Raw genomic sequence first — 144,179 nt, forward strand, 5'->3', positions numbered from 1 at the left:
ATGTGATTTTTTTTTACCAAAAAAATGTGTGATTTTTTAGTTTTTCATATTGGGATATTTGCTATTGATATATATATTTACTACATGTATTTGAAAATAAATTATAGATTTATATATATTTATTCAGTCAATAGGTACAATCACTGATTTATTGATTCAAACTAACTCGATAATCGGATCGGATTTAATAATATTGATGAAAATCATAACCTTTATTAGTTGATTAGGTCAACCACAAAATAACAATAATAATAATCGTGATGGAGTTTCAATAATCTCAAAGGAAATGACATAAAATAAAGCTAACTCAAATAAATAAATATATCATTTTTAATAAATGGTTAAATTAATTAAGTATAATTAATAAATTTACAATTAGTTATGGATTCATTTTTTTTAAAATTACTTTAGAAAAATTTATCTAATATTCAACGAAATGACATCATTTTGGGACGGAAATCATAGTGTATTTATAATTTTAATTCATTTTAGAATTATAATAGTCTTTATCATTCTAATTTTTTAATATTACATCATTTTATTGAATTTTTATACAAATTTTTCTAAAATAATTTTAGAAACTTTATCCCCATTAATTATATAAATAAGTGAGAATTTTAATTTCACAAGTGATTAATAATACGCGTGCCAACCCCCTAGGGCCTTGGATACGGCAGGGCTGCTCGTATTTGATTTATCATCAGCACCTTCAACTTTTTTTAATGGTTAGCCTAATATTAGGCTGTTCTGTTGGGACCATGTAGATGCCTACGCGAAGGATGGTATGCATTTTCTTCAAATATTTTATTTGAATAAAATTAGAAAATAAAAAAAATAAAGAAATAAAAGATGCAATTATTGAAGAAGACGACCTATAAGCGTTTGCCTTTATTTTTTTGGGTAGATGACCTATAAGTGTTTGCTAATGGAATGTAGGTACGACAAAAATTTCTGAATTTGTAGAGAGATATGAGGGGAGGATAGGTACTTATTTTATAAATGGAAGCAAACAAATAAAATATTTTTTTAATATAGGCATATCATAAAAAAATTTCATTTATTATGAGATGAGATAAAAATTTAAGTTTTTATTTTTTACAATGAGTTTTTCAATAAATGAACTCACAATGATAAAAAAAATATATTAAGAAAATATGTGCTATTCATATAATAATTATTTATGAAAATTTATGTTATATGGGACATTTTTTAATTTTATAAAAATTTTAAAATTATTAAATAAAGCTATAGTACATGATGTCAAAGATTAAAATTATATTATTTATATTTTATGTTTCAAATCCTATTTTAAAATTTTTATATACCCACAAATATTCATGGATAAAATTATATACCTGTCAGGCTGTCACTGTTCCAGCCCCAGCCAACCAAACTACCAAAGTGTGAATGTATGAGCACTCTTAAAAGGCTTAGTACCAACCCTTCAGAGATATATCAGAATTTTTAGGTCCAAGATGACTCTCAGTTGATGCAAAGCATTGGTTCGACTTCGACGTTGCAAGTACTCATAGATATTAACCCTTTAACTTCTTCTTTTTTATGATATAAAAAAAATTTACCATGAAAAAAATTCAATGTTAATTACAAATATGGTAAAATATAAGAGCAAAACCTTCTTTTTTTTTAGTCATTGAAGATATATCACTAATTTATTGATTTGATTTCTCATAAATAAATTCTTAATTTTGTTCTTTAAATTGGTAATTATTAATTTTTATCTTTTCATTGATTTAAGTTTAACATTATTAACTTTAAAATATTTTTAATAATGTCAGAACATTATGTGTCATATTTTTTTTTTGTAAGTATGTGTCATATATATTTTTTTTTTTTTTGTAAATAGTATGTGTCATATTTAATTCGATAAATGTTCACCAAAACAATTTCAATAAATTAAATAAAGCGATTTTATTTTGTCAACTTTACATATCACTTAGAGTTCGTATGCATATAATATTTTATTTTCAAATATTCATATATCTCTTTGAGATATATTTTGATAGAATAATAATATTTTTACACGATTATTTGAATAATATAATCAAACTCAAATAAACGAAGAAATGAATTTTTTTAAAGAATTTTAAGTTTTAAAAACTAAATTAATAAAATTCTCTTTAAAAAACTCAATTGATAAAAATTTATAACTTCATATATCTTCTTCTATTTCGTAAAAATTACTTTAGATATTATTATTGCCAGGAAAAATAACTTTGTATATAAAAGAAGAACATATACCAAGTTATATACATTTATATATACAGATAAATTTTAAAACAATATTTCCTTTTAAAAAAATAATTAAAACGAAAAGAAGCCCATTCACTCCATTGAATTAAAAACTTTCTCCAATCTGTATCAAACAGAATCTTTTATACCTACGGATTTTTTTGGCAACCTTTTATAACCTCTAAATTGCACGTGGAAATTAATTACGTGGAGTTCACTTTAATATCCTAATAAGCAGAATTATTTGTCGTAAAAACCAAGAAAAAAATTACTGTGTATTTGAATTAATTTATTTAATCTAGTTATTTCAAAATCAATTTTTTTTTTTTTTACCAAATATACTCTTGCCTTTGTAGTGCAGAAGTCCGAAAGAGACCCATTATAAAAATTGATCGGACCTTGCCGGTTCTATCGGTTGATCCCTAAATTGAACTCTTACTTTGTTCGATTTAGGTATTGAAGTAATTATGGATTTGACCCGGTATGAAATGGATGAATTAATCCTGAACTGGGTTCAATTAGTATTAAACTATTTTTGATTTTTTTTTTTTTTTAAATTGGGTTTGTGAAATTTTTGATAAAATGCTTGAAAAATACTACTACAGATATTCAAAGGTAAACTGTATAAATTATAACTTATAGCACTTATTACTAATCTAACTCTAATTATTAGCTAAAAGGCTTCTAATTTTATATTTATTGGATTTTATTATATATATTTAATTCATACGGTTGAACCAATGACTCACTGAATTGTAAAAAATCAATTCAACCCAAAAATTTAAACTCTTAGATAAGGCTATATTAATAGTTTTATATGTCTCTAACATGCCCTTTCACACTAGAGCTCGTACACGACCCACTTACCTATGTTAAGAAACTTCATAATACCTAATTATTTATTAACTAATTTGGGGCGGTGAAGATCGAACTTGTGATCACTTAGTCACGGAGGCTCTGATATCATGTAAAGAATCAATTTAACTCAAAAGCTTAAGCTGTTGAGTGAGACTACATTAATAATTTTATATTTCTCTAACATGAACTGGTGACCTATTGACGCAATACCTTGATCGAGTTGATTACGAGTTCGAGTTTGATAACACTCCCTCTTATGAAAAGTTAGGCTCATTCTTCCTTTTTTATATTTTTTAATAAATCGCATGTATATTTCATGAAGGTAATTTTGTTTCAGTCACATCTAGTCACGGAAGGACTAGCTCTTTTAAAGAAATTTTTTTACATTCACAACGACTTCCCAAATTAAAAACTAAATCTCAAAAATCTATTTATATTAAAATAATTTTTTTCTATTTTAGTTCCTCAATTTCCACATTTAATATAATCCAAGATTCATTACATGAAATCTAAGATTTTTTTTTTATCTTGCAACTTCAATATTCACGTTTCTTTCATGACAATTATGTTGCATTATTCCTTCAGAACCCATCACAAATTAAATTCTGCAATAAATTTTCAAAAACTAAACAACATGTTAGATAAATTGGCTTTACTTATTTGTTATCGTTAAAACTACCCAACAAATTCCCCATTTAATTTTGTTTAAATGAAATGAAGCATATACAATTGGAACAAATTTATTTGATAAGGTAGCCTCGTTCTCTAGAGAAGCAGCAATTGAGAAAAAAATATCTTTTTTAATTTGTATTAAAAAAATATCTTTTTTAATTTTTCTATTAAAGCAAAAATTGTTTTTAAATGAGAGAGAGAGAGAGAGAGAGAGGAGAGAAAATCTTCAAATTTCCAGTGTTGGTTGAAGTAAACACAAAGTAAACAGACTAAAACAAAACAATAAAAACTCGTAAACAAAAAACCCTTGTACGTTAGCAGTGATTAGTTTGCGATTTTGCATCGATTGGAATTGGGAATTTCAAAGCGCGAAATCGTGTGTGTGAGTGTTGGAGATGGAGACATTGCCAACGACGTCGACGATGAAGCGAGGAGGGAGATCGAAGGGCGTTCAGACCTCGAAGCCTTCCCTCATCATGGCCTTCTTCTCTTGCGTTGCTTGGCTTTACGTCGCTGGCAGGTTTCTCTCTCTCCTCATTTTTCATTTCCATTTTCACTTTTTAAATTGTTTCTGCAAATTGCATTTGGATCCAATTCTTCTTTATTTCTGCTATTCGTTTTGAACTGCTGATCGGAAACATTAACGGATTTGGTCCTTTGTTTTGTTTGGTTTTGTTTTGGGAGTGGTTAGGTTATGGCAAGATGCAGAGAACCGAAATTTACTTGCTAGTCTTCTGAAGAAGAATTCAGCTCAGGTTTTTTTTTTTTAATTCGAGATCCTTTCTGATTTGTTGCTACACGGTAGAATATTTATGATTTATGATTTATGATTTATGATTTATGAATGAAAGTAGTACATGCCGATTTTATCTGTTTGCTACTTCTGAAATTCAGCTATAGTATATGAACTTATACTATTGCCTTTTTTTTTTTTTTGTTCCTAGAGGCCCAAGGTTCTTACGGTGGAAGATAAGCTAATGGTTCTAGGGTGCAGGTAAGTTCTTCCCATTTTTGTTCTTTTATATTGTTTTTGTGTGTATATATATATTGGGTTGATTTGTGTTGTTCTATTTGTTTGTTTGTGAGATATTGTTTTGTATCGAATTCATGAATATTTTGTTATTTTAGGGATCTGGAGAGGAGGATTGTGGAAGCTGAGATGGAATTGACATTAGCCAAGAGCCAAGGGTACCTCAAAGGCCAGTTGCAGCAAAGTGGCTCTTCTTCTGACCGTAGGCTTCTTGCTGTTATTGGAGTACATACTGGATTTGGAAGCCGATTGAAAAGAAATGTTTTTAGAGGGTCTTGGATGCCCAGAGGTCTGTTTGGATTTTGGTTATAATTCACTAGTTCCTATTTCTTTATGCTGGCGTCAACTTTTTATTTATTTATTTATTTTTGGTATAAATGAAGAGGTCTAAGACTTGGTCTGGTGAGATGGAGGGTAAGCTAAAGTTGAGGCAAAGTGGCCTCGGTGGGAATTGATTCTGGCCATGGGTCTTGGTGCCAATTGAGCTAAGGCCCAAGGCTTTTTGGTCTTGTCTTTATTGAGATCAAATTCATTAGATGATACGCGGACTTTGAATGTTTTCTTGGTTTGTTTTTATAGAAGATAGTGATCTTAATAACTAGTTTATAAAGCACGATTTTTTTTTTTCAATTTGAATTTGGGAGTGATTTTATGCCTTTCAGTTTGATTTTTGGATTGATTTGGGCATTGCTTGCTTTTTCGTTTTTAATTTACTTGTTCTTTAAAGTTTTTTTGAAGATTGGTTTTTGATCTATACTTTGAATATCAAGTGGATGGTTATCTTTTTGGTTCAGTTCTATATCACTGATATTTTCTCTTCTCTTTTTTTGGCAGGTGATGCCTTGAAAAAACTTGAAGAAAGAGGAGTGGTCATACGTTTTGTAATTGGTCGGAGGTTTCTCCACACACTTATCCTTTCTCGCTATTAAATTATTCTCAAATGATTTCATAACCATTAATGATTATTTATCTGCTTTAATTCCCTTGGCAATACTCCTGTAGTCAATGTCATCACTTTTAGTGGTTCAAACTTATTTTATGACCTAATAATTTTTAATTGGCAGTGCTAATCGAGGTGATAGCTTAGATCGCAATATTGATGAGGAAAACCGCTCAACAAAGGATTTCCTGATTCTTGTAAGCAAAATAGTTGCAGTTTTGCTGTAATTTAAATTAGTTCAATCTTTTACCATGGATGATGTGAGTGGACAGGAAGCACTGAATTATATTTTGAATTTGGCTTTATTATAGATGCCTAATGGGTAGGTCATTGAGGGATATTTAATTACATGTATTTGCAAGCTGATAATGTTTGCTCACATTTAAAGTTCAGGTGTTTTCTTGAATATTTTGAATCTTGGTGTGACTCAAAGTATTGATGTGCAGAGTAAAAATTGTATTTTTGGGGCAAAAACTTTTTTTTTTTGGGGGGGTGGGGGGGGATTGGGGGTAGCACAATAATTAACCATTGTGTTTATTGATGCTTTTCTATATGAAATATATTGGAGCTTATTTGAGCATGTTTCCTTGTCATGGAAACTTGTTAAACAAGCTAAATATAGAGCTTGGCTTTTGTTTTTATTATATTAGGAAGGTCATGAGGAAGCTCAAGAAGAGTTGCCTAAAAAAGCAAAAATCTTCTTTAGTACTGCAGTTCAGAACTGGGATGCTGACTTTTACGTGAAAGTTGATGACAATATTGACATTGATCTGGGTAAAGATTGTTTATATATTTAATGCCCTCATTTAGGAGATTTTGTTGAAATAGCTATATATTTTCCCTTGTAAAATTATTGAGACATTCTTTATTCTGTTTACTGACCTAACAGAGGGTTTAATTGACCTTCTTGACCGTCGCCGTGGTCAGGACGGGGCATATGTTGGATGCATGAAGTCAGGACAAGTGATAACAGAAGAGTAATTTCTTTTATCTGAGTTAATTGTGAATCTATATCTATGTTAGTAGATCTGTGGATATATTGGCTGCTTTGTGTGGTGTAGATGGTTCTGGTTATGCTTCAAGCTGTCTGAAATTGTTCATTTTTCTGAATGGAACTTGTGTTATTATCCATTTCATGTTCTGGATCATTGTAGTTTTTTTATCTGAAGCTACCCCACCCCTGAATGTTGTAGATTTTCTGAATTTTCATCGCTTCTTAGTCTTTAGACTTGTCCTATTTTTGCTAAGCAAATTTGCATTCCCTTTCAGTTAGAGCTTTTTAAATTGTTATCTTCCTAATCTGTTCTGCTTGCCTACATTATATTTCTTTGTTGCTTGTTATTTTCTCCTTTATCAAAGTTACAATATTATATTTTTTGTTATAAAATTTTTACTAGTTGAATCTTGCAATTGCGGTTTTGGATTCAACTTATAAGCATCTTATTTTGGTATTTTTCAGGGGAAAGCCGTGGTATGAACCTGAATGGTGGAAATTTGGGGATGAAAAAACGTAAGTAATATATATACACCTTTTGGAGGAGAAGATCTGGTGATATATTTATTTTTATTAATGCAGGAAAGATCTTCATTGTGAATATGCCTTAATATATTGTGTTAAACTGAAACCAGTTCATTATTTTTCTAACTGTATCATTGAATGGGTAAATTAGTGATCTTCACAACATATTGTATTAGTGCTAACAACCATGAAACATTAGAGGGAACGATTAATTTTGGACTTACGCATATTCAATACGTTTCAATATGCTTTTTTATCTTTATCAAATGTTGGAATGTTTAAACTGATGACTTGTAAGTTGTAATGACTACATAAAATGTTTCAATCTTCTTTTGATAAATAATGAAAATTATAATCTGATAAGCATTTGATGATTGAAAATAAATATAACTTTCTTGCCTATGTCTATAAGCATCCATTAGTGGAATCATATGGCCATTCATTTAGTTGTTTCTTTCAATGTCATTAGTTAGTAGTGATATGAAAAACTGGATGTAATGCCAAAAAACATGTGGAGTGTATATATTTAATCGTTTATTGTGAGTTTAGTTGCTTAAACATGGGAGAGAAGGAAGGGAAAACAAGTTTTGTTCTCAGAAATATTGTCAGATTTATGCAGTCAATTCCAACAAGATATCAATAAGTTGTGCTTAAAAATGAATAGAGGGACTATACAGACTTTTCCTATTTGTAACATCTACTGTTTGTGGTTTATAGTTTCTTTTTATTTTCTGGTAACTTGTTCAAATACACTATAAAAGATGTGATTAGCATGTGGCTATAATACTATCACCAAGAACCTCTAGTAGTAGTAGCAACCATCAGTATCTTACCACAACCACCATTTGCTAACTTTGAGGGCAACAACATACGACGTCTGACTTTGGCATCAGCACATGCTATAACTATCACCACCGGTGCCTTTCACTGGTCTTTACCACCATAATCATCATCACTGTTGCTACTGCTACTAGCCTGTAGTCATCCTTACCTCTAGACTGGTACTATCATGCCCTCTTGCCATTAGGACCATCCTTTCATCTGGTACCATCACCATTGCCTTTGTGGCCAGTTTGGCACCGTCATTAATGTTATCACTATCACTACCTGATTTAAATTGCTTCTTACCAAACTCCCACCTAGTTATAATTTTTATTAATCTTTTTGACATTTACTGCAATTCATATGAATATGACGTGAAACAGTTCAACTTTTCCCCCCTAAATATCCCTTCTACGTTAGTTTTTTTTCAACATTGTATCCAACACAACAGTAAAAGTAGTCATTATTCAAAACAATGATAAATAATATGTTCTTTGTACTTTAGTTGATCTGTAGATGACATGTTACTCTGCTAATGTTTATATTTGATATCATAGGTGTGCTATAGAGGTTTTAGAAGGTAGAAGTCTTTGATTTGGCTAAATGTCTCTTAACTTATATCTGAATATTTACCATTATGATAATTTGGTGTTACTGTTCTTTTATTTTATAGATTGGTGGAATGGTGTTATAACTCGCAAATGGAAAATAAATGTGCATCTTTTTGACAGATGTTTCTTTTTGTCTAAATACTGCGTCTGGCAACTTTTTAGTATTTTGGATCTCCATATTAAATTGTTTATTTTTGGTAATGCGGATCTCTATTGAATCATTTTGTCTTTAGGTATTTCCGACATGCAGCTGGTTCACTTGTTATACTTTCAAAGAATTTGGCACAGTACATTAACATAAACAGGTTAGTGCTCAATGTCTTATCTGCTCAAGGAGGATCTGGTTTGGAGGAATCTTTGAAACTGAGATAGGCAGCTTTAGTTCTGTGGCATGGCTGCCTTAATTCAGCATTTTGGCTGACAAGGCATGGCATCTAGATGCCCTTATGTTTGAGGAACTTGAAAAAGAGGAGTGTTTGTATATTAATTGATTACTGTACTGAGTCATGTTCATGGCTGGCATTTGAATTAAAGCTACTTGATTATCTTCTTTTATTTGTGCGTTCCTAGAATACTACACAACACCATAAAAGATGCTATTAGCAAAGATTAATTAAGTACTTAATTTTATTTTCAAACTTTCTGCAGGACCCCAAATCCTCAATTTAGTTTATCATTTTTCATCTTTGTTATGTTTTGGATTTTGTATTTTCAAAACTCTAATAAGCATTCTCTTGTTAAAGCAATGGAAAGTTTATCTAGATAATACCAGTCCCATATCTTTCCATATCTCACCACTCTGCTTGACGACCTGGCTCGCTTAAGAGTTAAGACTACTTGTATGAGTAGGTGGAAAATTTGAAATGAAGTTACTTCAACACTTAGGATGAGAGCGTTGAAACTTGAAAGTGGAGTGCAAGTCCTTTACACTTCACAAATTTTAGCATAAAAGTGGGTTCAAAGTGATTTTTATCCTTTACCAAACAACATAGAGTAAACATTATAAGTTTTCTATTCCATTCCTTTGTCCACTCCTTTTCCTATTTTTTCCGTTCCTGATTTTCAATCCTCAAACAAGCACATACTTTAGGTTGAGTGCAGTTCAGTAGTTGGGTGGGGAGGCCTCCAGGTTGATGGGGCTGGCGAGAGGATGAGGTTGATAAAATACTGCTCTGACAGATAGGCATTCTGCCTTGTTCCCTGCAGGGAAAAAATGTATGTCCTTTTTACTGAGTACAAATTGGTCCACTTTTAGAAGATGGATATGAGGGATTCAAACACATTGATGCTGTTAGGCTTGGTGATATTAAATGTGTTAAAGAGTATTAAGAAAGAAGTATTTTAATCTTATTTTGTCATTAACCTCTTCAAATTGCTGTTTGATTAGCTTATTTCAAGTGTAGTTCTTTGCTGTCTCGCCTCCCTCCCTTTGTGTTATTTTGTGGTTTCCTATGTGGGGTTTTTCTTTTTTTGTTTAACTTGAGCTTTATGGATTCTTTTGGAAGATACCTTGTACTCTTGTATTTTTCATACCATGTAATATTATTTCTTGTTTTATTCAAAAAAATAAAATGTAGTGTATCTTTGAAGACCTATGCCTATGACGATACATCATTGGGCTCATGGATGATGGGCATCCAAGCAACTTATATAGATGACAGTCGCCTTTGCTGCAGTAGCATCAGACAAGGTGAAATCCCTGTTCTCATTTTCTACAGTGGTTATTTTCTGGTATTGAACTGGGGAAAAAGGGGTGGAGATGGAGAAGGGGTGTGTTTCTTTCCAGCTTTTTTAGCTATGTTTTGTTGAACTTGAATTGGTGGAATATGAAAATGTACTTGTACAAAATGAAGTCTAGAGAAAAGAATTAAAGTACCTTTCATCAAACTTCATTTTATTCAAATACATTTTTTGGTTTTTCACCTACTCAAGTTCTCAATAGAACTTGTCTTACTACTGGTGCTCATTTTCAGACAAGGTATGCTCCTTGGCTTGATTGGATCATCGCAATCACATCCTTCATTACTTTTATCCGGGGACTTGTACAATATGTCTGACGACTACTGTCAGTTGAAGATTATATATACTCACTCTTTTCGATTGCATACACCCTTGAGAGCTTTGCAGACACTAGCAATATAATTCCTTTCTACATCAAGCGATATGTTCATTCTTTTAGACGTCGGCAGCAAAATTGAAAAGTTAAGTACAGATTAACGGACTTCAGCCATTGGAGCTTGCAAGATATTTTCGGAAGTGCTATGATCATAGTTCTCTGTTATTTCTATACAAAACTTTTGTTGATGATCAAACATTTAAAGAAAAGAAAAATTAAAGAAAGCAGCTGCTTTTAATATATGATACATGTATCTATTAATCGATTGAAGGGAGCGAACCGGAGTAGTGGTAAAATTGTTCTTTCATGATTGAAAGGTCATGGATTCGAATCCAGTAAACAGCTTCCTTGCAATTATGCAAGGGTAAGATTATGCATAAGGATTTTTTTTTTCATCCCACATTCGCTAGTCGGATTGAACGGGGAATGATTTTTTTGTATGTATTAATTCATTGACGAGCTAGTTGTTGACTCATTGGAATTTTGCATTTACTCAATATTTTTATGCTGCTTTTGCTTTCCGTAGCATTTGTTATGCTTTTAGACCAATAAAAAATCTTACAGGCAACATTCTGCTCTGCAGCAAGTAAAACAATAAAGTAAAAGAGGCACTTTTTAACTCGTATGTGTGAAATATTCCATTACTTCTGTAATACCGAGAAAGGAGTACCTATCAGTGGCCAAGAAAAATAAAAGTGCCTTTACAAATGTTGAACCGTGTGGATATTGTTAATTTGTCATCCATTTTTAACACTGGAAATACTAGAAATCTTTAATGGGTTTAAAGCTAATAATATGAGAGTTTGACAAGCCAATGGTTTTTTTGGGGTTATGCATTTAGTTACAAATATGCCCATGCAAAATGGTCTTATCCTGATTTTGTTTAGGAGGGACCTCACCACCGAGCGGGTTCTGGGGGATGCAGGGCTTCAAGATGAAACTGAAAAAGGAAGACAAGGGGGTTACGAGATTCGAACTCCTAAGCTTTTTTTATATGTTTCATAAAACGCAGTAAAGTAAGGGCTTTTTTTTCTCGTTTTACATGAGAAAATAATTTTTTTTACACACACATGTTTAAGGTAGATCCTACCATTAAAAAATAATAAAAAACAAAAAAAATAAAGCACACATATCATTATATGAGTGACATGAGAAATATTTTTTCCAACAATATGAGAAAGTAATTTTCCCATAGAGTAAAGGGGTTGCGAGATTCAAACTTCTAAGCTTTCTTTACATGTTTCACAAAACGCAATAAAGTAAAAAGGATAGATTATTCTATCTATCTATTTTTTTACTTATATTTACTTATCACTCTCCAACATTATTATATCAGAATTTCAATTAGTTTTATCATTTTTTTTTTCTATTGAGATTTTGATCTAATGATATTAAAAAATAATAGACAAAGATAAGCAAAAAAAAAATAAAATAAAAATAGATAGAATAACCTATCAAAAATAAAATATCTTACTGTTAAAAGACAAAAGAGAGATACAAGAAATTGTAAATGGTTTTTTTTTTTTTTTTTTTAAATTTTGACTGAAGGGAACTAGGTAACTGGGCCTTTTGAATCTTTGATCAATGAACAGAGAAGAAAATTATTGAAACATAATGGGATGGGAAGTTATGACAGAAGTTGGGAGTTGCTAGGGGCAGCGGGATCAGAGTGTCATCTGTTTAGAATTTTGGTTATCGTCACAAATTTCATTGTTCTCTTACTTCAGTTAAATATTAATTATCATCCTAAATAATAATTAAAAAGCATAAATAATGTAATTATTATTTTGCAAATTAATAATAAACTTATGAGTTTTATTAATCTTATGTTAAAGAAGATAAGTTATCTCATGTCATAGAAATAAATTTGTGAGCTCCACCACTTGAAAAAAAAAAAAAAAAGATGGCACAATTATCGAAAGGTGTGTAGGAGAAAAAGTTATCACATGTAGCATAAGAGTAGTTTTTCCCTAAACTTATTATATCAAATAATAATTAACAAGGTAAATGATTTTCATTTATCTTGCATCATCTTTTGAAATCCTTGCAAATTTAAAAATATTAATTTTTTTTATCAATAATGATAATTTAATAATTAATTCCTTAATTTTGTTTTTTTTTTTTTTTTTTTTTTTTTTGGAGTTATCCAACCCTAATTAACTCTTTGAGACGAGTTAGCTCCCTCCGGTATCCCCACGAGCTTCGACTCTTTGAGCCGGCTATGGGACTAATCCGGAGTGCGGGAAAACAGTGATGGCTAAAGGTTCAGCCCCCTCCCCAAGAATATATTTTTAAGAGTATCATTTAATTAATCTCATAAAAGTATATATTTTCTTACTTAAAGTTAAACTTGGTACTCATATTTTACATTCAAACTATCTTTCCTTATATATAGATGTAGGTATAATTATAGATATAGACATTATTCTTACTTTTACTCTAATAAAGGTCTTGCAAATGGACTTTTTCACCAAAATGATTGGAGGCTGGCTAGGCGCAGGTAAAATTATTTGCAAAGGCATTACAACGTTCAAATTATAATAATATAGCGTTAAATGTTTTTTTGTGCCAGAGACCAAGACGTTTGCTTGGCTGATTGAATATTTTTTTTTTTAAATATTAATATGCCTCACTTCTGAATTTAATTTTGTTTGACCAAAGTTAATCAAATGGCCTCCATATTAAAGTCACACTTTACATGTGTCGTTACTTTATTCGTAATATTTAGTCAAGTAACTGCCCTATTTACTCAAGTAAATATCATAAAAAAGAGCATTATCTTAACCAAATTAACTAAATAAGGAAAAAAAATCAATCATAGCATTGATAATAAGTAAAAAAAGAAAAATTATTAAGCAATTTCGGAAAATAAAAAATTTCAATACAATTGATTTTTTTTAAATAAGGAAAAAATCAATAATCATATTATTATTAATAATAATAATAAATTTGACATGGTTGAATTTATAGGGATTTTGAAAATTATTATTATTAATTATATTTTTTTATTGATTATTAAATTGTTTTCCTTATTTACCAAAAAAAAAATCAAAAATCAAATTTTTTGGACGAAAAGGAAAAAAATATCAATAGTTAAATTGTCATTTTAATAATAGATTTGATATTTTTCATTTCTAGGAATTTCAAAAGATTACCATAGCAAATTCAATAATAATAATATAATTATTGATTTTCCTTTTTCTTTCCTTATTTCCAAAAACAAAAATCCAATGAACCGATTTTTTTGGAAAAAAAGAGAAAAAAAAGGGAAATATTGCTTTCATGTAGTAAAAGTTTGGCTATTTGACCATTTTGCCCCTCATTAATTAATTAATAACCATTTTGCCCCTGATTCGAAACTATCTATCAATCTGCCCATCTTTAATCGACTACTTTGAATGTTTAATCGACTAAATGGTTGTTGAGAGATTTAATCGACTAAATCTCCCTACTTAATCGACTAAAATCATACTGACTTATTTTTTTTTTGTCAAATATGGAGATTTAGTCGACTAAATAGGGAGATTTAGTCGACTAAATCTCCCAACATCCATTTTTTGTCTGTTTTGGCCATTTAGTCGATTAAAAATGCAAGGTAGTCGATTAAAGAGGGGCAGATTGATAAATAGTTTCGAATCAGGGGCAAAATGGTTATTAATTAATTAATAAGGAGCAAAAGGGTGAAAAAGCCGTAGAAGTTTTCTTCTCCTGCGACGAATTAATATTATATATTACGAATAATATATATTTATAAATTTAAAAATTATTTTTTTCTCTCTCAATGGTTGTTGGCTGACGTGGTAGAGAGAGAAAAATCAATTTTTTTTTGTAAATAAAAAAATTAACTTTAATATTATAACTATGTACTACTCATAATATATAGTGTTAATTCGTTCCATGAAAAATTTCTTCTCTATATACTGTGTGAATTCGTTGCAGAAAAAGTTTTTTCTCCCAAAAAACAATAGTCAACTTAACCCTATTAGTAATAAATTTAACATTTTTAAATTTGGAAGGATTCAACAGATTGTGTGAAACAATTGAGATTTGTTTATGATTTTATTATTTAACTTAATAAAATTTGATAACAATTTTCAATTTAATGTTCAGTTAATATCAATTTGGTTAATTTATCTAATTTAATGTTCTTGTCTAACATTCAGTTAATAATTTTTTTTAAAAAAAATGGCAATTTGGTCAAACAGCTAATTTGGCCCCCAAGTCCTTTATTAACTTCCAATGGAATTACCAAAATAAAAATTCCAATGGTGGAACTAACCCGGTTTGAAAGGGATTTGTACTTGTCACAAGTCCTGGAATCGTCCAAATGAAGATATAGATATCTAACATGACTTTTTTTAGACAAACAATAAACTATTTTTTTTAGTAAAAAAATTTAAAAGGTGAATAAATTATTTCACAAGGCACCCCATAAACTATTTTTTTTTATTGATAAATACTTGCAGCTATGTTACCAAAAAAAAAAAAAACTTGTCAATAAAGAATAACAAACAAAATTCGAACCCAGAACTTTTTTCCCGTATCGACGCGTCACTCCATAGCTAACCTTTTGCTAATAATTGTTAGTATAAATATAGTAAAAGACGCTAGTGGCTCCACTTTACTGCAATAGTAATTATGTTTGCACGTGTTACTGTACACAGGAATTTCACATACATTTGATTGACACCCTTTATTATGAACATTAAGAATTGGTGTTTTTTTTTATTGCAATACATAGATGGTGGATGCTAGATTTATGAAATTTCTTTGTCAAGGTTCTGTTCAAATAACACAGCTCCTAGAATTGTTACTCCTATTTTCATTCGAATACAAAGCTAGATAAACTAGGGCGAGTTTCATGTAGCTTCCGTGGGAGGTTCACACCATCTAATATAGAGCAAAATTAAAAAAATGTTTAAGTTTGTTGGTTTGAGTTTAAAAAATTACAAAAAATGGTCTACAAAAAATAGTTTAAAGATTCAAAATGTTTAAGAAATATTTATGTTAGTTTTAAGAAAATAATTGTACCAGGGAGGATTTTTTTACTCCAGTATGATATTAATAAATCTTATTCTTTATTTCAGCCATTAATTTTGATCCATTTGACGGTTATAGATTATTTAAAAATAATAATTAATTAATTATAGATATAATAAAATATACTATAACCATTGGATTAACCACGGAGATAGGAAGTAAAATTTATTAATCTTACACAAAGATCCTCTCTCTAATTGTAGTATTTTTTATAATTCAAGATTTTACCTTATTCTAAGAATGTATTAATTTTAGGAAACTATAAAGTTATCGATTTTGAAAAATTTATTCAGATTTGACTAGATTCTTTTAATTTTTTGATTCGATTTTGTTTTCAAGTGATTGTGATTAATTATAAATACCTTAACAAACCTTATGTTCTAAAGACTTTCGAAATAAACAGACTCTGCTCAAAAGGTATTGGAAGAAGAACGTAACTGTTATCAGCAAATCAGTATGTCTAACGTTACCAAAGAGCTTGTCTTCTTAGCCTTACAGTATTTTGATGAGAAGGGTCTCAGTGAAACCGCTCACACGTATGTCTAACTCAAGGCTTCTTAATTACGTGGTTTTTAACGTTATGAGTTAGTGTTGTTTTGTCTTTTGTATTTTGTTTTCTATAATCTTTTGTTCTCAGGCTTCAGCGTGAAAGTGGGTTATACTTTGACATGAAGCATTTTGAGGACTTGGTGCTTGAGGGTAAGTGGGATGATGCTGAGAGCTATCTTTCTGCGTTCACAAGGATTAAGGACAATAATCACTCAATCAAAATATACTTTGAAATGAGGAAACAGAAATTCCTTGAGGCTTTGGACAGGTAAATCATAAATATATATGCCTTCACTTAACAATAACTTTTTTGAAAAAATTGGTTCATTACATAAGGATAGGATATATTATGCATGTCTATATTTTTTTATGCCTAATCTTCAATACCGTTAGATCATAAATTTCAATTGACTTTACTATTTCTCTCTCCTCTTGAGATTGTGATGTAACAATATTGGAAAAGAATAGGTAGAAAAGACATGGAAAATAAATAATTAGAGATGCGGTATTTATGTATATTAGAATGGTCTAGATAATTAGTGCATGGAGGAAGCTTTATACATTGTTCGTTCATAGTGTATTAATTCTTATGTTAAACTTCTTGTCAAATTAATTTCATCAGTAACGATCGTTACAAGGCTTTAGATATCCTCTTGAAGGATCTGCAAGTATTTGCCCCAATGGATGAAGGGCTGTTCAAAAATATGACTCAACTTTTGACAATAAAAAACATAAGGTATGATTCAATTATATGCTAGTGGGTTCTGAATTACATCCTTGATAACATGCATGCTTTATCTCTCTTTTGTCTTTCCCTTTTTTCTGGACCTAAACAGGGAACGTAAATCACTTTCAACATATCAAGATGCAAATTCTGCGAGGAAAAAAATGATGGATGAAATTAAGGAAGTTATAAAGAAACATCCTCTGTTAGATGGAAAGTTAAAATTGCCTGCTATTAAAAGTCACAGGCTAAGTCATCTTCTAAATGAAAGGTTTCCACTCTATTTTTTTCAGTTTAAGTATTGATATGCTAGGCATTGATGTTTGTCTCCACATTTTTTTAGGCTACTTGCCCTATATTGCATTGTCTACAGTTTTTACTACTATGCTTCATATCAAGCCATACATTTCAGTAACTTATAGAAAACTTATTTTTTGTCCAATTTGTTAGCTTAAATTGGCAGCATCAGAACCCTACTTCAGAACCTGATCTCTTTGGGGACCATGTCCGTTATTCCAATCCTTTTAATATTACTGCTCCTACAAATTCAGGTATAGGCTTTGATTTTTTTGCTAGGTCATCAATTTAATGCTTGCTTATCTAAGAGGTTTTAGTCCTCAATTTTTGAAATTTTTTTTTTTAAATTTTCGATGTATTTTTTAATTATTTATTATTATTTTAATTTTTTTCCCCTACTATAGGAATTTTCTCTTTTGCTAACTAACTATTTCAGCCTAGCTTTGCCTTGTTGCTTATGATATAATTCTTCATGGCCTTTATGCAGAAACAAATTTGGAGTTCTCTATGGATTCTGATGAGGTCAGTTGGATGAAACCTTTTTGTTCAACCTTTAATGGTTAGTTATTTTAGAATCTATTTTCATAATCGAAAGCCTAAACTTCCTTCATCAATGATTCAAAATAATTACTATTTATTTATTTATATTTTAATATACTTGTATTTTAAAATTTCAGGATTTGACCAGGATTTTTTTTTTGTATATTATTTGACTAGGATTTTGATTGCGATTAGTTATAAATACGCACCTTATGCTGTAATGTGATGAAAGAGTTTGTCTTCTTAGTGCCCATTTAAATGGACCTTTATTTCTAAAAGAGTTGCTTTTTTTTAAAATAAAAGTGCTTTTGAGAATTTTTAGATGTTAAGATAACAACTTTTTAAAAAAGCAAAATTTAAAATAAAAGTTAAAATGCTATTTTTTTTATAGCCAGTAGTTGGTAGCTTTTAAAAAAAGCAGAAATTAAAAGATAATATAAAAAAAAAAATTAGAAAAAAATAATATAAATTTTTAAAATACAATTTTAACCTTATCTTATCATACATATTTTATCTCTCATTAATCATTATCTCACGATCATGTTATTTTATCTCTCCTTTATTGTAATTTTATATATAAAAGTGCTTTTTTTATTTTAACATCCAAACAACTTTTTTATGTAAAAGTGATTTTCAGATCATACTTCTAAACGTAAAATAACTTTATCTATTAAAAAAAGTTATTTAAAAAAAAACAATGTATAAAAAGCTCATGCAAATTAGTCTTACAGTTTTTTGATGAGGAGTATTTGAAGGAAACCGCAAATATTTGTTACTTTTCATTATTTGGAGTTGACTTTGCTTTCTTGACATTTTCATGCATCTTAGAATTTTTTAATTTTTTTTATCAACATAATTTATTTATTTTTACAGAGTGGCTGCAAAAAAGTTTTGGAGGATCAACCTAATTCAATTGTAGAATCCCATAACAAAATGAAGAATCTATTTGAAATTTGTAGACCATCTCAGTGCCGGGTCTTGCGGCTCCCTATGCATTCCGAAATAAACAACAAGGTATATCATTTATATGGCTTACTGAGATTATTTGTTTTCTGACAATATTTCAACACCAAACATGTCAATGTCATGATTCCTTAATCCCTTAATGTGTGGCTATCATTTGATTTCTTTATATTTAGTAATATGTTGATATTAAATATGCTATCATATTGCAACTACAATTTGAGTTCCGTTTAAATAAAAATAAGGCTTAATTAGAAGCAAATAAACTATATCAATCTCAAAGTTTTAATCCACATGAGATATGTTTTGCACAAACAACTATAAGATGGGATATGCAAGATAACAAATAAATGGACAACTAGGTTCCATAGAACTAAAAATAATCATTAACTTTCTATGAAGCAGATTGTTAGACTAACTTACACTCACGCGGGAAATGCCATTTTGGCTTTGACATCGAATGGTATTCATCCAGTTTGGGCATGGCGACTTAGTAGCTTCAACTTGGATGCCAAGGTAAGTGGAAATGTCATATTCACTTTCTTTTGATATTATTTTTTCCCCCCTCTTTTGTTACCCTCTCTTCGGTTTGTTCTTATTTACCATGAAGTTCAAGTTTGGAGATTGATTTTATCATAAAAGATTAATCATATAATTATATTTTGCTTGTAGGCAACAACACAAGTTTGCCCTGAATTATGGCAACCATGTAATGGCTTGAAATTTATGAGCAATAACGTTATAAGTGGCAACAACCATGGAGACTTAGTTTCGTCTTTTGCTTTAACAAAGACGGATTCATATCTCATGTCAACATCGGGGGGGATGATCTCCTTGTTCAATATAAATACATTTAAGGTATAACCTTAAAGATAGAATCTCGCATTGCTAAACAAGTTGGAATATCGACCAAAGTGTCATTTTTTTGGCAAAAAAAATTCTCAAATACCACGTGAACAGTACTTTTTACTAGACTGTCATGTGTCGAAGTTCGCTACCCCTGATAGCGAATTTCGTCGCTAATAATTTCGTGACACATGGCCATATTGCGTACCAAATTCGCTACCACTGGTAGCGAACTTAGTCTGGTCAACTTTTTCCTGCGGAGGTGGGTCACGTGTCACAAAATTATTGGCGAACGGAGTTTGATACCAGTTATAGCGAATTACGTCGCGTGGCAGTTTAGTAAAAAGTACTGTTCGCGTGGCATTTGGCTAAAAAATTTGCCAAAAAATGACATTTTGGTCGATGTTCCAAACAAGTCGCATTCATTGCTATGAAATTGTTTAATGCTGATATTTTCATTATTTTATATGACATCTACAAAAGTTAATAAAAACCTTACATGCTATTAGTTATTATTTTGCTACTCATAATGATGTTATTGTTATGATTTAACTAATCATATGTTACACATTTCCTGATAAATACAGACTATTGAAACTATCATGCCTCCACCACCTATGGTAACATGTCTTGCTCTCTACCCTCAAGATAATAATGTTCTTGCAGTTGGCATGGATAACTCCAGCATACTTATATACCATGTCGTAAACCATGAGGTATATTTCTTTCTTTTTTTCTTTTTTTTTTGTCATTTGAGAAAGACATGCATCATTACATGTTTAAAAATTATTAAAACTAGCTTTCTGGGTCACTCATCTTTGTCAGGTTCAAATCAAGCTTGAGGGCCACTCTAAAAGAGTTACTGCTCTTGCCTTCTCAAATACTTTGAATGTTCTTGTTTCTGGTGATGTAAATTCTCAGGTTAGTATGTAATATACATTACATGCATCATGGCTACCACAACTACCATTTTACAATTATCTCCCCTGCTTTCTTGGCCAGCATGAGCTTCTTTCAATTTGATAGTTGGAACCATTTTTATAATTACACTGGAATACTTTTAAATACGCACAAAGAGGAGCAAGGTTCTTTAATTGAAATCCAGCTTATGGTTAAAACATATTTATCAGTTATTATTTTTTTTTGGTATGTAAATTTCTTTGTCACTAATCTGATTTCTCTGTGACAGATTGTTGTATGGAATACCAATGGGTGGGAAAAACTGAAAGAGAGGTACTTGCAAATACATGAACAGAAGGTGCCAGAAGTACTATCTGAAACTCAAATTCAGTTTCATCCAGATCAGATAAAATTCCTAGCTGTACATAATAGTCATCTTGCAATTTATGAAGCAACAGAACTAACATGTGTCAACCAGGTTTCTCTTTGCTCCCCCCTCACATATCATGCAGTTTTTTTCTTCTTCTTTTTCTCTGATTTTTTTTTTTTTTTTTTTTTTTTTTCTGCATACCAGTGGATTCCAGAAGTTTCAGTGGCAATCTCCCAGGCAACTTTTTCATCTGACGGTCAGATTGTGTATGCCACTTTTGTTGATGGGACTTTGGCAATATTTGATGCTTTAAAATTCCAAATGCATTGTAGGGTCCATCCATATACTTTCCTTTCTCCATATTCAAGGTATGTCTTCATTTTTTTAATCTCTCTAGAGTTGCAATTTGAAGGTTAATTTGCCATAGCTTTATATCATAATCCTAAGCTTGTTAAGATAAATGATATCATATTTCCTACTCAAGTAGTGCACCTTAGTGTAGACTTATTGTTAATTTATACATATTAGCTATAGCCTTGAATTCTTGTTCATTACAAATGTGACATTGCCACTCAATGTAATTTACATATGATTTGTTGTTTGCAGCTTGAGCGTCTACCCAATTTCTATAGCTGCACATCCACAGAAACCAAGCCAGTTTGCTGTGGGGCTCACAGATGGAAGTGTTTATGTTCTTGAGCCTCGGGAGCCAGATGGTAATTGTATCAGCTTTTCCAATGATAAGCAGCCAGAAAAACCCTCGGTTAAGAGAATCAAGTTGAGATGCATTGAGGTGAAAAAAGACATATGAATGGTTGACCCAAAGGAACTAGAACTTGTATGGGAATGAGAGGATTACAACCATGCAACTTAATAATGATGAGAGAATGCATTAAGATTCTTTTACATAAATTCATGTCACAGAAGAATATCATTCCCATAATTTATGCTAAGGTCACAAAGAATGATTACTTGTACTATTATCACATATGAAGTGTAATAGTACATAAAATATTTCTAGGTGCTTTCCTATTAGTTTAGACATATCACTGTGTTAATCAATTTGATATCTAGCCCTTCTAGCCTTGATTGAAGTTTTGTCTTGTTTTGACAGTTGGTTCTTTCTCACTATGCTTAAATTAGTTTAGGCTTTTTTTTTTTTTTTTTTTGTAGTAATTAGTTTAGGCTTTGTTTATAAATAGGTTGGTTTTATTCGGCAAAAGTCTGAATTTAAATTGGCTTAATGTTTATCAAATTTTATTATTATTGTTATTATTATTATTATTAATCTGACCTAATTGTTTGTGACAATGTAAAAGTCTAGCTTATAAGGTAAACGTCTATTAAAGATTTATATTACATAAAAGTCCTTGAAACAACCTATAGACTCAGGCTTTCTAGATTTCAAATAGATTTGAAAAAAAAATTATTCAATTGTATATAAAATAAAATAAAAAATAAATAAGTGGGTTAAAACTTTTTTAAGACATAATTCTAACGTTCTTAATTAAATGAAAACTTAAAAGTGAATAAGGTATCCCTTGTATCCTCACGCCTGTTCTAATTTTGACAGGACTTAAAAGATTATTCACAAGATACGCTAAAAATCATAACATTATTTTTAGTAATATATGAATTTGATTTTCATCTATTGGTTATCAAATGATTTATATGTGGTCACCTGTTTAAAAAAGGGGAGAGGTTATAGTTACTACCTTTTTTTCTTACTACCTGTTACTACTAAATCGTAACCGTTGATTTCCGTCAATCTAACGGTTATAATTTATTGGGTCATTCTTATTAATTAATTATTAATTTTCATTAAATTATAACCGTTAGATTGACGAAAATCAACAGTTACGATTTAGTAGTAACAAGTAGTAAAAAAGAGAGGTAGTAATTATAACCTTCCCCTTAAAAAAGTAGTGAAAGACTTTATTGTAAGTGAAAAGAATTAATTATTAAAACGATTATTATTAGATATAGTTGTGTAAAAAATTATACTAATTATTTATCAAATTTAAAAGCCGTGTATAATTTTTCTATCATTTTAAAAATACAAATATTTAAGTTGGTATAAAAATTTTATTTTAATAAATTGTCAGTATAATTTTTTTTATTAAATTATTACTTAATCTTGTATATTGCCAAATAATTAAGAAAGTTTGATTGTGACAATCATTACTTAAAAATTAAATCTTTTAACAATGTGTCAATACATTATTAAAAAAATTAAATGAAATAGTATGTCGAATTTAAAGTCTATAAAAATGTGGATACCAAAAATAAAGTCTATAAAAATGCTACAAAACACTAATTCAAATTATGATATAAAAATCAATATGACTTTTTGTTAACAATACTTGAATTGAAAATTTGGCATATCCCCCGAACTTCATTTGCCTTAATGCTTATCATAAATATTGAATTGTATATAAAATAATTAAATTATAATGATATATAATTATAAGAATAAACAATATATAAAAAGATTAAAACAAATAAGAATTTTTTAAGGGTTTATTTTTTCTGCAGTGAATAAAAAAAATTTATCTGCATTGAGCCCAAAATAACGTTGTTTTGAGACGAAAATTAAGGTGTTTTTATAATTGTAATTTATTGTAAGGTTATAAATTTATAATAGTCTTTATCATTATAATTTTTTAATCTTTCAACCCAAAATGACGTCATTTTAAAAGTGAATATAGATAATTTATCCGCGTAAAAACATTAAAGTCATATTTTAAAATCATAATTTTGGCCTACCTGACATTTTTAAAAGCTTGTGACGAACTTCCTTGATAAATAGTTAAGCAAAATTATGTCAAGCAATAGGTCCTAGTAAAATTATCCTGTTTACAAAAAAAAAAAAAAAAAAAAAAAAACTCTTATCTTCTACCCTATTTTCACTTCAAATTTTGACAGGACTTAGAAGGATTATTCATAACTTAGATTAAAAATCCAACAATATAAGATGGTTATTTATTTTTTATAATATGTGAATTTGATTTTCATGTATTGACTATCAAATAAAAGTAGTAAAAAGTGAAAAGAAATAATTACTAAAATGACGTGATAACACATTTATTAAATAATAATGTAAAAATTATATTAGTAATTTAACAAAATTAAAACTCGTGTATAATATATTATCATTATAAAAACGGAAAAGGTTATATTTACAAATTTTTTGTTTATAAACTACACTAAGTATGATAGGTCATACTTCAGTCAAGAGTGTATGACCGGTCGTGTAATTTGTAAAAAAGTTTGTAAACGATTTTTTTTCCTAGAAGAATACAGAAAAGTAAATTGGTATACTTCAAAACTTTTGATGGAACATCAGTATAAAATTTCTTTACATCATTATTTAGTCGAACACATAACTCCAACAGAAGAAAATATTTTTTTTAGTCTAAATATTATTTTCTTTTTTTTCTTTTTTTTTTTGGTTACAACTAAATATCATTTTCTGAATTGCGATGCACATACAACTGATTAATAGAAAATGATCTCGTGCTTTAGGAGGGGGGGATTTTTTAATTTTCTTTTGTGAGAGGGGGAATTGTTTTTCTGGTATGTAATGTAACTATGAATTGAATATTTCTCTTTTTGAAAGACTTAAATGCTAAAATTAAATTTAAACCAAATAAATATAAAACAATTAACCAAATAATAACTCACAATAACTATTTTTTTATACTGACCTTAATTATTTTTTGAGGCAAGTTGGTCTCTCATATTTTACAAGTTTCAATTCTTTAAGCTATATCCTGAGTTGGGGTTTAATTATAGTTGAATCGTCGCTGCTCCTAAAAATGTATTTGGTGGGAATTCAATCTAACTATTAAAAAATCTCCTACATTTAATTTTCTAAACTATTATCTTACACCCATGAGCATGTAGATGCAGATTGCCTTTGCAGATTTTAATGATGTGTATTTATGTTGCATCGACACCAACATCGAACACCACACTCCGATACGTTAATTCTAAAACATATTAAATTTCAACATGTTAGGACACGTTTTGATATTAAATAATATTTTTAATTTACGTAGTATATATTATATTTAATATTCAATAATTTAAAAAAAAAATGAAGCTAAACTTATATAATACCCAATAATTTTGCAAAGAAACATAAGATATCACAAATATTTATATTAAACTCAATCAAATGGAAATTATAATCCAACAAATCTAACAGTTGGAACTAAAAGCGCAACACAACACAACCTTTGAACCTTTTTTTGAGTCTCTACAACTTGTTGGAATGTCGGGGAGTATCGGAGTATCAAGGAGTGTCGAACACGACACATTAGGTTTTTTTGAAGTGTCGATGCACCGTAGATACAGTTGCGGATCCAGGAAATTAATGAAGGGTGGGCACTCAATAAGTTCAAGTACATATATTTTAATAACAAAAATATATTACAATAAAAATTAACGAACGGGAGAACAACTTCGCTGGTCATCGGTCACGGAATCACAGTGCCATCAACTGGGTCTGGTCTGGAACGCGACTTGTGAGAGTTGCCGGCTGGCTAGGTCTGGTCTAGGGCTAGATCTGGATGGATTGTGACTCAACTAGACCTACGATGGAGGAAGAAGCAAATATTTCAACTTCCAATAACAGAGATTGAGGTTTGAGAGGAGATGAATCAATATGCAAATGCAAACAATGGGTCTGGAATAGAGCTCTCTGCTGTTAGGTTTGGATAACAGAGGTGGAAGAGAAAAAAAGCGCACGAAAAAATAAAATAGAAGGAGAAAAATTAAATTGGGGAAACTTGAATTTCAAGATAAGTGCATTTTCGTATTATCGCATCAGATTTCAAGGGTGGACCGTTGCCCCCCTTCTCATACATGTGTGTCCACCTCTGTGTAGATATGGATGGCTGATCCTAACTATTTTGGGATAAATATGATGTTGATGTTGAAACCTATATTTTTACTTCTTTATTAGTTCAGATATTAGTTATACACTTATACCATTACTTCAAATTCTTATCTTCACTTCTGCATTCTTTCATCCTTGCCTTTCTATCTTCAGATTATAGAATTTTGGTACATACAACTAAAATATTGACTGACGATATGCCACTTCAACCCATTCACAATCCGCTAGTTGAACTATTAGCAATTGAAAACGGAAAAGACAATAAAAAAATTCTCTGAGCATGATGAAATCACGTTGACAACGTTAAAGTTATCACCAGATATAAAGGAACGATTCCAAGTTAGTTTAGACAGTTGCAGTGTTAGTTAAATTGGTTAGGATTAGCTGGAGGATCAGTTATTCATATACATGTCTATAAAAGGGCTCAAGCCTTATGTAATTATTCAGATTACACATTCTATTCTGGTTCCAAATTCTCTTTCTTTCTTTTGTACTAAAAGTATAACAGTAACAGAACTCAAGTAGTTTTATTTGAAACAAACACCATGAGTAACTTAATCCTTTGGAGCCTTTATACAGCACTGGCCTTGCACTCATGACACATGTTATCATTCACCTACACATTCCATCACCAAACTTGCTTATACCTAATGCATCATGAGCTACAAGTTCCTTTTCTATGCTGTCAAACCAAGCTCCCTTCATATAACCAAGGAACTGACACAGACCCCAACATCAAGAACCCACTTCTAGCTTCCTTAAACACAGCAAAAGCCAAATGATTCGTTGGAGCCACTATTGTTATAGAGGAAGTTAAATGCAATGAATGGCATAAGAAGCTATTGTTCAAAGAGAAGTGGGGGGTAAATGGTGAAAATGTCAAGTGCTCTAAATGTGGTACCTTTCATTTGTTTCAACACAAAATATCGTTTTCACCGACAACCATAACTAAGGAGTTCAATAACAATAACTCAAAATTGCAGATTGAGCAAAGAAAATACTATAAGGGAATAATCTGTATTTTCCTTTCTTTCTTTTTTTAAATTTGGTAGCATCTGTATTTTCTCCAAATAAGTACATTATCCACACTCAACAACCTATTCATGCAATAATTTAATATTAACAAAAAAAAAGGTCACGGGTCATTGCATGAATATTAACAAAGAGAAAAGGTCACTGGAATCCTATGACCCCATATTTTGTTACTGTCAGTAACGTCTCCAACAAAGGGTCTTATATTCTCGAAACATAGTGCATCTTCTACACTAGTCAACACATTCTGAACTATCTATCCATAATATAACTATTTTGCACGCACAATCCGGCATGAACTTATAACATGATGCAAACTTTTTAACTTCTCTATCATAAATATCTCTAAATTAAGATGCAAAAGATGCTTGTTACCAGAGTTATTTTTCAATCAATATGTAAAAATCCTTTATTTGACAAAACAAATTCGACAGCATCAGCATCAGAATTGCAGCTGGGTTGCTCCATCGCTGACGTTAAGACATTATCAACAAATGCCACAAGAAGCTAACACCTTCATTAGTATTACCACAGCTAACGCAACACTAAAAACAAAGCTGATATGACACAGTGCAAATTAAGAATTTGATGGTTGCAACCATAACATGATCAAATCACATGTTCATAGTCGCAACTTTCCAAGCATGTTGGCTTGGGACGGCAACTGGAAGTCTAAAGGAATATAATTATTTGACAACTTCCCTACATGTTATTGACAATGATCTATAAAAAAAGGAACATAATATCCAATTGTTTCGAAGCTTAAATATAAATAGTCAGTCAATTTAAAGGAAATGAAATTGCTGAATGCCCCATCAAAGAAGGTAGATCTTCAACTAGAGCTTGAATCATCAATCTTTGCTGCTGCAGATGCATAACTAACACTACTATCCTCCGTACTTTTGCACTGAGTGGACTGCTCGTAACGAAGAAATTTGATTTTTATCTTTGTTGAGCTGTTCCTCAGCATCTGATAAATCGCAAGATGTTGAAAGTAAATGTAAGATCAGCACCCAATAGAATAACTCATTAAATGTGGTAAGTTGCAAAATATATGAATCAAAGATACCACATGCAGATAGACTTTCTTCAATATTATATTACCAATATTAAAGAATTCCAAGTGAAGTCCTCATCAAAATAGTTCAAGTCTCAGATTATGGTACGACACCAAGGGAAGGGTAACTCAACAACATAGGGGAATATTCCAGATAACAACACACGTACCTAAAGGGCACAATTCTGTTGGAAGGGAGAAAATAATCATTGCTGAGGTGGCAAGGTGGTTAGGAGAGTTTGTTAAATAGAGCCAGAGGCATGTGGAGAGGGAGGGACTTGGGACAGACGGGGGCTGGGAAACCAGAATTGGGAGAGACCTTTGGAGTCCCTCAAAACCTATCTGTTCTTTCTTGCATTTTTACTTTTTTGGTATTTTTCTCAGTTTTACAACATAACTTGTACTGCTGCTGAATTGCCAGCATTAATCAATATACACACTTCAGTTTTTCTTCCATTTCTTATTTCTACATTCTGGTTCCTATCAGATAATAAACATTTTTAGCTCTAAGCATCACATGATGAGATAAATTTTGAACAATTACCTAACATCTTAGATCAATGAAATTATTTCAGGAAGATCGTTTTTATCAAAGCATCAAGATACACAGTTAAGGAAAACTACTACAAGTACAAGGTATCAAACAGCATTCAAAATGAAAACCAACAAAGTACTGTGATCTTCCTGAATCTTTATAACCTTTTCTTTTCTCTTATTTTCTTTCTTTCTTTTTTTATTTTTGTTTTATATATATATTTTTTTTTGGAAAGGTAAAAGAGTGGTCAAGAAGTTCTCAAATTGATTAATCAATTTCATTCTTAGTAAGGTGTGAAAAGAAAACATGATTCATAATAATACTGATGTTGATAAAATAATAATATTGTTCACAAGAGCTACTTCCATTAGGATATTGTGGCAATTTATAAGGAACTTACATGGAGAAAAACACTAATTGGATGCCGTCCACAGATTGTATTGTCATACTCCAATAGATATTTTTTGAATGAATCTGGATCTCCTGTTTCTATGATATCCATGCCCATCTTGTCTAAGGCCTCAATAGATTTGTAGATAGGCCCATGTTTCTTGTCATAGTGCATATAATTGAATCTGACATAAAACACCAGTCAGAAGACAAGAGGTTATAGGAAGAAATGTGTAACCTAAAATATATAATGATCAACACCTTTCTGGAACAAATGAGAAACATGATATATCCATCACAATACATAACTAGATAATGCAATATATAGATATTGGTAACAAACAGCCAAACCACTGAAGCACATCTTAACAAAAACTTACATAATTACCAATGAAGTATACTATCTAAACAACATCAATCTTACCAGTAATGTGGAATAAATAAACCAAAGGAAAACAACCAGACTTTGAATGTTTGCTTTGTGTGTGCAAGTGGGTGAGTGTTAGTTTACACAACTCAGACAATCTCAACAGTATACTTTCATAAGATCTTAGGAGAAAATAAATAAATAAGGTAGTTGAACAGGTAAAAACAGCACTTACCGAGATCCCCAGTGACAAAAATCTGATGAAATGGAAAAAAAATTATTGGGATCATCCACATATTTGGCAAGAATCTGCCCATACATAGCTTCATTCTCAGCACTAATAGCACCAACTAAAATGGGTACAATTTTCACCTGGTACCTGCATCAATATTCAAATTCAGCCTCTGTTGAAAGGTTTCAGAACAGGAACCTCTATATAACAAAATTTACCCTTCAAATACTTTAGCAAGATATGGCAAATGCATTTCCATGCTATGTTCAGCCTCATCAGTGCGAATATCCATTAGTTCAAAATTTCCCGTAGCTTTAAGCTCCTCGTTGACTGGTAAAATTACAGAGAATTGAATTTGGGCAATGAGGAAAGAAAGAAGTCAATATCAAAGTCAGACAAAATGAATCAGTTCTTCGCAAAACAATTCAAACAAGCCATGCGTCTTCACAACTCAGATAGATAGAAAACCAATATCACAAAAATAAAAATTTGATTTTACATACGCATATCATTATTTTATTTCTATTTCACAATTCATAGATTACCCTTGTTCATCAATGTTCTGCAAAGAAAAGTCTGCATTCATAATTAAATCGCACAATCTCATCATTGCAAAGAAAACAGGCAAGAATTACCAACGAACTGTACTGATAAGATTTTAGAAACTCAATTGATACCTTCCAAATCAATAGGCAGGTCCCCTATAGGTGTCTTGTAGACTGTTGTAGTTGAAAGAGCACATTTTGGAGTGTAATAGTGGTGAGAAGGACCAAGAAGGAACACACGTGTACTGAAACCGTAAAATAGAAAGAAAATAACAATCATCCACAAGTTCACAGGAAACAGCACAGCACCCTGAAGCTAATCCAGTTTCTATAAACACATCAACTGACAATTTCCAAAATAGGAATGAAGGGGGAAGATGGTATAGAAGCATGGGATAAACTTGTCTATAAATTGGGCAAGTGAGGGTGCATTTATCCTTCTTATTTAATTTCTTAAATTTTAAGGATTGATACTCCCTTACTTGCTCACTTTGGAAAAAAAATTCATGAATGTGGAACATTAAGAGAAGCAAACAAGACATGAACGCACATGTTAGATGGATCTATGTTTCCAAAGGCATAGGCAGCAGCTCGTCCTGAATAGGAATAACCTGCATGTCTAACATAACAACATTCCAATGCAACACAAGCACATTAGAATTGTTAACCTCAAAAATCAAATCACAAAATAACAAGTACTTTTAAAACTTACGGTGCTATTACTCCTCGTACATCAGGAGACTTGGTCAGACCACAAGATTTTAGCCATCCTTCAAGTTCTTCTGAAAGTTGCTTAGCTGAAAATATAAAAAAATAAAAAGAAAAAGATATTAAAGAGAGATTTTGCTCTCTGACAAATAAACTGACATGTAGAAGAGTAATGAGCGAATAAAAAAACTAAAAAAAGTTGAGAACTTTGAAACTTGTCTCAAAGAATCAATCGCTCATTATAAGACTCAAATTTTGACTGTGTAACATTCACCCAAATGGCATGAATAAAAATGAACACTAATTGAAAGGTAAAAACCCCATCTTTTATGTATCAAAAAAAAAAAAAAAAAAAAACGATCTTTTGAACTTGATCAGCAAAATTCAACTCAAGTTTTAAGGGTTTTTTAGTGGTTGGATTTAGATGCTTACGATTGTCTGTGTACCAAGAACCAGCATGAGATGGTCTCCTGATTTTGCTGCCCATGATTGAGGATTTGAGTGTGTGATAAAACCCTATGAAGAAGGTGTGCAAAGCGAGTGCAGGCTATATAAATATGGTTTATGGTTTGTTCATGTTGCAGGAAAGTGGGCCTCATAAAAATCATTTTCATATAAATATTATAAGTCGGTGGTATGATACTATCGTTATCTTGTAACATTATTCTTATAAATCCTTATAAATATAAGTTGTTTGATATTTATTTTTAATACAAACTAAATCGAAAATAAATCAATTGAAATAGATTACCAAAAAATAAATTATTAAAAAAAAATATCCTAACAAGATTCAAATCCTATTAAAAGAAAAGATAAAGTTAAGGATATTTATCTCCTATAAATAAGGAAAGTTGCTAAACATAAAAAATAAGAATTGCTTATTACAGATTATTCAGCATTTAAATTACTAAAAAAATGAAAACAATTATAATTAAATAAGGGAATAACATCTATTCTTTTAAAGGATATAAACCTATATTCTTTTAGATCTTAACTGTTGATTTTCGTCCATCAACGGTGATAATTTATTGGATTAAAATTATTAATTAATTAATAATAAATTTGGCTTATTAAGTTTGACCCAATAGATTATAACCGTTGATGGACAGAAATCAACGATTAGGATCTAAAAGAATATAAACTTATAAATATTTTTCCCATTAAATAAAGGTAATAATTATAGAAAGATTTTCAAATACGTCCCAAATTTTATCTTCCTAGATATGCCATATTTTGAAACCAAATCTGTTAAAAACATGGATCAAGCTAAACGTGAAATATATATGATTTAAACCAACCAACTCATCGAGTGCTTCTTTGAATTCTTTTTTTTTTCATATCCCAGTTCCTCTAACAATAGCTCTCCCTAAAAAATTTAATGATTTATTATTTTTAAATTTTTTAGTAATATCAAGTGTAAAACCCTTAAAAAATAATAATAATATAAACCAATAATAAATTATTATAAATAACATTCCAAAATATATAATTCAATCACAAAATTATTAAAAAAATATTTCAAAAATATATAAATCAATGATAAATTATTATAAAATGTACTTCAAAAATATATAAATCAATCATAAATTATCACAAACAAAATTTCAAGACATTCACATGGGAATGTTTTATTTAATAATTATTAGGTAAATAATATTTTATTATTACCATATTACTTTTACCATTGGTATGATAATATTTTTCTTATAAATAGAGACTTGATGAACTATTAGTCATTACTTGAAAATTTAAAGAAATCAAGGAGTGAAGGGTCTTGAAAAAATTTAGAGAAAACATCATTAAGAAAGAGGGAGAGAAAAAGAAAGAAATTTTAGTGTGAGAAAACTTGATAATAAGAAAAGTAAAAGTAAATACTAAGGGTGGGGATTGTTGGACAAGTGGCTACAATACTCAAGAGGGGGGTGAATTGTGTAAGAATCTGCACCGTTAATTAAAGAAGTTAATTAATTAATTATGTGAAATTAGAAAATGATTCCATAATTGACCCTAATAGATATCATGAGGCTTTAATAATTATAATTAGTGAGTAATAATGCTGAAAGTCGTTTTTCGGAAGAAAAGTGCAGATACCAGTTCTGCTAGTCGGTATAAATGTGTACCTAAAAAGTATCTCGGAAAATTATGAAAAGTGATTATATATTATGAGAATAATATATAGGACTTGTAAAACGAATTTCAAGTTAAAATAATGAGAATTGGTGTCTGAACTGATACCGACTATGGAAAATCGCATACCAGAAAGGTGCTCCGAAAATTATAAGAAAAATATGATAATTCTTGTAAAATTGAGTAGTTTCAGATTCCAAAGTTTGGGATTAAAATGATAAGCGTAGCTATTAACGTTAATACTGCGCGATTAACTTAAACGCACCTATAAATACAAGGGGCACACACTTCTAGGTTAGAATTTGAAGCCTTCCTACGTGAGTTTCTGATTTCCCTTGGCTGCCACCTTCTTCTCCATTGCAAAGTTGGAGCTTTTCTTCATTTTTAAGCCAAAGACTCCACATTTTCTTCTTGAAAAGCCTTTCTCCATCATTGGGTGAGCTTTTGACAAGCTTTGGGAAAGTGGGGAGAGTGTTCTTGTGAGCTCAAGGTGCTGTTTTTCTGAGTGTTGGGGGCTACCTCCTTGGTTGTGGGAGTGTGAGTGCATTTCACCTCCATTGGAGCTTAAAGAACCAAGCTTTGGAGGGAAAGAACTTACCTTTGTGTGGTGATTTTCGTGCACCACTAAGGCAAAGGCTTGGGGCACTTCATTGAGCATTAAAGACTCTTCTTTTTTCTGAGTTCAAGGACCCCATAGGTATACCTTGAACATTCCCTTTGAAATTTCTTGAAAATAGCTTGTTTATGCCATGAAAAAAGGTAACTTTGATTAATCATGTTAAATGTTGTTAATCTAAGGCTAATAAGTGTAAATGAATATCTGTTTTGACGAAAAATCGGACTTGGGAACCTTGGGAGGCCATTGGAGCTCGGATTATGCAGAAAAATCTGCATTTTCGCGTTTCTGCACAGGTGATAATCGATTACCCCCTGTATGGTAATCGATTACCTAGTGCAAATGTGACAGCAACGACCTAGTTTAGTAAAATTGCGATATCTCAAGCTACAGAGCTCCAAATTGAGTGAGGTTTGGACCTATGTAAATCTAACACATAGGTCTACAACTCTGTAAAATTTAGTAGCCATTGAATAAGTGGTTTGATCACAGTGTCATTTTGAAGTCGCGTTTTGGTTACTGGAAATTCCGGTTACAACAGTCACTTTGCGTAAAACATAACCGGAGTTATACAACTCCGATTGAGGCGTATAATATGTTGTTGTAAAGCTGGAGATGTCTAGTTTAACATATTAAAATATTAGAATATTTCATAAAGAGATGAAAATGCAGTATTGAAAATGATTAAGCAATCAAGTATGGTTATTGATGATATTCTGTTATAAACAGACTGTGATTGTGCTGTTTGGTGACCTTGGGCCAGTGTGGACTCTTGGTTTGGACGGATAGCTTGAGAGGTAAGCTTTCGTGTCCTCGGTTTAGCCATGTTATGGTTCCACCATGTCCCACGGGAGTATGGTTATATGCATGTTGTGTTTCATGCTTTTATATATATGAATTGTTGTTGAGCTTTATGTGTAATGGCTTTTAATATGTATGTGTTGTTCCATCTTGACGGGAAGTCTGAGTATGTGACGCCATACAATACGGTGGTCCGGGGTGGATGCAAGTAGCACTTGCACATGGCAGGATTTAGACGTACATAAATCCTGCATATCTCTGGCCAGTAGAATAGTATTTGACACACATGACATGATTATCTGCTGCATTGCACTGATTTAGAACGGATGATGATAAACTGCTTTTGAACTTATATTGCACATGTAAGTGAGCTTGGGGTGGAAGATCCTTGAGGACTCACTGTCTTACTGAGATTTCTAGTTTAGAGATCTTACCCCACGTTTGGGAAATGCTTATTTCAGGACCAGGTAGTATGGGGGTCGATGCCTCAGGCGGCAGGAGGCCGGAGCTTAGCTGATTATGTTATTACTGCTTTATGCTAGCATGACTGGATTAGATGTTGTTTATGTTTATGCTCTTTATGTTTTGTTTTGAGTTGAGACTGATGTTGGACTTTGTTGCCTTATTCGGGTGAGCATGGGATGTTGTCCATGTCACTATGTTGTTAGTACTTTATTTGGAGTTGTATAAAATGTTAGATGGTCCGGTCTACCTTGTTGTAGTTCCGTGACTAGAGATCCATCTTATGTTATTTATTTAATGAGGTATTTCAGATAGCTGTTTTATTGCAATTACATACAGGCGATGTTTTATTAATTGAATAATAAGCAAGTTGGTAATGATAATGACATCATAATTGAGAAGAAAAAGATATTCCACATTTTTAATTAAACGCAACTTAATACGATAGTGTGCTAACATTACCGGATATATATGGGGTGTTACAAATTGAGTTTTACAAAATCTTTTCGCAAAGTGCCTCCTTTGATATTTTAAAGATTATTTCTTCAATAAAGTAATTTAATAAGAAAAAATCTAAGTGTGAGAGCAAGTGTAGTGATCAATAAAGTAAGCAAGCGAATAGATAAAGACAATCTAAAAATGCAATTTCAATAATTAAGTAAAGAGGTTAAGGTTAGAGAAATTGCAAACTAGATGTATCATGGTTCGGTCACTACCACCGTGACCTACGTCCAGACTGAAGTCGCTCGATCAGTTCTTTTCACTAACTATCAAGCTTGAGGGTGCTTGACAAATCACTACAACCTTTCAAGACTTCGGGCTCTTGATGCCTTACAATTTTTCACTCCAAATTTTCATAGAAATTTGGTGACCTCTCTAGTGTATAGGGGTCACTCCCCTAACTATTCAAGAAATCAAATGGAGGTGTTTAACAATGGCTAAGTACTCTCAAAGTACAAATAATACAAGTTGAAGAACAATGGTTGTTGACACTCTCACAAGAATGAAGCTCAAAGAGAATTTATGATTAAGAAGACAAGAATAATGCAAGTAGTATGATAATAAATGAGTAATAATGATCAAGAAGTGTGTCACATCAAGGGGAACATTAATCTCTATTTATAGAGGGTCCCCGTGGGTGTTTTTCCACTCATTTTCATAAACTAACTGTTTTATAGCCGTTATTTTGTCTTCTACACAGTAGGTAATCGATTACCACTGTGTGAGTAATCAATTACCATGAAAGGTAATCGATTACCAACCTGTTGAAAGGTTGGATTTCACTTCAAAAAGGTTTTCTCTTGATCTAAGTCAGTTTCAAATATTTTTTAAACATTTGATAAACATTGAGAAATATATTTTCATGCTAGGAATGTATTTGAATGTCAAACGGTGATTTAATGCATGTATTTAAAAATATTTTGAGCTTCATTCACGTAAGGAATCGATTATCCTTTCAAATAATCCAAAGTCCTATGATATGTTACTTTGAGATTGCTTGGACTTAGAGACTTCTCTTGAAGCTTAAGTCTTGATCTTGTTTAGACTTTTTTTTTATGGTTTCACTTTGAAGCTTTCTTTCCATGCTTATTTGTTATCATCAAAATCGTTTAACCTTTATATTCTTTACGTAGAGTGCGTTGGTTCCACAGGGATAACTCTTTTTTCTAAAATATAAACTTCATGAAAGTGTTATTTATTATTTATTTTTATTTTTTCTCCTTTCCTTAATCGGTCCCGACGTTTAAATTTATTTTATGGTTATTTATTTTAACAATTTACATTTCTATAAATAAAGTTAAAAGTCTTTGATGATTATATAAAGTTGTTCCGATGGTTTTGAATGAAAGAAGATGAAATAATTTGTTATTATGTCTATAAATTTGGGATAGAGAATAAAATTAATAAATATAAATTTAAATAATGATAAAATTAAAAAATAAATGTGAAAACTCTAAAAAAACTAGTGTATATCTCAAAAAAAAAATTCTCTCGAGAGCTTTACCTTTTACTTTTTGTACTCATTATAATAAAAAAATATAACAAAAACTTTTATAAAATTATATTTAACTAAATTTCTTCTTATATGAAAAAAATAAGTTAAAAATAAAACTTGACAAACAGAAACTCACATTGATAAACTGATAAATTGAAGGAAAAAAAACTAATTAAAAACTAATAAAATTAAATATTTATTCGTAACATTGGGCTTTTTGACCCTTTTATCCCTTATTAAATAAAAAATAACCATTTTGTCCCTGTTCCAAAACTATACCTCATTTTACCCATCTTTAATCGATTACATAAAAAATTTAATCGACTAAGTGTAAATAAAATATATTAATCGATTAAAAACCTTTTTTAATCGATTAAATATCGATTTCTTCAAGAAAATTGCAGAGGAAGAACCCACCACCGACAACTTCATAAAGACAACAACAACACACAAGAAAAGAAAATGGAAACCATTACAAAATACTTGTTGCTCTTGGCTATCTGCCTCATTTTAGTGCATCACCAAAGTGTTGCACATGAAAACAGAGGAAAAGACCTAATTAACGAGGTATGTCAACAAACATCAACGGGGGTGTCCTTTCTTCGGACCCAATCATTAGTCCAAGAGTGAATCTACAAGACCTAGCAATGATATCACTGAGGGAGGTAGCAGCAAATGCCTCAAGCATACTAACTGATGCGAAGAGCATGATTGATAACCCTGATTTGGACCCTGCAATTCAACAGGGTCTGGCTGATTGCAAGGAGACATTATTGGACGCTACAGATCAGCTTGAGGATACTATTGCTTCCATATTGGCTAATTCCAAATATGATGCTCATTTATGGCTTCAGGCAGCATTAGCAGCAATTGATTCATTAGCTATGGAAAATTTTGTTAAAATTTTTGAGGATACTATTGCTTCCATATTGGCTAATTCTTTAAACGCTGAATGTATTACTATAAGAATACACAATTTTCCATCTAAAGATTAACACGAGCATGAGCTACGGTCATCATAGACAGGAATAGTTAGCTCGTGAGTTGCAAGCGTTCTTCCTCTGCAATTTTCTTGAAGAAATCGATATTTAATCGATTAAAAAAGGTTTTTAATCGATTAATATATTTTTTTTTACACTTAGTCGAATAAATGTTTTATGTAATCGATTAAAGAGGGGCAAAATGAAGTATAGTTTTGGAACAGGGATAAAATGATTATTTTTTATTTAATAAGGGATAAAAGGATCAAAAAGCCCGTAACATTGTCCTAACATTTTTTTATAAAAAGTTTTTTTTATTCGAACACGTAACTCAAAAAATATTAAAATTTAAAGTGATTAGGAAACTGACTTAAATAAAAGATAATATGTTGAATTAAAATTAAAATTTAATAAAAAGATAGCATATGGATAAATTTAAAATATTACAATGAGTTGTCAGTAAGGGCCTATTTGGTGTGACGTATAAGGCATGGTAGTATAAGTTTATACTATACGTTATGACATTTTCAGTTGTTTGGTGTGACCATCGTATAGTATAAGCTTATACATCAGAATTTCCTTATACATTAAAATGATGGATAAGCTTATCAGGTCTAAGGAGGTGGGATAAGCCTTGATAAGGAATTGATGTATTAGTTAATACATTCTCATCTTTCTCTTCCCGATTTTAACCCAAGTAACCATTTTCTTCTTCTTCCTCATTTCTTCTTCCCTCGTAGTCCTACTTCCACCTTCACCTTTCCTCATATCTTTATCTTTATATGAATATTGATTACGCCGTCGCATGTAGGTTCAATTTTCGGTTTATATACAGAAGAACATGGCTCTCTATCAGTTCCGTAATGGGATCCCTTTGACTGCTGCCACTGCTGCTAATTTTTCTTCTAACGAGCTCCGACTACTCTCCGCAAGGTATCCATTTCCCCTTTTTTTCATTTTAGAGTTGTGATTCAATGCTTTAAATTTTTGGAAACCCTAACTGGCATTTTGGGTATATTCAAATATTTCCTTCTTAATTGTCTCAATATATATGCCACTGCTATGAGCTATAAGATTCTGTAATTCATTTTAATTTATAAAAATTCTCATGATAGGAGTTCCTGTTCTTTCTTTTATTTCATTTGCTGTCAGTGTTGGAATCTTTGTTATCTGCAAAAGAAAATTTCTCCACCACAGATGACTTAACACCCCTACCTATCCTGATACTGAACCATAGAGGTTGCGGAAAAAAATCAAAAGATTTGATAGATCAAGCTATTAACATGCTCATATATATATATATATATATATATATATATATATATATATATATATATATATATATATATGTGTATTTGACTATTTGTAATTCATTAGCCATTTTGCTTCATGATTTTGGATAATGAGTTTATTTATATGTGAATTTGGTTTTCTTTAGAACCCATACTCTGTGAACATCCTTCTTGCTGGTTATGACAGAGAGACAAGCCCTTCACTATACTATATTGACTACATTGCAACACTTTGCAAGCTTGAAAAGGGAGCTTTTGATTATGGCTCCTATTTTTTACTGTCAATGATGGACAGACACTGCCATAGTGGAATATCAATGGAAGAAGCAATTGATCTCATTGATAAAAGCATTATGGAAATAAGATTGAGGTTGGTTGTGGCACCACCAAAATTTGTTATCAAGATAGTTGACAAGGATGGTGCAAGAGAGTATGCATAGCGAGAATCAGTCAAGGATACTCCTACTCCTCCAGCTTGAGTTAACTCTGTTTCTTATTTTGGTTGGACTTCATGCCATTTGCCTATGCTTTTCTCTTTCTACATTTTTATTTTCACTTCCTCTTGCTACTATTGTCTATTGTGTTGAATTAATATGTATGATTAGTTTTATTATAAAATGAATTTGTGGCAATGTATGAGGTAGGCTTGATTTTAATATACCTCAAGGTGGGGATTTTGGAAATTTGTGAATAACATTTGAGGAAAGAGGGAGGAGTGCTGTTTAGGAGTGTGTCTTCACTATTTCATATCTCATCATTGTTGTGTAAGCCAACATGGCAATATGGTTATTCTTGTGATGGCCATGTGAAAAAGAAGCTACCTTATTTTAGCTTAATTAATGGTAGACAATGACAAAGAAAATAGAATGAAGATTTCAGATGAAAACCATGATATTTGGGTCTCAAATGTTTATAAAATGTTTGAGATATTTTGAATCATACCTGAGATATTTGGGTCTCAAATTTTTGCTAAACCCTAAAATCTATGAGCTCACCATATGAGGCCGAGTATATTTCCTCGTTTAAAGTATTATCACTACTCTCTATTCGCTCAGCACAAACTCGTGGAGAATCTGCTCTAACATCAATTTTGCTAACAGCTTGATCTACTTGTTTTTCATCTTCTGACCGAAAACTCAACTTTGATTATACAAGTATCATTCACGATAAACCCACGGCTGGAATCCCAAAGTTCAACTAAAGGTATGAAATGTTTATAAAATAGAATCAACTTTTTTTAAAATATGGAAAAAATTTATTTCTATAAAAATTATTTTATTTTTTGGACATAATGATCAATAGATTTTTATATAAATTAATATCATATGACATGTTTGAAAGAATTATATAATTTTTTTTTAAAGGGTATTTTTGTCAAAAATATTTATTTTTATCCTATCTGGTACTATACATTGCATTACCAAACACTGGATAGTATTATTTTATACAATACATTATCTTATACAATGTCATGCCAAACATTGTATAGTATTAAAATTTAATCAGGTCTTATACAATCAGGTCTTATACTATCAAGCCTTATACTATCAGGTCTTATACTATACTATGCACCAAACATGCCCTAAAAAAATGAATAGACACTAAAAAATGCCAATAACTTCACCTTTTAAAATAAGCCTTATTAACTCTAAGGATAGCTTAGTTAACGGGAAAAAAATTTATTTATTGTAATTTAATTAAATAATTACTTAAATATGACATGGGAAATATTTATGCATCTATTGCACACTGTGAAACCCCACTGAGCGTCTCTTATGAAGGGGAAGACGGTCAAATGGGGCGTCTCTCACGAGGTGGTGACACGTGTCACTTGTTTTACAAAAAAAAAAATTAATTTAATCATAAAACTTCTAAAAGCCATAACTTTTGACTCGAGTATCCAAATCAGGTAATTTTTTTTATTCCACATAACTTTTCGAGATCTACGCAATGATATGTCATTTGATATATTTTATTTCTCACCAACATAATTTAAATTTAAATCAGGTAATTTTTTCTTCCTTAGATATTTAGAATATTTATTTAATTATTTCCTTTATTAATACAGATTTTTCAAATTGATTTTTGAATTTAAATCACAAATCAAATCTTTATTTTATTTTCCTTATTAATAATAATTGTTACTTTTAGTTTAAATCACAAACCAAATTTTTTTATAATAAAAATAAAAAAAAAAAATTTTTAATATAAATCACACATCAAATCTTGATTTATTTTTTGTATTAAATCACAAACGCAGAACTCAGAGGCTTCTGAGTTTAAAAATGTGACACGTGTCAAACACTTGTCAAAACCTAACACATCACCAATCACGTCTAAATTGGGTTTCAATCAAGAGGAAATCACGCCTAATTTAGGTAATTTTATTTTTGAAAAACATTCATAAGCCATCATTAATCTCAGACCACGAATAATAACCCAGAAGTAGGGGTGTTCGCGGTCTAGATTGGATCGGTTTTGGAAGCAAAAATCATCTGATCCAATCCCTTCGGTTTGATCATATAATCATCCATTCGGTTTTTATTTTTTTTCAAATCCGATCCGATCCAATCCAATTTTTTTCGGTTTGGATTGGATCGATTTTCGGTTTTTTGAAAATCCTAAAATTTGCAAAGAACATCTTTTGTATATATTGGCTTTGTAATTTTTTTTTTTTGAAATACAAAAACATTAGTAAACTATAATATAATTTTTTTAATTTTAGCAATGAGATATGAAGCTCAACAAAGATAAAATTTTGTTGATGAGATATGACTAGATTTTTTCTTGGGTTTAGTTGATGGGTTAATGAGTCTTGGGTTTAGAAATTTTTAGGCTATGATTAGGGAAATACCCAAGTAGGTAGAGGGAAATTAATACATTGGATTGGTTTGGATTGGATCGATTTTCATCAACCCATCCAAAAATCGATCCAATCCAATTAAAATTTGCGGTTTTTAATCGGTTTTTGGTTTTTCGATTTTCGGTTTATTCGGTTATCGATTTTTCGGTTCGGTCACCGCGGTTTGAATCGGTTTGGATCGGTTGATGAACACCCCTACCCAGAAGCTTATAGCATTAATGATTAATTTTAAAAATAATATCCTTCTTCCTTAGAAATTTAGAATATTTATTTAATTATTTTCTTTATTTCTACAGATTTTTCAAATTGATTTTTTAGTTTAAATCACAAATCAAATCTTTATTTTGTTTTCCTTATAAATAATAATTTTTTTTTATTTTGAATTTAAATCACAAACCAAAATTTTGTTATAATAAAGAAAATTATTATAAAAAAAATTTAAATCACAAATCAAAATTTTTATTTATTTTTTTATATTAAATCACAAATCCAGAACTCAGAGGCTTCTGGGTTTAACCGCTCTTATAATACCATTCTTGCAAATTAAAATTGTATTTGTGAGAAATAAAATATGTCAAATGAGATGTCATTGCGTAGATCTCGAAAAGTTATGTGAAATCAAAAAAAGAATTACATGATTTGGATACTCGAGTCAAAAGTTATGGCCTTTAGAAGTTTTATGATTAAATTAATTTTTTTTTTTTGAAAAAACAAGTGACACGTGTCGCCACCTCATGAGAGACACCCCATTTGGGCGTCTTCCCCTTCATGAGAGACATCCCAATGGGACGTCATAGTGTGCAATAGATGCGTAAATATTCCCCAAACTGTCATATTTACGTAATTATTTAATTAAATTACAATAAATAAATTTTTATGCCCTTAGTTAACAATTGAAAGTTGAATGATTTATTTTGATCAAAAGTTCAAATCTTGACTAAAGCAAATATTTGCTCCCCGGGAATGAAAGCCCTCCAATGTACCTTCTATTTCAAAGAGATTAATTTAATCTTTAAGTTGATGCTTATTTTATAGGGAAAAAAGTTTCTGATGTTACTTTAGATAACTTTATCTAATGTTCATCGAAACGACGTCGTTTTGAGGTTGAAAAATTAAAAAATTAGAGTGATAAAGACTATTATAACCTTGAAATAAATTAAAATTACAAAAATACCATGATTTCCGTCCCAAAACAACGTCGTTTTGATAAACATTAGATAAAGTTATCTAAAGTAACATCAGAAAAAACAAACCCTATTTTATATTATAAAACACCAAATTGATATTCAAAATATTTGATAGAACGAGTTAATATCTTGTACGATTAATTCAAGTAATACTTTATAAATTATAGAAAATTACCAAGCAGTAAAAAATTTATTTTATTTTTTAAATAAATTCACAGGTACAAGTCCAGCTAACCAAAAAAAATTATTAGCATGATTTATATTACATAAATTTCCAACTTCTTTTTGAATTTTTTTAATAAAATATTCATTCTGCAAAACTAATTTTGATTTACACTAATATCAACAAATCTTAATCAATAAATGCAAAACTAATTTTGATTAACACTGATATCTACAAATCTGAAGAACTATACCAGCTTAAATAACCAAGGAAACGAGAGAAATATGAGCAATTCAAGAAGAGAACGAAGATGAGCCACACCAAATTGTTATTCAAACATGAAGCGGGTGAAATATATATGACATTTACGAGAGAATATATGATGAAAATGTATAATGTGCTGCATAACACCCATACAATGTTACAAATGACAAATTTGACAAAATAAATATCATCAAACCCCAGCTAACGGGCAGAATTATTTTTTTATTGTTTTTGCAAACTAAACAAATCAACCCAAACAATCACGACCTCAAACCAACAAATGGAATCATATACTGATATTACAACTGTAAAGAATGACACCCTCAAAGCATATATCCCCTCTAACATAAAACAAATAATATAACCAGGCTTTCTTGCCTAATATCCCAACCTAATACAAAACTGACATCGAAAAAGTAATCCAATCGTCGCATCCATCAATGAGTAACAGTATGGAGAAAAAATTCCTGCAACCAAAAGGCAAATAAATTCATTCAGGCCAACCACATAGATGTCATCATTGATAAAATTTTACAATTTAATTAAAAGATAAAACAAATTTGATCTATATAAAATAGAACAGCCAAAAGTTTAAGATAGAGAAATATTGAATATACTGAAAGGAAGATAAAGTATAAAGTTGTTCTCTAAAGTTACTAGTTAGTCAATCCATTAATCTTATGTAAACCAACAATGAACACAGCAAATTATCATATGATTTATGCCATTTTAAGCCAACAGGTTTCAATCCCAGCCTAATGCAAAAAACCAACAGTTTCTTACGGGAAGGGAAGCTGAGAAGAGGGTTAAATCTTGTCTTGGAAACTATCTGTAGGAGCCAGACATTCAGGAAAGCCAGTAACCATCATCATCATAAATCATGATATCAACAACAGTAATTCAAACCATCATACTTCATCAATCCCATTAAAAATGCAAAAAGTATGAAAGGGCATCCCGAAGATCTACTGTAAGTTGAAGTACACATGACACCCCTTGAATAAATTAGCTGAATTGACTGTTAAGTTGGATTCTAAATTATTAAACAAGTTTATAATAACTTACTGAATTGCCATACACTTAAGTAGTATAATATCTCCTAGAACTATATTTACTGAAATAAGAGGGTTGATTAAAAAGCGATCTCCAATAAATCACCGGGTTTGGCAGCACTGCTTCAGCACATTAAATCTACTAGTTTTTGCCTTCTTTTCCTTATTGGTCTCTGCTTTGTGATTGATATTCTCTGTTTCTTTCTTTTATATGGACATCATACCAAAGGCCATTGACAATGTCATTCAATCCCCAAAATGTTTTTGATAGGAAGGATTAATACCTTTCCACAAAGGCCAGAAGCCTTTCATTTTAATACTTTCCCTAAATCTTTACATTAGACCTATTTCTCACATAATCTCCCCAGAAAATGAAAAAATCAATACAAATTTGAACGGGGGAATCCTTTTCCCATAAATATAACTGAGAATGCCTTACAAACCTGACTAGTCTAAAGCCTAATCAGTTGTCAATAACTTGTTGCTTCTACCAAACCACAGAAAACACCTTGGACGGTACTAAAGACAAGCATCAACTTGTGATTCCACGAAACATGCTTATCAATTAATTATAATTATTCAGCCAATCATAGTTATTATAGGACATAGATCAAGCATATACACCTATAATTGTGGAAGTAAAAGATTCCAAAAATTTTACTATCTTTTCTACCATGAGTAAAAATATTCTGAAATAATCTCTCTATTAGTATTCCAAATACAGAAATTAGGATTTCAGTCTCAACTTTGAGAACCTAACAACAGAAAAGATAATTCCTGTCATAAACCCGAAAGATACACTTAATTTTCTTAGCAACAGAAAAACACTTGGTATAGCATTCCATTGTTCATGAAAACACAATTTCAGTGAAAGGTATAAGCTTTTAAAACTTTCAGATGCTACGATATCTCCCTAAATTTTCAAGAACAATTTGAAAGATATTCTGCTATAGGAACATGCAAACAAAAACTGTAGTAGAAGCATAGTCTTACTTACCTGTCTTGGGATGAAATGAAGAAGCCTTCAAAAATATTAACAAAGAAAATAGAAGCATTAATTTTGCCTCTATAAAGAATAACAAACTGAAGAAGAAAACTTAAAATTGCTCCAAGATGTAATGGAGTTTTGGAATACGCCGACGAAACAATGGTTCAAGTCGAAATGATGGAACATCAAACTGCCACCCATCATACATCTCATTCCACGCTTGCACTATCTCATCAATTTTGAACCCTGTGATTATGAAAATTGGTCTGTTAGTTCCCTGAAATATTTGAAACTCAAAAAGGAATCTGAGAAACACACACGATGGATCATATTTTCCCATCCTTTACCTTCCATTGCTGTCTCATTAGAACAATGGTTCTTTATCATGACACCAATGTCAGTTGAAGAAGCTCCAGCTAGTTCAAACTTTTCAACTGCAACCTCCAAACATTCCTCCCATGTTGGTAGGCCTAGCTTATATTCCACAACAGAACGCTCATACAATAAGGTGCCCCATAAAAGATATATTTGTAACCTCATCTTTGCAGCCTGCTCTTCAGCTTCATCAGAAGAAACATCCCTGAAAAGACCATGCAAACCCATTTTCTCTAACTGAGCTTTATATTTATCTAATTTGGATAATCCATTCAAACGTTGCTCCTCGATTTCCTCCCACATCAACATGCCTTTCTCCATGCTGTCCTCTGCCTTGTTATAGAGCTGTAGAACCTCATCTGAATGGCCAATTTCTAAATCCTTCTTGTTTGCAGTTAAATAACACCAGCAGAGCTTTGCTTGTTCAAACTGCTGATAACCAAGAGCCAGAAGTCCTTCATAAAAGTCGGGTTTGATCCTCACAGATTCTTCATATCTCATTTCTGCATTCATGTACTCCTTTTGAGCCCACTCATATGCAGCCTTAACATGCTCAAAAGAAGATTCTCTCGACCCATCCTCTGGAAAGGACACCCGCTTCCTAGCCCTGGACATGTGAACACTTCCCCAATTAAACAATGCCAAAGCTGCCATCTCTTGAAACTTATCGGCAGCAATTTCAAACAGTTCTTGTGCAGCATCACCTGTCACTGCATCCTCCATTGCTGCCGAATACAGCTTCATTCCAACCTCATGAATATCTAGATATGAATCCGAATCAAACCCAACATGGTTCTTAAACAGCCTCGCAAACTGGACAAGCCAGTCCTCCACAGTAGTCATCCTGTTAGCCGCACCTCTGCCTCCTTCCGCAGCAGCCCCATTCTCGACATCATCACCACCACCAGCAGCCGGTTTTCTGCCATCTCTTCGTGCCTCGCCATCACCGGTTGTCGTTGTCTCATCATAATCCGGCTCCTGATCCGGATTAACTTGTGTAACATAGAGCCGAATTGAGCCAAGCACGTGACAAGTTTCAGCCAACCTCAGTTCAGCAGTAGTAGTTATAGTAACCAAATCACCTTCTCGATCCCTATACTTAACAAGAACACCCTTTAACCCCGGAAACCGATCCCTTATCACATCCCTCACCAACCTCATACTACAATTCAAAGGCAACTGCGCCCACCTTATATCCTCTCCATATATCAACTTCACCGTCCTGGTCAAAGCCTTCTCTTTTTCTTGCTTAACAGGTTTCACTACCAATTTCTCTTCTTTCTTCACCAATCCCTTATCCTTAACATCACCATTATTCACCTTCTTCTCCTCAACAACCACCTTGCCCTTATCTTCAGCCCCACCATTACTATTAACTTTCTTCTTCTTCCTCATCTTCTCCCTCACCACTTTTCGCAACCGCGCACCGGGAGGCTCCTGCTGCTGCTGCTGCTGCTGCTGAACTATAGTAGCCAAAGCAATCTCAGTTTCATCCACAACGATCCCTTTCTCATCCATGGTCCTTCTCAAACTATCGAGAATCTCCAAAGCGGTGAGATTGTTGGGTTCAGAGTTAAGAACAACACGAACGTCCCTCATAGCTAAATCCAAACGATTCAAGGATTCGTAGCACTTGGCTCTCTTCAAGAGAGCCTTGCTATAACGAGGGGAAACTTGCAAAGCCAAGTTGCACTCGTTGATGGCTCGAGGGTACTCGCCGAGCCCTAATTGCATGTAACAAACGGCCATGTTGGTGTGAAGGTGTGCAACGTCGATGTGGTTCTTGGGAAGGAGCTTGAGGGCTTTTTCGTACTTTAACATAGCACCTTCGTGGTCCTTCTTCTGAAAAAGCCTGTTACCTTCCTCTTTCAGCTCGTGTGACATGTTGATGAACATCGCTGTGTCTTCGTCGAAAGCTTTCGACGACGAACCACGCTCGAATGCCTTGTTGTTGTTGTTGTTGTTGTTGTTGTTACCGTTCGCCCGTGGAGTTTCGGGATCCTTCTTTTTTCCCGTGGGCTTCCCCATCGTTCACTGAATCGATCGAAAAAGGAAAAAAAAAATCAAAACAGAGATTTGAAGGAAAATTCAATCTTGCGACCAAAAATGAATTGGAGAAATGAGAAGAAATATAGAATTTGTAATGATACAGTTATATTGCTAGGGTTTCTTTTGCCTCAAGTCAACGTCGAAAGGAGGAGGAGGATGGAAAGGGTTGTGGTGTGAAATAACGGAGTGGCCTAAAATTAAAGGGTCGGTGCTTTTTTTGAGGGGAAAAACCGAAAAACACAACCTAAAAGCCTGTGGAATGTGGAGGTTTGGCCCCACTTTTGAATGTTTATTTGTATACTTGATTTTAACACGTGGACTTTTGTTCTTTGTCTTTTTTCCTCGTATCTTTTTACCTTTTGATTCCTCCTTAATGAGACCAACACATGACTATAGAGATATTCCGTCCGTTTTTTTGTTGTTGCCCTTTTGATGGCAGTAATACAAGTAATGGCACCATACGGATTGACCAAGTATATTTTCTAAATATGCATGCAACAACCTATAAGATCATCAATTTTGAAGTTTTAGAAAGGCTTACTAATTTGCTAAAAAAATATTGAGGAGGGATATTCTCACTACCAAAAATTTTCACTACCAACTTACTACATATCTAATCACCCATTAGATTAACATTTTCTCTATCTTCAAAAACTTTTTAAAATTCTCTCTCTTTGATCCAATGGTGATGTGATAGATAGTAAATTAGTAGTAAGAATTTTTGATAGTTAGAATATCCTTACTCAAAAATATTATACCAATGAGATTATAAGCCACGGTGAAGAAAGGGGCTCTGTTCTCCACTGTACTCTGTTGAGATGGACTTAGATTTTATAAATTAGATCATACCTTACATATTAAAAATCACGAATTAAAGATTTTGTAACATACAAGCTATTGCATCACAGATCATGTATATATTATAATCCACTGCTTTAATTTTTCTCATTACGGGTTATATTCAGAGCACATTTCCACCTTTGGAGTACTATAAAAGAGGCCATACCCATAGGTACCACGTAAACATATAATGCCAATACAAACGATTGAAGAGAATGAATAAATTAATTAATAAATAAATAGCATGAATCTGCTACCATTGAAACCCTTCAAAAACAAATTTCATTAAAGAGAATGAGTGCAGAGTACTGGTTTACAAAGCTGCTGTACGGTCACTATTTACATGGCAAAATAGTAGCTGGTATCAGAAGTCAAAGCCCAAAACCAGAACACCACCTCAGTGAACATATTGTTTGATATTTCTAAGCTATCAAAAAATGGATTACATCCGTGCCCATCTTTTTTAAGCTACCGCAAACTAAAGTGATATCAGGAAGAGCTGTGTTTTGATACAAAGAAATAATATTTACAAAAACCTCCACGACCAACAATCACCACCCTTCCTTTTTCTTTTCCTTTACCTCTCTTTCATTTTCCCCTTCCCATCAACGGCTCCTGTTCACCGTCTCATTTCTGTTTTTAAAATGGTTGAGAAGGTAACTTTTCCGAATCAGGAAAACATCAGTTCCAGCAGCAAGACAAGAAACCCATGATTCCAGTCTCTACAGGTTGTACAATGTCCCTTTCTCGCTTGTGTAGCACTCTGACAAACTCATCTGAACTTAGGTTTCCATCCCGATTTGTGTCAAACAAATGGAAAACAATCTCAACCACATTGTCCGAGAGAGATATGCCACACACCTGAAATTGAAACAATCAAACATTAAGAATTTGCTGTCCTGGGCATATAATGTAAATCAAAAAATTCGCCAAGGAAAGAGAATTAGAAAAACACTGACTTGGTTTAATCTAAAGTCTACACACCAGAGCACATAATCTAAAAAGTTGATAGCAAAGAAATGTTTATAACATCGAGGAGATGATATAAAATCCTTGTCCTCCAAAAGAAAATGCCTATTCCTGATGAATGAACTCATGACGCATGAATAGATTAACCATTTTGTTCAAAAAAAGGACCGATGGGTATGGTAAGAAAGAACATAAACGCCAGAAGAAAAACTTATGTTAACTTTACAGTGAGAAAATAGTATAGAATATTGTGTGGAGATGGAAAATTGTGTTTCTTTCAATCTCCCAATGAAGCAAACCATATCAAATGTGCGCGAAACTCAGTTTTTTAGATACTAGTCCCACTACTATAACCAGAAAGCATAGATTACAGAATGCTCAATAGAGGCAGCCATTCCACTCCCCATTTCACATACTCTGCCCTTGTATTGATGCAAATCCCCCCACCATCATAAAATTGATGGAATAAGGTACCAAACATTCAGGGTTTTCTTTATCATTACTGAGAATTCATTAGAATGAAAGACAAAATAATTACCCCTTACCATCACTATTAAGTTAATCAAGAAACCAAAGATAAATGCCGTACATGTGACGCTGCTCGCTGAAAATCATCTCTCGTTAACAGGCCATTTACTTTTCCATAACCGATAAGGGCCAATGAAAACGGTAATAACTTTTTCCGTAGCTCTGCCAAGTTTTTGAAGTCCTCAAATGTGATGCGAACATCCTTAAAGCGTGGATCATCGTTCAATTCATCAACCCGATCAAGCAACCTGCCTAGATCACTCATGTTGGCAGAAGCAACAATGGAGAGTGCGAAGTCCTTGGCTGGTATGGTTTTTTGAGACTTATAGTCATAATGAGCAAACTCCAGTCTCACAATCTACACAAAATATTGCGATTAATTGTCATGCATAATCACTTTGAAGGTCATTGCAGAAAATGAACCTTTTCCAGCAAATGGAAAACAATAATCTTATGTTTATAAAATTTATGTTAGGAATTCAAATCCAAACAATAGCTTATGTACAGGCATAAGTTTAAAGTTATCCTGTTAAATCACAACCCCATATGCTAGGTATCCAGCAGCCCTCTAATCATTTTCACTATCCTTGTCCTTGCTTTTCCCTTTCGCAGATCAAAAAAGATCTAAAAATTAGCATGCCAAACCCACAAGTGCAACTACCATAGTTGACAAACACAGTTCCACAGAACAAACCTGTAAGTTTTCTTTTGAACTTTATAGGAATATGCGACTTAAATTTGCACACACAAATGTTCTTAGAACTATCTCAGATTACATATAAAAGCAAATATGGTTTTCTCAGTTCTAATGCTACTATCGCAACTACCACCACATTACTGATATTTCAACCATAAAAGTAAAAGAATAAAGGTATTTTTCTATAAGCATAATTATTATGCAAATATATCGTAAATACTCAGACAATTTTAACCTTGGGTTGTCAAATTGTTACTGTTGCTGCAGCGTATGCAGCCCCACTCACCATTTTGAATCTTTTTTATCTTATGGTGCTAACCCCTTGTGCAGATAAACATTAAAAGCCTAAGACTTCATTACTTGACTAAAGTTTAGCATAAAAATATGCTGGCCAGAAGAGATAGGCACTACTGTTTAAAGAGGGAATTCAAACCACCAGAAACCAAAAATCAAACTTATGATTTTATCATTCCCTGCATCATTTTTTTAGGATAAAGAGGGAATTCATCAAGACAAAGAGAAGAGCTTACAGTGCATTTGGAGGATAAGGAGTCCTCCCTAACATAAAAGAAAAACGCAAAAAAACTTCCAAAGAGAGAGAGAGTGAGAGTAAAACTTCAATGGAGCAAAGCTGCCTAATCCCTCAATATATAATTCCTACAAAATAAAATCAATCAAACCCCATAATGAATGGTGAAAATGAAGCAACTAGAAACTTACTTCATCATGCAATTCTCTCAAAAAATTTACAAATTTATCATGCTGGAGGCATCCCTTTCCATCTTTACCAAAAAAGTATTCCACCAGCCCTCCATTTTCCACAGAATCATTCACCTTTAGGCCAATTCGCAGTCCATCCCTATGGTGAACACCTTGTCGATGATGAGATCGCATCAATGCCATCACTTTCTTGAATTCTTCTTTACTTATCTCTCTGTAAATGGGGAAAACTAATGTCATCTGGAGAGAGGGAAAATAAGGTAAGAGCAAGCACCCACAGCACTTCAAATCCAATTCATAATATAGCTAGAATTACAATCCAACATTTTGTTTAGCCTTGAAACTGATGCCAGCGACAACAAACTAATAGCAACAACATCGTGCTCAAAAAATGACTAAATAATATAATAGTTAAAATAAGTAAAAAGCAGAATATACCATACAAGAAAGAAAGAATCACAATTTACAACACACCAACTCAGGCCATGAATACATTGGGCCTACTCAGTGATACTAAACTTTCAAAGAAGTAGCATGATAACTCACCCATTATTGTCCACATCAAACATTTTAAATGCCACAGAAAACCCTGACTCTGGGATGCTGAGTAGTGTTACGAAAAAGATATACCTGCTCCAAAGAAAAATAAGGGCATTGTGGACACACAGAAAAACATAGGTCATAAAGAGATAAAGATTAAAGAGAAGGTGGAAAGGAGAAGAAAATTAGCCCAAAGCCTTAGTTAAAGTGGAAGCAAGCCCCTTTGAGGACTTTTTTACACTAGAATCAATTCCTACTTAGGCATCTTTGCCTCCACATTACCCTATCTCCCTTCCCAGACCAGGTCTTAGACATCCTTTGTAACAAAAAAATGAAAATAGAAGAATTATAAACTGCACACAATTAAATAGTTAACACACCCTACTCCCAATCAACAAAATTCTTCACAAAGAAAGCAGACGGCTCACTCTTTAAATGATATAAGCCCGTCACTGTTTATGTCAAAAAGCATAAAAAATTCTGAAGGAGCACAGAGTAAATGGCCAGGACTTCTTTCTCCTCTCAAGCATCCATCTCTAACAAGGTGGGATTCTGATGGAGGGAAAACAGGAACCACAGCCCGCATTAGGTCTGCTGGTTTCATGAGTAGCTCTCCTTCCGGTGAAATGTAAGATGCAAAGTATTCAAAAACCTTAATGAAAAGAGAAGAGATTGTCAATGTAGATACCACTCTTCAGTAAAAGGACTTAGGCCCCTAATCAACCCAATGTAACCCATATTTTATTTTTTGATTTTTTTTAAAGATTGCTTAGGTATAGAAAATGTAGGAAGAATTGCGTAGTCTCTCTCAACTTTCCCCTTCAGCTAAAAACATGGATAAAAGGAAGTCCAAGCCTACGAAGCACCAACACTTCAAAAACACTGACATGTCGTGTCCCAACACTTCTCAACACTCTCCGACAATCCAACACGTGTTATAGAAATTCAAAAGAAGATTCATAGGTTGCGTTGCGTTGAGTTTTTAGTTTCAACTATTAGATTCGTTGGAGTACGATTATCATTTTATTGAGTTTAATATAAATATTTGGGATATCTTATGTTTCTTTGCAAAATTGATGAATATTATAAGTTTATTTTCATTTTTTTATTAAATATAATATACACAACATAAGTTAAAAATATTATTTAATATCAAAACATGGCCTAACGTGTCGAAATCTAACATTTTTTAGAATTAACGTGTGGGAGTGTCATGTCGTATCGTGTCACGTGTCGGTATCGGTGCTACGTAGGTCCAAGCTATATGGAAAATTAGCTACATTTTTATGTTTCTGTCAACTATGTTAATAACTAGTTATCATTTACAATTTGCAATGTTTCAACCTATATTTCAGTAGATTAAAATAAAATGCGCGACAAATAGCAGTTCCATTCAATTGTATTAGTGTTCAGCGTGCCTATTGTGAAATCACAAGGGAAGATGAAAATAGAAACTCACATTGCGGATTAATTAAAGGATTAACAACAACATTTATTGAACATGAGTCAAGATAGTTTAAAGGATGATTAATTACACGAATTGAACACAGTGCATACAGAGAGCGATTATTATGTTACAAAATTAATAACTAAACATGAACAACAAGGAAAACACCTTTTCCGGAGAACTTCGCAACCGTATGCGCTTCTCATAGTTGAAGAAAACCTTTCTCCTGTACGCATCTGCAGCAACCCCACAAAATAAATAAATAATTAACGTTTAACATTTCCATGAATCGAAATCAGAGAATGGCGTTTTGTCCTTAAAATGAGAAGAACTTGCCTCCAAAAAGCAAGGTACCAGTACTTTCGGGAAGGGATAACTTTTCAAAGAAGGAGGGAGAAAAACGACGTCGGATTTCGTCCGAGGACCAGTCAATGAGAGAAGATAGTGAGGTTTTCAAAAGAGCTGAGTCAAACTTGGAATTGGGTGTAGCGAAGGTGTACAGAAGAAACCCTAGACTCGTGCCAGCCACAATGGCCGAAAACCACTTCCAACTGAACCTGGAAACCGGGTTCGTTGTGTTCAGAAACGACGCCGCAGAAGAAGAAGAAGAAGAAGAAGTTGAAGAGTAGCGGATACGGAGCTGTTGGATTGAAAACTGTTGGGTGAAAGGTGAGGGTCTCCTCATAGAGGAAAAGGAAGACATGATGGCGTGTTTGTTTGCTTTAGAGACTCGAGAGAAATGATACAGAAAAAACCAGCTTTGAAGTCTCAGTGAAGGGGTATTTTGGTAATTTTTTTTTGGAAATATTTCGATTCATTCATTGTTTTACAGCTAATCCGATTAGGGGCGGGTACAAGATTAATGCCTTAAATTCCTTTCATCCCAAAACTGATACTGGGAGAATTTAAACACATGCTTTTATCCCCACCTGAATATCATGTGTTGTCAACTGAGCTATTACATTTGGTTATTTTGATAATTTTGTAGTCAATTTCCAAAAAAAATAATTTTGTAGTCAATGTAATTGCGCCTTCCTAGCCCATTGCGCCACAAAAGTCAAAAGGGTTCGCCTAAACTACTTAGGTTGGTTAAGTGTTTGTTTGATTGTGTTTTTTTTATTATTATTATTTTTAAAATTATTTTATAAAATAGATATTTTTGAGATAGGATATTATGATACACAAATAATGTTACGCACAATATTACGACCACATCTTAACCGTTGATTTCCGTCAATCAACGGTTATCATTTTTCAAATCAAACTCATTAATTAATTATTAATTCGCAATAAATGATAACCGTTGATTGGCGGAAATCAACGGTTAAGATGTGATCGTAACATTGTGCGTAACATTATTTGTATGTCACAATATTCTATCTCTTCTTTATTTTAAAAGTTAAAAATAAAAACAAGTCAGATATATTCTCTAAATTTGATTCTAAAAATTAAAAATAGGTTATAATTAATTTTACAAAATAGGTTATATCAAACAGGTTTTTTTTAAAAGGTAAAGTGATTTTATGTTATGGCTGTTAAATTCTCTTAGCCATTCGTATTGGATTGCGTAGTATTTATATGCTCGTCTAAGTTTACTTTGAAAATTTGTCAATTTTTTCACTATTGTGAATCTGCTGCAATCTTCTTTTTAAAATGTCTTTCTCTTCTTCTTTTTTTCTTTTTTTGAATGAAATATCTCTCTTTACTTATGTATGTCTCTTATTCTCAAACTGAAAACTCATTTTTAAATTAGTAGACTAATCCATCAAATATAAATTTATCGGCTAATTAATATTTAAATTATTAGTATAATATAAGCCAATAAAGAGTATAAATTGGAGGGGGGGCTTTTTTTCATTTACATAAAAATGGTAATAGGTCTAGTAAAAAAATAAAAGTATCTTTACCAATAAATAAATAAATAAAAGTATAGATTCGAGTTTAGAGGCTCGTGTTTTATTTCCTCTTGAACTCTTTACTGCAAAAAAAAGTAAAATAAAGAATAATAAATATTATCGTGTGAATTATTTTCACCTTGTGTACTCAAAGTGGTACATAGATGTCTCTCGTGAGGGTGAAGTATGTTGATATAGGGGTGTCTATAGTAACCATAGTAGAGACCAAGGCACTAGTAGAGCTTTCCATGTATGTGCTCAAGGGGGGAGTTTGTGTATGGCTAGGGTTGTTCTCCTGGTGATAGCGCATGAAGCTGAATGGAGAATAAGAGGATCCCTTCCTCAATGTGAGAGGGGGGTATTTAGAGCAAGAGCTCTAGTCAACCTAGCCAGTCTAGCCTTTTCAGGTTAGGCATGCTGAACCCCTGCCTTTGTGCAGGGGCAGCTGGTGTGCATGGGGAAGAGGGGGCATCCTATGATGCCTTCTAGAAGAGGGCTCCTTAGGCTGGGCCTAACGATTGGGCCTATGTGAGTGGGCTATCCAGAACAGAAGCCCCCCAGCTTGGTAGTTTTGCGAAGCAAGGGTGCCAATATGTATGGCAGCTTAAGCCGGTTGCTCGTAGTGTGCAGTGTTCCAAGTAGGATATAATGTAACCGATCGATAATACGTCAGCCTTCGTGAGTTGTTTATTTGTTGTCGTCGAGTATGAATTGTCTGACTGGCGATGCTTAAGTGCTTCAAGAGAGTCTTCTATTTGTGGCTTGCAATTGTGTTGAACTTTGTTGTCTTCAAAGATGCGCCTTGTTATCGATGAAGGTCTTCAAATGTTGTTGAAGTAGTAATAATTTAATTGTAAGAATAAGCTGGCGAGCTCATATTGATTCAAATAGCCTGAAGATGTTGACAACTGGAATAAGAATGTCTTGATGATCTGATAAAATAAAGTCGACAAGATTGCAGATTCGAACTTCGTGAGATAAATAAAGTAGTAGATGAGATCTTCTGGAGAGGATGATGTGTTCCAAAATAGAGAGTGATGATTCTCATGATAAATAAATATACTCCCTTCTTTAGAAATTAAACTTGCTGGTGACAAATAATGTCGTAGATAAAAGCTTCTGGAGAGAATAATGTGTTCCAAGAGAGAAAGAGGTTGGTAGTCTTCATAAATGATAAATGTGTGTATTCCAATGTACTCAAAGTGGTACATGGATGTCTCCCGTGAGGGTGAAGTATGTTGATATAGGGGTGTCCATAGTAACCATGGTAGAGACCAAGGCACCAGAGGAGCTTTCCATGTATGTGCTCAAGGGGGAGTGTGTGTATGGCTAGGGTTGTTCTCCTGGTGGCAGCGCATGAAGCTGAGTGGAGAAGAAGAGGATCCCCTCCTCAATGTTAGAGGGGGTTATTTAGAGCAAGAGCTCTAGTCAACCTAGCCAGTCTAGCCTTTTCAGGCTAGGCATGCTGAACCCCTGCCTTTGTGCAGGGGCAGCTGGTGTGCATGGGGAAGAGGGGGCATCCTATGATGCCTTCTAAAAGAGGGCTCCTTAGGCTGGGCCTAACGGTTGGGCCCACGTGAGTGGGCTATCCAGAACACCTTGCTTATTAAAAAAGGCTTTTATGATTTTTTTTCAGATTTTTCTTTTAGAATTATTTTTAGTATTGAGATAACTGAAGAACTTATCAGATATATTGAGATAACCGAAAAACTTATTAAATCATTTGCTATAGGGAGCCATATATGGATGAAATATATTAGGATATTGTGCACCTAGTGAATAGTTTTGTATCTGACTTAGTGAAGGGATGCAACATTTAGTGGGTGGTTAATAGTAGTGGAGGGAGTTGAGAGAGAGTAGTGGAGAGAAATATTTAGTGCATGTCATACAATAAGGATAATAATTGGGGATCATTTCACTAATCCATAACAATAACATATAGTAAAGAAATTGATGGAATAGATATAGTGAAGTTTTAACTATAAATGTTGAGTATTAATTTTTTTTTTTTTTTTGCCTAAAATGACAGCCTAATTGTGTAGCCTAGTTTTTTTTTTTTTTAAATAAAGAAAAATAAACAACAGTTAGCTACTAACCAGACAAGTCTGGGTGTAGAAACACCCATCAAATATTGTTGCACAAGGGAAGGGGTAGGGGTTTTAAAACAGGTTATGACATGCGGATTGACCCGTGACATGACACGAAAATTCATATTCAGGTTGACCTGCAAATAAATTCGTGTCGTAAAAAATGACCTGCAAAAAAATCGTGTCGTGTCATGTTGCGTGTCAAATATATGTAGACCCGTATTTTTTAATTTTTTAATTTTTATTTTTATTTTTAAATTTCAACCCATTTTTTTAAATTTTTTTTGTCAATTACCATTTTAACCCCTATATTACGTGTTATTTGTGTCGTGTCGTGTTCATGTTGATGTATTTATGTCATATCAAATTTGTGTCATGTCGAATTCATATTGTGTCAACCCGTTTTGACGTCCTCTACCTCGGGGGCTATCAAAAGTGATTGTATTCCAATCCTGAGAGAATGACAGATTGGCAAGCCAGTTCGCAACTCTGTTGGCCTCCCTATGGATGTGGGAAATTTTAAGGGATGTTTAATGATCAGTTGGATCTTATGTACCAAGGAATAACAAGGCTTGTGAGACTCACACCCTTTAGTCAAGAGCTTTACGTAGAGTCTCTTTCAAGCCAAATGATTTTGTAACCAGATCTTCAGGGATTGTCAAGCCCAATAAAGACACCCCGCCATTCAGCCACCAGAGAATTACTCCTACCTAGATTCTTGAAAAAATCCGCTAGACATCTGTCATTACTATCTCGCAGCACACCTCCACATCCCATTTTCCATCTACTACCAGCTTCAACCAAAGGTCCTTAGTCCATCCACAATCAATGACGGAGCCACGTTGGGACACGGGGGAGCCTTAGCCCAGGTTAAATTTGGAAAATTAACCACGATTTTAACGTAGCTAATTTGCAAGTTTATTTTTAAAACATTAGCCATGTTTAAATAACCGTGATCCAGACTAATTTTTTTTTTATCCAGGCTAAATTGCTACACTGGCTCCAACACTATCTATAATCTCTAAAAAATATGCAAGGAATCCTCAGTATGAGCTAGACATGGTGGGCAGCAATCTCGACGAACTAGCTTCAACCAAAGGTCCTTAGCCTAGTTTATGGCCTTGTTTTTGGTGACTTCGCGTGCACGTGCCTTCCTTTCTGTGTAGGTGTGGGTGTTATCCTTATTCCTGCCTAGATACTAGTTACTACCAAGTGGTGCTTGGGCTGCTTTGTTGATATACCAAGATCATTTTAGGCCTAACATTCACTGGGTTTTCTGGAGTACAAGTTAATAGAAATTTGGCTTTTACTAGGACCTTATTGGGTCTGGCATTATTTGGGCTGGAGGGTACTTATTTATTACCTATTGAAGGACCATACCAAAAATTATAGGATTTATTCCCATATTAAGTAAGGGTTATATTTATCTTATTCAATATAAGATAAATCAAATTCTTACCTACATATAATAAAAATAAATTTCACCTCTATTTTTTTTCAATTATTTGTGGGTCTCTTTTATAATTTTATTTCATTAAAATAAGATAACTATTTTCAACAACATAAGAAAAATATTTCTCGTTAACTACTACATGTATCCCTTACAAAAAAAAGTAATACATTTATAAAAGAAATATGAAGAGTTGCAATTGTTAATAAAATAAATTATATTTTATAATATTATAGTTTATTGTACATGTACAATACTTTATTATGATTTTAATTTTTAAATTTTTTTATCAGCTATTATAATTCCCTACTTTATTTTTAAAGAGTCAAATCCAAACTTACAGAGGTTGAAATTTAACGTCTCTGGACAATTTTCCTTTAAGGAGCATTTGGTTGAGGAGAAATTTTTTGTAATTACTAGGGAAATGGTTGGAAAGTGAGTTTGGTAGGAAAATGTAAAAAAAGTTGTTTGCTTGACCGAAATATTATCAGAGAAGTTTATTTAAATTTGCAAAATCTATGTTCGGGAGAAACTTCGCACCTGTTTTTTCACTTCTCCATTTATCTCAAAATACCACATCTCAAGTAGTATTCTGTAACAGTGAATTTCATCCAAAAATCAACACAAAAGTCCTTTTCCCATTTATCCTATTTGCCTAGTATTTTTTTCAAAAACCTGAACCAAACGTAATATTTTCCAATATTTATTTACACTTTCCCATCAATTCCAAAATAAATCTTCTACCAAATACTACCTTAGGAGCCGTTTGGTATACGGATTTTTCTTAGATTTTTGGGAAATTGAATTTTTAAAATTTTAAATTTTCAGATATTATCTTAAACTGAATATAAAAATCATATTTTTAAAAATTAAAATTTTCGAACAAATAAAAATTTATCCTGTACGAAAAGTCGAAAACGGCAGATATGCCAATTGCCAGCAGTAGTTATTTTCTCTGTACTCTTTACAAATGGGGATAGTGGTTGAGTCCAGGATATATGAATTAGGTAATCAAAATCCTCAATCATAAATACTCTTCTTTCGGAATAGATACGCAACCTGCTAAGTTGGGGTGGGGTGGGGTGGGGTGGGTCTATTTCCAGTCTTGCCGTCTTGGCATTACGCGTCCGTTTCAAGTCCAATCAGGCAATTGATGCGAGGCCACGTTTGATCCAAAATGCGTAGCATGCAAATCAATTTTTTTTTCCAGCTTGTTTGTATTTTTCTTAGAGAAAAAATAAAATATTTTTTGAATTTTTTTTATCAAGAAACATTTTAATTATATATGAAATATGATATTATACTTATTTTTTTCCATGTCTATCTCTTTTATTTTAGATTATAATATCAACCTAGTGTTAAAGTTGTGGAAGAGAAAAAGAGTTAATTGAAATTGTGATCTAATAATTAGAGATAAATAAATAAAGTAGATATAAAAAAAATAGACAAAAAATTATTTAGATATATTTTTTGAGATAATTGGATAAATTTTTTGAAAAAAAAAACAGGGATAAATAAAAATTTTAATACTTTCTTATAAATCAAGAAGAATAACTTATTAAAAACAATCTCAATATGCATACATAATAGAAATATTTCTTTTGCAAATTTTGTCCTAATATACCTTTATTTCTATTTTTTTAAAATATAATATGATTATTATTGCGGTGTACGTCAATTTTCATTGACCAAAAATCAAAATTAGTTCTGACTTAGGAGGGCATATACCTCATGAGCAAATCATATTGTAGCTAAGCTGTCTTTGTCCCACATGATAAAAGTCACTATAATAATATTCATCATTTGCTTGGTAGATGGTAGTCCTTTTCAACTCAATCCGCGTTTCCAACTTTGAATTCTTTCTGCAGTATTGGGCAATTTACAATTAGATTTTTTTTCTTTTAAATAAGTTTATTCCATTTTAAAGTTTTTTTATTAAGTTTTTATTTTTATTTTATTTCTACTTGATCTCCTCTTAATCTTTTAAAACCAATATTATTTCCATAACATGGCAATAAGGTGTCAAATGTCAATTTTGAAGATGGAATCCGTCCGTCTCAGATAGACCCGGCACCAGATAGCTGCATTGCACAACCAAACTGCAATTAAACAAATTAAATAGCATTTAAAGAAAACCATCAAAATAAATTAAAAAGGAGAAAAAAAAAAAGATAAAGAATATACCTTGCACCAAACGCAAAGCAAATGAACCAACGATAACGGAGAGTCAACGGCGGCAACGGAACCGCAATACGACGTAACGAACGACGGAACCACCACGCTTACGAAAATCGCGCATTCACGGCAAGCATAACAGAATCGTCGATGCCACTTAACCCATCACTTGCGAATTCTATGATTGGAATTATGTGATATTGCAAATTAAGCCTGAGATTAGATTTTGATTTTAAAGATATTTTCTTTAGATATAATTCTTAGTCTTGAATAATAAAAATTGTCCAAAACTCTCCTTCCATAGCAAATGTTATGTACAAAAAGCAATTCTCCGAGGCCAGTCTCATAGATCTGCGCCGGAATCTTCCATAGCTTCCGGCGACGTCGCTCGCAACCTAACCGATTCGCCGGCGGTGGAGAAGTAGAAGCTTCCGCTATAGTGGCAAAGCAAAGCAAACAGTAAGAAAACGGAACAAAATTCAGAGATCTTCCTCAGCCCTGGACATGGTGGAGAGACGACTCGGTCTCGGTTCGAACGCTGCTCTCCTCCTCTGCTGATGCGAAGAAGGGCGAATCAAAGCTGTCAGGGCTCGTTTCACCCACTCGCCTTCGACTCCTCCGATCCTCACCAGAGAGTTCTTCATCGCAGATCTACGCATGTTGAGACGGATCGACGGATATGAATCGGCGTTGTGGCTTCCGCCGCTGTTCTTGTGGAGGCTGCACCGGAACGAACCAGGGTGGTTCGTCGGCGAACACATACAGGCTTTCTTCTGGACCGAGATCGGCTGGTGGTTGTGGTGGCGGTGATGGTTTTTGTTGCCGATGACGTGGCTGGAAACGGTCCGGTTCGGGGAGATGGACCGGTTGTCGATGGAGAACCGAACGCCGGATGAGAGAGAAGCTGAAGCGTTGTATATGTTGACACGTGTAGGGGAAGCAGATCGATGATGGCTGTGAGTGTGAGGTTGGTTGAAGAAGGTTGAAGATGGTGACGAAAAGCTAGAGCTTATGGAAGAAGAGAAGGTTGTTTGTGGAGAATAAAACGATGAGTTTGATGTGGAATAGGAGCAGAACTTGCTTGAAGAAGGTGAGAGAGAACGTAGCACTGGTCCACTAGATCTTTTTTTTGAAGACGAGGTAGCCATTTCTATTGGAGAAGAAAGAAAGAACGAAGGAAGAAGAAGGAAGGAGAAGGAAAGGGTAAAAGGGACTTTTTGTATTCTTCTTCTTTTTCTAAGTCCCCTTTGGGGAGCTGGTTCGGCAAACCTAGCGAGTCTCGCAGGCTACTTTTATAGTGCTAGGGTGATTGGTGATTAAGTGCGAGTCTAATGGTGTTTTGGTAATAGTGTTAGTTAACTTAACCATGGTTAACTGAGGTTGGTTCAGTGTGGCGTATGAAATGAATGTGGTATGGTTTAGATTCTGATCTAACGGCTGATGCCGTGCGACGTGGTTACAGAAAACGACGAAAAGCTGGTTCCTCTCTAACTTCCAGGTTTCCTTGCTAATTCGAATGGCTGCCACGTGTATGAAAATAAGGTTAATGGTCGAATGTTATAGTTGGAGAAAACAACTTTTTTGTCCCAAATCACATTGCCAATGCCGTTTTGTAACTTTTGCTTTTGCGTTTTACTGTCTCGGATCTTTTTGCAAAGAGAAAGAAAGAAGCACGGTGTCCCTACCACTAGAAATCTAGAATAATCTTCCTCCCGTCTCGGGGGCATTAATTGTTGACCATGCTGCTACGCATAATTTATGGGTTGCCCGCTCCCATCTTTAACAAGATACGTATATGATACATAAAAGATTTATTTATTTTTTTCTGTTTTATTATTGGATTTGATTCCAAAAGCTATATGTTTAATGCTTGGAATACAAATGGTGTGACATCTCCTCGTGACGAGTTATACGATTAGGTGAACAAATTGGCGTAAGACGTTACATATTTATTCAATTAGTAAATGACATTGTTGTGACCTGTGAAACGAGTTAACCCAATTACTTTTTCTCGCGTCCGATAATTACTAGCATTTTCTATGGTGTATGCCTATCGTACTTAAAATTTGGATTTAAATTTTAAAATCTTGACTTTAACGATTTATTTTTGTTAAAATGATTTAGATTTCACTTAAAATTGTTTTTAATATAAAATTTTGATTCAGACATTTACTTAAGTCTTGATTTTAAGATTTAAATCTCGATTTTAACTATTGAAATGATGTTAAGTATGTTAAAAAAATTGTTGAATATAACATTGCTGATGTTTCATCCGAAGATAAATGATTGTGGAAAATGAAAGAACTTTATCTCATGATAAAAGTTTAGATGAAGACAATTTTGAATGATATAGTTGAAGATCACGTGGAACAGAATGTCTTCGATGATAATAACTTGAATGATTTATTAGCTTAGACCCTTAGAGTGTGACAATTGTATGCAAATGTATAAGGATGGTGGCAGGTAGTCTATTTTTCTTAAAAAAAATTATACATAAGCATGTATATATAAAAATTTAATTTTAGAGTGCATGTAAAATCTACGATTTTTATTACGATTTAAAATTTACGATTTTTTATTCTTTTTTATTTTAGGTAAAATTCCGATTTTGACTATCTTGGTATGGCCCTTCATTGGTTTCACTTTTTTTTCTTTTTGCAATTATTTAAAATGAACTTTTATTCCATAGGAAATTTGATTTTAGCATATGAAAGGGAGCTTTGGGAGAGGAAATATAAGGCGGGCGTGTTCATACTCGCAAGTGGAACTAATAAACAGGAGTTGAATAGGTGTAGCCATCTTTGTGGAAATAAAAAATTGTGAGGAACCGTTGTTGTAATTTAAAAACATAAAATAATATAAATAAATGTCAGCAACTCAAACTGCGTTGGGCTCAAGCTATTAATTTGAATTTGAATAAAATAATAATTATGAGTGGAGGACCCTCTCTCCTCAAATTAGTCAGTTACCGTTTTGTTGGACTAATTCTAAATCGTACGCTGTGCAAGTGGACTTCGTAATCGTAATTCATATTGGTTTTACAAACAAGTTTGACTAGTGGATGAATTATATAAATATTTTTAAATTTATATAAGTTTTAAAATAAAATTTAAAAAATTTGAGAAAAAACATTAACAATTATGAAAAGATGGAATTGTAATGATATCTACCTATCTTCCCACCCTAGTACCTTTCTATTATTATTAGATTGTATTTAAATTAACGAATGAAATAGAGAGAAACAAAAGATGTAATTAGTTCAGAAAAATAAAGAAGAGAGAAGTAAAATAAAAAAATTATTCTATTTGAGATCGTTGAACTGTATTTAATCCAATGTTATTAAAATCGGCCCGGTCATTGACTCGATCGGGGTACTGGGTCACTGGTTCAATCAGTGGGTCACTAGTTCAATCGCATGACCCGGTAATTATATTTAATTTTATAAAAAATTATAAACAAACTGAAATATCTAAAAAATTGATTAAAATTTCAAATATTTTAATATAAAAAATAATAAATCACTTATTATTATCCAATAAAGGATCAAACAAAAATATAATGATCGTGATACGAGGCTTTAGGTTCAGAAAATGACATCCTTAACAATAAATCAAATCAAATTTTTTTGCATAGTACATAATTGAGATAATATTAGTATTGTAAATACATAACTTATATAAGTTAATAATCAAAAAAATATTCAAATATGTCCATTATGATTTTTTTTTTGTGACCAGCCCGGGTCACCGGTTTTCATAAAAACCGGCCGGGTCGGACCGGGTCACACCGGTTCTGATGCATGGTCGGTTCGTTGTTTCAACCGGACCGGCTTACCGATTCCCGGGTCAGTCCGGGTTTAATAACACTGATTTAATCTAATAGTATTTAAAAGGTAGTAAAGATATGAAGATTAATTAGGTAGGTCAGCCCAAAATATATAAATAATTAACGGGATTTTAGTTTGTCCTTTAACATGACACACAAAAAATTTCTACTCACACAATATTTTATGGGGTCCGCACTTTTTAAAGCAAAAAAAATTAAGGCACGCAAAATAAATTTTTATAACATCACACAATCACTTTTTATATAACATAATTCTTATAAAATCCATAATTAATTAATTAAAATAAAAATTTAAATGGAAATTAAAGATATTTAATGCATAAATTTAATTTAAAAAAATAAAACTAAAACGTCTTATTTTTAAAAAGAGAGTAGATTAAGAAATTCATTACACTGAATAAAAATTGATCTAATTTAATCTATAGAAATAAATAAAAATTAGGGTGTTTTAATTTTTCTTTAATTTATTTTCTACTTATAAATTTATCATTGGTACTATTTTGTTGACCTGCAGAACTCCAACTCCTCGTACGAAAGGAAGACAATTTATATTTACCACATGTAATCAGGGTTGAAATAAGTAAAAATAAGGAAGACAATTTAAACCTTTTTCAAATTTCAAATTAAGCTAAAAATTGTTTTTTCGGATCTAATACAAAAAATTTATCAAATGAATCCGAGTATATATTTTTTTTCCTGGACTCGGGTGACATTAATCATAAAAGATGGTTGAAATAAGTAAAATTAAATAAATTATTTTCTATTTTTAATTTTTACATTGTAACATCCCGAGCACTAACAAGGGCGGGGAGTGATCGCCGGTGCAAAGAGGCACAGACAAGGAACGGCTCCTGACAGCCTTCCAGTGTGGGGTTACATGAATGAATGAATTGAATTGACACCCGAATGAGAGAGATTCTAAAGACTGTGCAGGTATGAGACTGCACAGTTTGGGATAGCTTATAAGAATTAATTGGTATTACCTATACTAACAAGATGCATCTGCTTTTCGGTAGCCCAGAACGGAAGAACTCCACAGTTAAGCGTGCTTGACTTGGAGCAATTCTGGGATGGGTGACCTCTTTGGAAGTTTTCAAAGAAAGTGTGCGAGTGAGGAAAAAGCACACTGAAAAGTCTCGTGTTAGTATGTGGGGATAGTCATTGATTCTTGAAGCGGTCGGGCGTTACAAGTGGTATCAGAACAGGGCCTCTCTTCCAGTACGGTGTGGTTCGAGGACGAACCAGGCGGAAGCTGGTGGGCATGTAATATCCCGAGCACTGACGAGGGCGGGGAGTGATCGTCGGTTCATGAGACTGCACAGTTTGTGATAGCTTATAAGAATTAATTGGTACTACCTATACTAACAAGATGCATCTGCTTTTCAGTAGCCCAGAACAGAAGAACTTCACAGCTAAGCGTGCTTGACTTGGAGCAATTCTGGGATGGGTGACCTCCTGATAAGTTTTTCAGGAAGTGCGCGAGTGAGGAAAAAGCACACTGAAAAGTCTCGTATTAGTATGTGGGGATAATTATTGATTCTTGAAGCGGCCGAGCGTTACATATATCAGGTGTTCATTGCCACGAAAGGGTTACCTTTCAGGTTTCGCACCTCGTTCAAGATTGTAAATTTGTAACGAACGTGGCTCGGCTTTGCAAGCAAATTATATAGTTGTAAAATATTTGACATATATCTCAACTATGTTTACCAAAAGGAAGAACACACTTCCTTTCAACAAATGCACGTTTGTGTTGGCCAGAAATCAAAATAAAGTTGTTGGTCGTTTGTAATTGTCATTCGTGCTCAGTGGGAGAATTTTGGTCTTGGGAATTTTTTTTCCCCTCGTAATACTTTCCTCCCCATTACAAATTACTATTTGGTTAAATTCTGTTGAGAAGCATGACAAAAAAAGTTTGAGTAAGATGAAGGAAAATAAAAGATGAGAAAATTGAACTTGCGTAAAATTGGTTCGACAAATATAATACAATACCAATTAGGCAGTTTTATATTAAAAGGGAGAAGTAACAAACTACTAATTATATTGGCTCATCAAACTAATTTAATCAATATACAAGCCAGTAGACAATAGTACTACTAATGGTGTAATACCTCCACAAGCATGTTGGTTGGTTATGTGATCTGTATATTGAATTGATTTATTTCAAAGTAATTGATTTTTTGTGTGATCTGTAATAATCAATTTATCCTTCCATAATTTCAAAGTAGGTTGGTTGTGTGATCTGTATATTGAATTGATTTATTGCAACAAAGCATTATCCAAGAGCCTAAAGATATTCTTTCACAGAAATCCATATTATCTACATCTCAAATACCTCATTTATCCACAGATCTCTCTTCTACCGATTAGTTGTGTGATCTGTCTTTTTGATTTCTTTTTCTAATCTTGATTATAGATTCCCCTATCTCTTCTGTTTCTGGGTCTTCAGTTGGCCCCAAGTCGGAGTCTATTATTTTTTCAAATTATATCCTTGCTCTGCTGAGTGTGGATAAATTGGATGGGTCAAACTATGATACTTGGTCTTCAGATCTGCGACTTTGGTTGGATGGGCAGGATTATACATCTCATCTCACTACTAAGGTTGATTCTGTGGCGGCTAATGAGCGCACACGATGGAAGATGATTGATGCTCAGTTGTGTAGTCTCATTAAAGTTACTCTTCATCCGTCAATTAAGAAGGTTTTTCGACCTACCAATACCTGTGAAGCTATTTGGAGTCAGGCAAAAGCATTGTACACCAATGATACACAGCGACTCTATGGTGTGTGTCAGAAATTGATGACTACCTTTGCTCCTCGGGACTTCAATTGTCCTATGACTGAATATTTGGGAAAAGCTCAGAGTTTGCTTCATGATCTTAACGAACTTCTGCCCCTCACTGAAGATGTTACTGAGGAACAGGAACAACGTAATACACTTTTTATGTTGTTCATTTTATATGGTTTACCTGACCATTTGTCTGCCAATCGGGATCAAATTTTGGGATATGCTACAGTTCCTACACTGGATTCTGTGATGTCTACCTTGCTTAGGATTCCACCTAAGCCCTCTATGTCACCAGCACCTCCTATGACGCATGTACCTCCAGTGGATACTGTTGACTCCTCTGCCCATGCTGCTCAAGGTTATGGCCGTGGACGTAAATTCTCTAAAAGAAAGCTGTTATGCACTCATTGCCATCAGACCAATCATACTGTTGACCGTTGTTGGAAGCTTCATGGAAAGCCACCTCAACCTCCTTGGAATGCTCGTGTTGCTCAGGCTTCCTCTAATACCTCTGCTCCAGGGTTACCTTCCGTTGCACAACCTCCAGCTGCTATTCTTAATGAATTTGTGACGTGGTGGTCCGAGAAGCAAACATCAGGTCCTACTGTATCCATTGCTCTCACTGGTAATTCTTTTGCTGGAATCTCTCAGTTACACTCTCTTGGCCCTTGGACTTTTGATTCTGGGGCTTCTGATCACATTTCTGGTAATAAGAGCTTATTCACTTCCCTTTGTACCACTGGTTCATTTCCCACTATTACTATGGCCAATGGGTCTCTGGTCCAATCACGTGGGATTGGTACGGTTATTCTTTTACCCCATTTATCTCTGGATCATGTTCTCTATGTTCCAGATTCTCCTTTTAACTTACTTTATGTTAGTCATTTAACAAAATACATTGATTGTGTTGTTTCTTTTACTAAAACCTCTGTCATCTTTCAGGATCGGAGTTCGGGGAAGGAAATTACCAAAGGATGTGAGTCTCAGAGCCTCTATCAACTGTTTCCTTCTTCTTCAGCCTGCTCCACTGTGTATTCTCCTCTTACTACACATGCTCGTCTGGGTCATCCTAGTCTTACATCTTGACAATTAATACTAAATCAAAGGCAAAGTCGTATCCTACTTCCAAGTTGGACATGGTTGCAGTATTTTCTTCTTTGGAGGCAAAGTTGTGGCATCAGTACCACACGTGCGCAGCGTGTTGAAACCAAAGTTGATTGGTTGCTGAACCTGTTGGTGGTGAACAAAGGTTGAACTGAAGCTTTGAGGTAAGCCTTCGGACCTTGGGTGTAATTCCCTTGATTGTTCCACCAAGCCCTGAAAGGGTAGTGGTAATTATAGTGTATATAAATGCAATGAAATAGTGTAATGCTTTGTTATACGTATGTGTATGCATTTGGTGTGGCATAGGATGGTGTTTCCCTATATGGTATGTTGCATGACGATGTGTAAATCATACTTGGTAGTTTAGCTGGCCAGTAGGACTATTTACATCTGAGTTTCCTTAAGACAGCTTGAGAGCTCGAGGGATTTCTCATGGAGATGTTATTGCACTTTGCATAGATATGTATTTATTGCATTATTATTGTTATTGCTATTACACTGATATGGAACTGTGGGGTGGAGAGATGCTCCAAGGACCCCTGGTTTACTGGATATATTCGTATATCTCACCCCGTGTTGTGGGGACCCCCTTTCAGGTAAGGAAGCTGCAGGAGCCTCTGATGGCAAGTGGCCTTATTTGCATTAGATCACGCATGAAGAAAATGATGTTTTGAGATCATACATGTTATTTTGTAGATTTACATGTATAGGATTGATCATTGATAGCATTGACGTATGTATATCTCGTTATATTTGATGGACTTAGCCTATGATCATGCCATTGGATATCTCTTTTGTTGATGAGAGCCAAGGAATGATCATAGCCTTTTGTAGCTAAGTTTCCCGTTATGTAATTAAACTTGTATTAATGCTATTTACTTCAAGGTTATGAATGCATGATGAATATTGGATTGTTGAGCTGGAAATTATATTAGGTACCTAGTGCTAAATTGGAAAATGTTGAGAAAACAAATACATCATGTCCGGTTGACCAATTTTCATACCCAATGTGATGGAATTGGACTTTGATTTCTCTATGGCAGTTGTAGACATTTCTCTTAGCTTTCCATAAAGACCAAAATGATGTAATTTGAGTGAGTATAGCTCAAGTTATGAGTGGAAAACTATGGGTAGGTTAAATGACCTTGTTTTGGGTCACCCAGCCCTGTGGATAGCGCCTGGGGCGCCATATTCACGCTTGGGGCGCCAAATTACAGAACTAGACAGTAGCATCCACGCTGAGGGCGCCACTCCCACGCTGGGGGCGCCAACTTTCTGTTTTTCCACGCTCTGGGCGTGGATTACACGCTACGGGCGCGGGGTTCTGGAGATTTCGCACGTTTTTCTTAGAAAATGCATAACTTTGGCTACATTTCTCCGATTTGAGCGCGGTTTGAACCTACGCGTAGATAATGGAAAATCCTATAACATAGTAGAAGATGGGAATCATAAAAGAAGTGTAGAATTCATTTGATAATTAAAGAGATGAAGACATTCAACGACGTATTGTCTAATATACGGGAAATATAATATTAAGTTTAGTCCCATTATTCCGCAAAGCAAATATGGTTATGATCACACACTTGGTTATATTAAATTCGGAATGTTTTAAAAGGAAAAATTTATCCGGAATTTAATTGAACCATGTGATTGTAACTGCGCTTAATGTCGTACGCAATGATAACAATCCGGTTCTAGAACGGGGTGTTACATTTTATGGTATCAGAACATTTTCATAGGGAATAACTGTTAGATATTGTTGTGTATGTTTAGTGTTTGATGCTTTATAGTTGTTTTAGTACTCTTTATGATTATTGCATTTGTGATCACTAAGTGTGGGCCTGATCAACTCACTTCTTTGTGTAACATGTGTAGTGACATGACGAGGCACCGAAACAACCCCGGACCATTAAACACCAATGCTCAGCCAGAACCTGTTTTGGCTGCTCTTGTGAGGCCCAGAAGTGGCCGTGGGGCAACGGGCGTACAGCCTGATCCCGTGGCTGAAGCTCCTGCAGCCGTTCAGAGGGAGTTGGCTGCTAGCAGGCAAGCCAATGAAAATCTGTTGAAAAAAAATGAAGACTCGCGGAATGCTATGGCTGCGATGATGACCGAGTTGAGGACGTTGAGGGGTCCTAGGCCCGTGAACCGGCAACCCACTCCTCCTCCTCACACTGCTACGCCTTCCCCACCTCCTTCACAAGAAGAGGGTGTAGCGGGTAACAATGAAGGTGAGGCTAGTCATCCTTCTGGAAGCCACAGTCATCACACAGAAGTTCGTCAACCACGTGTAGAGCACGTTGATGAACATGAAGCGGAAGAGAGGAGATTGACAGCTTTTAGAAAACATAAACCTCCTACTTTTAAGGGGGGTTATGATCCAATGGATGCAGCAAAGTGGCTCCAGGCGATGGAGAAAATCTTCAGGGTGATGAGGTGCCCTGATGCAATGAAATTAATCTACTCCGTGTACATGCTGGAAGGAGAAGCAGAGGATTGGTGGACTAATACCGTACAGCCCCTAGAAGCTGAAGGCAGGGAAATCACCTGGCGGTTGTTCGAGACGTTGTTCTTGGATAACTATTTTCCTAGGGAGGCTAGGGAATAGAAGCAGAATGAGTACAATGACCTAAAGCAAGGGTCGATGTCGATTGACCAATACTTTGCAAAATTCAATGAGTTGGTGAAATACGCCAATTATGGGAGAGCCTTGCCCACTCCAGCTGAAATGACCTCCAAGTTCCAATGGGGTCTGAACGAAAAGATGTCTCGGAAGATGTCAAACTGTGACATTCGAGAATTTAGTAGGTTTGTAAATCAGTGCCGAAAGGTGGAAGAGGTATACAAGGGGTCACAGATCAAGAAGCCTTCTCAGGCCCAGACACCTAGTGCCAATAGAGCAACGGGCTCAGGTTATTGGAAGAACAAGAAGATGTAAGACAAGAAGTTGAATGTGAAGAATCCATTCGACTTATTCAAAAAGCCCGGAACTCAAAAGACTTTTATTGATAGGGGACCTCCTCCCAAGTGTAAAGGTTGTGGTAAGGAGCATAGAGGTCCGTGTTCTACAGGTGAAGTCATTTGCTATAAATGTGGAAGGTCCGGCCACTACTCCAGGCAGTGTCCTCAGAATGAAGTGAGGACTATGGAAGTTCAAGCTACTGTTGTTCCTATCTCTGTTGTTCCACCTATGCTAGAGACTCAGACGGTTGGTAGAGTATATACCATGGACCGTCAACAATTGGAGAAGGCTCCGAATCTAGTGAAAGGTACAATTTATATTGATAATATGGATGTTGAAGTGTTTTTTGACTCAGGAGCTACACACTCCTGTATGTCCGATTTTATGGCCGTTGGGCTAAATTTGCAAATGTACGACATTCGCCCTCCAATGAAAGTGGTTACTGCTACTGGAGAGGAGTGTTATACATCCGTGTTGTGTAAAGATGTTGAGTTCAAGTATGAAGGCCGAGATTACGTGCTGGATTTTATTTGTTTACCTATGATCAACCTTCAAGTTATCTTGGAAATGGACTGGTTGTCAAAGAAATGTGCTATGATAGACTGCTGTGGTAAAAGGATTGTGCTTGCTGCTGATGATTCTGCTACTAGTTCTTCCCCATATCCATCTGTGTTGCAGGTTAGAAAGGCTTTGAGGGCCGGGGCATTGGGATATGTCTTTGTGGGGGGTTTAGTAGGCGGAAGTCATGAGGAGATTGTCACTATTTCCGTGGTGAAGGAGTTTGTGGATGTGTTTCCAGATGAAATTCCGCAACTTCCGCCTCATAGAGAGATTGAGTTCACGATTGATCTATTTCCTGGTGTAGGGCCTATCTCTCTGGCTCCGTATCGGATGTCACCACCGGAATTAGCCGAGTTAAAGAAGCATATTGAAGAGCTTTCGGCTAAGCAGTTTATCAGGCCAAGTGTGTCCCCGTGGGGAGCACCAGTTATATTTGTTAAGAAGAAGGACGGTAGCATGAGATTATGCACTGATTACCGCCAGTTGAATGAGGTTACCATTAAGAACAAGTATCCTCTCCCTCGCATAGACGATTTGCTTGATCAGTTGAGGGGTGCTTGTGTTTTCTCAAAGATTGATTTGAGGTCGGGTTATCATCAAATCCGAATTAGGCAGGAAGATATTCCGAAGACTGCCTTCCGATCTAGATATGGACATTATGAGTATCAAGTAATTCCATTTGGACTCACTAATGCTCTGGCAGTGTTTATGGATTACATGAATCGCATATTTAAGCCGTTTCTGGATCAATTCGTGATTGTGTTTATTGATGATATCCTGATATATTCCAAGAGTATGGAAGAGCATGAAGGTCACTTGAGAACTGTGTTGCAAATTCTCAGAGAGAAACAGTTGTATGCAAAGCCTTCTAAATGTGAATTTTGGCTTTCTCAAGTGCAATTTCTGGGTCACGTTACTTCTGCTGATGGAGTGGCGGTTGATCCTAGCAAGATAAAGGCAGTTATTGATTGGGAGAGACCCAAGACGGTAACGGAAATAAGGAGTTTTCTGGGTTTGGCTGGTTATTACCGGAGATTCATTAAAGAATTTTCGGCCATGGTGTTGTCATTGACCCGTTTGACCCGAAAGGATACTCCATTCATTTGGACGCAGGAATGTGAAGAATGCTTTCAAAGCCTTAAGGAGTAATTGACAACTGCTCCGGTGTTAGTACTTCCCGATCCGGAAGGTGAGTTTGAGTTATATAGCGATGCTTCTAAAAAGGGACTGGGTTATGTGCTGATGCAGGATATGCGAGTGGTAGCGTATGCATCAAGGCAGTTGAAACCGCATGAAGAAAATTATCCGACCCATGACCTTGAGCTTGCTGCAATTGTTTTTGGATTGAAATAGTGGAGGCATTTCTTGTATGGAATGAAAATTGCAGTATTCAGCGATCACAAGAGTTTGAAATACTTGTTTGATCAAAAGGAGCTAAATATAAGACAACGACAGTGGACCGAGTTCCTAAAAGACTATGATTTTGAATTGAAATATCATCCTGGCAAAGCTAATGTTGTAGCTGATGCACTGAGCCGTAAATCTGTGAACTTAGAAAGCATGATGATTGGAGATTATGATGTGATTGAGAGGTTTAGATATATGCAATTATCTAAAATCTTTCCATGTAGAATTTGTGGCATCGAAATTACAAGCATTGAAAATGAACTGATGACCAGAATTAAAGAAGCTAAACTGCAGAATGAAAGTGCTAAACGACTGAAAGGTCAGAGTGGTGTATCCTGCAATGATGAGGGTATACTATTATATCAGGGTCGTATTGTTGTACCTAGGAAGTTGGCGGAGGAAGTAATGACTGAGGCCCATAAGGGTCAATTCACAGTTCATCCGGGAGCTACAAAGATGTATCAGGATCTAAAGATTAGTTTCTGGTGGCCTGGTATGAAGAAAGACATTGCCGAATTTGTCTCTACGTGTCTCATTTGTCAGAAGGTCAAGATTGAGCATCAAAAGCCTTCTAGTATGTTACAACCTCTGGATGTTCCTGAATGGAAATGAGAGAGTATCTCCATGGATTTCGTAGTGGGACTACCGCGAACACAGGCTAGTTATGATTCTATATGGGTGATTGTGGATAGATTGACAAAATCCGCACACTTTTTGCGAATTCGGGTAGATTTCTCTGCTGAGAGATTGGCTAGGCTCTATGTGAAGGAGATTGTGAGGCTTCATGGGGTGCCTGAGAACATTGTTAGTGATCGGGACCCGAAGTTCACTTCTCACTTCTGGGGAGCATTGCAGGAGGCTCTTGGCACTCAGTTGAGACTGAGCACTGCTTATCATCCACAAACGGATGGTTAGACTGAGAGGACCATTCAGACGTTAGAGAATATGCTGAGGGCTTGCACCCTGGAGCAGGGTACTGCATGGGATCGATATCTCCCGCTGGTTAAGTTTTCATATAATAATAGTTTTCATGCTAGTTTGGGTATGGCTCCCTACGAGGCCTTGTATGGTCGCAGGTGTAGGACACCTACTTGTTGGTCAGAGGTTGGAGACATAGAGCAGTTTGGATTGGATTTTGTTCAGGAGACTACTGAGCAGATCAAAATGATTAGGGGTCGTCTGAAAAAGGCTCAAGATCGTCAGAAAAGTTATTATGATCTCAAGCACCGGCCTCTAGAGTTTGAGGAGGGAGATCATGTATTCCTAAAGCTGTCACCGGTTACAGGTGTTGGACGAGCCTTGGGAGTGAGGAAGCTGAGTCCGAGATTTATTGGACCCTACCAGATTCTTCGTAGGGTAGGACCGGTTGCCTACTAGCTTGCCTTACCTTCACAATTATCAAATTTGCACGACGTATTCCATGTTTCTCAGCTGAGGAGATATGTAGCTGATCCTTCTCATGTGGTTCAACCTGATAATGTTGAGATCCGGGAGAATTTGAAGACTCCTGTTGGGCCACTAAAAATACTCGAAAGAGATGAGAAAAAGCTAAGAAATAAATCTCTTCCTATGGTGAAAGTCCAATGGGAAGGAAGGACGCATGAAGAGTCTACTTGGGAGCGGGAATACGAGCTTCTCTGGCAATATCGTGAGTTTAAGGACAGGTACGTTCTTGATTTTGCGGCCAAAATAGCTAAAAGGTGGGGTGACTATAATAGCCCTAACCTAATTAATTAGCAAATTACATGTAATTAAATAATTAAGCATGTTTTAGTGAGTAAAATTAAGTATAAGACTTAATTAAATGAATTTGAGTCACTTTGGAGTTAAAAAGTGTACTCAGTAAAAATTAAGGGGTATAAATGGGTACAGGCAAAAGTGCCCAAAATTTAAAAATAAAATTGTAAATATTCCTAGAATAATATTCCAGACTTTTGGGTGAAGTTTGGTAATTATTTGAGTTGAATAGATAGACTAACCAATACCCGCTTAAAGTCACTTAACCTATGTTAAGTGACTAAGACACCAAAAAGAGAACCCATTTCCCACCCATTCCCGTCGACAGCCAGAGAGAAGGAAGGGAAGAAAGGAAAAGAGAGAGAAGAGGGAAGGAGAAGAAGGAAGGGAGGAAGAGCAATCCCCCACCGATTGGAGTTATTCAAAAGCCTAAACCACTCTAAATCTTCCCCTCTTTCATAATCTAAGCTTAGTTTTGAGTGGGGAGCATTGTGGAGAGAGATATTTCCTCTCAAAAATTCGGCCATTTGTGAGATTTTGGGAATTTCTACCTCCATGGGAGCTTGAGGAACGCTCCTTGCTTGGTTGGGCAACCATTGGTGGTAATATTCTACCCCTTGAACCTCATAATTCCTTGAAATTGCATAAGTTAGGGTTTATGAATAGTAAATTGGGATTTTTAAGAAATGTGATTAAACTAGCTGTGATCTAGGAAGAATGGAGCTTAGTGTATGTTATGAAAAATGCTAAGAATGATGATTAATCGGTGAAAATGAGCTTAGATAGTTATATGATTATACTTTGAATATTGCAAGAATATGATACTTGGTTGTGAGTTTTCTTGCAATTATGATCAATGGTTTGGCTTGGTTGATTGATGATTGTGTCCTTGTCATGTCTAGGATTGAGACATTTGGAACAACCGTGAGTGATCAACCATTAGAGCAAGCTATGAAGCTTGATTAGCTCTTTGGAATAGGTGAGCTCATGCTAAGTTAATATGTAGAGTTGATGTGGTAGTAATGGATATAAGTAAATATTCATTGGATAGTATGATTGATGCTATGGCACCTTGGTGTAGGTGTGTTTCTTGTAAGTCATTGTTGAAACCAAAGTTGATTGGTTGCTGAACCTGTTGGTGGTGAACAAAGGTTGAACTGAAGCTTTGAGGTAAGCCTTCGGACCTTGGGTGTAATTCCCTTGATTGTTCCACCAAGCCCTGAAAGGGTAGTGGTAATTATAGTGTATATAAATGCAATGAAATAGTGTAATGCTTTGTTATACGTATGTGTATGCATTTGGTGTGGCATAGGATGATGTTTCCCTATGTGGTATGTTGCATGACGATGCGTAAATCATACTTGGTAGTTTAGCTGGCCAGTAGGACTATTTGCATCTGAGTTTCCTTAGGACAACTTGAGAGCTCGAGTGATTTCTCTTGGAGATGTTATTGCACTTTGCATAGATATGTATTTATTGCATTATTATTGTTATTGCTATTACACTGATATGGAACTGTGGTGGAGAGATGCTCCAAGGACCCCTGGTTTACTGGATATATTCGTATATCTCACCCCGTGTTGTGGGGACCCCCTTTCAGGTAAGGAAGCTGCAGAAGCCTCTGATGGCAAGTGGCCTTATTTGCATTAGATCATGCATGAAGAAAATGATTTTTTGAGATCATACATGTTATTTTGTAGATTTACATGTATAGGATTGATCATTGATAGCATTGACGTATGTATATCTCGTTATATTTGATGGACTTAGCCTATGATCATGCCATTGGATATCTCTTTTGTTGATGAGAGTCAAGGGATGATCATAGCCTTTTGTAGCTAAGTTCCCCGTTATGTAATTAAATTTGTATTAATGCTATTTACTTCAAGGTTATGAATGCATGATGAATATTGGATTGTTGAGCTGGAAATTATATTAGGTACCTAGTGCTAAATTGGGAAATGTTGAGAAAACAAATACATCCTGTCCGGTTGACCAATTTTCATACCCAATGTGATGGAATTGGACTTTGATGTCTCTATGGAAGTTGTAGACATTTCTCTTAGCTTTCCATAAAGACCAAAATGATGTAATTTGAGTGAGTATAGCTCAAGTTATGAGTGGAAAACCATGGGTAAGGTTAAATGACCTTGTTTTGGGTCACCCAGCCCTGTGAATGGCGCCTGGGGCGCCAGATTCACGCTTGGGGCGCCAAATTACAGAACCAGATAGTAGCATCCACGCTGAGGGCGCCACTTCCACGCTGGGGGCGCCAACTTTATGTTTTCCCACGCTCTGGGCGTGGATCTCACGCTACGGGCGCGGGGTTTTGGAGATTTCGCACCTTTTTCTTAGAAAATGCATAACTTTGGCTACGGTGCTCCGATTTGAGCGCGGTTTGAACCTACACGTAGCTAATGAAAAATACTATAACATAATAGAAGATGGGAATCATAAAAGAAGTGTAGAATTAATTTGATAATTAAAGAGATGAAGACATTCAACGACGTATTGTCTAATATACGGGGAATATAATATTAAGTTTAGTCCCATTATTCCACAAAGCAAATATGGTTATGATCACACACTTGGTTATATTAAATTCGGCATGTTTTGAAAGGAAAAATTTATCCGGAATTTAATTGAACCATGTGATTGTAACTGCGCTTAATGCCGTACGCAATGATAACAATCTGGTTCTAGAACGAGGTGTTACAGTTAACGTAAGGAGAACAATATGAGATGAAGTGGATGGAACCATTATGAATCACAGGAATGTCAAATCTCAACTTCCTGGCACCAGTGGTGAAACTTTCTTCCCTTGCTTTCCATACACCTTCCTTGTGAAGGTAAACATTGCAATACAAAATTGTAGACCAACCATCTTTTGGGTTCTCACAGAAAAAAACAGCATGCAATCATCTGAGTCGCATTCAAAAATGATTTACTATGCTAAGAACAGAAGTAGTAGCTATGCTAAGAACCTCAAGGCATTCAAGAAGTCTCACCTTCCTTACATTCAAGGTCTTTAGCCACCACTGGTGAGTCGACTGCACTAATGTGTTCGATTCAAAAATTAGAGTAAATATCTTTTGGGTTCCTAACAAAAAACACGATTCTCACTTTAGTTATTTATAAAAAAAAAATTAGTTAGTTGGTCCCTATAAAATTCAAAGGTGGTCCATTTTAGTTCTTTTGAGGAACTAATATAGGTCTTTTTGAATTTGTGAGGGACCACGATTTCAACTAAATGTGTCCACTTTGAATTTCTTAGGGACCAACCGACTAATTTTTTTTTGTAAGAGACTAAAGTGGAGACCGTGTTTTTTGTTAGGGATCAAAAATGATATTTACTCAAAAAATTATAAATTCAATGTAATTTTGAAATTATTTTCCAACCCAATACACTTAGACTCGCCTTTAATGGATGCGGGACTTACTGCTATCTTTTACTGGCCATTAGGATGTAAATAGATTAGATTAGGTTTTGGCTTAAATACATAAGACTTGTATAAAAAATCTTGGGTCTGACCTGGCCTATTAGCCTATGTAGGCTCCAAATTACAAGTCTGATCTAACCTATTTTAGAAAATAAAAGTCTTGATCTAAGCACGTCTAAGCCTATTAAACATTTAACAATTAAAAGAATAACTAAAATAACATTACTTTATTATTCAAAATTATTAAAATAATAATTTTATTTAAAATAAATAATATGATATAGGTCGGCCTGTAGGCTTATAGGTCCGACATGTATAAAAAAGTCTATGACCTATTTTCTAAATAGATTTTTTCAAAAACATAAACATGTTTTATTTTACTATTTATAATAGGCTAAATCTGACCTAATATTAGTCCCGCATTCTTTATAGGCGAGATTTATATGGGATTTATCTGCGGACTTAAATACATTAGGTTGAAAAATAATTTCAAAATTACATTGAATTCATAATTTTTTTAATCAAACGTATTAGTACGGTTGAAATGCCAAACTTTCATCCAAAATAGAGGAATAATTAAAAAAATAAAAATAAGAAGGAAGAACTAAAAGCCACAAAGACAAAAGGCTCCTTATGTTTGAAAACCAATATTTAAAAAAAGAAATGAATAATTTCATGTATTATTTAAGGGAAAAATGTCATTTTAAATAAGAGAAAGAGATAGATAAAGGAAGAGAGAAAGTGGACAAAAAAATATAAAGGTATGAGTCACATCTCTTTGTGAGAGTGCAATAACATAAGTTGTGTCATTTAAAAAGATCAACACTTTTTCCATTATTTAATATGATATAATATAATCGTGTTATATGAAATAATTTTATTACTTTATATTTCAATATTTTTTATCTCTCATTTCTCGTCATCAAAAAAAAAAAGTGTTAACTTAAGTCTATTTTATGAAAGGTTTGCCAGGTCGATCACAGGAGCGGCTGTAGAGACATAGCATTGCAAGCAAAATCAAATATGCAACATAACAAGCATTGGAAATTGAACTGGCCAAACAAGCTGACCGAAACAAACTTAGTATAATGGTATAAATGGTTGTAGCCTTGTAGGAATACATCTTTGATGTTGGTAGTAAAAGTTATCGGAGTGCGTTAGCGACAACTGGGACAACTAGGTATAAAAAGAACGGAATTCAGAGACATAGCCTGACCAATACCTTAGGGAGTGTTTCTTTCAAGTTTTTGAAGAGGATTACCGGTAATACTTCTTTGGTAAATGTAATTACCACGTTTGGTAGAAGGAATAAATTACGATTCCCGGATATCCAAGGATTACCGGTAATTTGATTTATAAAGAAAAGTCACTATTCAGATTACCAAAAATAATATGATAATTCGGAATACCAAACAGAATACCAAGTAAAGGGAAAGCATAACAATAAATTTTGAGACAAAAATACCCCAATACACATAAAAATCTAGACTCAATCTATCAATTACAAAAGTAAAAATAGTTTGGGGTTATTTTTGTAAAATAACCTCATATTCCAAGTCATATTTTGTTCTAAACCAAATATGGAATCTGTAATTTTTACCCAATATTCCCGGTAATATTTTGGCGAACCAAACACCTCTTTCGTAAGATTCCAAGTAAACTCAATTTTTATTGTATTCCCATTAATCATGATTCCCGGTCATCAAAAAATTTCTCTTGTACCAAACACACCCTTAGATTCACCGATGATGGTGATCTGGTGTCTTGGGAGATGATAATTTTCAGAAAAGGGAAGAACTACTAGCTATCTCATTGGAAGCACTAGAATAAAAAATCAAAGACCAACATAATGGAATTGACAAACTATAGAATCACCGATATGGGCTAAAATGGCTGAAAATGGGCCTTGTTGGGCAGCCCTGAGTTGAAGATACTCCTTATACTCATTATTCTCAATACTTGGTGCTTGAGACTAAGTTGCATTAGCATAATTCTTTGGAAAACCATGCAGAGAATAGCACCGGTCCTGAGTATGTCTCAGGTAGTTGCAATAGGAACCTATTTGGGAACCAATTCCGGCTGATGCCTTTGGCACGGGAACTCGTAGCAGACAATCAATAAGCATGGTTTATAGTTAGATCCTTGACACGCCATATTTATATATAGAGCAATAAGTAAGTTTGTATGTTCAAGAAGACATCCACAGGAAATGAAAATGGACATTACTTACCCAGGAAACAATCTGTATTTTGTAACTGCTGGCCCAGTAAGAGCTAATCCATTTGTCTTGAAAAGAGTCATTATGTCATGCACATAACCACTTGTATTCACAGAAGCACCAAGAGGACCCTCACTAGACATCACCAACATATCACTTCGCTTTGCAATTATAGTCTGCAAAATTAGAAATATTGAAAAAAGAAAAAATAAACATTAATCTGTGCACTTGATGAAAGTTGAAGAAAATATAGTTACAAAATTGTCTCTATCTATATTGAAACCCATCAAAAATTATGTGCAAATTTGTGGGGCGTTGGTAAGACAATGATTACCTGGCAGCTTTAACATCGAATAAACTCAAATGTTCTCTAGTAATTCAATTTCCCTGCGCAACCTATGTGAGATGCCATCAATATCCAAAAGCTCCTGCTTTTTAGATACAGAAAGAGGTATTTTACTGGCAATATAAAATGATAAAACATCAGGCTTCTTAGCAAGAGCATCCATGCTTGGCGCCCCCACAATTTGTTTCCACATATCTGCAGATTATGAACACAACTATTAGATTTTACTGAGATTAGCATTTTTAGACGGTTTCACAATAAAAGAGACAATTTCAGACATTAATTTTATTTGACATTTTTAATTCATTACCAAAGTTTTCACCTGAAAAAGAAAAAATCAATTACAAAATATATAAAACATGGTACATAGGATGACTTTGACCGATAACCCTTTTGGGACTAAGTGTAAGTGGATAACTTAACAAGACCAAAATTGAGATTTATCAACAAAACACACAGAATTAAGTACCCAGTTATCAAGAACAGGTGAGGCATCCGATTAATGAGATTAGCAAGGAATGCAATTGTTGATAGGAAAATAACACAGAATTAAGTACCCAGTTATCAAGAACAGGCGAGGCATCCGATTAATGAGATTAGCAAGCATTGAGAACAACATCACCCCAAAATCTGAAAGGGACATGCCCATGAAGTAAGAGGGTCCAAGTTGTTTCAATCAGGTGTCGGCTTATGCATTCAATAGCCCCATTTTGTTAAGGGGTATGAGTACATGACATTTGGTATAGAATGGCATGAGAGACCATAAATGTTTGAAATTGATAAGATAAGTATTCATGCACATTATCACTACATAGTATACAGATAGGGACACCAAATTGAGTGAAGATTTCATTATAAAACTGTTGAAAGATAGGAAACAGCTCAAACTGATTTTCCATTGAAAACAACCAAGTACAATGAGAGTAAATCATCGATAAAAGTCACAAAATATTTGGACCCCATTAGTAGACACAGTACGACATAGCATGACGACTAACTCTATTGGTTTGGACTAATTTTTCCCTTAAACCCAACCCGATGATTACACCCATAGTATGCATCGACATTATAAGGCCCTCTAGTTGACCAGAAAACTAGATAACAACATTGCCAAGGGCTTATGATCAACAGATTCTCTATAAGCCCAAAGGAGATACTTTATAAATGTGAATTTCATATATAATGTTCAGTCAACGTGAGGATAAAAAATATCCAAAAACAAACATCAAGATACGGACAAATGCATAGGTTGGTTAGAATTATACTTGTGGATGTAGAAAAATTGTTTCTGGAAGTTTTAACACATGCATGACTTCTTCATAAGAATTCTCCATTCAGATCGATATTTGAATTTTAAAATCGTACTGACCAACCACACACAGAAAAGAAAAGTAAGGCTTTATTCAGGGAATAATAGTGATATTATAAATATGTAAACCCAAAGTTTTAAACATTAAATAAATGGTTAATAAAGAGGTAGAAGATGCAAAGCAAAACTACCTATAGCCCTTTGTGCAAGCCAATAGGAGTCAAACGTACGATATACCCAATGAGGCCAGAATGCTTTTGAAATTCTATGTGATGAGTAGGCATCTATATTTTTATGACACCTACTAAGCTCTTTCCCTATGGAGAACTGTTTTCCAGAAGTGGAACAGTTCCCAATTCTTGAATCCAGATTCTCAGCATCTTTTCCATGGTCAGATAGCAATGATCTTAAGATGTAAGAGTCATTTAGGTTGGATCTAATTTCCTGCTCTGACTCATACGTGAATTTATCATCACCACTGCTTGATGATTCATCCAAGTCATGCCCATAACTGGAACAAACGATTGATTGGTGGATTCTCCTTTTCTTTAGAGAAAGTTCACTCTCAAAGCTCTCTTCTGAATCATATTCCCCATTTTCAGACCGACCTACTTTAACAGGTGAATACCTTGAAGGCAACACACTTGAGGTGGCATGGCTACGGGGCAGATTACTTACCTGTGTTAATTTTCCAAAAGCACCCCTTGGAGTTCTCGATGGTATGTCTTCCTCAATAATTTGGATTTCTCCACAAGTCTAAGAAGAACCACCCCAACCAGACAAAGAAACAGGAAGAGATAGACAAACAGAGTCATCAATCATTACTTACATAGCCAATGCTTATGAAGAGAAAAACTGAACTAAAAAAAAGGCAGTAAGCATGATAATATTCTAACCACTCCATCCACATCAATCCAACACCTTCTTAGGCGAAAGCGTTGCTGTCCGCAGGTAACCACATTCAGTGAACCATCCTCTAGATGCCCATATTGTCGAATCTGTAGAGATAGGTTTGGCAAGTAATGTAAACAACTAGACCAATTCACATTGATATCAGACTATAGTAAGAAAACTCTAACTTGTAAACACATATGATTTTTTTATTTCCCCCAACCCACCCCTCCAGGGTTAAGGGTGGTGGGTTTGCTCATTGCTGCAGCAAAATCAGATCTAGCATAAAAAAAATAAGATGTAGCTAAGAAATTAATTCAGCTCTAAACATTCCAACATCCTCAGCGGCATCAGACAGGCTTTGCAAAAAAAACATGGGGCGTGACAAAACTTTACCGACATAAACTTTCTGAAGCAAATGGGATTGTAAGGAAGCTAGGTGGGATTCACATATTTTTCTCTCTCTTTCATTATTTCATTTTCTCTCTCCTTTGTTGTGTGTAGAAAAATAAAGTTATGTTATGCAACATAACAAACATAAAATCCTATGTATATATACATATAATTTGCACTTTCTTTACTAATTTAATATTATATTTTAATTTTAAACAAGTTTTTATTATTTGTTAAAATAACATCAATCTTATCACTTTGAAAATTATTATTTGTTAAAATAAAAAAGCATGATCTCAGAATATGAACAGTATATATCATAAATATATTATAATATTAAAAATATTAAGACTAGCTTGCAGGCTTTTTAAAGCGGGCTTATGTCTTAATTTTTAAATGGATTTTTCTAAAAGCCTAAATCTGTCCTAATAGAAAATTGAGCAGGTCAGGCCAGGCTGTAAGCCCCTGATAGGCCTTCAAGCCCATTTACACCCCCTCGTTAATGCGGGCGCATAGATATACAAATGCAAGTGTAAATAATTCAATATGAGTTTGTTATAAATAGCACATCAATTCAGAGGAAATACCTCTGCAGTTGTCCCAATGCCTACTGAGTCCATCCTACGATTTCCAGGATCACCGCCAACTTGAATCTGGAAGAAGCATGCACAAGCATATCATATCCATGTATTATAATAAAAACTAGAAGATACTCAAGGCATGATTAATAACGAGCAGTTGTCATAACAAGTTCACCTACCGCAGCAATGGTGTAAGGAACATTGACTTGATTCAAAGCTCTCTCAATAGCAGCCACAAAATTGGATCCAATAACTCTCAGGGGAAGAGTAGCCCCAGGAAAGAGTACAACTCCTGAATATTACAAAGATCAGTCTATATTCTTTCTATAAGTGAAAACTTACAGAAAGGACATAAGAGTAAGAAGATAAATCCGATTAGATGACAATTTTCCACCTCATTTTATGCTAGAAGTATTTAATTTGACCATTTTTTCAGGAATGTATACAGAGCCAAATTAAATTGGGCAAATAGAAAATGAAAAAGGAGGCTGCACACACAGACCACAACAATGCAAAACCACAAAGTATCAGTTTCGTTAATCAAATTCAAGAGATAGAAAAACCAAAAAACACCATGCTAAAATCCACAAAGGAGATGACGTAAATACCGTCCAGGCATAAAAGAGGAAGGTTCAATACAGCAACACCATCCAAGAAAGCTGTCCTGTGGTGTTTCTCTTCAAAATCTAGACATGCAATTAATATAGTGTAACATCAAACAATCTAGTTGGAAACCAATGTACAGTAGAAAATGAGCATATACCCATCGGCAGCCAACTACATCCTTTCCTAGAGGGAGAGAAACAACAGACCAAGTATTATTAAGCTGAAGTGCTGAAATTTCATTTGCCATAGCAGCCTGCCATTCCGGTAGTTTAGAAGCTTCAGAATAGGAAAAAGGCTCAAAGTTGTTTGAAACATAATTAATAAAATAAGTATAAGATGAGGACAATCTATGGTATGAAATAAAATTGGAAATAGGATGAGTGGTTGAAGAAGTGCAAACATAATCAGTAAGGTGGACAGGTAGGTGACGAATTCGTTGAGGTCTCAAGGATGTGGGATGTGGTGGATGAATATCCGAAGCAACAGGTGAAGTTGAGGAAGGATTGGACGAAGAAGGTAAGGATGAAAGTTCAGTATGGAGAGGAGCCTGAGGTGAGGATAGAGCAAAGGGAAAGATGTTTTCAAAAAAGACAACATCACTAGAGATATAAATGGAATGAGACTGTATATCAAGAAGTTTATATCCTTTGTATCCAGGAGGGTAACCGAGAAAAATGGCAGGGAGTGCACGGGGAGAGAATTTATTACAGTTTTTAGGAAATGTGGAGCTGTAACAGAGACAGCCAAAAACACGAAGATGCTCATAAGAAGGAGGTTTATGGCAAAGAATCTCGAAGGGAGATTTGGAAGAGAGGAGGGGGGATGGGGTTCTGTTGATCAAATAAACGACAGTGGTGACACAATCTTGCCAGTATTGCAAGGGAACTCTAGATTGGAAGTGTAAAGCTCGGGCTACATTGAGGATGTGTTGATGCTTTCGTTCGACAACAGAGTTCTGTTGGGGACGGTCTACACAAGAATAGAAGACTTGAATGCCTTTGGAGGAGAAAAAAGAGGACAAGTGAAATTCAGGGGCATTATCGCATCGGATAGACTTAAGGGAGACACCATACTAAGTATGAATTAGCTCGTAAAATGCAGGAAAAATGGAAGAAAAATCAGATTTATTTTTCAAAAATTAAGTCCAGGTAAATCGACTGGAATCATCAACCATTGTTAAAAAATATTTAGAAACCTCGATAGAAGCAGTATGAAACGGTCCCCAAATATCAATGTGTAAAAGATCAAAAGGTGAAGCAAAAAGTTGAGGATTTAAAATAAATGGAAGTCTTTTTTGTTTGGCAAGGGGACATACAGAACAATGATGTGAAACAAGCATATTATCATAAAAACGCAAAATATTTTTCATATTATTCAAAAATGAAACAGAAGGATGACCCATTCTTGAGTGCCATAAAAGGAGGTCCTTAACAGTTAAAGAAGAACAAAGGGGGAGGGGGACATCAACAGAAGGAAAAAGAAAATTAGTGTTGAGAATGTATAAATCTCCACATCTTTTAGCAATCCTAATCATCTGAGCTGACACATTGTCCTGGAGAAAACAACAAGATGCAGAAAAGTTAGCGATAACATGAGAGTCTCGAGTTAAAGCACTAGTGGAAAGAAGATTGAAGAAAAAAGAAGGAACACAAAGGACATTTGAGAGAGATAAAGAAGAAGATATAGAAATAGAGCCAGCAGTAGCTGAAACAACCGCTGAAGTCCCATTAGGAAAAGAAACGGAAGAATGGGATGGAACAGAAGATGTAAGTAAATCAGCGGTGGCACAAACATGGTGCTTAGCACCAGTATCCAAGACCCAGCAAGAATAAGGTAAAGAACAAGGTGACTTACCAGTGAAACTAGCCACTGAGGGATATGACTCTAACGGAAAGGGTGACGGAAGACGACGCAGAACTCTGTTGAAGAAGTGAAAGTAACAGATTATACTGGGTAGGGGTGAAGGCAAGAGGAATATCCGAAGCTGGAGGATTAGGGTTTGAAGGGGAAAAAGGTTTGGGAGAGTGTTTTGGGTGAGGTGCAGCGGATTGGATGGAATGGGCCTGCTGGGTGGGTTGAAAGTTATTGGGCCTAGGGAGTTTGGGTTTATATCCAGGTGGGTACCCGTGAAGTTTGAAGCATTTTTCACGGGTATGGCCAGAAAGGTGGCAATAGGTGCAAAGGGGACGTTGACGACGTTGGGCGGTGGCGGCCATGGATGCCAGAGGAGAATCAGTAATGGAGACAAAATGTAAAAGAAGGGTATCCGAAATAGCAGGAAAGGGCAAAGAAATCGATAATTGGCGTTGATGTTCTTCCTTGAGAATCATAGAAAACACCTTTGCAAGAGAGGGTAGTGGATCAATCAGTAGTATCTGAGCACGGGCAGTAGAGAAGGAGTCATTAAGCCCAATCAAAAACTGAAGAACATGGTCCTGCTCCCGTCAAGAATTTATTTCACGGAGAGTACCGCAGGTGCATGCAGGGAGGGGAAGATAATCTTGCAACTTATCCCACAGAGACTTGAGCTTGGCATAATAACTATTGATGTCAAGGGGACCCTGACATAGAGAGGATATTTGTTGTTTTAATTTAAAGATCCGAGGACCGTTCGCCTGAGAATACCTGGTTTTCAAGTCATACCAGACTTCATAAGCATTTGAGAAATACAAAAGACTATCAGCAATGTCTTTGGAGACGGAAATCAATAGCCATGAAATGACCATGGAGTTACAACGATTCCATGATGAAAATAAGAGATCAGAGGTAAGGGGACGATGTAAAGAACCATCCACAAAGGGCAGCTTATTTTTCGCTGTCAGGGCGAGAAGCATGGCACAATGCCAAGAGTTGAAATTAGAACCAGAGAGAGTGGGAAACGAGGATCAAGCCATGGTGATCACCACTCTACAAAAAATAAGGGCTAGAGGAGTCATCCATGGAGGCAGAGGACCCAGATGAAGAATCAGTGGGTGTAGGGCGATTAGCAGTGTCGCGAGCCATGGAAAAATGCTAGAAGAATACTACTGATACCATGTTAGTTACAGAGAAACAAAAGCATGAAGAAGAAACTGAATATTCACATTGTTATTGCTTATCAGAAAAGTACAAAGGAGACCCCTTATATCAGCAAGAGGGGATAACCGAATGACAATGAAAACAAACAACTATCAGAGACCATACACGTGGTATCAATAACATCAGAGACCATACACGTGGAATTACAATACTACCAGGAATTGTATACGTGCTAACAGAATTGTGCTAACAAAAATAACAAACTAAGAATATAAAAATGCAGTATAAAAGAGAAATATTTCAAAAATATTGATTAGTTGCAATTCAAATTGAATCAACTAAATCAAATATTTCCACAACCAACCAAATCTGAATGGAGCTTGATTTGTTGATTAAATAACCATCATTAAGCCACCAAATCAGCGCCCCTGTCATCTTTGATGATGTCCAAAGATCTCCTCTTGATACTTGGAATTTGATCTTGATAAGATACTATCAAGATCTTGACAATGACACTGAAGGCCCAAATAACAATTTTGATTTTTACAAGTGACTTGCCCATCGTAAGCCTTGTAAAGATAAACTGAAGGATTGTTAACAATACACAAGAGTAGTTATGAGAATCTACTTGCACTTCGTTTGTTTATTGCATTTTTTGTTTGTAATTCTGTGCTTTATATGTTTTTTTTTTTCACAAAATGACTTCCTTCAATCCTATAGCCATGATTTTGAGTCCAAAACCTCTAGATGGTACAAACTATGAAGAGTGGAAAATAAATTTTTGATATTGTTCTAAAACATGAAAGCTAAAATTTGTCTTGATAGTACAAGGGCCATAACAACCTGCAGATGATGCTTCTAAGGAAACAAAGACACAATACTCAGATTGGAAAAGGACAAATATGGTAGTTCCCTATTATGTTCTTGTCAGTCTTTCCAAATACTTGCATAAGCAAATGTACATGGTTAAGAATGGAGTAGAGATGTTTCGGACTCTTAATAACATGTTTGTTATGTCTAGCAGCTCTGCTAGATAGAATGCAGTCAACACAAATTTTGCTAAAAGTCTTGTTAAATCCAAGGAAAAATCCAAGGGTGGTAACAAGAACAAAATAACTTGGTTATCGGTTGTCAAACTAGTTGCTATGAAGAAGCCGCAAAGTGCTTCAAGTGAAAACTGAAGGGACATTGAAAGAAAAATTGCCCAGAGGTGATGAAAAGAACCAGACATGGGCATATTAAGGCCTGATCAGTGAATGAATCATTGATTCAGGAATCACTGATTATGTTTGTTACGCTTTGCAGTAGTTCAAACATGGCATACTTGTCAGCAGTGGACATAGATATTTTAAGCTAGAAAATGGGAACTTGTATCTGCATTAGCAGTAAGACAAGTTATTTAAAAGACTATGGTATTGGGTGACTGTTTATTTGTTCTGGATTTCAAAGGGAATTCAATTATTGTTAGTTGTTTTTTGGTTAAAACATGTTTTGACAATACAATTGATTTCTCAGTTACATTTCGAATTTCATCTTCGTTTTGTTCTGGTCATATATCCATTGTATATATTATGTTGAATTGAAAGAATGATGAATGAGAATATTCACCAAATGAAAAGTATTTTTGGCTTTTATGATTGAGTCAGATTACTTCAAATAGGAAAAATGGTTTAGTTAAAAGAGGGACTGAAAGTTCAAGAATCTTTTAACTAAAAGCTACATGTTAGTCCTATTTGGAAGGTAAAATGGTCAAGCAATCCTACAAGGGGCCAAAAAGATTTGCGCAACTATTCAACTGGAACTGGTACATACTAATGCATGTGGACCAATTAGCGCTCAAACCAGAAAAAATGATGAGTACTTCATTATATGAATGTTTACTCTGGATTTGGACAGATGAACCAAGTGCGCCATAAGTCTAAAGCTTTTGGAAATTTCCAAGAGGTTTAAGTCTGAGGCAGAAAAACATGTAGGTGTTCTAATCAAAACACTTTGGTCTGACTAAAGTGTTGGCTACCTGTCTGGTAAGTTCAGGTCTTACCTGATTTAAGAAGGGATAATTTTCGTAACTGTCAACTCTAAGAATGCGTTAGTTGAATGAAGTTGCAGTATGCGAAAATCAAACATTTATAGACTTGGTGAAGATCATGTTCAGTTATTCATCTTTGCCAATATTGTTCAAGGGAGATGCCTAAGAAAAGGAAATGTACCTTCTTAACTTGGTTTCGTCAAAGTTTGTTGTAAAGACACCTAAAGAATTATGGAAAGGGTGCAAGCCCAGATCAAACCATATTCGGATTTAGGGTGCTACGACACACGTCCTACAACAACAGTAAAATAAAATGGAATGGAAGAGTACATATCTTTTGGCTACCCTAAGAGAACTAGGGATGATTTCTTGTTTAGTCATAAGGACAAGATAATCTATGTGAGCACTCACATGATTTTCTTAAAGGAGGACTAGATGAAAAATTATAAACTCTTAAGTAAGGTTATTCTTGATGAGATTTATCTAAGATAAGGAATTTCCAGAATCTCTAGAAGCTTCATCTACTGTTCCCTTGATTGTTCAAGACGGAATAGATATATCTCTAGGTGAACAAACAAGAGAACCGTAATTGGAAATTCAACATGATAATATATAAGTGAAACTAGTAGAAATATTAGTATCACATGTGGAGGAACAATATCAAGGATAAGCGGATCCTCAAGAAATTGAAGATCCACAATTTGACCCACTCTTTGTTTTACCTATAAATACACAAGGTCTAGTGCAGTACATTCGTAGTGGGAGAGAACCTTGTTAACTCTCAAGTTGTCTCTTGTTGAATGACATTGATCATACTAGTTACGATAATGCACTAGAAGATATTGTTGATCAAGTGTTGCTCAAACTATGAACAAGGAGATGAAATACTTGTATTTCAATCCCGTTTGGTCCTAGTAAAGACACCAAGAGGGGTAAAACCCACAAGGTGCATGTGGACATAAAAGGCAAAGAGAGGATGGACAGGAAGGTGAAAACCTTCAAAGCTAGCTTGGAGGCAATTTTTGCCAGACGTCATGCTTGAGTCTATCCAAATTCTCTTAGTTGCTATAAGTCTCAATTTAAGATTTCATTTTGGGAGTTGGATGTCAGGATATCTACATACAATAACCAAAAGGGTTTATAGCAAATGGGTAGGAATACATGGTATGCAAGTTGTGAAAGTCTATTTCATAGAATTAAGCAAGCATCTAGGTCTTGGAACATCAGTTTTGATCAGGTTATCAAAATTTTGATTTTGAGAGAACCTTGATGAATGATGTGTATTTGTATGTAAAGGATCCAACGGAAGATAGTAGTTTTTCTGGTACTTTATGTAGATGATATGCTCCTTATTGGAAACAATGTGGAGGTAATATCAAGCATAAAGAGTTGGCTAAGTTAGTGTTTTGGTATGGAAGTAACGGGGAAGCCAATTATATTCTTGGCATAAAACTCTTATGAGACTGGAAGAATTATAAGAGAAGAATTATAAATTCTCAGATATGGAATTCATCTTCCTAAGGAGTAACCAAAAACTCCTAAGAAGGAAGAATGCATGAGCAGGATATCTTATGCTTTGGCAAAGGTAGACTCATGCATATCATGTTGGGCGTTAAACCAGACATCTGTCACGCAGTGAGAGTAATTAGACGGTACCATTTTGAACCTAGAGGAATACTAGATTGTTGTTAAGCATGTACTCAAGTATCTTTGGAGAACGCGAGATTATATGCTAGTATATTCTAGTGGGAGTCTTGAAAAGCTGAGTTTTCACAAATTCAATTATTTCAAGTGGATATTGACTCAAGAAAACCAACCTCGAGCTATGAGTTTTACTCAATTAGGATAGGAATAGAGGTGGACCTTGTAGATCCAGTTACTAAGAGTTTACCTGAACTTGTGTTCAAGAGGCATGTTACTTCTTTGGATCTTAGGAGGATCCCAAACTTACATTAAGCAAGTGAGAGTTATTGGTTTCTTTGTGCTCTTGGAGTAAGATGATGAAACAATGAAATTATTTTCTGAATTTCATAAATAAGATTTTATTTATTTATTTTGCGCACTATTTACAAACATCAAGGTCCAGATCAAATTGTGGAGTATATGATCATATGGATACGTTCATGGAGGACATGATCATAGGTTCTCGCAATTGATGAATGGAGTCACATCTGTTAAATAAAGTTGGGCACTTTATTTAGGCTGCAATATTTTATTAAATGGTTTTGTCCGAATCATTGTAAAATATTGGTGTGAATTAACATTCACATTGAAATGATCAATGAGAGATTTGATTAACGTTGTTTTTCTGTCATAAGGTATCAAATCTCTAGTTAACTATAGTTATGAGATTGCTCTTAATCCTGAGTTTATTATAAATAGGTAATCAAATAGTTTTCATTCTTTGATTTACCAACGAGTGAGGTTCGATCTATTGACGACCAATAACTCGGTATTTTGGGAGTGAGATTATTTGATTATCATCAGTATTTATGAGATAAACAACATGGAATTTGTAAGAAATGTCCTCGTGATATGTTTCAGTACTTGGATATTAGAGACACTGGCCAGTTGTAATGACCCAAATTATGTGATCTTAAATTTGAGGGTAATGATGATGACCTTATGGTCATAAATAGAATGATAATGAAATTCTAAGAATTTTGATACCCATATTGAGGGTATTATGCACAGATATATTTTCATCTGTTAATTTTGACTACTGACGTAATAACAGTCAGTAGAATAGCTCCAAATTAGCAAATTATAGTTAGAGAGCTAATCTAATGATATAAACATCATGAATGAGGTTAGAATATGATTTGATGAAGATTGATACCCATATTAGGGTATTTTTCAAAAGTCACTTCTGTCGGATATTTTGTACTGCTGTAGCAGCAGCCGGTAGAATCCCGGAACGAGAAAAAGATGAGAAAATAGAAATAAAGACCAATATATGCCTAAAAAGTCATAATTAGACCAAAATTTTTAAAGTTAGAGTCTTGGGTGTTTCATGGTAGAAATTTGATAACCGTTTAGAGAAAAATTACACCGGGTGTCATTAAATGACAGAAAGTCACTTAATGACATGGCGAAAATCCTAAAAATATAAGAAGACTCTTCCCCTTCCCTTCCCATCAGCAGCCCACTTCATTCTCTCTCTACCTTGGAGGTTTTCAAATTTTCTCCACCTTCTCTCTAAGATCCCACCACCTAAACTTCATTAAAATCCAAAACACTCTTCACCAAAGTTGTTCCCCTCATCATCCTCTTCAATAATATCCTATTTTTATTTTGAAAAGACAAATTTTCATGGTGGAAACCTTCCCATACAACAGCGATTTTGGAGCTTCTTCATGCCATGGTGATGTTATTTTGAGTTCTCTTGGAAGAACACTCCTTGGTGCTTGTTTTCTTGAGTCTAGTGTAAGTTCCTTACATTTTCTTCTTGAAAAACCCTACATTTTCTCTTTTAAATTCATGTTCTTGGTTTTAAATCCTTGAATATTTCATGAAGGTGGGTTCTTGGTAAAAAAAAAAAAAGCATTCTTGGTAAGTAAATGTTGGATCTTGATCTAAAGGAGCCATCTTGGAAAGGTAAAGCTTGAATCCATGGAAAAGATTGAGCCCAAAGTATAATTTTAACCCATGAAGCTTAGAGTTAGTTTTGGATTGGGCAGAGTATATAAACTCTCTTTTCTCTCTAGTTTCTCCTAGGGTTACATACATCAAAAACACACCAAAGAGGCAGACGTTCATCATCTGAATGGTTGTCCACATGACCCCCTGATCCCCTTGAGTCATAGCCTGGAAGATCAACCGTAGAGCGGAATTGCGATCGTTCGTGGTGCGTTGCTGCAGATCACGAGGCTTGTGAAGGAGAACTGAACGTGAGGAATTGTCACCTCTTTATTCTTCATCGCATCGCGGTACGATGCACTTCCGCGTTTCTGATGATATACCTTCATATATATAAGGGTTATATTTACAACCTAAATAGTTTACAAACTCTTATATCTAAATTTTAATTGATGATTTTCGTCAATCTAATAGTTATAATTTATTGAAAATTAATAATTAATTAATAAGTATGATCCAATATAGTATAATCGTTAGATTGACAGAAATAAATGGTTAATATTTAGTTGCAAAAGTTTGTAAATAATTTAGGTTGTAAATATAACCTTCCTTATATGTATATATTAATATATATATATATATATATAGGGAAAATACTTTCTCCGTTTAAAAGAGAAAAAATTTCTTATGTTAGTGACTCATAACACAAGTGGGTCCCACAAAATAGTAGAAAGAGAAAAAAATTCAAAGTGGGACCCACTTGTGTTATGAGTCACACTTGAAAAAGAGTATTCTAATATATTATAGAATTGTAAATCATATGTACAAAAGGGTTCTCTATTTATAGAGAATACAAGACCTAGAATATTTGACCTAATGGGCTAAGCCCAATACAACAAATAACAAATAAATAAATAATAATAATATTTACAACACTCCCCTCTCAAGCTGAGGAATAAATATTTATCATTCTCAGCTTGCTAGTAAGTTCTTGAAATCTGTCTAAAGGAAGCCCCTTGTCAATAGATCAGCTAATTGACGCCCAGTGGGAATGTATGGAGTGGTAATCAACCCGCTATCAAGTTTCTCTTTGATGAAATGGCGGTCGACCTCAATATGTTTAGTCCGATCATGTTGAACTGAATTATGAGCTATACAAATAGCGGACTTATTACCACATAGCAGCTTCATAGGTCCCTGACATTTTATGTTGAGATCATCAAGTACAATTTTCAACCACAGTAACTCACAAATGCCTTGAGCCATAGCTCGAAATTCAGCTTCTGCACTTGATCTGGCAACCACATCTTGTTTCTTACTTCTCCATGTCACCAAGTTACCGCAAAGAAACATGCAATAACCAGTGGTAGAACGACGGTCAGTCACGGATCCAGCATAATCAACATCTGTGTAGACTTCTAAAGATAGATTGCCATCACGTCGGAATAACAATCCTTTACCAGGAGTACCTTTAAGATACTGAAGAATTCTCTCTACTGCCTGCATGTGTTTTTCCTTTGGATCGTGCATAAATTGACTGACAACACTAACAACATAAGCTAGGTCTGGTCTAGTATGGGCCAGATATATCAATTTCTCAACTAGCCGTTGATATCGTCCTTTATCAACTGGAGGACTCTCTTCTTCATAGCCCATCTTGTGATTCTGCTCAATAGGAGTATTAGAGGGTTTACACCCGAGCTTTCCTGCTTCTTTGAGAAGATCAAGAACATATTTCCTCTGGTTGATAAAAATTCCTTTGCTTGAATGAACTACTTCTATCCCTAAGAAATATCTCAGTTTCCCAAGGTCTTTGACTTCAAACTCAGAAGCAAGCCGTGTTTGCAGAATCTGTCTCTCCACAAAATCATCACCTGTGATAATAATATCATCAACATATACAAGGAGCAACTTGAAAAAGAGTATTCTAATATATTATAGAATTGTAAATCATATGTAGGTTCTCTATTTATAGAGAATACAAGACCTAGAATACTTGACCTAATGGGCTAAGCCCAATACAACAAATAACAAATAAATAAATAATAATAATATTTACAACAGTCACTAACATGAGAAAAATTTTCTCCTTTGAAAGGATAAAATGTTTTCTCATATATATATATTTACTACCATTTTAGTCTTACTACTCTTACTATCTAATTGATTAATGTTGGATCAATTTGAAATCAATTGGGTGTTAATTTTTTCATTTTTAACCATTTTTGGTAAGCCTAACTTACAAAAATAAAATAAAAATAGTAAGCCTAAAATAATAGTAAGTACAATCGTTCATCTATTTATATATAAGTTAATTTTGTAGGTTTAAAAAACCTTTTTAAAGATTTTTAAAAGTTTTGACCTAACCTTTTTTATTAAAGGGTTCATTTTTTCTGCAGTTAGTGCAGATAAGTTATCTGCAGTAAGCCCAATACGACGTCGTTTTGAAGCAAAAATCATGGTATTTTTGTAATTTTATTTTATTTCAGGGTTATAATAGTCTTATATTTATAATTTTTTAAGATTTCAATACCACAATGACATCGTTTTAAGAATAAATACAAATAGCTTATTTACAGTAACTGCAGAAATATTTTTCCCTTTACTAAATGGGTTAAGCCAGGTTAGTTTTCCAAAAAAATAAAAAAAATAAAAAGTCAGGTCAGATTTCAAACAAGTCAGGCGTATGCTTATTGGGAGATTAGCTGATCTGTTCCCATCCCCAGTAAAAGGAAAAATTTATATCTGCTTATTCATCAAAACTCAATTTCTAAAACGTACTAAAGTTTTTCATCATTTTTTTTGGTAGTAATTTTCCATCTTTTTTAATTTATACAAAGATTAATTAAATAAACTTATATAATACAGCACTGATACCAAATAATTAATAAAATAGTAATATACCGTATTAACTTTAGCTTAATAAATACGCTGCGCTAAACTCCTATCGCCTGGTTTTTAAACGGAAAACAGTTGATAGGTATACTAAGATTAGTGCATATTTAACTAAAGAAATATTATTCTCCTTTAATATAAGGTAATTTATCTCATTTTCTTTCACTTCGATTTTCGCACTCTACTTTTTTCTTTTTTTTCTTTTTTCTTGTAATGGTGGAACCCATCTATTTTCTCTCTACAACATAATATAACTATCTTATGTAAAAGGAGATTAATAAAACCCATTTAAGTAAAATGAAGTTATGTGAGACAATTTTAATTACTCATAAAGAAATTGATAATTAATTTTTATAACTTTTATCCTGATGCACCTTCCATACTGAATGATTTTTCTATAATCAGTTAAAATTATCCCAGAGAACCACAATCCACTTAGGTGGTGTTTGGTTTGAAGCTTTTCAAGAGATATTTATGTTTCTCAAGTATGGCTTTTAGAAACACCATGTTTATTTCAACATATTTTCACCAAAAACCCATCTATGCAATTTGTATGGATTTATGAGAAACATAGATATCCGCACTGTTTAGAAACCCAATTTGAAGGTAGGATTATTTGGAAAATGGGTTATCTCACTTTTAATGCATTGTTGATTTCATAAAGTTACTTAATTTTCTCAGTAAAGTTTTTCACCACCAAACAACTTTTTTTTATATTTTTCTATCTATCTCACTTTCCAATCATTTCTCTATCTATTACATTTCTCTACTATTCCAAAAAAATTTCCTCAACCAAACGCCCCCTTAATAAGATCCATTCCCAGAACGAGTTTGCTCAATAACGGAAGGCATGGAACATTTGCCATTTCTTTGGCTGTGTTTGGTTCAGGGATTCTAAAAATTTCCCCATCTAAATGCACGTGGCAATCCTTGTTCTCCTTGTTTGGTTGAAAAATTTTATAATTTTTATCCATCAAACACATTTGTCTATTTAAGTAGAAATGTGTGTTAAAAAGGAAAAAAAACACTGTTAATGAATCCTTATTCTAATGTGGTATTTATGTCAGAATCCGAGAATCGAAAAAATTGCGTGAAGAGAGTGACATTAATACCCCTCTATGATATATGTTCTTAATGGTTCAAAATTGTATAAAAATGGTTACTTTCGTAAATTTCATCCATTTTCCCATCAAATTTTTATTTTTAACCAAACATACACTCAACATATTTAACCCAATTTTTTCACTAATATTTTACGGTACCAAACAACTTTTTTTATATTTTCTTACCAAACTCATTTTTCAACCATTTTCTTATGTATATCATTTTCCGATTATTCATAAAATTTCTTCTCAACCAAACATCCCTTAAGGGGGTGTTTGTTTCAGGATTTTGGTAAATAATCCTGGGGAAGTGTTGCCTGAAATCTGATTAAACCACGTTTGGTTCCCCAAATTTTCAAAATTTATCCAGCTATCGTTGTTTCCTATCTAAGTTGAATTACACGTAATTTCTTGAAAATTTACTGTTACAGAATGCTTTTTGGATGGTGGTATTATGTGTAAAAACTGGATAAGTTGCAAAATTGACAAAAGTGATAATAATTGGTGACCGTAATACCCCTCCCTCACACATGACCAAAGTACGCCCAAATAGGCACAAAAGTGGAGATGGAGTCAAAAAAAGCCAAATGAGCATGGATGGCTGGTCAGGTAATCAATGTTTAGGAATGAAATTTTTTGAGTCCTGTTTGTGGATCTCAACTGACAAATTCATCAATGTTCAAGGGCAATGTTTAAAAGGATAGTTTCGTAAATTCAGAACAGTTTCCTATCATTATTTTATATTCAACCAAACACACTTTTTACGAATTTCACTTAATTTTCCTAATAAAATTTTACTCAACTAAATAATTTTTTTTTACATTTTTCTACTAAACTCAGTTTTCAACCGCTTCCATATCAATTACATTTTTCTAATATTTAAAAAATTTCAACTCTGTTATCAAAAAAAAATAAAAAATTTCAACTCAACTAAACGTCTCAGAGAATGTAAGTACAAAAAGCTAGGAAAGCGGGATTCTGAGATTTGGAGGTTTTGGACAAACAAGAAGATCTTTATCCATAATCCGGAGAAGAACCACCCGCTCGCAAATAGGGCGGGAATAATAACGATCGTACTTGCCAACAAGGCCACATTCCATGCATCCTTTCAGCCAAACAATCAGCACCGTATTCCTGAATCCTGGTCCCTCCCTAACCCAAACCAACCATAAAAGAGAAGAGATTTTTAAGCGTTTTGTCAAGAAAATTTTCTTACTTTATAACAATTAATATAGGGGTTATGTTATATTAGAAAAAACAAATTTTTTACACACACATCAGAAAGATGTGTATTGAATTTTTTATTTTAAAAGCTATAGATAAAGTGACCCACCAAAAATTGGTATAAATTAAAAGAGGTAACACGTAACAGCTTCTGATTGGTCAACTTGCCCTCCACTCAGAGACACCTCGCACTGATTGCCTTGTGAATTCTGATGCAACATGTCCCGCAACTTGACTACACAGGGCATTCACTTTCCCAAACTGAGCAAACCAGCTGTATTCACAATCAACGGTCCACGATGGCTACTGGCACCAAGACAATTGAAATCAACGGTGGAAAATCGCCAAATGTCAACTTTCGTGTCAGTTTGCTTTCAGTCTTCTTGCCTTGGATTACTCCACCCTCATCCTTTTTAGTTTCACCCACACACCTCAGGTGCTGCACTCAGTGCTCTCACTTCATTACTTCCTTTCTCTCTCACTCTCTATATTCCTCTGCAACTCTCTCTTACTCTATTCTAGGGTTTTCAGTTTTGAGTTTTCTCCATTGTTCAGGTTCCATATTCTCCATCTCTATTTACCGTTCTGCGGAGCGGTTTGTTCTGAACTCTGATCGTTGCTAGTGTTGTGATTCTTCTGTATTTTTTTTCGAGGAATGTTAGGGTTTTTAAGAGATGGAGAGCTCGTGGCAGATGAAATGTGATTCGCCATTTCAGCAATCGGCATCTGTGGCGGTTTCGTCTGCACCGTTGCAGGAGCCTAGGGGTCAGGTAACTCGAATGTGTTCTTCTTTTGGATTCTACTTGTTTCCGTTTGTTTGTTTCGGCTCTCTCTACCTGTGATTATTTCCTCATGCGCATAGTGTGTTTTGGTTGTGCGTTCCGTTGTTTACAGTTTAATGCGGTTGTGAACGTTCGTTTTGCTTGAATGTTCTTATGTAAAAGCGTTGTATGGTCGTTTTTCAGTTGGCATTGTTGTTCTAATTCAATGTAATGTTGCAAGGTTTAACGGCGATGACAATGTAAAATGCCAGTGAGTTGATTTTTTTTATATTTTTCGCTACGTTTTCTTATCTTTGGATGAGTAACATGAATCGACGCAATTAAAAGGAATCATATATTGCGTCATGTGATAAATAGTGGAATTTTTTTTTGCTCATGTTTATTTAAGTTTCGAGTCCTTTCTGAAATTCCAATGGTGAAATCTACTTCGAATGCATCCAAGCTTGTATGTATGTAACCTTTGTTTAAATTAGTAACTAGTGATATGGTTTGTAATAATGTTTAATTATTTGCTTTCTATTGCAATGAAATTTAAGTTGAGATATTGCAGCAGTTTGATCGGGTACACTATTTGTAACAAAATTTCTTGCTCAAGGAAAGTCCTCGGCAAGTGGTAAAGCCTTTTTTTTAAATGGAAATTATGTATCTGCTCAGGCTCTACATGTTTTCTGGTTTGAAGTTTAAATATCACGAGAAAGAAATAAGATGTTTGGAATTTTCCAGATGTCGTTAATTTTTTTAAATTAATAACATCCTTACTCATTCCCAAGACAATGGAGAAATATTATTTCCATCTGGTTATGCACTAATAAGCTGAAGGGAGTTTATATTTAGTTTGAAATATGTAGTTTGTATAACCTTTCAGAGCAATAACAATAAGTTTTCATTCCAACTTAAGAAAATTTTATTATTAAATTCAATATTATTTTTGGTCTCATCACTGGTCCTTTACCACAGCTGTGACCTATTATTTTGATATGCTTTTATGCGGAGGCTACTGCTGACAAGTAATCAGTGGCCCAGTGAAAAGGACACATGCTTCAAAATTCTTTTTAGCACAATGGGGAATTTTTTATAATATTGGCCTTCGGGATTATTATTCTCTTCAGAATCTGCGACTTTGCATTTAAGATTTCTAAATTTTTGATGAAACAGTTTGCTTTTGCCTTTTAGAATGTGTTTCTGTTTCTCAGAGAAGATCAATGTGTGTTATTAGTATCTCTATTATTATAACTCCCTCATCCCTGCTTTTTAAATAGATGGAGATGAATGCTGGCCATTGTCTTTATCCACGAGTTTCTCATGGTTTAAGATCAAAATTTGTTGGAGGGATGCAAGACCCTGTTTGCCCCAGCTTTCTTTATTCAACCAATCAAGGATCAGTCCATAACAATGCTGGAAATTCATTTCTTCCTCTCCTTAATGGTCCTCCATCGTTGTTACAGGGTGGTTCCAATGGGTTGTCCGATCGAAAGCTTTGCACCTCATCTGGTAATTGTACTGCTGCTAGTGGGAATTCTATTGTTGATTCTATAGAAAGTGGAAACTTCCTAACATCCAGTGGGGGGCTGATAACAGAAAATTTAGTGATTCATAACCTGCAAAGCTGGGCAGATACTTTTCCTGATAATTCTTACAGGGAAATGGTTGGTCCGAGTAGTGGTAGTAATTTTGTATTTCATGATATTCAGAGTAGTAATACTGCTGCCCAGCCCACAGTTCCTGGTGGCGAGAAGGCAAAGGAGCCTTTTTCTTCTATGGGGCAATGCTATAGTACAAGCCTTGCATCTAGTCTAAATGTTTGCCGCTCAGATATTCAAACTACATCAAATATGGCTTTGGAACAGTGCTCGTCTAAGCATGCAACTCCTTTTATGAGTGGGTGTCCTCGTGTGTTCTGCATGGGGAAAAGTGAGTACTAGAAGCACATATTTTCCTATGGGTTAAGGTTTATCCTTTGTACATATATTGAGAACTCACTTCTATTGTTAATTTCAAAGGTGGTCATCTTCTTCTCAGCAATACAGGGCTTCTTGGTATTGTTTGCTCATGCCATTGTTGCCACATGTCCGTCCTCAAGTTTTGTGAGGTAAATTCTGTCAAAACTGGTTCTTCTCTGTAGTGATGATTAGCCACACCATGTCCACATTTCATGCTTAATGGTCCATCTGTTCTGATATTGCAGCATTCAGGGTTACATGGTGTCAACCCAGGGGATGCGGTTCGTATGGAAAGTGGTGAGACCATTGCGCAATGGCAGAAGTTATACTTCTTGAAGTTTGGGGTAAGACGAGGCTGTTATGAAATTTAATGGTTGGTGTTTCATCATGTATATGTCTGGCTTTTAGAGATGAAGAATGTGCTTACTTGATCTCTTGCACTTAAACAACTACAAAGAGATCTTTCTTTGGTGCCTTTTCGGGCTTTTCTTTTTAAAAGAAAAACTGCTTCCAAGAATGACTGAAATAAAAGAAGACAATTTTTTTCTTTACTATGATTTAAGATCTTATATCCCCAGCATTTACTGCAAAGGCTTCAAATGTTTTCGGATTCATGTTTTGACTGTGGGAACAGAAAGATTGTAGAGAAAAGGGAGAATGAAAGAGAATCTGTTTTCGATGACTGAAAGTGTTTCCCTTTTTACATCTGAGCTACTTCTAAGTTTTCAATACTCCCAAATTTGAATCCTCTCTTCTACTCTCTCCCTTTATTTAAGCTTATTCCCAACACCTAACAACTTTAACACCCAAGTGCTTCACTTCTTTAACTATTCTAACTACTCTTTAAGCCCTTGTCGATGCCATTCCCTTGGCCTCAAGTTGGGAATTTGGGATTTTTGTTGCAAGAGGACTTCCATTGTTCACCTGCCCACCACATCTGACATGTGCATTCTGTTGCCTCCCCAGCACCCAGTGCTTTGTCCTCTTGCCTATCCACCTGTACAATCTCACCTTGTCATCTAGTTGGTTGTCTTTCGCCTAGATATTGACCTGCGAGCTCTTTTCTATGGCATTTATGTAATTGGTCACATTGAAAGCGTCCTGGGACAACGACCCATTTGCCACGTTTTTCCTTCTTAATTATCAAAATGCTACACTTCAGAAATATTTTTTCAGAATGCCATGTTTCAGGATCCGCTATCAGTAAAAAGGAGTCCTTTTTGCTACGTGTCTAGTGCTGAAGGCATGCTCAGGACCCACTATTAGAAAAAGCACTTGGACACGATGACCAAGATAATAGGTACAAGACTTGTCAAGAGGACCATCGGGTCCTTTGACCATTTTCCACAAAAAAAAAGTCAAGCTTAGAGGACATGTTCATTATTGCTTTTTTCTCACAATAGGATTTTATTTGTTGAAACTAGCAACTAGAATCCTTATTTCTACAATAAAATTAATTGGTACACTTGGATTTTTCTATCTCCTACTTTTTTTCCGCATCGATCATCTTTTCTGAAAACTAATCATCACATTTGAATTTAAGAATATGAAATTTTGAACAAAAAAAGTAAATTAGTTTGCAAACCAAATAAATTGGCCGCAAACATGATTTTAAGCTGTACGGTTGAGATTGCACAGTAATTTACTTCTTTGTTTTAAATTTTAGATTCTAAAATTCAAATGTGATAATTAGTTTTCAGAGAAGATGATTGATGCAAGAAAGATAGAAAAATCCTTGTTTGCAAATTAATTTTACTGTTGAAATGAGGATTTTAGTTGCAAGTTTCAACGAATAAAATACTAATGTGAAAAAAAAGCAATAGTGAACATGTCCTCCTGTGCCTAAGGTATTGTTTTTTAAAACTTGTCAAAGGACTTGCTGCTCCTCTTGACGGGTCTTGTTCTTGTCATCTTGGTCAGCTTGTCATTTCAGAAAAAGCGTGTCCTGGACATATCTTCGGCACTGGACATGTGGCAAAAGGGACCCGCTTTTCTTGACAGCGGGTTCTGAAATGTGGCGTTCTGAAAAATTGTTTTTGAAGCATAACATTTCGATATTTAAAGGTGGAAAAACATGGCTAATGGGTCGTTGTCCCAAGCATCCCCCCTCTTCTCTCCTTTTGACATGCTCGATACTGGAGCTTTTTGGCTCCATTGTTGCATGTTGTAGGTGAGCTACCGGTGCTGGACTTCTCTGCTATCAGGGTTGAAGCTCCACTCCCTCCTTGCATATCCCTATTTGAGCAGTGGAATGGGCCATAGAAATTTCTACGAGGGCCTGATGCTGTCTGCTTCCGTATAACACTGGATGAGCCAAGTTTGGTAGAACTCACTGCAGACAGTTTGGTAGAACTCACCAGGTTGGTTTTGGTGGCTCAGGTGGCTCTCTATGCAATAATGTGGCCGTGTGTATGCTGACATGTTATCGCATAAATGTGGCCACAATTCCTCAAAGGCATCAGAAATGTATGTGCTACATGTTCTTCAAGGATACAAATGTACCAAGGAATAACATACAAACTAAACTAACATGATCTTCTTTGCATGCATTATCTGACACTTGATGGGCGAGGAAGCAAAGTAGCAAACCATCTAGCCAAGCCACACTACTCTTTTACTACAAACAATTATATTTTGCATCAAAGCTTACCAATGGATAACATGAAAACAAATGTTGAAGTTTAATATTTATTTGAAATTTTGAAATAAATGTTGTAAACATGAATTATCAAATTAACATTTTATGAAATAAAAGTTTAAAATTTAATATATTTATTAAAAGTGTCACATACAAATTAGATTTAAATTTCAAAAAGAGGATTACTCTTACGCCCGGAAGTTTTTAACTTATTTTCTGAGAATTTTTCATATATATTATTAACAATATTTTTTTTTGAAAAGTCTTGTTTGACTCATTTAAACCCTTTGTACCACCAAACCATTAACTGCTTTCCATTCTGGTTCATTCAGTCTAGTTTTCAGAACATTAATGTGCTTGGATCAGGTGTATTGCCGCCTTTGAATAGCAACTACCATGGAACAATAATAACTTTTTATAGTTTAGACTTTAGACAGCCCAAATATGCGTATCTCATGAGCATGCTCATTATGGTGTGATAGTTATTAACACATTCATATTGTCATTTATATGTGAGGGCTCTAGCTAGGTGATAAGAAGAGAATGAATGATGTTGTCAACTTAATGTATGTGCAAATTATGATAAATTTGTATATTCTTTTACCTGTATTTCCTTCGTTTTTGGCATTGAGAGTTGAATTTTTTATTTGGATGTGTTTGAAGCAACGAGAACACTGGATGGTGATACTTTTATGATGCTTTAGATTAGGTCTCGGGGAAATGAGAGTGAATGGGACTGGCCCGACGTATTATCAGCAACAGGCAGTCTGCTGAAATCCAACTCATCTGCATCTGATATGTCCAAGAGTGATTTGTCTCATATTTTGAGTTCATCTGCTGTTATATTAAGGTCTGGAAAGTCTTCTGACTGTGTTATGTTTCCGAAGAATACAGACCACAATTTATTTACTGGTCCATCATCCAGAAAACAACCGACAACAATCCAAGATGGTTGCAACATTCCGTTCAAAGGTTGTACTGGTATTTCACAAAGCAACTTGTATGACCGGGTGAAAAGCCAATTAATGGAATCTAATCTGGCTATGTACACAACTTCACCAAACTTTGTTGGAACTCAACTGGATGATGGTTGCCAGCCTATGCCCCCTTTCCTTGATTCTCTTAAAAGGAATGGAAATTTGTCAATTGCCCACTCTCCTTCACAAACTCCAACAAGCCTTCTGAAAGACCTTGAATGCATAAAAAAGAAGAATGCCAAGGATGGTCTTGTAGGCAGAGATGCAGCTTCCTCTAATATTGAGCTTAGGCTTGGTCAACCACCTCAGACAGGAAATCCAGTTCCATCATTTATAGAACCACCAGAGTTTACTGCCCTTGCCAGTCCTCCGAAATTGCAACCTCTGAAGCAGATGATTAATAGTGCGTTGAATCAGTGTTTTCTCTTATCTGATTGTTTTGTTATATTGTTTCTATTGTGCATGCAGTGTGTACTCATTTTATTTCTCATTTTAGCGAATACCTCTTAACAATGGATTTTGTACATAAGATGCAGACCTCAGCAGCGAGGAGGAATTGCAGAATAGTTTTAGCTATGCTGCTGGTTCATTCAAAATGGTCGAAGAGCAACCTCAGCTTAAACCCAGGAACTATATGTCTGGTGTTAGTAATGCTTCTGGTGCTGCTAGAGCTAGATCAGAAACTGTCAATGTGGCCAAGGGTTTATCATTTTCACCATTTCCACAGTTTACTCCTCCACCCAAGGGAAAGACAAAAGCAAGTGAAAATTTGGTGAATGATGGCGGGCCTATCATGCCCAAGAAACTGCATTCTGAATTTAGTACCATGCAGTTTGGTCCTACTAATGTTCTCTGGAATAGTAATGGTAACACAGGAATGCAATTGAATTCGCCAGGCTCCAATAAATACGTGGACAATCATAAAGGCGTGACCTTTGCTAAAGAATCTTGTGCCAAAACAAATTCTGAATTTGGTATTGCTCAGTTAATGGAATATCCAAGCGGCATCCTGAGAGCTGTTGGTGGCAGTGATAGCTGTATTTCAGCTGTTAATGGAAAGATCTATGAATCACATGATGAACCAAGCTTGCCATCAGATACATTTGTGGGTGCAAAAAAAGTGTCATCTTTTGGACAAGACAATCACGTGACTTCAGGGACAGCTATTCCATTTGAAGGAATTTTGAGGGGTCTTCCCTATCTTGTTTCAAGCTCTACATTAAATCAGACCCCTACTTTGGTGCAGCAGGGCATTAATATGGATACTAATTTGCTTGATGAAAATATGAGGTTGGTTGCATTGACACAGATACAGGAGTTATCTAAGCAACAACATGCATTGCATTCTCGTGAAATGAATCAAAAGCAAGGGAGATTCAGCAATATTTCCAAAGTTCAGCACTATATACACGAGGCTTCAACATCTGAACAGGGTACTTCTGATGCATCATTGAAATTGCCCCAAAATAGAGGGACTTGTCGAAACCATGAGATTACTGATGGATTAGAGAAACTGGCTTCCCTCACAGGTAAGCACAATGCATTTTTCTTTTTCCCTACTTAACTGTTTTTTTGAGAGTTTGGTCTTGCACGGTTTGTGGACTTTTTTTTAGTATGCATGTTTAATGGTTGTTATCTTTCTTACAGGTTTGAACAGATACTGTTGTCTCTCTGCCTTGGTGCCAATACCTTTACATTCTCAAGAAAAGGAATCACAATGTAAACAATTCTATGATCTTCAAAGTGAAGAGCCAGCTTTGAGGTGATTGAATCACACTTGTTGAAACTGGAGCAGATTTTCTTCTTCTTATAATTTCTTTTCAAGCATTTTTAATGAGTAATTTTCTCCTCAGAAGCTTGCATAAATTGATTTTAAATGTCATTGACTGTAAAAGTTTGGCATGTGAAGTAAATGTGAAATTATTTGTTTCCAAACACATTGATGGATATACACAGGTGAAATCATCCTTAAGGGACAAATAAGCAAAGGAGAAAGGAGCTTGAACATTTAATTCTATTGCAAGAATATATTAAGATTTTGAACATTTAATTCTACTGCAGGAATATATTAAGAACAAGGGTATTGCAGTTTTCTGTATGCTGGGATAACTCCTAAAACTGGCAACTGTTTAAAAATTGGTTGCTTGTGTTTCTGTGTTGTGCATGTCATCGTGGCTATTGATCCACAAACATCGTTCTTTTTCCATTCTTTATTACATCTTGTCAGATCAAAAACCTGGGTTCTATTTATACTGTTGTTTGCAAACTTTTCCTACATCTGAAAACCACACCTCTAACCAAAATTTTTTCCTCCTTTTCTCTCTCTCCCCAATTTGATGTTTCAGCCTTGGAATAAACAAAGATAATATCGGATCAAGTGCTTGTGAAAAATGCTATGAGCAACCATCAGATATACATTTGGTAGGCAAATACACTTGTGCGGCACGGGTAAACTGTTCAGGAAGCAATTTTTTCTCAGGAATTGGACCATCTCACTATACCTATAAACAACAATTTGCAAATGCTAGTGGTAAGACTTCTTTGAAGGTAGCTTCAAAGTTTAGTAGAGATCAGAATGCTTCGAAAGTTGAAAATGTCCACTTTGAGCAAGATGGGAAGTTAAATGGCCAAGACTCAGTCAAAATAGGCTCCCATACACCTCAATGGAGAGATGTGCCAAGTAAGGTCAGGAAAGCAGTTTCTGATGCAGCATCTTTGGATCAGACAGCTACTGTTTTGGATTGGGAAGGACAAGATGGTGTTCAAAATGGAACCATTTCTGCTAAGCGCTTCAGAAGAACTATCGATATGGAAGACTTGTTGAAAGAGCAAGAAAATTCTAATGTTTCTTCTGGATGTTCTGCTCCTGTGGTTACTCAGGCATCTGTGGAGGTCAACAAGGTTGATTCTTGTATTGTTGATGATGTAGACACTGGGTATGTCAACAACCTTGTTGTTGATGAGGGGTCAGGAATTGATAAAGGCTGGTCATCTGATATTGTTGAAAGTGAAAGAAGTGCTGAGTTTCTGGGTTCGACATGTGAGAGTTACTTGAAAAGAGGTAATCTGAGTGTCTTAAATGATCAGCCATGTTGTAATCTCCTTGATGACCTTAAATTGTTAGATTCTTTGACATGGAAGAAAGGCTGGGATCAAAATCGTACTATGCCTTCTGCTAATTTAGCCAATCAATCTCAAAAAGTCAAGAAGGGCTTTAAAGGAAAAAAGCGAAAGAGAAATGAGGTGAGGATTCTAGATGCTTCGTTGTCTTCTGGAATTCCTTCGTTATTGCATAACAAGAATGGTGAAAGTACTGAAGTTTTTAATTCCCCTTCCAATATGTCCAAAGAAATGCAACTTTGTTTTTCATCCAGCCAGCAAAGATCATCTATCAAGGCTTCTTTTGTTCAACCTAGTACCAAACAAAGACACTCAGCATTTTCATCCAAATTTCTCTCTGGTAAGAATCATCTGAGCAAGCATCGCAACGAGAAAGATAGCTATGAGTCTGAATCAAATTCTGATGCTGAGTTTCACACATTGCCTGAAATTTCTGGAATAAAGAAATTAAGAAAGGATTTCACTTCTGATTGTTCTGGGCATTTTCAAATGCAAGAAACAGACTATGAGGAACCTGAAAATGCTAAGCTGAGGCCATTCTCTAGCAGGATGGAAAATGCTCATAGAATCATAAGGCCAGTAGTATGCGGAAAATATGGTGAAATATCTAGTGGAAAATTGTCTATAGAAGTGCCAAAGCCTGCAAAAATTGTCTCTCTCTGCAAGGTTCTCAAAGCTGCCAAAAGATGTATGGTCCCTACTAATGGAAAACCTAGGGTGACTTCAAAAAAGAAATGGAAGAGATTGAACTTTGGAACAAGTAGTGGGCACTGCAGTGGCAAATCTGGTAAAACTATGGAAGACAATGAAACCGTAAATACAATAATTTGTAATGAAACAAATGTTGATATGTCTATGGAACATTTGGAGATGGGCAGCAAGCCACTTGTTATCTGCGAAGGGAAGAAAGATACTAAATCTAAGGTATGTGATAGTATTGTAAATCGAGCCAATGCTCCATTGAAGGTGAAGAGCAAGGAAATTCGGAAACAGCGTAGCATTTATGAACTCACTGTTAAAGGTAATTTGAGTGAAGTTACATAATTTTTTTCAAGACTTTTCTGTACTTAAGTCATGATTATAACAAAAGGCATCAGCGGAAATTTACAGGTTATTTCACTGATAATAATCTTGAAATTTAACAAAAGTAATACCAGTGATGGTTGATATTCCCTTTGTAGCAGCCAAATATAGGTTCATATCCTTTTTTTTTTTTTTTGGGGGGGGGGGATTCTTTTTGGTCATTTGAAGCCTAACATGCATTATAGGGTGAAGCATGCAGTTAGGATGATGTGGAACTGTAACAAAAGTATACCAGTGGCAGTTGATATTTCATTTTGGAGCCGTATTTAGGTTTTTATATATCCATTCAAGGGGGCAATAATAAGTTTTGATCATTTGAAGCCTAACTTCAATTGTGCGATAAAACATGCTATATTAGCATTCTCGTTTCTACTCACAATTTTGAGAAAGCCAGTATAAGACGGGGAACATCAATGAAAAATTGAAAATAATATATTTCTTGTTACAGATCAGGAGTATTTGGTTGGCTACAATTTCCTTCTTATTGGCAACTGATTTAGAACCTGTTCTTTTGAGCTTGTCTAGTTTTATGTAGCCCTCCAAACCTCCCCCACCTGTACCCACCCACAGAAAAGTCTTTTGTTTGAGTAAATTAATTAAAAAGGAGCTAAGAAAGAATGATGAGATACTGATTATTAAGATACACATATTTGGAGTAGTTTATTTTAATGTGCATTCCTGCCTAAAATGCTGGCTTACATGTTTGGAGTTCCAAATCCTATGAAGGTGTTCTACAAGGTTGGCTTACATGCTTCGGTTTAATTGTCTGTCAGTTGATTGTGTTGTGTGACTTCATCAAGAATATAATATTGATGACATATCTGCGATGCTTTATTATACCATCTATACTTATTTAGTTGCAAATTGGTATAGATTGTTATATATAAACCTGCATTTACTATTCATCGTTTGAAATATGGTTTAATGCTTCACTTTCCTTAGTCTCTTTTATGCACCCTTCTTATAATATTATAGCTATTTGTATATATGTTGAGAATTAATTTTCTGAGAAATGCCCCCTAACAAAGGTTTTTAAATGCACGCCAGAAACCAAAATGAAGGATATTTTGAAGTATGCTGAAGATAGGGAGCATGGTTTGTGCAACTCAAAAAGTAGAAAGTCAGCAAATCAAAAATTGTGTTATTTGCTTATTCTGTGTTAGCAGTATTCGTTTAAAATGCTTAGGATTTCTCTTGTGGGTGCATTTTGTTATTCTTACTGCTTGTATCACATTGCTCTTGCAGCTATGTTCAAGAACACATGAGCATCTCCATCATAAATTCAGATGCTTTCTGCTGTGTGTGTCGAAGCTCGAGCAATGATAAAATTAACTGTTTGTTGGAGTGTGGTCGATGTCTAATTAGAGTATGTAGAATTTCTAAAAATATTCAACTATTGAACTGCTCATATTTTTCTCTGGAATAAGAGTCTGATACGGTCTCTGTCATCTTGTTTATTAGGTGCATCAGGCTTGCTATGGTATTTCCACATTACCTAAAAAAGGCCATTGGTGTTGCAGACCATGCCGAACAAACTCAAAAGATATTGTATATTTATTGATATTTAATCCAATAAGCATTTTGATTTTTCCATTCAATTTGTCAGTCCTGATCTAGGATTGCTTTGTTTTTGTGCTTTGCTACATGAAGCCATTCAGTTCTCTTTCCAAATTTTTATATCCCTTATATTAATTTTTGTCTTGGCCTCTCTCTCATATGCCAAGATGAAGTCAATCAAGTATTAATCATTGATACCTGATTACTGTCTTTCATCTGCTACTGTGTATATAGCCATTATGAAATATGAATTACCAATATGCTCATGTTAAGTTCCTTTTTTAGAAACTAATTCAACTATTTTTTTCATGGTTTTTGTTTTGTGTGGGTTCAACATCAAGGCTTGTGTCCTATGTGGTTATGGAGGTGGAGCCATGACTCGAGCGATACTGAGTCGCACCATTGTAAAAAGCCTCCTAAAAGCTTGGAATATTGAAAAAGATGGCATGCCTGGGCATACAAATTCACATGAGGTTTATGAAAAGGAAGTAGATGCATTTCATTCCTCAAAATCTGGACTTGAAGCTGACCAAAGATGTGTTTTAAGGCTTGAAAATGTTGATAAATCAACAACAGATCTGTTGAAAGTTGAGATGCCTACAAATCACATACAACACACTCTGTACTCTGGTACTTATTTTAAGGTACATAACAGCGTTACAGCCGGAGTTTTTGATACAACTGTTAAGCAGTGGATTCATATGGTTTGTGGGCTTTGGACTCCTGGAACAAGATGCCCCAATGTTGACACCATGAATGCTTTTGATGTATCTGGTGTTTCATGTCCAAGAGCAGACGTGGTGAGCACCCAAAAGAAATACTTTAGTTGAAATCTTATATTGCTCAACTGTTTGTGTTAACCAATTTCCGAAGTAACGCAGCAAGCATTATTGTTCTCAGTGGGTTCTGATACTTTAGACGTTATTGGTAATTTTGTATGATTATTGTAGTCTGTTTACATGGTATTTTTCATGATTTCCGTTGTATTCATTTCTGGCTGTCCTATATCCACTGTATCTTAGTATTGCAGATGTCAGTGGCATACAGAGACTAATTCATAAAATGATAAATCGTACTTCTTGCCTTCTTTTATTAAATAGTTAATCACCTCGAACTTCTTTATTTCCTCCTTTGTCTCGTTATAGAGCAGGAAATGTTTAATAAAGTTAAGCATCACTCCTTCCAAAAAGTTCACAAATTAGTGCCTTTTTGTAGTACTCGGGTTCAATTTACTATGCTTATTTTCACAGTAAGGGGCATATGATGGTAAGCCTTGGATTAATTGTTGGGTCTTTCATATGGGCTTAGTATTTAGTAGCAAGTCTTAGTCCGTTAAGGATTAACACGGGACTTATAGAGTTGAAATAAAGGAAATGGTGTTATATTATTTATAAAATATGGGAATGAAGAATTTATTGTGTCTACAAGATCTGACTTAAGAAATACATGAAAGGTCAAACTTATTTTACGGTTGTTTAACATTTTTTTGTGGCATTTGATATTTGCCCAAGTTTTCAGCACATTACTTTTCCCAGGTTTGTTCCATTTGCAATCGATCAGGCGGTTCTTGTATAGAGTGCAGGATTGTTGATTGCTCTGTCAAGTTTCATCCTTGGTGTGCTCATCAGAAGGTATTTTTCTTTGATATTTGGAGGTTTACACCATACACCTTTCTGATTTTGATGTGTTAGTCTTTAATTAAACTATTTTAATAACTATAACTTTTATTTGTAAGACTAGTTCTCTAATGATGCCAGTTCTCTGGGAAAATGTAAACGTATCACTCTTGCCAAAATATACCACGGAGAAATTTTTTTGGGATCTATGATTCACTGGCACTAGAATTACCTGGTTCCGTATTAGCAGTCAATGCTTCTATATCTGATTATTTTGTGTGTACTTCCGGTGTAGTTATTTAACTTGTACACTATAATTTCATGACACGTTATATGTCATATTAACAACTTAAGCTGATAAAATTGACCAATGTAAACCAAGCTTTCCATGCTAGCTAGCAAACTTGAAAGTAGTGCACTTTTTGCTAGGAGGCTGATCAATTTTACTAAAATTGTTGTGTTGAATGCAAAGCAAGCTGTTAATTCATTGATTGAAACTGTTGTAAATAATTTTATTTGTTTATTTATTTATTTCTATTCTAGAATCTTCTTTGGGCTTAGCCCATTAGGTTATTTAGTCTCTTTAAAAAGAGAACAATTGTACAGATGTAATATACAATTTTATCAATAAGATTATCTCTTTTTTCAACTTGGTATTAGAGCTCTCGATTCTGAGGGCTCTGCTTCCGCGACTGACGCCTTCAAAGCAGAACCCTATTTGTTTGCCTCTCACCGCCAAGGTTGTCAAACTCGAGAGTCTATGCAAACTCGGAAGGGTGAACCAAAATCGCAGAATCGTAACATGGATCGTAGAATCGTAACACAAGATACAAATTATATTTATATATATTTATATGCATATAAAGTAATATAATAAGCAAATTTAATTCAACCAACCAGCAAAATAATGTCATACAATAGTCATAATCACATAATGTCTCAAACACATAAAGTCATAGCACAAAAGATCAAAATCCAAAACAAAATATCAAATATGTTTTACTTAAAATCCATATTCAGAGTTATGTTAGTTATATTTAATTTTTTTTACTTAAAATTTAATATCAAATATGTTTTCTTTTAAGGGTTTTATGTTTGTTTTGTTACATAACATAACTTTATTTTCCTACACACACAACAAAAGGGAGAGAGAAAGTGAAATGATGAAAGAGAGAAAAAAATATGTGGACCCCACTTCTTTGTTGTGTGTGTAGGAAAGTAGAGTTATGTTATGTAACATAACAAACATAAAACCCTTCTTTTAATATCACTATTGATTTTTAAATAAAAAATGAGTTATTAATATACATACATAATGTTAAATTTAACTTTCATGTATTATAAGTGTAAAATATTTTACATTCACATTTCAAATTTCATATAATTATCAATACAATTAAATAAAGTAATAAAACATGATTCCTTACTAACAATATACTGTGCATATTTTAGAGAGAAAAAAAATTATAAACGAAACGACAAACAGAGGCACAAAAAAAAACGAAACAGAGGCAAAAAAATAAAAAGAAACGAAACAAAGCAGAGAAGAGATTGAGGTGGTGGTGGAGCATCATCTGCATGCTTGCGATGCTGAGAATCTTTGTTGGAGGAGACCATCAGGTTCTAGTGCTTCATGGACTCTTCCAAATCGGCCACCTCCCATGACTTTGGGGCTCCCAAATCCTCCACAGAGCCCTCCATGGAGAAATTGGAAGAGAAGAAAGCGGAGAAGCAGAAGGACGACAACGAAGCACGTCGGAGAAGACGGTGGAGCAGGAGTCGTGCGGCGGAGCAAGGAGGTGGCGGCTGAAACAAGGTATTAGGGTATTTTGTTTTAAAAAGCCCATTTATACGATGGGTTTCGGGTCCATGGGTTTTTCTCCATTTCTTTGAAATCGTTAAACTCGTAAGAGTTTAAGAGTTTGCCAAAAAACACGGCGCTTCTACCATTTGAGTGCCAAAAGCGATTTTGCAGTTAAACGGGAACGGTGAGGGTGACCAGAAGTGTAAACTCGCGAGTTTGACAACCATGCTCACCGCCACTGGAAAAAAAAATTTCGGGGACCTTTTGGACAGAGAAGATCTTTGTTTGACCTTTTTTCTTCCGTGGTACTGTTCATGGAGTGCACTGTTCATGCCAGAAAAAAAAATTGTTCTAGGACAGAACTGCTCGGTTTTGTCTCCTCTTTCCAGATCTGTGTTTTCTCTTCAGTTAGACATCATTTGGATTTGCGTTTGTGTAATTTTCACCTCAACATTATGGGGGGTTCAAATGGTGCAACGTCGGAATTTATTTCTATTCGCCGAGATGAGTTCAAGCGAATTCGGATTATGCTTGATTCTTTGAGTAAGCCATGTAGTACTAGTGCTTTGGCTATGACTGATATGAGCTCTACTAATTCTTTTCTTACTTCTTGTACTGATCTTAAACATTCTTGGATTATCGATTCTGGTTCTACTGATCATATGACTTGTTGTGCTGATTCCTTTCTTTCTTATAACCCTAATATTGGCTATGTTGTACCGACACCGATACGGGACACGGGGTACAACACGACACGACACTTCGACACGTTAATTCTAAAAAATATTAAATTTCGGCACATTAGGACACGTTTTGATATTATATAATATTTTTAATTTATGTAGTGTATATTATATTTTATATTCAATATTTTAATAAAAAAATAAAGCTAAACTTATAATACCCATCAATTTTACAAAGAAACATAATATATCCCGAATGTTTATATTAAATTCAACAAAATCGTAATCGTAATCTAACGAATCTAATAGTTGGAACTCAAAATACAACGCAACATAATCTTTGAACCTTTTTTGAGTCTTTGCAACAAGTATTTAAATGTCGGGAAGTGTCGGAGTGTCGGTGAGTGTTGTGAAGTGTCGGACACGATACATCAAGATTTTTGAAGTTCGGTGCTTCATAGACTATTGGCACCCATACAATAGCCGTAGCTGATGGCTCACACACATCAGTTGCGGGTTCCGGTAACATATATTTACTGCCTTCCTTACATCTCCAAAATGTTCTTTATGTTCCCAAACTCTCCACTAATCTTCTTTCTATCCATAAAATTACCAGAGATTTTAATTGCACTGCAACTTTCTTCCCCACTCACTGTCTTTTTCAGGATCTTGCCACGGAGAAGACGATTGGGGTTGCTAAGGAGCAAAGTGGGCTGTACTATCTGGTGCCAGAATCTTCTGCAAAGTATGCTAAGGATCACACCTTATTGACTCAGTCTCAGTCTACTGCCGACTCTTTGATTTGACTCCATCATAAACGCTTGGAGCATCCTCCATTTCGTTTGCTTAAGTCTTTATTTGCCTCATTATTTTTGTCTAAGTCTGTTGAGTGTTTTCATTGTGATGTTTGTGAGTTTGCTAAAGACCATCGTCTCTCTTTTTCTTCTAGTACCATTAAAAGTGTTGAGCCTTTTGATCTTGTTCGTTATGATGTTTGGGGTCCTTCTAAAGTTCCTCATGCTTCTAGTAATAAATGGTTTGTTTCTTTCATTGATATTTGCACTCGTGTAACCTGGGTTTATTTAATGCATGAAAAATCTGAGGTACCACAGATATTCTTTCGATTTTATAAAATAATTGAGACCCAATTTGGTAAAAGAATTAAAAGACTAAGGTCCGACAATGGTATCGAATATGTCAATTAGCGTATTTCCAAATTCATCCAAGATCAGGGCATGATTCATGAACTTACTTGTGTGGACATCCCTCAACAAAATGGAGTTGTTAAGAGGAAGAATCGTCATCTTCTTGAAGTTGCTTGTGCCTTACTTTTTTTAGAATCATGTACCCAAGTGCTACTGGGGAGATGCCATTCTTACTGCAGCTTTCTTAATCAACCGCTTGCCCTCTCGGGTCATTGACAATGTAAGTCCTATTCACTCAATAACTTCATTCTTTCCCTCTGTTCCCTCTATGCATAGTCTTCAGCCACAAGTGTTTGGGTGTGTTGTCTTTGTCCACGTTCATAAACATCTTCGCAGTAAGTTGGATCCTAGGGTTCTCAAATGTATATTCCTTGGTTATGCCCCTGATAAGAAAGGCTACAAATGTTATCATCCTGCTAGTCGGAAATTCTCTGTCTCAGTGGATGTCACATTTCATGAATCTGAGTCTTTTTTCCCAAGTCCTCATCTTCAGGGGAAAAGCAGTTCTTCAGTAGATTCATCATATTCTATCTTTGAGTCTGGGCCTTTCATGTCTTCTCCTACACCTCTTCCTCCTGTTTCTGATTCTTCTGTGTCTGACCCATCTGATACACTGGAAATACGGAGGATTGTGACACCTGAGTTGGTATATCATAGGAGAAAGCAACTAACACTCCTTCACCAGCAGCCTCAATCGTCTGAACCACTTGTTAGTCATGAATCTTTTGTTTCTGATCCTAATATTATTACTTCTTTTGTTTTTGAACTTAATATTGTTGCCTCTAATGATTTGTTTGTTGCTTCTGATAGCTTACTCAGTACCTCTGATGACTTACCTATTACTCTAAGAAAAGGGAAAAGATTTTGTACCAAACACCCTATCTCTCATTTTGTCTCTTCTACTAACCTTTTTGTTCAGCACAAAAACTTTATTTTAGCATTAGATTCTATCTCAATCCCATAATCAGTACATGAAGTATTAAAAGATGAGAATTGGGCTTAAGTCATGCAAGATGAGATGAATACCTTGGAGAAAAATAAAACATGGGAGGTTGTTGATAAGACCTGATGGAAAGAAAGCAGTAGGGTGCAGATGAGTTTATGCCTTGAAATATAATTCTAATGGTACTCTTGAGAGATATAAGGCTCGGTTAGTTGCCAAGGGTTACACTCAGACCTATGTCATTGATTATGAAGAAACTTTTGCCCCAATTACAAAGATGAATACTGTGAGAGCTTTGTTGTCCTTTGCTGCCTATTACAATTGGGATATGAATCAATTTAATGTGAAGAATATTTTCCTTAATGGTGAGTTAGAAGAAGTCTACATGGAAATCCCACCTGGCTTTGGCTCTATGGATGGAGGAAATAAAGTTTGCAGGTTAAAAAAGGCCTTGTATGGATTGAAACAGTCTCCTCATGCCTGGTTTGAGAGATTTACTAAGGTTATGCTGGCCTTAGGATATAAACAGAGTCAAGGAGATCACACACTATTCTTCAAGCACTCCCAAGATGAGAAACTAACTGTGCTCCTTGTATATGTTGATGATATTATTATAACAGGTGATGATATTGCAGAAAAACATTTTCTACAAGCACGACTAGCCTCTAAGTTTGAAATTAAAGATCTTGGGAGAGTGAAATATTTCCTAGGGATAGAGGTAGCTCATTCAAAGGAAGGAATTTTTATCAGCTAGAGGAAATATGTCCTTGATCTTCTTAAAGAAGCGGGAAAACTTGGGTGTAAACCCTCTAATGCTCCTATTGAGCAGAATCACAAGATGAGTTATGAAGAGAAGAGTCCTCCAGTTGATAGAAGACAATATCAGCGGTTAGTTGGGAGACTGATATATTTGGCTCATACTAGACCAGATTTTGCTTATGTTGTCAGTATTGTAAGTCAGTTCATGCATAATCCAAAAGAAAAACACATGCAGGCAGTGGAGAGAATTCTTTAGTATCTTAAAGCCACTCCTGGTAAAGGACTGTTGTTCCGGCGTAATGGCAATATCTCTTTAGAAGTTTATACCGATGCTGATTATGCTGAATCTGTAACTGATCGTCGATCTACCACTGGTTATTGTATGTTTTTTTGTGGTAACCTAGTGACATAGAGGAGTAAGAAACAAGACGTGGTTGCCAGATCGAGTACTAAGGATGAATTTCAAGCTATGGCTCAAGGCATTTGTGAATTATTGTGGTTGAGAAATATACTTGGTGATCTTAAAATAAGATGTGAATGACCTATGAAGCTGTTTTGTGATAATGAGTCCGCCATTTGTATAGCTCATAATCCAGTTCAATATGATCGGACTAAGCACATTGAGGTCGATTGCCATTTTATCAAAGAGAAGCTTGATAGCGGGTTGATCACCACTCCATACATCCTTTCTGGACGTCAATTAGCTGATATTCTGACAAAGGGACTTCCCTTAGAAAGGTTTCAAGAGCTTACTAGCAGGCTGAGAATGATAAATATTTATTCCTCAGTTTGAGGGGGAGTATTATAAATAATTATATTTGTTTATTTATTTATTTATTTTTCCATTCTAGAATCTTCTTTGTGCTTAGCTCATTAGGTTATTTAGTCTCTTTAAATTGAGAGCAATTGTACAGATGTAATATACAATTTTTTATCAATAAGATTATCTCTTTTTGAACTAATATTATGTGGAGCTGAATGTTGGCTAGCATATAAATAACATGAGCATAAAATGGGAGTAGCGGGAATGAGGATGTTAAGATGGATGTGTGGTCATATAAAAAGATGGATAAGATAAGAAATGAAGATATTTGAAAAAAGGTAGGAGTAGTACTAGTGGTTGCAAAGATGAGAGAACATAAATTGAGGTGGTGTAGGCACATAATGCGAAGACCCCTTAATGCTCCCGTAAGAACAAAATTTTGTTACCAAGAGCTTGATACAAAGAGAGGAAGAGGTTGATCAAAATTTACATGCGGGAAGGTAGTAAAACAAGACTTAATGAAGTGAGATATAGATTGACGGATGGTGTATCATAGGACGGATTGGAGGAAAACTATTACCATTGTGGAGGGTTAGACCCAATTTTTCTTCCGATGTGGGACTCCAACTCCCGTACCTTGCAATTGGATCGTTATATCTCACCACACTTGGTAGCCTCGGTGCTCACGCAGCTTGGCTTGGCGCTAGTTTTTTATTAGTCTTGGACGAATACTGCAATGTCAACATTGTTAGCGTCACCAGTCGCGCTACTCGATTGCAACTGGGAGACATAGTGGAAGATCTGATTCCAATTGATATGATCCTTGGAGAGCCTCACCCGTAAAGCTAGCTTGTAAGGTAGGAGAGCCTAAAGTCCATATAAACACTACACCAAAACCTTATGTTTCTGATGTTGGATTGTAAGTCTCATCCTTACAATTGGATCATTACAAATTGCAATTCCATGAGTCCATGATAAATAACTCTGCCCCATGTCCATCATCTATACTCTTTTCTTGGTTTGACAAGTTATTTGCAAAAGCTTTGCAGAATTGCAGGTTATTTTGATAAGATTTCATTATGTTAACAGTGCAAATAGTTTTGTGGGATGACAATTGGGCATTACTGTGGTAGCCATATTTTTTCCCTTGGTTTGATACCCAGGATTAGTTGAGCATTTTATTGGCTGGTAGTTATGTTTAATCTGAGTTCTAAGCATTTATTATGAAATATGCAGTAAATGAATACATGAAAACTCACTTTGGGTACTAGGGTACCATAACAACTCCAATGACAGTTGCTTTTCAACTTCTTTTGCAGAACCTGTTGCAAAGTGAGACTGAGGGTGTTGATGATGAGAAGGTTGGATTTTATGGAAGATGTGTGCTTCATGCTATTGACCCTCAATGTCAGTCCACATGTGATCCTAATGACGAGAAGGGCAACAGTCCAGAAGAAAAGGAATTCACCTGTGCCAGGACACAGGTATTTTGTGACATTTCTGGGATTTATCTAGAGTGAAGTGGAGGGTCGTGTGAGTGTTCTTTTAATATTTCCAATGATTGACTTGTTAAGATATTAACGTCTTCTGGATTATCTAGGGTTACAAGGGTCGGAGATGGGATGGTTTTCAGAATAATCGTTACAGTGCCTTGAAAGACAAGGGTGGATGCCTTGTTCCTGAGGAGCAGTTAAATGCTTGGATTCACATTAATGGGCAGAAAATGTGTTCGCAGGGACTCCCAAAATTTCCTGATTTAGAGATTGAGCATGATTGTCGGGTATGCTCATGTTGTATATATAGCCCCCAATTTTTTTTGGTTAAGATTTGTTTTGTTGATATAGCTGCTTCAAAATTTTATTTGCTGGTCAGTAGCTGATTGATATTTTAGTTTGTCTTTTCTGTTATATGCGAGGGTAATATAAAACCTTGTGTTCAAGTCATGAAGATCAAATTTTTAGTTTTCTCAAGCAAAATTTGCATATCCATATTGTGGATTTTTTACTTTAACTGAACTGAGAGTTTAGGCCTTTGAAAACAAGTAATATTAAGTTGAAGGTTATTTTTGTATACCTAGGTGGTAGCCTAATTTTGTGGGTAAGCTTCAGCCTGTTGTCCTGAGTATCTAATGCCCTACTATCTGCAGAAGGAATATACTCGGTACAAACAAGCAAAGGGTTGGAGACACCTTGTTGTATACAAATCCGGGATACATGCCCTTGGTCTTTACACTTCTCGGTTCATTTCCCAGGGTGAAATGGTATGATGCTGGCCTTTAAGATGTTTATATGTCCCTTCCACTATGATTATAAATATGACGTGTTTCTCATGCTTCCATAGGTTGTTGAGTATGTTGGAGAAATTGTAGGGCTACGTGTGGCTGATAAAAGAGAAAACGAATATCAATCTGGAAGGAAACTTCAATACAAGAGTGCCTGCTACTTCTTCAGGATAGACAAAGAACATATTATTGACGCCACAAGGAAAGGGGGGATTGCTCGTTTTGTTAATCACTCATGCCTGGTATATATTACTCCAAAATTTGACTTTGCCTTTGTTTATTGTTCATTTCATTTTTACTTTTTTGTCAACTTTAATGTACACTCATTAATGCCTTTCTCTATGCATATGGTTGTTGGTTCCTAAGATTTATGGCTTGTTATGAAGTAGTTTGGGGTAGTGTTCTCAAATTATGTTATAAGTTTTGGAGATTTTGTTCAAAAAAATTCATGGGCATGAACAAGCAGAAACCTAACTCCAATCGATCTTTTTGCTAATTGCATTCTGCATAATATTTGGGCTCTCCGAACTCTTCCTTATAAGCAATTATTTCATCTATCCTTGATATAACTAATAGTAATACCTATGACCATTATAAGTTTCAGTCAATGTAATATGTTTTTAACAATAGCTGCTGTTTCTATTTGTACTCCAATTCGGCCTTCTAACTAATGTTTATTTTCATGGCCAGCCAAATTGCGTGGCAAAAGTGATTACTGTAAGGCATGAGAAGAAGGTAATCTGCTGTTTGCTTATGAATCAATTTACTGAATTCGTTGAACTATTCCTGCATATAAGTTTTGATTATTAAGAAAAGTGGCACCAATTGATTGCCATGATAAATGTAGAGCTGTTACATTCATGATCATAACAAGGATACGTACGTGGGATTTGTTGGCAAATGTTTTCTTAAAGTAGAATATATAGAAACCTTGAGGATTGAATGTTTTTCAGATGTATTTTTTGCTGCACGTCCTCCCTCTCAACTTTTGACCATTTGCATGTAAATCCAAGGCATAATGAACAATTATAGCCATGCGACGATATGGCTTCAGCTTTCATCTTCTATTATGAATGTACACTGATGAGAAAACTAAGTGACTTTTGGTTTTGAAGGTTGTCTTCTTCGCAGAGAGGGACATATTTCCTGGTGAAGAGATAACATATGATTACCACTTTAACCACGAAGATGAAGGAAAGAAGATTCCATGTTATTGTAATTCAAAAAATTGCAGGCGCTATTTGAACTGACTAGTAATTGTAAATAATATGTATGATTTGTTAACGTGCACATTCCCATGGGTATTAAATTGTGACCAATGTTGTAGTGTTCATGGCGCTTAAACATATTGCCTCTCTTTACACAGAAAATTGCAATGTGTACAAGTCCCCATTTGGAGTTTTAGAAGGATAAACTTTGTATATAACTAGCATGCATTTGCAACATGATCTACTCTGACAAGCTAAAATTTTGAGCGCATGCTTTTGTAATTGAGCTACCACGGGGGCCACTGAAATTCAAGGTTCCCATTGTATTGGTTTTAACTAGCCACAATTTACAGACGCCTTGAAAACTTCATGAATTAATGAAATTATGAAGCAAATTTCAATTAAAAACCCAAATTACACAACAGCGAGCGAACGAACGAAACGTATTCTATTAAGCACCAGTGACACATCCTCAGGTTTATCATACAATCTATATAGGAAGAATTACACAAGTACATAAACAGTGATTTGTACGTTGCACAACCATGTCAATGAGCATAGGTCCAAGGTATTCTCCGACGACTGTAACAACCTTTAGAGCTACTATGACCACCAATTTGGAATATTTGCTGTAGCTTCATTCACCATTTTTACAAGAGTCACCTGTAAAAAGTAACAACTCAATTGTAAAAGTCCTCCAAATGCTCTCAATTCTCAAACATCACACAATCATTCGTAAAAAAGAATCTCGGAGGAAATGTATTCAAGGTGTGCATCTACATAATTTGAAAGACAACTGCAAAGTATAATCCACCCATGTACTATCACATGGAACCCTAAAGTAGAAGGCCACGCCCTTGTGCTCTTAAAATCATAAAACCTCACCTTACGAATTGAAAAAAATTAGAAAAGTTTAATTGACAAGCCAACCTAAGCCAAAATGTTTGCTTGAAGAGAATTGTTAGATAACCACATCAATTGGCCACGCAATGTAAATCTAGTGAGTCTTTTTTTTTTTTTTTTTGTTGTTGTATAAAAGTGAGAGTCTTTTCATACTACATAATGGTGACTAATTAATTAAAGGTAATTAACTTGTCATGTTACTGGACAAGAATCAAATTTCCTGTAGATAGAAGATTATGATGGGACCCACTGAAAAATGAAATAAAAATAAAACAAAATTGTGATTTCGGTTTCCAACGTCTCTGCAGGAAAGAACAGTAACTTTTCGGTAACAGGACAAGTTGATTTCCCATTAATTAATCACTGAATTTAAGGCTATGCCTTTTATCACTTTTCTTGACATCAACAGTGTAATTAATTTTAATTTTATCTTAATTTCACTGGTCAAAATATCAACAAATATGTCAATTGAAGTGACACAATATTTACGTGAAAAACCCAATTCGGAAAAACTACGGGCAAAATACAAAAATAAAAAATCATTAAGTGAAAAAAAATACAACATTTCTCTAAAATACAAGGAAAGAATAATATCACTCTCTTTTATATTAGAAAAATACAACTCACTCAAAATAATACTTAAAGAAACACTTTTTATATTTCCTCTGATTTTTGTGGAATGATGAAACCATTTTGCAAGCCCCCTATTTATAGGCATAGGGTACTGCAAATTTTTCAGCTCACTCATTGAAACTTTTTCCAAAATTTGAAGAGTGCATTACGTGTGCAAATTGAAAACAAAACGTACCCACTAAATCAACAGTATACGAGATTTGGTTCTCAGCCACTAAAAGTGGCCTTTAGATCATTGCTTACATCAAGAAGAACTAGCTAGCTAATCAGTGGTTAATCATTCACCCATAACGTGATTTGATTCATCAGTCATTCGTCAGTTTCTTCTAATGACAACATTTTGGCACGATTAGTGTGCAAGAATTCACCCAAATGACCGAGGGGATTAGTCCGATACCAGTATTTTCATTAGTTCTCAAATATTTATTATTTTGATTATATTTAATGGAATCCAAATATTTGCTTTCAAACCAACAAAAAATAGATGTTTAACAACTTATACTGGGCACCGATAGCTAAAAAACCAGGGTCCCATAGCAACACCCTAATAGAATAATGGAAATGAATGCTCATTATAGCTTTAGAACCATACATGGGATTAAAGAATTAACCAGAACAGCTCTTCTTTAAGTGAAGGTTTCTTTAACCTGAACCAACCCAAATCAAACCTTATACTTGCTACGTTGGGTTAACTCGGTTGGTACTTATTATTTTTTTAACAAAGCAGCAAATTAAAAAAAAAAAATAACACAAAAAAATGAAGGAAACTCAACAAAATAACCACACTATTAAATAGTATACAAAGGGAGATGAAACATACCACACTTTCTGGAACACCAGGTGGTGGCATTGTCAGATTTTTGGGGGGAGCAACATGATCATAAGATCTTTTATCAAACCTCCATTCTCCAATCTTTCCATAGGTTAGCTCACCCTGAATATTCAACATCATACATTGAGTAACAAGTTAAGCAATAAAATAAAAAACTAACAACCATTGGTTTAAATGGCAATGAGTTTGTTCCCCTCAACCATCTTGAGTTTGAGTTTTAAGAATGAAGAAAATGGTGTTGGGAGAGCTGTTCCAAAAATGGGTTCGATTGTGCTCGAACAGGATTAAACCGGTTTGTTCTTTGAGCGATAGTTGAATTATAAATCAGTTTTCCTTCTTTACATCCTTTCCTTTCTTCAAAGAACATCAGAATAAAAAATTCGTAGGAGCTCAATCCCAGCAAAGTACCTTCATTGTATAGTCACACCCGTAAGTGTAGTGAATTATGTATGCCTTGCCAATTTCTTTGTCCCATGGAGGCTGTCACGCATAATAAAAAAAACAAATGCTAGTAAATTTGAAGGAAGGGAATGCTTGTTATGAATTCAGTATATACAGACTGTAAGACAGTGAAAAGCAAAGAAGAATGAAGTTTTGACCAAAAGCCTTGAAATTGTAATAATAAGAAAAAAGTCCAGGCTGAAAAGGGAAAATTAATACAGCATTGATCTCGCACTATTCTATGTGATTTCTGTATTATGATGAAGACATTAACAAAAACAAAGTATGCAAAACTATTTTATATAGGACACGGACTGGATAAAATAGGCATTTTAGAATGTTAAAATCTTTTTCTTTTACTTAAGTGTATGATTTAGGTCCTGTTTGGATAAACAATTTCATTAAGTATTTAAGTAAAGCTTGCTAAATATGCTCTATACTCATGAGTGCAGTCTAAAATAAGTCGAATGGTGTTTGAATAGATATTACGAAAAATGCTTACGTGGAGATGGAATTTTGACAATTCATTAAGCTCAATTTAGTCAGAAATTATTATAAAAATAGCTAATGCCTAAGCCAATTTAAACTTCTGTAGCAGATTATTTTCATAAGCTTCAATTTCTAGCTTATGAAAACAAAGCACAAAACAGCTTATGTTGGTTTCAAAAGCTATTTTGATAAGCTCATCCACTTTATAAGCACTTATTGCAGTATATAAGCTGAAAATAAGTTCTTCCAAACAAGGCCTTAGCATTATAAAAGATAGTAAGTCTAGACTCACAACACATGACTTGCTAAAATAATACCACAGGCCAATGCAGGACATAGAAAACCCTTCATTTAAATGGCAGAACAAGACTACTTGAAGGTTTTACTTGAAGTCTAGTGTTATGATACTAGACTTTCTCAAATATGTTCTTGTTGGAGAGGTCAACATCCCGCCTTGGAAGGGCCAATGTGGGGTCAGAGTCAGATCAAACCATGACGCCTAGGTTGGTAGGGAGAAGTAGAAAGAGTTGCGCCCCAATTAATAGCTATAGCTTTTGGCTTAGTGATAAGCACTCGATCCAACAGTTCTAAGCTTAAAAAGTAATGGATAGAAAGTAAAGGTCCTCATTACACTATCACATATTACCATATGAGAACCTTCTTAATACAGGACAGTGGAAAAAACAAAAATAAAAAAGAGAACCTTATTAAACCTGAATCATGAAGTTCTTGTATAATATGTTACGAACACCATGAACAGCAGATGCAACAGCATAAGCATACCTATATCAGTGACACAAAATAACATAAAAATCCAAGTTGTTGTGAGGTTAAGAAAGGATAATATGGATTAGAGAAGGAAAAAAAAATTACATTTCAAGCACCCATCCAAAAGCTTTATCAGTTTCAGGATCCTTCTTCATCGCCAGGGAAACATTCATCCAAGTGGGAGCAATCTTCTTAAGGGATTCCTAACATTATTCCATATAAAATTAAAAAGTGGCCCAAAATCAAGAGTATCCATAACATAACTACCACTGAAAACTAATTGATAAGTACCTTGCCGACAATAACAGGTGAATTTCCAATTGGATCTATATTGGTTATTGGTCCATTCTCCTCAGGGAAGTACTTCCGTAGCACTGTCTCATACTTCTTAGGTTCAATGTAAAAGAAAGGGAACGCAGCTCCTAGCCCATCTCTGGCTAAGTTGGGTATAGGTTTGACAATTACATGATCTGGCTCTGACATCAATATGTAACTGATATGCAATACAAATGGCACTAAAAAAAGTCAAAACCAATATCCAGAAGATAAAAAATGATTCCCAAGTTTTGAATATAGAAATTTAAAGTTAATCATCTCATACTCTTCTTTGATATCTGCTTGTTGAAGCCACTGTACAAATGCCCATGGTCTATTAAGGACTATGTAACCCTGCCACAGAGCAGAGATGAGCAAGACTACACAAGAAGAATAAGTAGTAAACTAGTGATTTGGTTTTGATACCTGACTGAAAATGTATCCTACTTACAATTCGGTCATTAATTTACATTATTATCATTTAATCCTTAAAATTTTCAAACTCGTTTATGGTAGGAACTAGCATTACATAATTTATATCAGAAGCTAAAATGCTTACATTTCAAATGACCAAGATACCATTTTTCTCCTAGAATAAGTACAAATTATTCGAAAATCAAAGCACCCATATGAAATTTTCTTCTTCTTCTTTTTCTTTTAATAATCAGAGTCACATCACAGAACCCAACCCATGTAACAAAACACAATTGTGACAGGAAGAATGTGTAAGTGAGAAGCAAAACCTGATCCATTCCAGCAGGTAAAGGCTGTGCAACAAAGGTGGGGATCTCATCCATGAACTGATCAGGTTTCCCAGAATGGAGGATCCGTGTGAATCCACCCATTCCAGATTCAGGTTCATCCTTGAACTTTTTGAACCAGTAGTACATGATCCTACACTGCCAAGTGTTGTAAACGGAGTCAGAGGCCGTGACAGCAGTGTGGAACAGCCTCTTGGAAGAAGAAGAAGATCTATGAAGTGGCATCTTAATCACAGGATCCACAGAAATTGAAGGACGAGAAGGACCTGGGAACTCTTGCTTCAAAGGGGCATTGGCTGAAATTATGATGTTGTAAGTTATCAGAGCCACTGAGAAACTTATCAGAATTGTGAAGAACAAATTTCCACATCCCATTTTCTTCCTCCTTCTAATTTTCTCTCCCCTTTTTCTATCTTCTTCTTATGTTGAGAAAGAAAGAAAGAATCAGAATAATAAATAGAAAACAATAATAACGGAGTTGTTGGACGATGTGGCGGCTCAGTTCAGTGCTTCTTCTGTGTCCAGTTGTTGAAAGCAACTCCAAAAAGTCGTCTCCCATTTTTTTTTTTTTTTTTTAAATCCTATAATAGATAATCCATCATTTTCTCTCTCTCTCTCTCTCTATACATTTTTTTTATATATCTCTCTACATTTTTTTTTCTAATTTAAACCAAAAAATATTTCACAACTTATACGAGATAATTTTGTTTGATGCATAGTAGATAAATTTCTTTCTCTTTTCTTTAGTGCATTATATCCATTTTTTTAGGCTTTTTAACCCTTTTGCCTTTTGTTAATTAAAAAATAATCATTTTGTCCCTCACCCAAAACATTCCATCTATCTGCCCTGTTTAATCGATCACAACACAGGGTATAATCGATTAAATAGTCAAAAAATATTTTGACCGTTGACCCTATTATTTAATCGATTAAACCATAACTGTTTAATCGATTAAATAACCCCAGATCTCCTATATCTATATATCTCGGTCCCACTTCACTTATACTCGTTTTTTACACCAAAATCTCTCTCGTTTCCTATTTGTAATCAAACCCATCAAGAGGCTATTTCATCTCACCAACTCTAAAGTCTTAATCTTGTGAAATCATTGTCATTACACTTACATATTCCTTTTTTTGTTGTTGGTAAAATCCGAACCCTAGTCTCAATTTCGTGTGAAAGATGAGTTCAAGTTCAAACATGTATGTTACAATTACCTACCACGATGGGAGACATTTTGAAGGTCCCAATGGTGTTCAATTTGAAGGAAAAACGAATATTTTGGAAGCAACTAGTGACTTGGAAAGAAAAATGGTACATTCATTTGTGTTCAAATACATTCGTGTCTTTATTGTGTTGATGTATGCAACATTTGACCTAAAAGTTCAAGAAGACCCACAAATGCATACAACTAGTCCTAATATATCAGTACATGTAAAATGAATCAAGTGTAGGTACTTAAAGAAGTTAAATAACATTTTGGATAGTCAAAACCAACTTTAAATTCATTTTTGTTACATTTAGGGAATCAGAAATGCACGTCGGTCTTATGAGACCGCAAAGCCCTTCCCTAAATCACAAACCCTAAGATCATGAGTGTAGAAACTCATTAGACCAAAAAAAATTTGTGAAAACGGAACCATATGGCTAATAACATTGGTTTAATCGATTAACCCATAGTGGTGTAATCGATTACACCAGTATGGGTTAATTGATTAAATCAGTGTTGTTAGCCATATGGTTCTACTTCCACGAGTTTCTTTTGGTCCAATGAGTTTCTACACTCATGATATTAGGAAATGTGACTTGGGGAAGGGTTTTGTGGTCTCACAAGACCCACAAATATTTCTGATTCCCTAAATGTAACAAAAGTGAGTTTAATGTTGATTTTGACGTACCAAAATGTTATTTAGCTTCTTTAAATACCAAAACTTGATTCATTTCATATGTACTGCTATATTAGGACTACTTGCACTCATTTATGGGTCTTCTTGATATATTAGGATAAAAGTTGGTCTTTTAGGACTAAAGCCCCATTTGTGGGTCTTCTTTAAGTACCTAAACTAATATGTCAAAACTTCAACATAAAGAAAAATAGACATCCATTTCATTAAATCAAAAGTTGTATATATAATGAAAATCTACAAAATAAATGAAAAATACATGAACATCTTAGAACAACACTACAAACATAAAAAAAACCCTAAATCTACTTCCTCCCTCATCTGACTCGGTCTCCTTTTCCTCCTCATCTGACACATTAGCCCCCTCTCCATGATCACCTGCTGCCTCCTCGGCCTCTCGTCCTCGTGCAAGCTCCAGATGACCAAGACTATACTCTAAGCCCTTGAATTGCCCTTAAATGTGCTTAAAATTTTCATTCCCCTTTTCTTTATGGCTCTTTCACCTTTTTTTAATTTTAAGCTCCATCTTTACTATTCTCCCGAGTGTGACATTGTTGCCTTTCATGACATCACAGGAGGTGAATCCACCCTCAAGCTCAACTATCTCCTCCCGGTCAGCATGATCATCATCATCCGCTTCAACCTTAACCATGTGTGCATCTGGGTTAACCTCAGGGACCTCAACCTGTCTTGAGAACTGCCACACACCAGCCCTAGTCTTGGAGATCTTGCACTGCTCTAATAGATGTTGTCTAAACTTGGAATTATAGCCTGTGAGCCTCTTCAGCCTCTCAGTCTCCATGGGAACACCAAAATGCTCCAATATCCTCTAAACCAGAAAGACAAATGGAAGTGCACCCTTATGCTTGGCCTTAAACATCATCCAACAAATATAGTGCCTCCAATTCACCTGTATGTCATGACGGATAGCCCACATGATAGGAAAGTCACACTCCAGCAGCCTCGAATGATTGAAAGCTTGCGAGAATAATGTGGGTGATGACGTAGTGCACGATACGAGCATCAACACTAAGAAACCCCACAGTATAATGAGCATTCTGCCCACGCCTTTTGGCCTCCTCCACAGCATCACCTCGCACAAATCCAGGAATGGGGACATTGTTATCCGCATTATACTCCACTGTAGGATGAGCAAAGTCGTACCCTAATAACTTCATCCATATCAGAGAGGTTATCAGTATATCCTTTTCACAAACGTGGGACCTCAGCTCACCTTGTATATAGCTGGGGTTATGGTAGAAGTCCTTCACCATAACCTCTGAATAGGGACACAACATCTCAACCAACACTCTTAAATGTGACACATCCAACAATGCCACTATGTCAAGTCCATCCCTCACAAAGAATGTCGTATCCAATAACTTCGACTGACAAATGGTTCTGCTAGCAAAATCAATCATAAATCTTGCGTGCTCCAAGGGATCATTATCGAGCAAATACCCAAATAGGAGGTCCACAACCTCAATAGGCTCCTGTGGCCCTGAAGAAGAAGGAAGGTCTTCGCGTTGCTTGGTCCGTCTTTCACAATCGATGTTCTTTGAATTTCGTATACAGGCAACCATGATGACAAAGGAAACCTACAATAACACATGATAATTTATCAACATCACAAAAAACAGACATAACAACAACAACAATAATAATAATAATAATAATGATAATAAAATCAGAACCGAAAAATTCGGAAAAAACCCCTATGAAACCTAAACCCTAAACCATATACATCATCAAAACCTAAATTAAACAAACATTAAAGCGAAGAATAAAAGCAAAACTTCATGCTAATCGAACCAATTCACTACCCAATCGGTCTAGGGTTCATAAATTCAAAAAAGAAGAAGAAAAAAATTGTGCAAACCGAAGAAAATATATTATGCCAGATGAAGAAACGAGTAGGAGATGTAGTCTTGTGAACCCACCACATGATTGGACGAAGATTTGGGCAAAATCATGAATTGGGGGCTTAGGGTTTTTAGGTTAATCGATTAGGCAAAATCATGAATTGGGGGCTTAGGATTTTCAGGTTAATCGATTAGGTTATCAAATATAACCCTTCTGCCAAATGAGAGTTTTTTAAAAACGCATCTGAGGTTATTTAATCAATTAAACAACTGTGATTTAATCTATTTAATAACGGGGTCAATTGCCAAAATATTTTTTGACTGTTTAATCGATTATGCCCCATGTTGTAATCGATTACACATGGGCAGATAAGTGGAATATTTTGGGTGAGGAGCATAATGGTTATTTTTTAATGGGTAAATTACACAAAACCACCTTGTCCTTAGGTATTGTTTCAAAAAGGCACCTTAAACTTTCAATTAAATCAACTAACCCCCTTAAACTATGATATTAAAACAATTTAACATATTTAATAATATTAAGACAATAATACCCTTATTCTTAACCATAACTATTGCCACCACCGCCCTCGTCTCCATCTTGTCACCAGCTATAGTAGGAGAAATATAACAATTCGAAGAAGTAGAGAAAATGTAAGACTTGAAGTTACTTTTTACATGAAAAATCACAATGTTTAATGATTCATTCATCAATTAGAATTTTGAATTTTAATGGAACGAATGGAGTCTTCATACTCTTTTCCGGAAGAAGGTGGAGAAAGAAGCACCAGAGAGTCACTAGCAAAAACTGGGTCATCGTCCAAATGCTCCTCCTCCTTCTCAAATAGATGACCTCAAATCAATCTCCCTCACTATGTAGCTGTGCTTTTGAACCGCCTTCCCCACCTTGTCCGCCACATGCTTTTTCACCGCATGAGTGAGCTGGAAACACCAAGACAGATAACAGATTAGTTCAAGTTCAAGACAGCTTGAAATTTTGGTTCCAAAAGTGTTGTTTTTGCGAGGATAAAAAAAAGTGAAGAATTAGGGTTGTGGTGTTGCTAGCATTGGCTATCATATCTCAAGATTTTTACCCTGTATGATCAATTTGACGGAAGAGAGTGGACCGTCCTATGACATGCAAACGCAACTGGTGGTTGTGAGTGGGGTGGCATTGGGAACCTATTTGAGCCTTTGGACTTGACCCAAGAAAGTTATATGGAGAAGTGAGGCAGAGCAAATTATGGTGATAAGGTGGCGGCCGGAGGACCGTGGAGCAACATCAAGTTGTGTTGATTATGGTTATGGGTGGGTTAAGATTAAGTGTATTATTGTCTTAATGTTATTAAATATGTTAAATTATTTTGGAATTATAGTTTAAGGGGGTTAATTGATTCAATTGAAAGTTTATGGTGACCTTTTAAAACAACACATAAGTATAAGGTGATATTGTATAATTTACCATTTTTTAATTAATGAAGGGCAAAAAATCCACTTTTTTATGTGTGTGTAGATAAAACAATTTTGTCGGGTGCATTATTCAACATGATAAATATATTTTCCATTTTCACATTCTCATAATTTAATTGTAAAAAGATAGGAGAAGAATTATTGGAACAACCATGAGCTTTTGTAATCCGAAGGTGACAGATTCAAGTTAAAAAAAAATAAAAAAATCTCTTTGGAAAAAATCCACTCAATTTCTATGGCAAGTACTTTTGTTTTTTCCTCTCACAAAATTAGCGTATACTTTTTTCTACCATAACCTAATATCAATAAAAAGAGAAGAATATATCTAATTTGTATTATGTATATCATTATTAAAATTCACATTACATAGTTGTTAGCTATAACTAGCAGGGCCCCCCAAGAATTTTTATGAAGGAAGACGAATTATATATTCATTTAAAAATTTATTAAAAAAAACTTTCAACTCATGAGTAGCTTTTGGGTATCACACATTGATTTAATTTGGTCCTTCGTACAAAGTTAAATGAATGTTAATGTTACTTTACTTAGTACTTACATAATAAATTTTTGGGGAGAAGGGGACAACAACCGCTAGCTAGAAGTGTTCATCAACCGATTCAAACCGATTCAAATCGTGGAAATCGAACTGAAAAATTGATAACCGAATAAACCGAAAATCGAAAAACCGAAAACTGACAAAAAATCGCAAATTTTAATTGGTTTGGATCGGTTTTCGGATGGATTGATAAAAACCGATCCAATATATTAATTCTCCTCTACCTACTTAGTCATTTTCTCAATCATAGCCCAAAAAAAACTAAACCCAAGACCCATTAATTCATCAACTAATCCCAAGAAAAAATCTAGTCACGTCTCATCAACAAAATTTAATACGTGTAGAGCTTCATATCTCATTCTCAAAAAAAAAAAATTAACTATAGTGTCATCTAGTGATATTTTTGTATTTCAGTTTTTTTTTTTTACAAAATCAATATATACAAAAGATGTTATTTGCACAATAATCATGCAACTAATTTTAGGATATTCAAAAAACCGAAAACCGATCCAATCCAAACCGAAAAAAATTGGATTGGATCGGATCGGATTTCAAAAAAAAATCAAACCGAATGGATAATTACATAATCAAACCGAAAGGATTGGATCAGATGAGTTTTACTTCCAAAATCGATCAAATCTAGACCGCGAACACCCCTACCGCTAGCCCCTTTTTTCTGTTAACTAGTAAGTGTTCTTTCGTTGTACATGTATTTTTAAATTTAAGAAAAATATAAATTGGAAGTAAATATGCATAATTAATTTATTTCAAGTCTAAAAAGTATATATTAAACGAAAAATACTAAAAAACTGTAAAAAAAATATATACATGATTAGACAAAAAGAATTAAACTTAAGAAAAAGTTAGGGTTTTGAAAGAAAGAGAAATTAAATATTTTCTTCCAAGTAAATATTGTTTAATATTAAAAAAGAAATAAAAATAAAATAATAAAATAATAAAATAGTAAATTATCATGAAACATTCTATTCATCCATTATACTTATAAACATTGTATAAATTATCTGAGTTAAAAAATAAAAACTTGAACTTCATTTCAGTTTCTTTCAAAACCCTCAATCAAAGCTTACTTTAAGAGATTTAACTACTTTTAAGAAAGTTAATTTTAATATAATATATAAAAATAAATTTATGGTAATTTAGATCAAATTTGAATATATAAAATAAACAATTGAACTAGGAACAAGTTACATTTTTTAAGGATTAAAATATAAAAAAAATTATTATAAATTTTTGTTATGCGTTAGATATTTTTTAGTATTTCATAAATTTTATATCCAAGAAAACTAAAATTTATACAAAGAAACATTTTTTTTTATAGAAAAAAGCTGACTAAACAAGTCCTAACTATATGTACAAAAAAAAAAGTCCCGACTATTTAGAAAAAAAAAAAAGGAAAAAAGAAGAAGGAGGTAACGTAACGGAAACAATTAGTAGCCTTTAAAAAAAATAGAATAAGTAATCTTACTATCTAATCATCGCTAGTTTTCAAGAAAAGGCTTTGTTTAGCTAAGAATATTGCTACACACGCTTATACTAGAAATTTTAACATATTCATGCAGTAATATTTTGGGGCTTTATTAATCTCCATCAATAGGAGAGAAGTATCTCCTACCACTCTCACATTCATGTGGTGGGACCCGCATAGTTATAAAATAAAAAAATAAAAAATAAAAAAGCTCAAGGATCGATGTCTCTGTAGGAAAATAAACCTATCTCCTATGGCATAAGACTAGTTTTTTCCAATAATTAATGGGAAAAATGTTGCTAAAAGAAAAATGTTTCTAAAAGAAAAATGTAGATAAGCTATCTACGTTCGCTCCTAAAACAACGTCGTTTTGGCTTAAAAAATTATAATGAAAAAGACTATTATAACCTTAAAATAAATTATAATTATAAAAATATTTTGATTTTGATCTCAAAACGACGTCGTTTTGGACTCACTGTAAATAAGTTATTTACATTGACTTGACTGTAGAAAAAGCAATCCCATAATTAATATAATCAAGTGTGAGGTGATATATGTACTCCTAGTCTTGTCGAGGAATAAATATGTAGTCCTACGGTTGTATTGAAGATTCAATATTATTGTCATTCGTTTTGTAATATGTGAATCAAAAATATCAAGTCATCTTGATAACACGATATTTTTTGTTCACAGTGTTATAAAATAAATAACAATAATACTGAATCTACAGTCCAACCATAGTACTAAAAATTTATTCCTTGCTGAGATGATGCTGTTCCATGTAACGAGGGCTACTGAAAAAGTTATCAGAATTGTGAAGAACAAATTTCTACACCCCATTTTTTATTTCTTCTGCTTTTAATTTACCCCTTGTTTAATATGAAGCTACAGAATAACGAGGACAATATACAGAAAAATGAGGACAATAATAGAGTAGTTGGACAATTGGCAAGTTCGGGGGGGTCGTCTTATTTCTTGTGTCTACGGTTGTTCAAAGTTTCAAACTCCTTACATTTCTATCTCACTCTTAATTTAGTCTATAATTCAAATCAATATTTATATTTTCTTAATTTTATTGTAGAAGGATATGTCATTGTTTTCTTAATTTCAAACTCCTTACCATCAATTTTGGTGGTTGAGGTAAAAAGTTCATTACGAAACAGAATATAAACTTAAATTTTTTTATAGAATATAAACTTCTGCCTGCTCAAATCCACTCTCGAGTATAGAATTTTTAAAACGGGTCAATCCAGGTGGTTTGGGCTCACAATAAAATACATGCACTCACTTCTATGGGTCTAAAAATGGTGAATCCGACCCTGAAAGATCATGACGATGCTTTAGGCTTTTAAAATAGTCCAAGTGTTTATTGGCTAGAGCCTGAGCCCTACTCACTATTTTGGTGGGTGGAGTCAAGTTGCTTCATGTATTAATTTTTTTGTTGTTGATAATTTTGCCTAAGCTTTAAAATTTAAATTGTGCATTTTCCTTTCTTCTCCTTATAAATAGTTATTGTTTTGGATGGCCCAGGCCCAACAACACAGGCCCAAACCCTCTCTAAACGTCCACGTCAGCCCTGCTGACTAGAGACCACCAACCTTCCTTTCTTTTTGTCCCTAGGCGACAACATCTCCAAACTAAGACATCAAAATGTCTTACCTTGGGATATTCACTCTGTTGGAGGGCCTCCCCATACCCCTAAATGGAAGCTTTCGTGCTACAAAGGCAGCAGCAGTGACTGCCACCATCCTAGCAAGAGCATCATCGTTGCAGCTGCAGCAGTATCAACCATCCTTAACACCCCAAAGGAGAGTTGACCCAGCTCACCTACCTACGTAAGGTGAGCATATTCTTCTCCTATAAATACCCCTCCATCACCAGGCAAAGGGATATTTTATATATCGTTACTTTGCTAAATCTTAAAAGCCCTGAGAGACTCACACACACAACTCAGTTGGCGCATGAGAGCTAAGCAGGTGGGGGTGAGAGCATGTGTTTGAATATCTCCAATACCACCTTTGGGTGGGGTTTAAAGCCTTAATCCTGGACCCGCCCCGAATCGGATTAGTTGCGAAGCAATGAACCGATTGAAATATTTCCAAAAAAAAAAAAACCTCCTGCAGAAAAACTGCACTTTTATCCGTATTAACTAATTGATTTTTGGCTTTTCTAATTTGTATACCATCCCTTTAACATTCTTGAAAATACCTTTTCTCCTCATAAATAGTTATTGTTTTGGATGGCCCAGACCCAACAACACATGCCCAAACCCTCTCCAAACGTCCACGTCAGCCCTGCTGACTAGAGACCACCAACCTTCCTCTCTTTTTGTCCCTAGGCGACAGCATCTCCAAACTAAGACATCAAAATGCCTTACCTTGGGATATTCACTCTGTTGGAGGGCCTCCCCATACCCCTAAATGGAAGCTTTCGTGCTACAAAGGCAGCAGCAGTGACTGCCACCATCCTAGCAAGAGCATCATTGTTGCAGCTGCAGCAGTATCAACCATCCTTAACATCCCCAAAGGAGAGTTGACCCAGCTCACCTACCTACGTAAGGTGAGCATCTTCTTCTCCTATAAATACCCCTCGATCACCAGGCAAAGGGATATTTTATATATCGTTACTTTGCTAAATCTTAAAAGCCCTGAGAGACTCACACACACAACTCAGTTGGCGCATGGGAGCTAAGCAGGTGGGGGTGAGAGCATGTGTTTGAATATCTCCAATACCACCTTTGGGTGGGGTTTAAAGCCTTAATCCTGGACCCGCCCCGAATCGGATTAGTTGCGAAGCAATGAACCGATTGAAATATTTCCAAAAAAAAAAAAAACCTCCTGCAGAAAAACTGCACTTTTATCCGTATTAACTAATTGATTTTTGGCTTTTCTAATTTGTATACCATCCCTTTAACATTCTTGAAAATACCTCTTCTCATAAATAGTTATTGTTTTGGATGGCCCAGACCCAACAACACATGCCCAAACCCTCTCCAAACGTCCACGTCAGCCCTGCTGACTAGAGACCACCAACCTTCCTCTCTTTTTGTCCCTAGGCGACAACATCTCCAAACTAAGACATCAAAATGCCTTACCTTGGGATATTCACTCTGTTGGAGGGCCTCCCCATACCCCTAAATGGAAGCTTTCGTGCTACAAAGGCAGCAGCAGTGACTGCCACCATCCTAGCAAGAGCATCATCGTTGCAGCTGCAGCAGTATCAACCATCCTTAACACCCCAAAGGAGAGTTGACCCAGCTCACCTACCTACGTAAGGTGAGCATCTTCTTCTCCTATAAATACCCCTCCATCACCAGGCAAAGGGATATTTTATATATCGTTACTTTGCTAAATCTTAAAAGCCCTGAGAGACTCACACACACAACTCAATTGGCGCATGGGAGCTAAGCAGGTGGGGGTGAGAGCATGTGTTTGAATATCTCCAATACCACCTTTGGGTGGGGTTTAAAGCCTTAATCCTGGACCCGCCCCGAATCGGATTAGTTGCGAAGCAATGAACCGATTGAAATATTTCCAAAAAATCCTGCAGAAAAACTGCACTTTTATCCGTATTAACTAATTGATTTTTGGCTTTTCTAATTTGTATACCATCCCTTTAACATTCTTGAAAATACCTCTTCTCCTCATAAATAGTTATTGTTTTGGATGGCCCAGACCCAACAAAACATGCCCAAACCCTCTCCAAACGTCCACGTCAGCCCTGCTGACTAGAGACCACCAACCTTCCTTTCTTTTTGTCCCTAGGCGACAACATCTCCAAACTAAGACATCAAAATGCCTTACCTTGGGATATTCACTCTGTTGGAGGGCCTCCCCATACCCCTAAATGGAAGCTTTCGTGCTACAAAGGCAGCAGCAGTGACTGCCACCATCCTAGCAAGAGCATCATCGTTGTAGCTGCAGCAGTATCAACCATCCTTAACACCCCCAAAGGAGAGTTGACCCAGCTCACCTACCTACGTAAGGTGAGCATCTTCTTCTCCTATAAATACCCCTCGATCACCAGGCAAAGGGATATTTTATATATCGTTACTTTGCTAAATCTTAAAAGCCCTGAGAGACTCTCACACACAACTCAGTTGGCGCATGGGAGCTAAGCAGGTGGGGGTGAGAGCATGTGTTTGAATCTCTCCAATACCACCTTTGGGAGGGGTTTAAAGCCTTAATCCTGGACCTGCCCCGAATCGGATTAGTTGCGAAGCAATGATTCGATTGTAATATTTCCAAAAAAAAAAAAAACCTCCTGCAGAAAAACTGCACTTTTATCCGTATTAACTAATTGATTTTTGGCTTTTCTAATTTGTATACCATCCCTTTAACATCCTTGAAAATACCTCTTCTCCTAATAAATAGTTATTGTTTTGGATGGCCCAGGCCCAGCAACACAAGCCCAAACCCTTTCCAAACGTCCACCTCAGCCCTGCTGATTAGAGACCCCCGACCTTCCTTTCTTTTTGTCCCTAGGTGACAACATCTCCAAACTAAGACATCAAAATGCCTTACCTTGGGATATTCACTCTGTTGGAGGGCCTCCCCGTACCCCTAAATGGAAGCTTTCGTGCTACAAAGGCAGCAGCAGTGACTGCCACCATCCTAGCAAGAGCATCATCGTTGCAGCTGCAGCAGTATCAACCATCCTTAACACCCCCAAAGGAGAGTTGACCCAGCTCACCTACCTACGTAAGGTGAGCATCTTCTTCTCCTATAAATACCCCTCGATCACCAGGCAAAGGGATATTTTATATATCGTTACTTTGCTAAATCTTAAAAGCCCTGAGAGACTCACACACACAACTTCCCCCCCCCCCCCCCCAAACTTGTGATATAGACACGTTCTTGTAATATTGCTGCCTAGTTTGGTCTCTACTTTTGCTAGCAGTAGCACCTATACAGTGATCCTCATCCTCTTCCAGAAAACATATTTGGTTTATAGAACCCAACAGTACAGTTATAAGATAATAGTGAGATTTTTTTTTTTTTTTTTTGCGTTATATAAAAATATGACACAAGCGAGGGTTTGTCCTTGTCACCTTGTGATTAAATACATGGGACATGTTTCCTAAATTGGTTGCTTTAATTTATTTGCTTATGCCTATATTAAAACTATTGCCATCCATATCATGTTTTAAGACAATTCGGTTTCTGCAAAATGGAAGCTAGAGAAAATGAGCCGTCCCCCCTTTTGTGCCGTAATTAAGTATCTTAACCATCCAGCAAAATCACACAACTTGAGCAGTATTTATCACAAAAAAATTGTAAGAAAAAAAAAAGAACAGCTGAATAACTAGGAACTTTTAAAAAATAAAAACTAAATCATTTTGATAAATACATGTTACAAAATTTGGAAGGAGAGGGTATTCAATTGGTATTGGAACAATTCAAAACCATTGCATGAGAGGGGGATACTACCAAGTGTCTAGTCACTAGTCAAGCCCCAAGAGGGACTATTAAATTTCATTCAGACTCAAGTTTAAATTCTTAGCGGCAAGGGATGACTTATATCAACTAATAATGCAAGCTACTAGTCGACAAAAGGGCTTTCGGCCACTGCAAATTGGATCCTCTGATCAAAACAAAACAAGTGCGCTCTTTAAAAATATAATGTATTTTTTTATTTTTATTTTTGGAAATATTTCATTAATTCATCGCTTCGCGACTAATCCGATTCAGGACAGGTTCAGGATTAAAGTTTTAAATTTCTTCCAAAAATAATACTGGAAACAGATACTCTCATTCATTTGGTAAAACATATCATGAATGCGGTGCAATGATATATGACTTGAAAAGGAAATACTTCCCCATTGGGAAAGCTTCTTTTCCCTTCTCAACCTTTGAGGTTCTTGCGGCTCACCTTTGAAAGGTAAACCCTCTATATGAATAGTTAACTAAACACATGAATAATTATCTCAACTTTAGCCCCTAAAACCCTTACAGAGTCTAAACACGATACTTAACTAAAACATGAATACTTTCAACACTCCTATCATACACAAAATAGAACTTAAATTTCTAGTCACATGTTTCAAAATTCGTATTGTTGCAATGTTAAAGTTCATGCTTCTAAGTAGTCTCACCTCAGTACCATGTCCATATAAGTTTATCCTAGCCACCTAATTCGAAAATAGGTTGCCTGCAATTTCATTTATCTGACGGAGTTGATAATATTGCCATAGGAATTGGGCTATCCCATTTTGTTGAGTTCAAGTTAATGTACTTAGAAACATTGAAACCTATGTGATACTTCTGTCCCCTAGTCCTTATAACGGTAGATGCAATGAAATCCGGTTTACTATACTAAGAAAGCTAACAAGATTGATAACGTAACTTACTGAAAAGACTAAAGCTTAAGAGTCACATAGAACAAATCACACATGATCTTAAGTTAACAGAAGTTTAAATAATTTAATTTGTTTTATTTACAAAGTTATTGTTGTTAGAGAGATATAAAATCATTGATATAACTTCACATAATATTATAAGGTTTTGAGTCGAAATAATTCTTTATATGGTATCAGAGTTGGAGTAATCAAGTGATCACTAGGTTGATCTCCATCGCCTCCACTTTGTGATAGAATTAAGTAAGCGTAAACAAAAAATAGACCTGTACGGTTGTACAGCACAAGATAAAAAAAAAAAAATAGATCTGCGTACACTACAAAAAACAAGGCTTACAGGGACATTAGTTTAACCACATTTATTAAAATGTTGATAAAAATCCGAAAATACCCCTGATTAGCCACACTATTTTCAAAATGAAGTAAAATTATTTTTGAGTTTTTTATTATCTTTTATTTCTAAAAAATATTTTTCATTTCTATTCACTACTCTATTACTCTGTTCTATTAGGGATAAACACTAAAGTCTATCCTCCTTCTTTAGGCTTGGAACTCAGTTCCTTTCTTTAGGCTTCAAATCGTGGTAGAATTTCTCAGTGCTAAGATGACTCTAGTTTTAGATCCTTACAGATCTATGAATGTTCACAATATTTTTTAGTATTATATATTTTTATTTAATTATTTTTGAAATTTCAGGTTTACGTTTCATCTCTATGATTCGAAGTGCCGATCTCAGATCTAGTTTTTTCATGCAATTTTAAGGTTCTGAAATTATAGTGGAACTTTAGTTTTTAGGGCTCTGAAGTTAACTCTCTCTCATAGTCAGGTACTCTCTCTCGTTTCTTCTGTTTCAATAAGTTCTGTATATTTGTAATACTTAGTTAAAATTTACTTCTCATCGATTTCGAACCCTGTGACGTGTTGCGTCTCAACTTGAAGCCTGCGCCACACCTTGCTCCATCGTCCACGGTGAGTTTCTTTCATTCTTTTTGCGGCTGTGATGTGAATTTTATTTTTAAATTTGCCTTCAGTTAGAAATTAGTATATCATCATATATTACTTGGCGACTGTGCTTTTATTCTATCGTATGCTTTTATTCTTAATCAATTTTTACTGGGTTTATGTTATATGATGATTTTTTTTTTCTGTTATGGTTGGTGTGAAACTTAATGTGTGAGGTTGCAAATTGCTGCAGATACTTATGTCCTGAGCCCTATCCACAAGAAAATCTAGAGTTTCTTCACTCACAAAATATTCTGCTCTTTCAATTTGGAATTGAGGGGAAGACGGTAATTTTAATTTCCCTTTTTGTTCTGTGATATTAACTTTCATAATCATCAGTTATGCTAAAACGTGTGTTCTTGTGTTTTAATGTTTGAAATCTGGGTTATCAGAAATTTGGTTCTCTTAGTTTTTCAAATTTTGAAGACAAATTTTTATTGAAATGTCAAGACATTCAGTTCGAGGTTTAAATTTGTTATGCAGTTCTTTTGCTACTCATCATGTCATGCTTTTATTCTATCGTATGCTTTTATTCTTAATCAATTTTTACTGGGTTTATGTTATATGATGATTTTTTTTCTGTTATGGTTGGTGTGAAACTTAATGTGTGAGGTTGCAAATTGCTGCAGATACTTATGTCCTGAGCCCTATCCACAAGAAAATCTAGAGTTTCTTCACTCACAAAATATTCTGCTCTTTCAATTTGGAATTGAGGGGAAGACGGTAATTTTAATTTCCCTTTTTGTTCTGTGATATTAACTTTCATAATCATCAGTATGCTAAAACGTGTGTTCTTGTGTTTTAAATTTTTGAAATCTGGGTTATGAGAAATTTGGTTCTCTTAGTTTTTCAAATTTTGAAGACAAATTTTTATTGAACTGTCAAGACATTCAGTTCGAGGTTTAAATTTGTTATGCAGTTCTTTTGCTACTCATCATGTCATAGTTTTATATTTATTCATCTATTTGGGAAAAGGGGAATCTGGATTTTTTCTAAAATAAGTTTTGGTGTCAAGTGATTTTTTTGTAGAGCACAATAGCTGCAAAAGTTTTTTTACACATGGCTGTGCATTATGGAAGACTGGTTTTACTGTTATGATTGCATTAAACAATGGAACTAATGATCATGTTCATGAAATTTGATGCATATGGATTAAGGACTCAAATTTTGGTCTCCCTGTTAGATTTTTTTGATTCCAGAGCTAACGAGTCTTTGTATTATTCGCAGGAAGTTTCTTTGCCTATTCTCAAGGATTCTATCATGGAGGCTCTGAAAGTTTTAATTGGTACTGAATTGTAACAATCTCCTTCAACTTTGTGATGCAGTTTTTTGTGAATATCCCCAGCTTTTAATTGAAAGTAGACAACAAACACAGGTATGCTTTTATTCTATCAAAAGATTCAGCAATCAACTAAAATTGCAAAGTAAATAACAGTTTAAATAAAGTGAAGAGAGTAATTTAATAAATAATTAAAAGTAATTTTGTGATGCAATATGATGCAGGAACAGGTATGGTTGGATACCTACTCCTATCCAATGTCTAAATTTTAAACAAGTTTTCTTCTCTTGGCTTAGCATTATTTTCTTAGCTTTACTTCTTTTCTTTAATTTTTGGTATATATTAAAGATA

At 34.6% G+C, this 144,179-nt stretch overlaps 8 protein-coding genes and 2 pseudogenes across 14 annotated transcripts; 4 read left to right on the top strand and 6 right to left on the bottom strand.

The window, feature by feature from the left end:
* Positions 1-4,076: 4,076 nt before the first annotated feature.
* LOC133318451 (hydroxyproline O-galactosyltransferase HPGT2) lies at positions 4,077-11,272 on the top strand. Of its 2 annotated transcripts, none has more exons than XR_009752471.1 (12): positions 4,077-4,300; positions 4,472-4,535; positions 4,725-4,774; positions 4,909-5,099; positions 5,645-5,705; positions 5,875-5,947; positions 6,401-6,524; positions 6,640-6,727; positions 7,210-7,260; positions 8,953-9,007; positions 10,280-10,392; positions 10,676-10,691. XR_009752471.1 is itself a non-coding variant. In XM_061520450.1 (12 exons), exons 1-12 carry the CDS (start codon positions 4,176-4,178, stop codon positions 10,696-10,698), a joined length of 1,035 nt encoding a protein of 344 aa, XP_061376434.1. In that variant the 5' UTR covers positions 4,077-4,175; the 3' UTR covers positions 10,699-11,272. The 2 variants fall into 2 exon arrangements, 1 of the variants encoding a protein (XP_061376434.1); XM_061520450.1 differs by having other exon boundaries at positions 8,936-9,007; positions 10,676-11,272.
* Positions 11,273-16,314: 5,042 nt separating this feature from the next.
* LOC133318444 (topless-related protein 1-like) lies at positions 16,315-21,858 on the top strand. The gene is made up of 14 exons (XM_061520441.1): positions 16,315-16,394; positions 16,496-16,675; positions 17,030-17,143; positions 17,244-17,402; positions 17,582-17,682; positions 17,916-17,950; positions 18,842-18,982; positions 19,337-19,447; positions 19,604-19,789; positions 20,365-20,493; positions 20,603-20,698; positions 20,967-21,155; positions 21,252-21,415; positions 21,654-21,858. The coding sequence occupies exons 1-14, from the start codon at positions 16,315-16,317 to the stop codon at positions 21,856-21,858; spliced, it is 1,890 nt and encodes a 629-aa protein (XP_061376425.1).
* Positions 21,859-27,465: 5,607 nt separating this feature from the next.
* Positions 27,466-31,387, bottom strand: LOC133318459 (uncharacterized). Its single transcript, XM_061520463.1, has 8 exons — positions 31,249-31,387; positions 30,821-30,905; positions 30,659-30,727; positions 30,241-30,353; positions 29,782-29,893; positions 29,567-29,710; positions 28,975-29,149; positions 27,466-27,952 (listed from the first exon to the last, which is right to left on the bottom strand). The coding sequence occupies exons 1-8, from the start codon at positions 31,301-31,303 to the stop codon at positions 27,815-27,817; spliced, it is 891 nt and encodes a 296-aa protein (XP_061376447.1). The 5' UTR covers positions 31,304-31,387; the 3' UTR covers positions 27,466-27,814.
* Positions 31,388-37,465: 6,078 nt separating this feature from the next.
* On the top strand, positions 37,466-39,569 carry LOC133318445 (proteasome subunit beta type-2-A-like; annotated as a pseudogene).
* A 4,083-nt stretch (positions 39,570-43,652) lies between these two features.
* On the bottom strand, positions 43,653-48,192 carry LOC133318432 (protein PHOX1). Of its 2 annotated transcripts, none has more exons than XM_061520429.1 (2): positions 45,955-48,192; positions 43,653-45,853 (listed from the first exon to the last, which is right to left on the bottom strand). In XM_061520429.1, the coding sequence occupies exons 1-2, from the start codon at positions 48,008-48,010 to the stop codon at positions 45,717-45,719; spliced, it is 2,193 nt and encodes a 730-aa protein (XP_061376413.1). In that variant the 5' UTR covers positions 48,011-48,192; the 3' UTR covers positions 43,653-45,716. The 2 variants fall into 2 exon arrangements, with proteins under 2 accessions (XP_061376413.1, XP_061376412.1); XM_061520428.1 differs by having other exon boundaries at positions 45,928-48,192.
* A 950-nt stretch (positions 48,193-49,142) lies between these two features.
* On the bottom strand, positions 49,143-54,485 carry LOC133318427 (calcium uptake protein, mitochondrial). Of its 2 annotated transcripts, none has more exons than XM_061520422.1 (7): positions 54,109-54,485; positions 53,941-54,008; positions 52,754-52,977; positions 52,332-52,415; positions 51,786-51,999; positions 50,430-50,726; positions 49,143-49,732 (listed from the first exon to the last, which is right to left on the bottom strand). In XM_061520422.1, the coding sequence occupies exons 1-7, from the start codon at positions 54,473-54,475 to the stop codon at positions 49,553-49,555; spliced, it is 1,434 nt and encodes a 477-aa protein (XP_061376406.1). In that variant the 5' UTR covers positions 54,476-54,485; the 3' UTR covers positions 49,143-49,552. The 2 variants fall into 2 exon arrangements, with proteins under 2 accessions (XP_061376406.1, XP_061376407.1); XM_061520423.1 differs by having other exon boundaries at positions 49,599-49,732; positions 50,386-50,726.
* Positions 54,486-60,666: 6,181 nt separating this feature from the next.
* Positions 60,667-62,633, bottom strand: LOC133318453 (uncharacterized serine-rich protein C215.13-like). 2 transcript variants are annotated; one of them, XM_061520453.1, is made up of 2 exons: positions 61,389-62,633; positions 60,667-61,285 (listed from the first exon to the last, which is right to left on the bottom strand). In XM_061520453.1, exon 1 carries the CDS (start codon positions 62,525-62,527, stop codon positions 61,859-61,861), a length of 669 nt encoding a protein of 222 aa, XP_061376437.1. In that variant the 5' UTR covers positions 62,528-62,633; the 3' UTR covers positions 60,667-61,285; positions 61,389-61,858. The 2 variants fall into 2 exon arrangements, with proteins under 2 accessions (XP_061376437.1, XP_061376436.1); XM_061520452.1 differs by having other exon boundaries at positions 60,667-61,303.
* An 18,813-nt stretch (positions 62,634-81,446) lies between these two features.
* On the bottom strand, positions 81,447-88,290 carry LOC133318446 (uncharacterized; annotated as a pseudogene).
* An 11,783-nt stretch (positions 88,291-100,073) lies between these two features.
* LOC133318449 (uncharacterized) lies at positions 100,074-122,948 on the top strand. 3 transcript variants are annotated; one of them, XM_061520444.1, is made up of 19 exons: positions 100,074-100,182; positions 101,454-102,105; positions 102,195-102,283; positions 102,380-102,478; positions 105,477-106,152; positions 106,286-107,278; positions 107,397-107,511; positions 108,095-109,890; positions 111,000-111,072; positions 111,198-111,318; positions 111,414-111,500; positions 111,851-112,309; positions 113,045-113,140; positions 120,602-120,766; positions 120,883-121,062; positions 121,429-121,542; positions 121,623-121,805; positions 122,254-122,298; positions 122,679-122,948. In XM_061520444.1, the coding sequence occupies exons 1-19, from the start codon at positions 100,087-100,089 to the stop codon at positions 122,811-122,813; spliced, it is 6,174 nt and encodes a 2,057-aa protein (XP_061376428.1). In that variant the 5' UTR covers positions 100,074-100,086; the 3' UTR covers positions 122,814-122,948. The 3 variants fall into 3 exon arrangements, with proteins under 3 accessions (XP_061376428.1, XP_061376429.1, XP_061376431.1); XM_061520445.1 differs by having other exon boundaries at positions 121,432-121,542; XM_061520447.1 differs by lacking the exons at positions 120,602-120,766; positions 120,883-121,062.
* A 169-nt stretch (positions 122,949-123,117) lies between these two features.
* On the bottom strand, positions 123,118-128,341 carry LOC133318431 (hydroxyproline O-arabinosyltransferase 1-like). Its single transcript, XM_061520427.1, has 8 exons — positions 127,896-128,341; positions 127,439-127,506; positions 127,129-127,330; positions 126,943-127,040; positions 126,783-126,852; positions 125,548-125,619; positions 125,128-125,241; positions 123,118-123,434 (listed from the first exon to the last, which is right to left on the bottom strand). Exons 1-8 carry the CDS (start codon positions 128,286-128,288, stop codon positions 123,375-123,377), a joined length of 1,077 nt encoding a protein of 358 aa, XP_061376411.1. The 5' UTR covers positions 128,289-128,341; the 3' UTR covers positions 123,118-123,374.
* Between the last annotated feature and the right edge of the window lie 15,838 nt (positions 128,342-144,179).

The sequence above is a fragment of the Gastrolobium bilobum genome, unplaced genomic scaffold (genome assembly GCF_033153095.1).
Source record: "Gastrolobium bilobum isolate Gb01-03AN ecotype WA unplaced genomic scaffold, APGP_CSIRO_Gbil_v1 utg14936, whole genome shotgun sequence".
Taxonomy (NCBI): Eukaryota; Viridiplantae; Streptophyta; class Magnoliopsida; order Fabales; family Fabaceae; genus Gastrolobium; species Gastrolobium bilobum.

Coding starts and splice junctions, on each gene's coding strand:
- LOC133318451 (XM_061520450.1), top strand. CDS start 4,176: ATGGAGACATTGCCAACGACGTCGACGATGAAGCGAGGAGGGAGATCG. Junction 5,948..6,400: donor CAAAGGATTTCCTGATTCTT/GTAAGCAAAATA, acceptor TTATTATATTAG/GAAGGTCATGAGGAAGCTCA. Junction 9,008..10,279: donor CAGTACATTAACATAAACAG/GTTAGTGCTCAA, acceptor AATAAAATGTAG/TGTATCTTTGAAGACCTATG.
- LOC133318444 (XM_061520441.1), top strand. CDS start 16,315: ATGTCTAACGTTACCAAAGAGCTTGTCTTCTTAGCCTTACAGTATTTT. Junction 16,395..16,495: donor CTCAGTGAAACCGCTCACAC/GTATGTCTAACT, acceptor TTTTGTTCTCAG/GCTTCAGCGTGAAAGTGGGT. Junction 20,494..20,602: donor ACCATGTCGTAAACCATGAG/GTATATTTCTTT, acceptor CATCTTTGTCAG/GTTCAAATCAAGCTTGAGGG.
- LOC133318459 (XM_061520463.1), bottom strand. CDS start 31,303: ATGGGCAGCAAAATCAGGAGACCATCTCATGCTGGTTCTTGGTACACA. Junction 30,728..30,820: donor GTACGAGGAGTAATAGCACC/GTAAGTTTTAAA, acceptor TTGTTATGTTAG/ACATGCAGGTTATTCCTATT. Junction 30,354..30,658: donor AACATAGATCCATCTAACAT/GTGCGTTCATGT, acceptor TTACGGTTTCAG/TACACGTGTGTTCCTTCTTG.
- LOC133318432 (XM_061520428.1), bottom strand. CDS start 48,010: ATGGGGAAGCCCACGGGAAAAAAGAAGGATCCCGAAACTCCACGGGCG. Junction 45,854..45,927: donor ATGGGAAAATATGATCCATC/GTGTGTGTTTCT, acceptor TCATAATCACAG/GGTTCAAAATTGATGAGATA.
- LOC133318427 (XM_061520422.1), bottom strand. CDS start 54,475: ATGTCTTCCTTTTCCTCTATGAGGAGACCCTCACCTTTCACCCAACAG. Junction 50,727..51,785: donor TGAGAGAATTGCATGATGAA/GTAAGTTTCTAG, acceptor TATTTTGTGTAG/ATTGTGAGACTGGAGTTTGC. Junction 49,733..50,429: donor TTCAGCGAGCAGCGTCACAT/GTACGGCATTTA, acceptor TTTCAATTTCAG/GTGTGTGGCATATCTCTCTC.
- LOC133318453 (XM_061520453.1), bottom strand. CDS start 62,527: ATGGCTACCTCGTCTTCAAAAAAAAGATCTAGTGGACCAGTGCTACGT.
- LOC133318449 (XM_061520444.1), top strand. CDS start 100,087: ATGGAGAGCTCGTGGCAGATGAAATGTGATTCGCCATTTCAGCAATCG. Junction 112,310..113,044: donor CATGTCCAAGAGCAGACGTG/GTGAGCACCCAA, acceptor TACTTTTCCCAG/GTTTGTTCCATTTGCAATCG. Junction 121,063..121,428: donor AGATTGAGCATGATTGTCGG/GTATGCTCATGT, acceptor TACTATCTGCAG/AAGGAATATACTCGGTACAA.
- LOC133318431 (XM_061520427.1), bottom strand. CDS start 128,288: ATGGGATGTGGAAATTTGTTCTTCACAATTCTGATAAGTTTCTCAGTG. Junction 125,620..126,782: donor ACAAGAACTTCATGATTCAG/GTTTAATAAGGT, acceptor TATGCGTGACAG/CCTCCATGGGACAAAGAAAT. Junction 125,242..125,547: donor GGTGTGACTATACAATGAAG/GTACTTTGCTGG, acceptor TTGAATATTCAG/GGTGAGCTAACCTATGGAAA.